The sequence below is a fragment of the Artemia franciscana genome, chromosome 19 (assembly GCF_032884065.1).
Source record: "Artemia franciscana chromosome 19, ASM3288406v1, whole genome shotgun sequence".
Lineage (NCBI taxonomy): Eukaryota > Metazoa > Arthropoda > Branchiopoda > Anostraca > Artemiidae > Artemia > Artemia franciscana.
Window position 1 is genome coordinate 3,335,454 of NC_088881.1, and position 144,179 is coordinate 3,479,632.

Sequence of the window (144,179 nt, forward strand, 5' to 3'; positions counted from 1 at the left end):
GGTCGGTGATCAGTTTTTACCTCGAGATATTATTCTCAGGGTTTCCACCACACGTGCAACAACTAAAAATAGGCCTACCAATAATACTTTTAAGAAATATAAACCCACCAAAGCTTTGCTATGGCACTCGACCTGCCGTAAAAAAAACAATGGAAAACCTAATAGAGGCCACAATCTTGACAGGGCCTTTTGAGGGTGAGGCTGTTCTTATTCCTCGCATTCCCAAGATTCCAACGGATCTGCCTTTTCAATTTAAAAGATTGCAATTCCCAATTCGATTAGCATTTGCAATCACCATTAACAAAGCTCAAGGTCAATCATTAGAAAAATGTGGTATAGATCTTAATACTGATTGTTTTTCCCATTGACAATTGTACGTTGCATGTTCGAGGGTCGGTAAACCTGACAATCTATTTATATGCAGCGACAATTGGACAGCGAAGAATGTTGTATATTCGCAAGTTTTACGCAGTTAATTTGTATTTTATCTATCTATCTATCTATCTATCTATATAAAAACGAGTTGTATGTATGCATGTTTGTTTGTTTGTAAAAAGAGCGTTTGCATATGATGTCATTATTAGTACATACGGCTTTGTATATGCAGAGACAATGGGAAAGCCAAGAATGTTGTATATTTGCAATTTTTACGTAGTTTAACTCCTGCAGACGAAATGAATGCTTGCCTAAAAAATTCTAATTGATAGGCACACGTAAAAATATTAAAATTAACTACAAATATGCGTGTCCGATTGCAAAACGATGACTCTGGTCAAACAGTAGACTCAATTTCACGACGTATACAACTACCTGCTGATTTCTGTAATTTAGTGACGTCCAAAAATGAATTGATTGAAAAAGTATTTCCGAATATTCTAAAAAATTATAAAAATAATAAATGGCTAAGTGAAAGAGCGATTCTCGCACCCAAAAATATAGACGTCCACGAAATCAACAATATTGTTTTGAACAAGATTCGAGACCAGGCAGTCCTTTACAAGTCAGTCGACACAGTTTTGGAACCAAATGAAGCGGTTAATTATCCATCTGAATTTTTAAATTCCATAGATCCTTCAGGGTTTCCACCACACGTGCTACAACTAAAAATAGGCGTACCAATAATACTTTTAAGAAATATCAACCCACCAAAGCTTTGCAATGGCACGCGACTTGCCGTAAAAAAAAACAATGGAAAACCTAATAGAGGCCACAATCTTGACAGGGCCTTTTGAGGGTGAGGCTGTTCTTATTCCTCGCATTCCCAAGATTCCAACGGATCTGCCTTTTCAATTTAAAAGATTGCAATTCCCAATTCGATTAGCATTTGCAATCACCATTAACAAAGCTCAAGGTCAATCATTAGAAAAATGTGGTATAGATCTTAATCCTGATTGTTTTTCCCATGGACAATTGTACGTTGCATGTTCGAGGGTTGGTAAACCTGACAATGTATTTATATGCAGCGACAATTGGACAGCGAAGAATGTTGTTTATTCGCAAGTTTTACGCAGTTAATTTGTATTGTATCTATCTATATAAAACGAGTTATGTGGAAGCATGTTTGTTTGTTTGTAAAAAGAGCGTTTGTATATGACGTCATTATTAGTACATACGGCTTTGCATATGCACAGACAATGGGAAAGCCAAGAATGTTGTTTATTCGCAATTTTTGCGTAGTTTGAAACACATATATAAATCTATCTATATTCACAGGTGGACACAGGGACACAACTACAATGGCGCATAACTAATATGGCGCGTAACGACTTACGCGCGCGGGGGGGCTTGGGGGGGCGCGAAGCGCCCCACCAACTAGGTGTTGGGGTGGCGCGAAGCGCCACCCCAACAGCTAGTATATATATATATATATATATATATATATATATATATATATATATATATCTGTAGTTAAAATGACATGAAAAACTAACAGAAAAAAGAAATTATTCCCTTTCAGAGGAGGGAGTGGGGAGACTTTATATTCTGTGTAAAAAATTTGTTTGACAAGATTTGTGCAGTTTCAGGTACTTGAAACAATTTTTTGAGTTACAACATTTTACGGCACTCCCAGATTAACTTCCGGTCTCTTTAAATAAAAATAATAGAATGGGGCACACCTTGTTTAGCTAAATACATCTTTCTCCTGTCATTGCTGCATATTGACACTTCGTAAACAGGGCAATTTAACAACCACAGAATGCTGATGAACATCTGTCTTGACTATTTTAATACCTTGTTAAAATTTTGGCAAATTATTCAAATTGGCTGAATATATCAGTTTATATGTATAACAATTGTGACAGTAACTTTGTATACCTACAGCAGTATACCTTTGAAGTGAGCGGAGGTAGCGTTTTTGGTTGCCTTCTGACCAAGGGCGCCCGCAGAAAATTTTCCTGGGGGGGGGCAGACATCAGAATAGATGTGGTGGGTGAAGTGAGCAGGCGAATGTATTTAAGGATATATTTTTCTTATGAATAAGTTTACTTTTAAATACATTTAGTAAAAAAAAAATCTTAAACAAAAAAATGAAGGAACTTTGCAAAAAAATGAAGTAAAACTGATCAAATTTTTACCTATTTATTTATTTATTATTAGCAAAATTTTATTTTTGTTAAGACAAGTCCCCCAATTTCAAATTAAACTTTTTATTACAAGAAAATCTTATTAAATACTTTATGATAACAAATTGAAAGTAATGAACCAATTGTATTAATCTTGTTTTTAAAACTAAAAACATAATTTTGACGAAAACTGACACATATACAGAATTGACTTTTTATGCTGATTCTAAATATATTTAAATTCATGCATAGTTTATTACCCACAAGAAACTACGAATCTAACAAAAATTGCGTTATTTTCAAAAAAGGGGGAAACACCCCCAAAAAGGCAAATGATTTTAGTAAAAATCTCTTTATCAAATTGATCAAATGAGAGAGCCCTACCGTAGAGGTTTAGAGTTCCAATCTGGAACATGTGAATTTTTTTTTTTTCAGAAGAAAGACTATGAATAGGTCTTTTTTTCTGGGGTGATCGTATCCAAACCAAGGCCTAGAAGATTGGGAGACAGCTAATTTGAACGCAAGGTAAAAGTTGTTTTAGTTACCTTAAAGATCGTGCTACAGAAAAGTGTTTTCCTGCCAATTTAGGGCACCAAAATACGACTTTGCCGCAATAAGGACTATTTTTTGATCAATTTAAAACTCTGAGAAGCTAGTCGATTTAAAAATATCAAAAACCTATATTTTACGGTTCCCAGTTACAGAGGAGGCAGTGCTGCCTCCTCATAAGATTCAACGAAATATATTCGCTTTATTCTTTTGAATAGTCGGTGTGGGGGTGGATCTCTAAAAAAACACATTTTAATGGTCAAGTAAACCTATAAAGAGGTATGGAACTACGAATTAATTAAAATATTTCTCTATGTAGCATAAAATCTTACAATCCCACGCTTAGGCAAGTGGAAAAGTTGAGATGGACTGTCATGAGCCTCGCTGTGGATTTCTTTTTTGGTGGGGGGGGGGGGCTCTTCGTACATCCAAAATATGAAATAAAAATTAAACAAAAAACAGTAGAAAAAGGGACTTATGAACAAAACTATTCATCGCAAATTTTAAAGCATATTCAAATTTTTTCCGAATTTTGAATTGCAATCAAACATTTTAAATCTTAAACAGAAAAACTAAAAATATAAGGTGGTACTGGTCAGTACAAAATTATTGATATTACATTTTAACAGCAAAAAGCCAGGGGTTAAAGGGGTCAGTATCCCACGTTATATCTTGGTTAGACCTGGGAATGATTTGTAAAATAACCAGAGATAAAATTTTAAAAACTGTTTGATCAACCGAAAGTTAGAAGCAGCTTTTAAACCTATTTTAAGAGAAACTATTCTTTATAGGAGGGGGATGTCTCCTTTTTAACTCCTTGTGCTTTACTATGAAGTTTGACTTTTTGTCCAAATTCTTTAAGGACACTTACTGAAACACAAGGGCCATTGAACTGAAAAAAAAGGTTTTTTAAAACACTAAAATCTTTAGCTTAATGAGCAAGGGGCTGATGATGGGTTAGTCAGTAGTGTAGGGGCCAATACAACTAAACTAAGCTCATTAGCATAGCCGTAGATCAGAGATTGAAATATCCTTTCAAATGAACCCCTTACCAGAATCCTATGTCCGCTGGCTCAATATTATCAGCCTTGAGAAAACAACAGGAGCTCAAAATCACAGAAATCACGGGAAAAAGGGATTGTCTTAGTTTTTGTTTTGGGGACATCACCCCCACCCCCCGTAAAAATGGCATTGACAGCAATATGGACTGTTAAATATTTACCCAATTAGAAATCATCAGGGGTAGATACGAAATTAACGTTTCGGGAGGGATCAAGTAAAATTTGGCACCCGATCCGTGTTTTTGGTCCGTCTGACACCATAATTGGTGCAATTTTTTCTCTTCTTTTTTTTTTTGGGGGGGGGTGTGCTCCTACAACCAGGCCCTGGATGTGCTTCTTAGAAACGTGATTGCCAATGGGGTCTTATAGTGACTTTGAGCAGAGGCGTTCCTCCCGCAGCATTGTAGACAATAGAGCAAAAGCCTTCATTTTTTAGTAACGGGTAGTTCTTCCAAATTCAGGTGGGCTTTGACAGCCAGTTTACCTCCTTATTGTGCTATTTTAAGATGGACTGCCTCAATATCAAGAAATTTTTTGTAGATATGAGTAGGTTATCAAACAGTTCGTGGTAACGATCAAACAGTTCGATCCGGCTCAATAGTAACAAAAACTCTAAAAAATTGAATTTTGATATCAATAGCTACATCAAAAGAATCGCATTTTAATGCTGATTTTAAATATATAAGTTTATATAATATAAGTTTAGTCTTACCCATCAAAAGTTACGAGCCTGAGAATATTTGCCTTATTTAGGAAAATAGGGGGAAACACCCCCTAAAAGTCGTAGAAACTTAACGAAAATGACACCATCAAATTCAACATATCAGAGAACCCTACTGTAGTAGTTTCAAGCTCCTATCTACAAAAATGTGGAATTTTGTATTTTTTGCCAGAAGACAAATCACGGGTGCGTGTTTATTTTTTTTTTTTATTTTTTTTTTCCCAGGGGTCATCGTATCGACCAAGTGGTCCTAGAATGTCGCAAGAGGGCTCATTCTAATGGAAATGAAAAGTTCTAGTACCCTTTTTAAGTGACCGAAAAAATTGGAGGGCATCTAGGCCCCCTCCCACGCTCATTGTTTTCCCAAAGTCAACGGATTAAAATTTTGAGATAGCCATTTTGTTCAGCATAGTCTAAAACCATAATAACTATGTCTTTGGGGATGACTTACTCCCCCACAGTCCCTGGGGGAGGGGCTGCAAGTTACAAACTTCGAACTGTGTTTACATATAATAATGGTTATTGGGAAGTGTACAGACGTTTTCAGGGGGATTTTTTTGGTTTTGGGGGTAGGGTTGAGGGGAGGGGGCTATGTGGGAGGATCTTTCCTTGGAGAAAAATGTCATGGGGGAAGAAAAATTCAATGAAAAGGGCGCAGGGCGCAAGACGAATCTGGTCACGTTAGAAAAAAACGTCAAATTCAGAGCTTAATATACAATGCTGGGTGTTCGGAGTCTCTCTATTATGGAGTATAATTTGAAAATAACACAACTATATGAGCGATAAAACATATATACCACAACCATAACTCAACTAACGAAAGAACTGCTAAGAGATAACACAACTATAAAGCGAAAACAGGTGAAAACTAACGGGAAAATGAACGAACTAAGAGGTGGAAGGGGCCCAGAGAAAAAATTTAATCCTTTTCCAATTTTGAGCCTAACTTCCGCAAAGGAGTAATAATGTCAGAAGCCCCGAAATACCGAATTATTTTCTTTTCAAACAGTTCGTGGTAACGAACTGTAGTAAGGAGCGACCCGGCTCAATAGTAAACGAAACTCTAAATAACGGAATTTTGATGCTAAAATATACATCAAAAGAATCGGATTTTAATGCTGATTTTAAATATATAAGTTTCATCAAATTTGGTCTTTGTAATCAAAAGTTACGAGCCTGAGCAAATTTGTCTTATTTTAGAAAATAGGGAAAAACACCCCCTAAAAGTCACAGAATCTTAACGAAAATCACACTATCGCATTCAGCGCATTAGAGAACCCTATAGCCAAATTTTCAAGCTCCTATCTACAAAAATGTGGAATTTCGTATTTTTTGCCAGAAGACAAATCACGGGTGCGTGTTTATTTGTTGTTTTTTTTCCCCAGGGGTCATAGTATCGACCAAGTGGTCCTAGAATTTTGCAAGAGGGCTCATTCTAACAGAAATAAAAACTTCTAGTGCCCTTTTTAAGTGACCAAAAAAATTGGAGGGCACCTAGGACCCCTCCCACGCTTATTTTTTCTCCAAACTCAACAGATCAAAATTTTGAGATAGCCATTTTGTTCCGCATAGTCAAAAACCATAATAACTATGTCTTTGGGAGTGAATTACTCCCCCAAAGTCCCTGGGGGAGGGGCTGCAAGTTACAAACTTCGACCAGTGTTTTCATATAATAATGGTTATTGGGAAGTGTACAGTCGTTTTCAGGGGATTTTTTTGGTTTTGGGGGTGAGGTTGAGGGGAGGGGGCTATGTGGGAGGATCTTTCCTTTGAGAAATATGTCATGGGGGAACAGAAATTCAATGAAAAGGGCGCAAGATTTTCTAAAATTACTATAAAAAAAAACAATGAAAAAATAAACATGGAAAAATTCTTTCAATTGAAAGTAAGGAGTACCATTGAAACTTAAAACGAACATAGATTATTACGCATATGAGGGGTTTTAAAAATACTTTAGCATAAAGAGCAAGGTATTTAGGAGGAGATAAATACCTCGCTCTTTATGCTATAGTATTTTTAGTAATTTCAACTATTTATTCTACGGCCTTTCTGATTCAGGGGTCATTCTTGAAGAATCGTCACAAAACTTACGATTTAGTGTAAAGAGCAAGGTATTAACGAGGGTAACAACCCCCTCATATACATAATAAAAATTTAAGAATATATAAGTTTGTTACGTAAGTTAATTCTTAAGTTACGTATATTTTTTACTAATAAAAAATATGTTAAAAATTAAAATTTATAGTTGCCTTTTTGTGTAACCGAAAAATTGCATGGCAACTAGGCCTCCTTCCCCATCCCATATTTCTCAAAATCGTCTGATCAGAACTAAGGGAAAGCCATTTAGCCAAAAAAGGAATTAAAATGTAAATTTCATTTTAATAATTTATGTGTGGAGAGCCAAAATCAAACATTAATTCAAAAACGTTCAGAAATTACAAAAAAAACTAGTTTTTCTAACTGAAAGTAAGGAGCGACATTAAAACTTAAAACGAACAGAAATTACTCCGTATATGAAATGGGTTGTCCCCTCCGCAATCCTTCGCTCTTTACGCTAAAGTTTGACTCTTTACCACAATTCTGCTTTTTAAAACAATTAAAAGCTTTAGCATAAAGAGCAAGGGATTGCAGAGGGGACAACCCATTTTACATACGGAGTAATTTCTGTTTGTTTTAAGTTTTAATGTCGCTCCTTACTTTCAGTTAGAAAAATTAGTTTTTTTATGTAATATAACTAAGGAGAGTTATTAGGCCTGACGTTTTGTGTGCACGAAGCCAAATTTAGTTTATATGAATTCATCACAAACTGCATATTGAAAGGTTCTAGATGTGCAATGGACTGAAGACCTTCAATGAACGTTATGTCCCCCGGATTCCCCCCACCCCCTAGCCAGTTACAAAACGGCCCAGGCGCTTTGTGTAAACTTGAGATTGGGTTATTGGGTATTATAAAAATCAAGGGTTTGGGGTTTGTATTGTAGATATTGTAACAGGTAATGTTACAACATTAAAGCCAACTATGATACTTACACATTGACTAATGAAGTCAAGCGTTTTCAACTGGATGTCCTAAGAATTTTGTGAACCCACACCCCATGGTTAAGAAATATAAAATTAGATGAAACGAATTAATGATTGAGGTAAGCCTCGAATTTTTTGCAAGAAAATCATGGGATATTCTTAATCCTCAGCAGCACCCTTGAGCTGATTTAGGACGGTCGCGCTCTGATCGTCAAGTGATCATTGACTAATAAAGATCATCGTAATCATCGTGCTCTGATCATCAACTAATGAAGAGTGAAGACAGAGTGGGATGAGTGTTGACCAAAGGGAGTTCGGATAGGTACGAGACAAAATAAAAATGTTTTTGAACATCAGGGAGTCAAACATGGAGCGTGGCAAAAATCGTTAGAAGCTTCTCAGGAAATAGAGGCAAACCATGATTGCATTTGAAAATTCAGGACTAGGGAGTGAGTGGCAGCAAAGGCCTGAAGAGGCTCTAACGTAAATCGTAAAAATTGAAAGTCCTTGTGTGACAGAGATGGGAATACATTATGAGACAAGAACTCTGTATATGTAAGCCCAGGATAAGTCCATGGGATAATAGATGTCGGATATCTATTATCCCATGATGTCGGGTATCGATTATAGATGTCGAATATTATCAGGATAATAGATGTCGCAGACGCAAAGGAAGATAACCAAACAAACACTTTGTAGTAAGTTTTATTACTGCTTTTGTCTTTCACGCAAAACAGCTTGCGGATAACAGTTGCAGGAAAAAGTACTGTCTTTGACTTTCTTCTGTGTGCAGTAATTAATGATTTTTTTTCTAACCTCCCCGGGGACGCCTCATCATCAACAAACTAAGGTAAAGCTAATTAATATAGCTACAAGAATTAAAAAAAATATCTGACTCCGAAAACAATAATGAGTAAGATGTAACTGCCACTACCCGATTAGCTGCGGCTTTTCATTTACTGATTGACAATATTTTTTTGACGATAGCCCTAACCTAGCCTACTACCGTGAAGCTGCCTAATTGAACTTAACCTAAATACCAACCCAACCCCACACACCCACAAACCCAGTGACACCCACTCACCCACACATAACCACCTAACCCACCCTACCTAGCCTAGGCTATCAAAACCTAACCTAACAACAACTAACAATACTACTGCTACTACTACTATAACTTGTACCTGACCAGCCCTACGCACCCACCGAACAAGCCAAACCCACCCAAAACAATACGAGCACCCCTTTGATAAGAACCATATACACTCCACGGACATAACTTACAATGCCTGCCCCCGGGCCCTGTGGGCTGGGTCGACACGAAAGTTTTTGTTATTTGACCTTTGAACAACTTTTATAAAAAATGGCTATCTCAAAATTTGTCTCGAATGGATTTGGGGAAAAAGGGTGTGGGGAGGCTATTTGCCCTCCAATTGTATTTCGACAATTAAAATGTGAACCTTGGGGGTTTTGTTGACAATGGCTATCTCAAAACTTGTATCGGATGGGTTTGAAGGGGGGGGGGGAGAAAGGGTGCGGAGGGAGGAGCTATTTACCCTCCGATCTTCCAGAGTTTTCGTTGTATGATCTTTGAACTTTAAAAAAAGGCTATCTCAAAGTACTAATCAGGTGTGTTTGACGAAAAAAGGGTTTGGAGGGGGGAAAGGTACAGGTGCCCTCTGATCTCTTTTGATTGTTAAAAATTGACCTAGAACTTTCAATTTCTGATCAAATGAGCCCTCTCTGAAGTTTATAGGAGCATCCTTCTATAAGAATCATATATGCTCCGGGCATAACTTACAACTCCTCCCCTCGGCACTGGAGTGTTTTATCGACACTGAAGTTTTTCTTGTCTGACCTTTGAACTATTTTTAACAAAATCATTGCCTCAAAATTTTTGTCGGATGGACTCGGGGTAAAAGGCGTGGGGGGGGGGTTGTTGCCCTCGGATCTCTTTTGAATTGTAAAAAGTGAAGTATAACTTTTAATTTCCAATCAAATGAGGCTTCTCTGAAGATTATACATGTCAACACCGGAGTTTTTTTTATCTGACCTTTAAACTATTTTTAACAAAGTGGCTGTCTCAAAATTTTATCGGATACAGGGGCGTGAGCGAGGGCCTAGTTGCCCTCCGATCTCTTTTGACTCTTAAAAGCTGAACTAAAACTTGCAATTTCTAATCAAATGAGCCTTCTCCGAATTTTATACGAGCATCCTTACCATAAGAACAATATATCCCCCCTAGTGCATAGCTTAAAAACCTGTCCCCGGGCCCTAGAGGGTTTTCCCGACCCCAGAGTTTTATTATATGATATTTGGAATATTTTAAAAAAATGGCTATTTCAATGTAATTATTGAATGGGTTGGAGGAAAAAGGGCGTGGACCCGGCTAGTTGCCCTCCAATCTCTTTTGACTCTTAAGAAATTAACTAGAGATTTCAATTTCCAATCAAATGAGCCCTTTACGAAGTTTATACGAGTGTTCCTTTCATAAGGATCATATATGCCCCCAGAGCATAACTTACAACGCCTGTCCCGGGCCCTGTGGGATTGCATCGACACGAGAGTTTTTCTTATCTGACCTTTGAACTATTTTTAACAAAATGGATATCTCAAAGTCTGTATCTCAAAACTAGCCACCCTTCGATTTCATTTGACTATTAAAAAGTTAACTAGAACTTTCAACTCTCAATCAAATGAGCCCTATTCTAAGTTTATGCGAGTGTCCCTTCCATAAAAACCATTTATGCCACAGAGCAGAACTTACAACGCCTGCCCCTGGGTCCAGGGGGGTTGCGTTGACACAGGAGTTTTTTATCTGACTTTTGAACTATTTTAGAAAAATGGCTATCTAAGAGTTTTTATCGGGAAAACAGGCATGGGGGGGGGGGCTAGTTGCCCTCGGGTCTCTTTTGACTGTTGAAAAATGTACTAGGACTTTCAATTTCCAATTAAATGAGCCCTCTTTGAAATATATTCGAATATCCCTTTCATAAGAACCAAATATGCCCCCAGGACATAACTTACAATGACTGCCTTGGACCATAGGGGATTGTGTTGACACACGAGTCTTTGTTACATGATCTTTGAACTATTCTTGATAAAATGTCTATCTCAAAATTTTTGTCGGATGCAATTGGGCAAAAAGGGGTGGGGGAGGCTAGTTGCCCTCCAATCTCTTTGACTCTTAAAAGCTAAGCTAAAGCTTCCGATGACCAATCAAATTAGACCTCTCTGAAGTTTACACGAGCATCCCTTCCATAACAGCCATATGTGTCCCCAGGACATAGCTTACAAAGCCTGTCCCCAGGCCCTGGGGTACTGGTGGGGGTATTGTGTCAACTGGGTTGTGAGATTTCGTTATATGGAGCATTTTTTAAAAATAGCTATATCAAAGTAATTATCGGATGAGTTTAAGGAAAAAAGGGTGTGGAGGGGGGAGAGGCTAGTTGACTTCCGATTGCTTTTGACTCTTGAAAAGTAAACCAGAATTATCAATTTCCAATCAAATGAGCCCTTTCTAAAGTTAACACGGGCATCCCTTTCATAATAATCATATAAATTCCCAGGACGTAACTTGCAACGCCTGTCCCCGGGCCCTGATGGGATTGCGTCGACACTGGAGTTTTTCTTATGTGACAATTGAGCTATTTTCAACAAAACGGCTATCTCAAAGTTTTTATCGGAGGGGGTTGGGGGGAAAGGGTGCAGGGGGCTAGTTGCCCACAGATCTCTGTTGACTCTTAAAACTAGAAAAATACCTGAGAGTTATTCAATTTTTTTTTGCTAGGCTCTAACTACTCGATACATGATTTTATGGGAATTTGTAAACATTGACAAGAGATGGTCTGAATTGAACAAAAGAAAAAAAAATTCGGGCACCAGTGGGAATTAGCAACCTAGTAAGAGAACAAACCTTTGCTCATATTGATGTTTTTTTTCCGTTTTAGCAGAGCTGATCGTGTCGATTCAATGGTCCTAGAACGTCGCGAGAGGGCTTATTCGAACAGATATGGAAAGTTCTAGTTCCATTTGTAATTAAAAAACCAAAGGTTTTCAAAATAGGACATAAACAACTGAATTAATAGTAGGTTGTTTTGGACTTTCAATTGACAAATTCGGGTTGTAGCGGTAGCTAGCAACTTAGTAAGAGACGATCATGCCCCATTGTAAGAAATGAAATAGTCCATAATTCTCAAAACTAGAATCATATAAAAAAAAGTTTACTATTAGAACCGCCTTGTCCGAAACCCCTATATGAGAACTTACCTTCCCTTGGCTTGAACAACAAGGGGAATATATTGAGTTGAAAATAAAGAAAAGTGGCTATAACCACGACATTCATATACGGCATCTTTTCTTCCGTGGTTAACTTGGCACTGGAACATCGTAGAGAATTATTGAAAGGCTCATTTTAAAGAAAATCGCTACATCTAATGCCTTTTATAATTAAAAGTTGACGTAAGAACTTAGTAAGGGACGATCATGTCCCCTAGTAAAACTACAATAACCCAGAACTCCTAAAAATAGAGTCAGAGCAAAATCTGAAGTACCCTATTAGAACCGTCTTTTCCGAAACACCTATATAGGAAACTTATCGTCTCTTGGTTTGAACAACAAGGGAAATATATTGGCTTGAAAATAAAAAAAAGTGACTGCAACCACGATATTCTGATTATGCGGCAAGTTTTATTCACGTAAAAGATTGATGGATGAGGTCATAATCTTAGGTTGTAACCATATTACTGGGGGGGACAGGTGGGATCGAACGTCAGACCCTAGAATTATAGAGCGCGTCGCTGACCATATTACTGTAAAACCTAACAAACATTATTGGATTAAGAGATATTGCTTTAAATTCAATCCGGTTTGCAGCAGAAGCTAGCAATCTAGTAAGAGACAATCACGTCCCATAGTAAAAAAAATAAAATAACCCATAACTCCTAAACCTAGAATTGGATAAAAAACAAGAAGCACGCCAATATAATTGTATTATCCAATACACCTATGTATAACTATCCCTTGACTTGAAAAACAAAGAAAATATGTTGGCTAGAAAAACAAGAAAAGTGGCTTGAACTAGGGTATTCTGCATCGACATTTTTCTTCTGTTTTTTATAGAGCTGTTTAATGACCCATTTGAAAGGAAATTGATGTATTTAAAAACTCTTCATAATTAACAAAATAATTTTAACAACAAAATGATTTTTCAACGAAATTATAGTAAAGACCGAACTCAAGCCCAAAGAAACTGAACCCTGTGTTTCATTTATATTATCTTCACTTTTTGGCTAGTATGTAACTAAAACAAGTTTCTTTTTTAAATTTTAAATTTAAAAGATATTGCCCTTAATTAAACATAGTAAAAGCTCTCTTACACAGAGAATTGAACCCCGTTATTCCGCAAGAAAAGTGACTATGATAACCATTGGACCATTGAAGACTTATGTAATATAAGTTAGATATAAGACATGATAATAATTTCGTTAATACACTAAAAATTTATATAAGAGATCAGTCTGGTTAATAATAAATGGCGATTATGTTAGTTTCATCGGTATCATAGCTGATGAGATGGCTGAAACTTAGTAAAGAACAAACCATCGCACCTATTGGGCTTACATTTATGACTCATTCTCTGAAGCTCGTCTCTTACTCTTCTAGAGAAGAAAAAGCCGTATGCTTTTTCCTGTTAATAATTTTGGTTGCAGCGGTAACTAGTTTAAAACTAAATATTACACTAAAGAACGAACTCTAGCCTATAATAACTAAACTAAATAATAAAGAACAAACTCTGGCCTAAAAGTAATATAGCTACTAAACAGTAAATATAATACAATGTTCTTTTAAGAAGTTGCTGCTCTGGGTTGTGACCCCGGATTTGACTCACCTAGCATTATAGCTCTCTTAGCTTCGTCTCTTCCCATTCAAACTATGAAAAAGTAATGGGCTTTTTCGTGTTTGTAATCATATTTTTAAAATGTATCTCATCATTAAAATAAGAAACAAACTCTACGTCATGGTTGCAGCAGTTGTTATATAAAGGATCTGTATATTTCAGTGTAAACATGGTTATACTAAGAACGATCAGGTTTGCAGCGGTAGTTGCATATATTCACATAATCCGGGTCACAGAGGTAGCAATTACTGCTAAGGAACTAAGTCAAAAGAGTTTAAAATGCATCCAGTTTGTCAAATAGAACAGAAACAATATCTTAGGAATTATATTAAATAACGAGCTATCACCCATTGTAATTGAAGTATTTAAATAGATTAAAATAGGTAAATAGTATGATTACATCATATATGATGATGCAACACGCTTATCTCTTGACAAAATAATATAACAACAAGAGCTAAGAGCTCATATGGCACTTGTGACGAGGCGAGAAGAGCTAAAAGCCAAGAGATCATATGGTATGAGCTCTAACAAAATTCTATGAATCAATAGATTGATTTAAAAAGGAAAATGTGAGGCTTAATGCCGGTCAGGATTTAAAATAATAGCTCTGAGTCACGATGTCCTTCTAAATATCAAAATTCATTAAGATCCGATCACCCACTCGTAAGTTATAAATACCTAATTTTTTCTAATTTTTCCTCTCCCTTTAGCCCCCCAGATGGTCGAATCAGGGAAAACGACTTTATCAAGTCAAATTGTGCAGCTCCCTGACACGCCTATCAATTTTCATCGTCCTAGCACGTCCAGAAGCACCAAACTCGCCAAATCACTGAACCCCTCCCCCCAACTCCCCCAAAGAGAGCAAATCCAGTACGATTCTGTCAATCACGTATCAAGGACATTTGTTTATTCTATCCACCAAGCTTCATCCCGATTCCTACACTCCAAGTGTTTTTCCAAGATTTCCCCCTCCAACTCCCCCCAATGTCAAACGATCTGGTCGGGATTTGACGTGAGAGCTCTGAGACATGAATTCTTTCTAAAAATCAAATTTGATTAATATCAGATCATCTATTCGTAAGATAAAAGTACCCCAATTTTCACGTTTTCCAAGAATTCCGGTTTCCCCCTCCAACTCCCCCCAACGTCACGGGATCTGGTCGGAATTTAAAATAAGAACTTTAAAACACAAGATCCTTTTAAATATCAAATGCCATTAAGATCTGGTCACCCTTTCGTAAGTTACAAATGCCTCAATTTTCAAAATTACCCCCCCCCCCTCCAATTCCACCAAAGAGAGCAGATCCAGTCTGAGTTATGTCAGTCACGTATCTTAGACAGATTTTTATTCTTCCCATCCAGTTTCATCCTGATCTCACCGCTTTAAATATTTTCTAAGATTTCCGGTCCCCCCCAACTGCCCCCCCCCAATTACACTTAATCCGGTTGAGATTTAAAATAAGAGATCTGAGTTACGAGGTCCTTCTAAATATGAAGTTTCTTGAAAGATCCGATCACTCCTTTGTAAGTTAAAAATACGTCATCTTTTCTTATTTTTCAGAATTAACCCCCCCCCCCCAATACATCGGATCCGTTCCAATTATGTAAATCACTTCTTTAAGACTTCTGCTTATTTTTCCCACCAAGTTTCATCCCGATCCCTCCAATCTAAGCGTTTTCCATGATTTTAGGTTCCCCCACCCCAAACTTCCCCCAACGTCACCAGATCCAGTCAGGATCTAAAATAAGAGCTTTGAGACACGATATCCTTCTAAATATCAAATTTCATTGAGATCCGATAACCCGTTCGTAAGTTAAAAATACCTCATTTTTTCTAATTTTTCAGAATTAACCCCTCCCCCAACTACCCCAAAGAGAGCGGATCCGTTCCGGCTATGTCAATCATGTATCTAGGACTCGTGATTATTTTTTTTCCACCAAGTTTCATCCCGATCCCTCCACTCTAAGTGTTTCTCAAGTTTTAGGTTTCCCCCTCCCAACTCCCCCCTCCTATGTCACCAGATCTGGTCGGGTTTAAAATAAGAGCTCTGAGCCACGATATCCTTCTAAATATCAAATTTCATTGAGATTTGAAATTTTTTCTAATTTTTCAGAAACAACCCCCCCCCCAACTATCCCAAAGAGAGCGGATCCGTTCCGTTTATGTCAATCATGTATCTAGCACTTGTGTTAATTTTTCCCACCAAGTTTGATCCCGATCCCTCCACTCTAAGTATTTTCCAAGTTTTAGGTTTTCCCCTCCCAACTCCCCCCCCCCCCCAATGTCATCAGGTCCGGTCGGGATTTAAAATAAGAGCTTTAAGACACGATATCCTTCTAAACATCAAATTTCATTGAGATCCGATCACCCGTTCGTAAGTTAAAAATACCTAATTTTTTTTCTAATTTTTCAGAATTACCCCCCCCCCCCCTCAACTACCCCAAAGAGAGCGGATCCGTTCCGATTATGTCAATCATGTACCTGGGACTTATTCTTATTTTTTCCCATCAAGTTTCATCCCAATCCCTCCACTCTAAGTGTTTTCCAAGATTTTAGGTTTCCCCCCTCCAACGCCCCCCAATGTCATCAGATCCGGTCGGGATTTAAAATAAGAGCTTTGAGACACAATATCATTCCAAACATCAAATTTCATTAAGATCCCATCACCCCATTCATAAGTCAAAAATACCTCATTTTTTCTATTTTTTCCGAATTAACCGGCCCCCCCACTCCCCCCCAGACGGTAAAATTGCCAAATTTCATCGTCCTTGCTTACCTGGAAGTGCCTAAAGTAGCAAAACCGGGACCGACAGACCGACAGACAGACAGACCGACAGAATTGGCAATTGCTATAAGTCACTTGGTTAATACCAAGTGCCAGAAAATATTTTTGAAGTCCAAGTTGTAGAGGTAGCTAGAAGCCTAGTAAGAGACAAACACGTCCAAAACTAAAAAATACCAAATCCCATAATTCCTGAAAATAGTGTCAGATCAAAAGAAGTACACTTTTAGATCCGCCTTGTTCGAAACTCCTATGTAGGAAACTTATTGTACCTTAACTTGAATAGCGAGGAATATCTATTGGCTTGAAAAACAAGATAAGTTGTATGATCCGGGTTGTTGGGGTAGCTAGCAACCTAGTAAAAGGCGATAACATCCCTTAGTAAAAACTACAATAACCCATAACTCCTAAAAGTTAGATCAAAATAAGAAGTGCAGTACCGTCAAAAACTCATTAAATATAAGTTACATATTAGACATGATAATAAATTAGTAAATACACTAAAAAAATTATATAAGGGATCGGTCTGGTCAATTATAAATGGGGATTGTATAAGTTTCATCGGTATCATAGCTGTAGAGATAGCTGAAACCTATTATCCCATGATGTCGGATATCGATTATAGATGTCGAATATTATCAGGATAATAGATGTCGCAGACGCAAAGGAAGATAACCAAACAAACACTTTGTAGTAAGTTTTATTACTGCTTTTGTCTTTCACGCAAAACAGCTTGCGGATAACGGTTGCAGGAAAAAGTACTGTCTTTGACTTTCTTCTGTGTGCGGTAATTAATGATTTTTTTTTTCTAACCTCCCCGGGGACGCCTCATCATCAACAAACTAAGGTAAAGCTAATTAATATAGCTACAAGAATTAAAAAAAAAATATCTGACTCCGAAAACAATAATGAGTAAGATGTAACTGCCACTACCCAATTGTACCTGAAACCTAGTAAAGAACAAACCATTGCACATATGGGGGTTAGTCTTATGCCTATTCTCTGAAGTTTGTCTCTTACTATTCCAAATAAGAAAATGCCATAGGCTTTTTCCTGTGTGTAATTTTATATTAAAAACAAACTACAGCCAATCAAACAGTTCATGGTAACAAACTGTAGTAAGGAGCGACCCGGCTCAATAGTAACCGAAACTCTAAAAAACGGTATTTTGATACCAATAGTTATAACAAAAGAACCGCATTTTTCACCGATTCTGATATTAATTTCATCAAGTTTTGTTTTAACCCATCAAAAGTTGCAAGCCTGAGAAAATTTGCCTTATTTTAAAAAATAGGGAAAACGCCCCCTAAAAGTCAAAGAATCTTAACGAAAATCACACCATCAGATTCAGCGTATCTGAGGATCGTATCGAACCAGTGGTCCTAGAATGTCGCAAGAGGGCTTATTCTAACAGAAATTAAAAGTTCTAGTGCCTTTTTTAAGTGAACAAAAATGGAGGGCACCTCCCACGCTCATTTTTTCCCCAAAGTCACTGGATCAACATTTTGAGATAGCCATTTTGTTCAGCATAGTCAAAAAACCTAATAATTATGTCTTTCAGGAAGACCTAATCCCCCAGAGTCCTTGGGGGAGGGGCTGCAAGTTACAGACTTTGGCCATTGTTTACATATAATAATGGCTATTGGGACGTGTTAAAAGGAAGTTTTAAGCTGGACTTTTTCATGTTAAAGGAGGTTCGGGGGGAAGGGGTTACGTGAGAGTATCTTTCCATGGAGGAATTTATCAAGAGGGAAGAAAATTTCCATGAAGGGGCCACAGGTTTTCCTAACATTATTTAAAGAAATAACAATTGAAAAAGAACTAAAAAAAAGTTTTTTTCAGATGGAAGTAAGGAGCAGCATTAGAACCTAAAACGAACAGAAATTATTACGTATACAAGGAGGTTCGTCTCTTCTAAAATACCTCACTCTTTACGCTTAAGTATTCTTAATAATTGTAACTATTTATTCTGCGGCCTTTGTGATTTAGGGGTCATTTTTAAAGATTGGGACCAAATTGAAGCTTTATGTGAAGAGCGAGGTATTGACAAGCGAGAGAATCCCTCATATCTATCTTCTATATATATAAAAATAAGTTGTCTGTGGATCTGTGGATCAGGTGACGTCATGTTTCGGCTGACGTCATGAAATTAGTTGCCATCATTTTTGCTTTGAAGGTGACGTCATTCAAGTTATATAAGACATATGTTCGCGTAGAATTCTATTAATGTTTAAGTTTACAATGACTGATGAAGATGCTCAAAGAGTCTATGCCAAAAAACTTGCTGCTGATAGAGAAAGTCAGAAAAGAAAGCGTGCCGAGGAATCAAAAGAACAGCAAGGAAACAGGCTTGAGGCTAAAGAACGCAAAACCGCGCAGTTAGATGAAGATCCACCTGGACAGCGAGAGTCAAAACATATTAAAACTGAAAATGATAGCGATGATGATTGGTTTGGGATTTGACTTGGATAAGGTCATCAATGACTACCAGATTTTAGTTAAAAAAACAAAGGTTCGGCGATATGTATTTCATAGTGAAGCTGAAAAATAAAGAAGAAAAAGAAAACTGAAAAAAGAAAAAAGAGAAATTACAGACTGGGATACCGGGACACAAATGACGACCGGGACACAGGGAATATAAATGACGACCAGGACACAGGTATTTAAGAATATCGTTCAAAGACAAATTTTTAATTGTAAGAAGACCGTTGAAAGAGAAATTTCTCATTGTAAAATGACTGAAAAACCTACAATGGCAACGGTACCACCATCGAAGTAGATAACCAGTGGGTTTACGGCCAACCTACCATCTTCAAAGATACCAGGATAGGAAGACTCTACACCGTTCACCCCAATCAACATGAATGCTTCTTTCTACGCCTGCTTTTGGTGAATGTACCCGGTCCGACATCCTTTGAGTATTTGAGAACTGTAAACGGTACTATACATGACACTTACCGTAGTGCATGCCAAGCTCTGAATTTATTGGAGAATGACCAACACTGGGATAACTGCATCAATGACGCGTGCGAAACGTCAACCCCAAGTCAAATTCGTACACTTGCTCTCCATCAGCTCCTACAGAGTTATGGGAAAAATATAAGTCAAAAATGTCCGAAGATATACTCCATCGAAAACAGTTAGAGACGTCAGAAATGACTTTTGATTTTACATCAGAAATTTATAACGACACTTTAGTTATTATAGAAGATTTGTGCGTACGTATGGCAAACAAACCTCTTCAAGATTTGGGAATGCCTTCACCTAACCGTATCGCTGCTGTTTCGACATGTGTAGAATTGGATCGTGAACAAAGTTACAGTACGAGTGATCTATTGTCGTATGTACAAAATAACATTTACAAGTTAACGTCGAAACAAAAAGACATTTATGATACGATAGACTCAATTTCAGGACGTATACAACTACCTGCTGATTTCTGTAGTTTAGTGACGTCCAAAAATGAATTGATTGAAAAAGTATTTCCGAATATTCTAAAAAATTATAAAAATAATAAATGGCTTTTAGTTATTATAGAAGATTTGTGCGTACGTATGGCAAACAAACCTCTTCAGGATTTGGGAATGCCTTCACCTAACCGTATCGCTGCTGTTTCGACATGTGTAGAATTGGATCGTGAACAAAGTTACAGTACGAGTGATCTATTGTCGTATGTACAAAATAACATTTACAAGTTAACGTCGGAACAAAAAGACATTTATGATACGATAGACTCAATTTCAGGACGTATACAACTACCTGCTGATTTCTGTAGTTTAGTGACGTCCAAAAATGAATTGGACGTCACGTCAAGCTTTGCAATGGCACGCGACTTGCCGTAAAAAAAAACAATGGAAAGCCTAATAAAGGCGACAATCTTGACAGGGCATTTTGAGGGTAAGGCTGTTCTTATTCCTCGCATTCCCATGATTCCAACGGATCTGCCTTTTCAATTTAAAAGATTGCAATTCCCAATTCGATTAGCATTTGCAATCACCATTAACAAAGCTCAAGGTCAATCATTAGAAAAATGTGGTATAGATCTTAATACTGATTGTTTTTCCCATGGACAATTGTACGTTGCATGTTCGAGGGTCGGTAAACCTGACAATCTATTTATATGCAGCGACAATTGGACAGCGAAGAATGTTGTATATTCGCAAGTTTTACGCAGTTAATTTGTATTGTATCCATCTATCTATCTATCTATATAACAAGAGCTAAGAGCTCATATGGCACTTGTGACGAGGTCGGAAGAGCCGAGAGCTCATATGGTACGAGGTCGGAAGAGCCAAGAGCTCATTTGGACGAGGTCGGAAGAGCCAAGAGCTCATTTGGCACTTGTGAGAAGGTCAGAACCTAAAGTTAAACTTTATAGCACAAGATCCTTCTAAATATCAAATTTCATTAAGATCTGGTCACCCTTTCGTAAGTTACAAATACCTCAATTTTCAAAATTACCTCCCCCCTCCCAATTCCACCAAAGAGAGCAGATCCGGTCCAGTTATGTCAGTCACGTATCTTAGACAGGTTTCTATTCTTCCCATCCAGTTTCATCCTGATCTCACCGCTTTAAGTATTTTCTAAGATTTCCGGTCCCCCCAACTGTCCCCCCCCCAATTACGTTTGATCCGGTTGAGATTTAAAATAAGATATCAGAGTTACGAGGTCCTTCTAAATATGAAGTTTCATGAAGATCCGATCACTCCTTCGTAAGTTAAAAATACGTTATTTTTCTTATTTTTCAGAATTACCCCCCCCCCCGCAATTGAGCGGATCCGTTCCAATTATGTAAATTACGTATGCAAGACTTTTGCTTATTTTTCCAACCAAGTTTCATCCCAATCCTTCCAATCTAAGGGTTTCCCATCATTTTAGGTCTCCCCACCCCAAACTTCCCCCAATGTCACCAGATCCGGTCAGGATTTAAAATAAGAGCTTTGAGCCACGATATCCTTCTAAAAATCAAATTTCATGGAGATCCAATCACCCATTCGTAAGTTAAAAATACCTCATTTTTTCTAATTTTTCAGAATTAACCCCCCCCCCCCAACTACCCAAAAGAGAGCGGATCCGTTCCGTTTATGTCAATCATCTATCTAGGACTTGTGTTTATTTTTCCCACCATGTTTCATCCCGATCCCTCCACTCTAAGTGTTTTCCAAGTTTTAGGTTTCCCCTCCCAACTCCCCGCCCCCATAACCAGATCCGGTCGGGATTTAAAATAAGAGCTCTAAGACACGATATCCTTCTAAACATCAAATTTCATTGAGATCCGATCACCCGTTCGTAAGTTGAAAATACCTCATTTTTCTAATTTTTAAGACTTACTCCCCCCCTCCCAACTAGCCCAAAGAGAGCAAATAAGTTCCGATTATGTCAATCATGTATCTGGGACTTGCGCTTATTTTTCCCATCAAGTTTCATCCCGATCCCTCTACTCTAAGTGTTTTCCAAGATTTTAGGTTTCCCCCCTCCAACTCCCCCCAATGTCATCAGACCCAGTCGGGATTTAAAATAAGAGCTCTGAGACACCATATCATTCCAAACATCAAATTTCATTAAGATCCAATCACCCGCTCATAAGTTAAATATACTTCATTTTTTCTATTTTTCCGAATTAACCGGCCCCTTCTCCCCCCCCCCCCAGATGGTCAAATCGGGAAAACGACTATTTCTAATTTAATCTGGTCCGGTCCCTGATACGCTTGCCAAATTTCATCGCCCTAGCTTACCTGGAAGTGCCTAAAGTAGCAAAACCGGGACTTTAGGTTTTCCCCCTCCAACTCCCCCCAATGTCATCAGATCCGGTCGGGATTAAAAATAAGAGCTCTAAGACACAATATCATTCCAAACATCAAATTTCATTAAGATCCAAATACCCGCTGATAAGTTAAAAATACTTCATTTTTTCTATTTTTTGCGAATTAACCGGGCCCCCACTCCCCCCCAGATGGTCAAATCGGGAAAACGACTATTTCTAATTTAATCTGGTCCGGTCCCTGATACGCTTGCCAAATTTCATTGTCCTAGCTTACCTGGAAGTGCCTAAAGTAGCAAAACCGGGACCGACAGACAGACCGACAGACAGACCGACAGACAGACCGACAGACAGACAGACAGACCGACAGAATTGGCGACTGCTATATGTCACTTGGTTAATACCAAGTGCCATAAAAACGAGTTGTGTGTATGCATGTTTGTTTGTTTGTAAAAAGAGCGTTTGCATATGACGTCATTATTAGTACATAAGGCTTTGTATATGCACAGACAATGGGAAAACCAAGAATGTTGTATATTCGCAATTTTTACGTAGTTTAACTCCTGCAGACGAAATGAATGCTTGCCTGAAAAATTCTAATTTATGGGCACACGTAAAAATATTAAAATTAACTACAAATATGCGTGTCCGATTGCAAAACGATGATTCTGGTCAAACATTTTCAGATCAATTGCTGGCAATTGGAAACGGAAAGCTTCCAGTAGTGGGAAAGCCAAAAATGTTGTATATTCGCAATTTTTACGTAGTTTGAAACACATATATAAATCTATCTATATTCACAGGTGGGACACAGGGACACAACTACAATGGCGCGTAACTAATATGGCGCGTAACGACTTACGCGCGCGGGGGGGCTTGGGGGGGCGCGAAGCGCCCCACCAACTAGGTGTTGGGGTGGCGCGAAGCGCCACCCCAACAGCTAGTACGTAATAAAAATGTACAAATATAAAATTTCGTTATGTAAGTTAACTCGTAAGTTACGTATATTTATTACGTATTTTTTTATTGTTTATAAAAAGTAGAGCTGTGACAAAGAGTCAAACTTTAGCGTAAAGTGCGAGGTGTTGAGGAGGGGACAACCCCTTTCATATACGGAGTAATTTCTGTTCGTTTTAAGTTTTAATGTCGCTCTTTACATGCAGTTAAAAAAAAATTAATTTAATTATACTAAAGAATAACCACGGCCTATAGTAAAGAAGAAGAAACTTGGTAGTGAATTTACGTATAGTTCAGGTTGCGTCAGTAGGTAGCAACCTAGTAAGCGACGATCACGTCCAATACTAAGAAATATAATAACCCGTAACTCCTAAAAATAAAGTCATATCAAAACAAGAAGTACGCTATTAGAACCGCCTTGTCCGAAACCCCTGAATTGAAAAATTACCGTCCCTTGGCTTGAACAATCTGGATTGCAGCGGTAGCTAGCACCCTAGTAAGAGATGATCAGGTCCCTTAGTAAAAATAATCCATAACTCCTAAAAGTACGACCAAATCAAAACGAGAAGTACACTATTAGGACCGCCATGTCTGAAATCCCAATATAAGAAACTTACCATCTCATGGCTTGAACAACAAGGATTACAATAAAGATTATAATAAAGAACAAACTCTTACCCATAGCAACTTAAATAACTAATATTTATTTTTTTAAATTTGAGATTTGAAAGATATTGCTTTAAACTTAATATAGTAAAGTTCTCCCCGACCGGGAATCGAGCCTTGTTCTTCCGTGTGAAAAGGGGGTATGCTTACCATTGTATCATTGGAGACTTATGAAATATAAGTTACATCTAAGACATGATAATAAATTTGTTAACACACTAAAAGGAATTATATGAAGAATCGCTCTAGTTAATTATAAATGGTGATTATGTAAGTTTCATCGGTATCATAGCTGTAGAGATGGCTGAAGCCTAGCAAAGACCAAAACGTGGCACCAATATGGCTTAGGTTGAGGCCTCATTCCCTGGTGCTCTTCTCTTACTATTCAAACTAAGAAAAAACCATAGGTTTTTTTGTTTGTAATCCGAGTTTATAATAAATCCGGGCTCGCATGACTATGTGAATATTACATATCGTGACAAAAATGATTACCCAGTATCATATTTATAGTATTAGCGAATTATATTTTGAAAATTTTTTATAATAAAACCGAACTCTAGCCCATTGTAGCAAAATATATTTATATATATTTTATATAAAGGGTCTGGGTTGATTCTTGATTATATGTCAACGTAATAAATAGCACGTAATTAATAATAATAATACGTAGTAATAATAATAATATAAATAATACAACGTAATACGTTACAACGTAACGTAAATAAATACGTAACTTAGGAATTAAATTACTTAACCAACTTCAATATTTGTCTATTTTTATTACGTATATGAGGGGGTTCGCTTCCTCGTCAATACCTCGCTGTTTACACTAAAGCTTGAATTTTGTCTCAATCCTTTAAGCATGACCCCCTGAATCACAAAGGCCGTAGAATCAATAGTTGAAATTTCTAAAAATATATTAGCGTAAAGAGTGAGGTATTGAGGAGACGAACCCCCATATATACATAATAATTACTGTTCGTTTTGAGTTTTAATGTCGCTCCTTACTTCCAATTGGAAGAACTTTCTTTTCTCATTTTTTAAAATAATACTAGAATATCCTGCGCCCCCTTCATGGAAATAATCTCCCCTCATGATAAATTTGTCCATGAAAAGATCCTCCCACGTATCCCCCCCCCAACGTGAAAACATCCTCCTGAAAACGTATGTACACTTCCCAATAACCATTGCTATATGTAAACAATGGCCAAAGTTTTTAACTTCAGCCCCTCCCCCAGGGACTGTGGGGGATTAAGTCGTCCCAAAAGACATAGTTATTAGGTTTTCGACTATGCTGAACAAAGTTGCTATCTGAAAATTTTGATCCGGTGAATCTGGGAAAGAATTAGCGTGAGAGGGGGCCTAAGTGCCCTCCAATTTTTTTGATCACTTAAAAATGCCACTATAACTTTTAATTTCCGTTGGAATGAGGCCTCTCGCGACATTCTAGGATCACTGGGCCGATAAGGTCTCTCCTGGAATAAAAAACAACAACAAAAAAAAAAACAAATAAACACGAATCCGTCTTCTGGCAAAAAAATAAAAAATTCTACATTTTCGTAGATAGGAGCTTGAAACTTCTACAGTAGGGTTCTCTGATATGCTGAATCTAATGGTGTTTCGTTAATATTCTATGACTTTTATGGGGTGTTTCCCCCTATTTTCTAAAATAAGGGAAATTTTCCCAGGCTCGCAACTTTTGATGGGCTTAAAATCAGCGTAAAAATACGATTCTTTTGATGCAGCTAATCCCGTTTGAATCGAACCCGTTTATCAAAATCCTATTTTTTTTAGTTTCGGTTACTATTGAGCCGGGTCGCTCCTTACTACAGTTTGTTACTACGAACTGTTTGGTATTAACCACATGAATCACCTTTAAAATGAGTCATTAAACCGCTCTCTATGATGTTCCAGTGCCAAACTACCGTTTTTCGGAGAAAGAAAAAAGAAGATGCAATGAGCAATTAACTTTTTTGTCTCTTGTATTATCTTTAATGGAGGGTGCTCCTTGAAAACAGTCGTGTCCTCACCCGAGCCCCATCATGGAGAAACAGATCAACAAAACCTCATTCAAATTCTGGTCTAGTAGTCCATAAAACCATATTACCTACTGCGGAAAATATTATCGAGTTATTTTGAGTTATCAACACTTTGTATATGCTTTCATCAAGCAGCGCACCATATATCGTATATCTGTACTAATTTATTCTGTAATATCATTAGTAGGTTGCTTGATTTTTATCACATATCCCACCGTAGGACTAAGAATGCAATCTTGGTCTCTCGCTATTTGAGTTTGTGATAATTATTATGTAATTGGAGTAGGTATATATGAATAAATTAAATTGTTATTAAGAAAGTCTAAACCCAGTGGTTTCCGCGCTAAACTTGAAATCCTTTGTCCATGAGGACGGTGTGTCGAGCCCTGGTGTCGTTGATTATTTTGTTTCTAACAGGGGTGAGCAGTGTAACTCTGTAAGGTCAGCCAAGAGTCCACCAAGCTCAAAAAGGGTACCTGAAAAAATGGTGGGAGCGCGGGCAGTGTCAGACGATTTGTTCTCAACCACACATCACACTCCCAGCCAAAGGCAGAGAATCAGGGGATCGGTAAAGGGCTTTTGGGAGACACTCGGGAACATTCCAAATGCTTATTTATTTATTTCTTATTTCCATTTATTTATTTATATTGCTTATTTATTCCAAATATTCCAAAATGTTTCGTTCATCTGGCTATACTTCGTTATTTAAAATATAGAATAAAGTTTGTCTGAATTGCCAGATTTTAAGTTAGAGATAAACAACACGCTCGAGGATCGTATATTATTTTTTCTTTTGCTACTTTGATAAACTATTACTATTGTTGCCACTTTTTTACCAATTTACAATAGCGCTATCTGAAGAATTCTGCACTTCAATATTCTATCAGCGGGCTACTATCCATTTTCCCATATATTGCAAATTACCTCTACCACTTCTCTTTTCGTTTTTGTTTCAAAAGCAACGATAAAACTACCCTTTTAAGTTCTTAGTTTCTTGTGAAATTTTTATTCCATATCAAACATTGTGTAGAGGTATGGGAACAAAGTATACGGGGCTTATCAAATCAAATTTATTTGTATCCATACCACATGTGCTGTTTGTACAGATTGAAAGGCCGTTATAGAAATTTGTTCTAAATTTATAATAGTACCTCGGAGGACACGGGCTACAACTACTCGCAATTCGTCAATAAGAATTTTTTCATGCACAACTAATAAGTTTACCCAACCTTTTAAAATCGTCAAAACTTCTACTTTTTAAAAATATAGAGAAGAAACTTAGTTTAACTTAGTTTTTTTTGGAACTTATTTTTTTATCTTTGTTTATTTTTATAAGTTTTATGTTAGCAAGGCCATATCCAGGGGGTGATGCTAGGATATAGGAACCTCCCCCCTTTTAAAATGTCTATCTGACTCGTAATTAATATAAACAAATTTTTGACACGTCGTTTAAAGAAGTTTCTATACCCACTATACCAATATACTGCATTGAAGGACCATTATAGAACTTTGTTGTAAATTTGATCGTACCCCGGTCCCACGTATTGTCTATCAGAGACCCATCTACTCTGCTACCATAGGGTCCATCGGCGAATAGAAAAATGTGTGAATGATAGGTGTCGGAGCTAAGGGCGCTAATTGTAACCCGTTTAGAAAAGAGATTATATACAACGATTATCGTTTTATCTATCTACTTGTCCATCAGAGCCATCTACTCTGATACCATAGGGTACACCGGCGAACAGAAAAATGTGTGAATGATAGATGTCGGAGCTTAGGGCACTAATTGTAATCCGTTCAGAAAAAAGCTATATACATCGATTATCGTTTTATTTATCTACTTTTGCACAAACCATACCAAAACAATAACGAGAGCACTTAGGTAGCTTCTGAATAATCCCAAATGTGAATATACAAACAATATATAACATATAAATCTCACATAAAGGTTTACTCAATGTTCCATTATTTTTTCTTTTTGTCTAAATGGTCCCTATGTCTGCAACTCTTCTCAAATTTCACTAAAACACTAAACTCATATATTTGAAAGGCACTTTTCTTACTAGTACACGACTGAATATCTAATTATAAGCACAGTTCATATGCAGAGAATTTACTTGTTTACCTTAAAAAGCCGATGCATTGTCTAACTCCTTTTTTCTTTTTCTTTTTTTTTAATCTGGCAAAGTTTTGTCTCTTTTACATCAACAGTTACTATAAAATCTTGAGAATCCCGAATAAGGACCCTTTTCTTAAAAAAAATTTGGTTTTGCTTAAAGGGTGAAAGAAAGGGCTTTCAATATTTTTTTAGATATCCCACAATGCAGGGTCGTATCCAGGATTTTATTTTCGGGAGGGGGGATGGTTACAATAGAATTTTTGGGGGAAGTGGTGTTGAAAACTTTAAAAACGCATCAAAAATTAGTTTATATTCATTTTTGTTACGTTTTTACGAGTCGGATAAACATTTCGAGGGGGCATCCCCCTGCCCCTCGCCTCCCCCCTGGATACGGCCTTGCTGTAATGTTTCGTTGTTTCTCTTTTTACAGCTAAAGAACCTTTAGATTTACTTGAGAACTTTGAAGACTTAGAACCTTTGAAGATTTACTTGAAAGAATCCTATGATTTTCTGTAAAGGGTGAAAGTATTTTAAACTAGTTTTTTATTTAAATAAATCCTATAATGCTTATTTTTTTAGAAAAAGACCTAACAGAATCTGTGGTGTTGCTCTAAGATTCATACTCTCATCTGTGCTCAAATTTTTTTTGAAGAAGTCCTATAATGCTTACGTTTTAGAGCAAAAGACCCTGCAAAATCTGTGAGGTTTCTCTAAGAAACCTTGCACATGCGTACATCTACAGACATGTATATGTAGATGTACATGCGCACATCTACATCAAGGCTCTCTTTAGTTTCTTGAAAAAAATGAAGAAAAAAAGATTAATAGCTTCAAAAGGGATACATAAATTGAGCATAGGAAAAAGTATTAGACACTCATTCGTGCAAAAAATGACGAAAAGTAAAACTTTAAAAGATAAATTTTAACAAAAAGGCACAAGCTTATATCCGAGATTCTATTTAAAAAGTCAAAGTAACTAGAAAATTTTGAAATATGAACACTAAATTATAGTGTTTAAACTTGTTAAGACACTTATTCACATTTATTAGTTAATACACTTAATAGTGTATATAAAACACTTAAAACACACAATTTAGTTGTCTTAGTAGTCATAACATCCTTACTGTCAATGGAAGCGAAGAATTATTTAAAACTGAAACGGGAATTCAACTTATATATAATTTTGTAATCGAATTTAATGAACTTAATTTTGATATGAATTTAGATTGATATTTAAGTTGATTTAATTTCGAATACTGATATTCGATATTCGAACGTGAATTTGATAATGGTTAATATCGAGAATCAATTATCTTCAGGTATCGAAATTGATGTTGATTTGGCATTGCTTGATATTATATACTTACAATATTGATATTGAATGTGAATTATATTTAGATATGAATTTAAGCTTATTTGTCAAGAAAAACTATTGGCCGAAACGTAGCTGTGAAGACAAAGGAGTTCCAATTTACTGGAAGAACTGAACAAAATTTGTCAAAAATCGTAATTTTGTAAACTATTCACACAGAAAAAAAAAATAAGAAGAAAATATTTTAACTCCTGACGGTGGTAGATGTTTCGTTTTAATATTCACCTAGGAGGTATTCAAATAATCATCAGAGGAGACTTTTCCCTGTCCTATGCCGGCCTATGGATCCATACATATTATTATAATTCAATTAAAATGGTGCAGAATATACAGGTGTAGCAGATACAATAAAAAAGAAAAAAAAAGAAAAAAGAGGACTTAAAACCCAGATTAAAAACTTAAAAAATCTAAAAGAGTATCACTACAAAACTTTTCATAAAACCAAAAACAGCATTGATTATCAATTTAAACAAAAACAACAAACTTTCCATAATAACATACATATTTATGTAATTATTTGTGCATTATTTAATTAATTAGTTGTGTAATTATCTATAATTACACGTCTTAAGCCTTAAAAAAAAACAAAAAAACAATAAAACAAACGAATTGGCGACTTGTGTTCTAGTACTTTGAAAGGCGTTAAATGACATATTTTTCGAAATTGAGGCTTACACTGCTTTCATTTAAATTAAGCCTGAAATTTCTGATCTCTTCTTTAGCTTCTCTTGGGGCGTTTCAAAACTTTAATTTTCCCATACATTTCAAATACTTTTATATATTTATATTATATATTTATTTATATTGTACACATATATATTATATAAAAGTTGTTGAATGGTAAAACATTCCTTGCCTTTTGCATTTTTTTTTTGTTAATTAGATTTTTTCTTTATTCTAATTATTCTTTAATGAAAATAATTCTTTTAACTTAATTATTCTTCATTCAATAAGCGAGTCATTATTTTAGCAATATTCTTTAGATTACTAGTCTTAACTTTAATTTGATTTATTTAATTTACTGCCAACTCTTCTTTTCTTTACCAAACTGCTAAATATACCCCGAACACCCTATATAGTAATATAGTAACCTTAAATATCTAGTGACAGAGCTTATATGTCATATGACCCTAAAAGACAAGTGAATATACAGGAAATGCGTTTAAATTTTCTAAAGAAAATGAGAGGAAAAATCTAAAATACGAAATTTCGTGAAAGCGTTTGAGCAAGGATTGTTCATTCGTAGTAATTTGTACGTTTTTGAGCTAAACGGTTAAATTTCTTGCAACGTGATTCAATAGTGATTTGATGAAGGGTGCCGTTAGTGATTCAAAAGATTGACATAATGAATGAAGGTAGGATAATGAGAATAATAAGGCAATTCATAGACGGTGAGCATAAAGAGAACAAAATGCAAATATGTAGGCCGAGGCTTTCACTTAGCCGTCTTCCGTTCTTACCGTGTTTATTCAACAAACAAATTTAATTTATAAAAATTAAGCGAATAAGAAACTAAAAAAGGATAAAAGAATTGGCAAAAATAAATGAACATAAGCAAAGAAAGAATAAAATGTTGAAACAATGTAGCGTAATCTAGGTAAGCAATTCTTCTACATTTTTTTCTTTTATTATTACTATTGAGGAATTACATGTCCTTATAGCTAGATGCAAAGGAGCACAATTTGCCTAGTCCTTCAGTACTCAACAGGAAAAGAAAATTCAAATATGTAGGCCGAGGCTTTCACTCAGCCGTCTTCAGTTCTTAGCGTATTTATTCAACACACAATTTTAGTTTATAGAAATTAAGCGAATAAAAAAGTAAAAAAGGATAAAAGAATTGGCAAAAATAAATGAATATAAGCAAAAGAATGAACAAAATGTTGAAACAATGTAGCGTAATCTAGGTAAGCAATTCTTCTACATTTTTTTCTTTTATTCTTACTATTGAGAAATTACATGACCTTACAGCTAGACGCAAAGGAACACAATTTGCCTGGTCCTTCAGTACTCAACAGGAAAAGAAAATACAAATATGTAGGCCGAGGCTTTCACTCAGCCGTCTTCAGTTCTTAGCGTATTTATTCAACACACAATTTTAGTTTATAGAAATTAAGCGAATAAAAAAGTAAAAAAGGATAAAAGAATTGGCAAAAATAAATGAATATAAGCAAAAGAATGAACAAAATGTTGAAACAATGTAGCGTAATCTAGGTAAGCAATTCTTCTACATTTTTTTTCTCTTATTGAGAAATTACATGTCCTTACAGCTAGATGCAAAGGAACACAATTTGCCTGGTCCTTTAGTACTCGACAGGAAAAGATAGGAGCATCATTCAGCTTGAGCAAAAAGGGCAATACAGCCAGGCAGAACAAAAGGGCAAAGGGCATGCAGCTTGCCAAAAAGGGCAAAGGGCATGCAGCTTGCCAAAAAGGGCAAAGGGCATGCAGCTTGCCAAAAAGGGCAAAGGGCATGCAGCTTGACAAAAAGGGCAAAGGGCATGCAGCTTGACAAAAAGGGCAAAGGGCAGACAGCTTGACAAAAAGGGCAAAGGGCATGCAGCTTGACAAAAAGGGCAATATAATCACAACATGACAAACTCAATAGCGATTTGATAGAGGGTGACAAAATGATTCAACAAATAGTCAATCAACATAGCGACGTTACGAATGAACGAAGGACAATGGGGCAATTCGTAGTCGGTGAATAAAAGAGCAAAAGTACAAATATTGGGGCCGAGGCAATTATTGGGGAGGTAAGCAATTCTTAGCGTTTTATTTAAAAAAGAATTTTAATTACCTGCAATTAAGGAAATTAAAAAAAATAAAGATCTTAGTCCTAAAATTGAGAAGTTTTGCGCATAAAATAATACGAGTACAAGCAATTAATTAAAAACAATTTAAAGGGTAAAGTCTTCATGAATTAAGAAATTGCATTTGTAATAGCATTCATGGTTTTATTTTAAAGACTCTGAAATTTTGAATTTAAATTCAAACCAAATAAAAAAATTCAGGGATTTTAGTTTAGCCCTAAAACGTCGGATTTTACAGATCTTGGAAGTATAAACTAATTCAACATAATTAAATTGACAAATTTGTAGTGATACTCTTTTTAGGTTAAAGAAATCGTGTTCAATATTTCGTATCACATACATAAGACACAATCGCAGAAAATACAAGGCACCTCAGCAGTCGACTGACAAAAATAACACATCTGCCAAACTTTTATAGACTTATGTGGACTATAAACATTATAAAATTCTTACAAACTGTTATAGATATAAACGTTATAAACTTTTTACCAACTTTTATAGACCTATATAGAATGTCAAGGTTATAAACTTGATATAAACTTTTCTAGACTTCAGTAAAAAGTGATAAAATTGTTACAAACTATTTATAGACTTATATAGACCATACACGTTATAAGCTTGTTAAAAACTTTTAAAGACTTATATAGACTGTAAGCGTTACAAACTTGTTACAAACTCTTATAGACTCATATAGACTATAAACGTTATAAGCTTGTTACAAACCTTTATAGACTTATATAGACTATAAACTTTATAAACTTGTAACACACTTTTATAGACTTATATAGACTATAAACGTAATAAACTTGTTACAGATGTTTAGATTTAAATAGACTATAAACGTTATAAACTTGTTACAAATCTTTAGACTTACATAGACTATAAACGCTATAAACTTTTTACTATAAACTTTATAGGCTTTTATAGCGTTATAAACTTTATAGGCTTTTATAGACTATAAATGTTTACGGACAAACAAACTTTAATAAGATTTTCAAACACAAAGAGGAAAGGGGATATTTTTCAATACAGATGTTATTCTATTGTCATAATGTACCTAATACTTACTGTACATTATAATAACTATTCTTTTTACTTACAATTTTTCATTCTAATTTATTTTTTTAAACTTAATCTTAATAAATTCTTTCAAATTTAATAAGTCTGTATTTAATTAACTCACTATTTGATTATTCAAATCTAAACATTGATTAATTTGAACAATCAAAGATTGTAGAACATTATTTATTATTCTATTATTTTAAGATGCTTTTTTAAAAAAGTTAAAGACAATTTTTCCAGTGTAAAAACACTAGCAACTACGATAATGTATGAGTTATATGTCCCGACAATAGTTGCAACATCCCATTGGACAAGAACGGCATTTCACATACGTAAAAACATGAACGTATTTTAACTTTTTTTAATTTATAAAATCTAAATCAAAGTCATTATTATTAACCATTTAATCAGATTTTTGCTTGATTAGAAATAAATTGGTTTAGTCTAAAGAATTCAGCTTATTAAAATTATGATTGTACGGAATATTTAGCGAATTTTTACGCGGACATGCTTACAAAGTGCTAAGATCAAAGGAGACGTGATATACTCGCTTTCAATAAGGCTTTCAAATTGTTAAATAAGTTTTTGAAAACTCCCGAATTTTGAACTCTAACAATCTGTTTGGAAATTCTAAGAAGAAAAACGCGTCTTGAGTGCATTTCGTTTGGAACATGCGTTATTTTTGTTCAGGATAAAAGTTGACCTAACGCAAAATAAATTGGAAGCTGAAAACTATATTATATAAAACAATAGAGATTCCCTATTACATATGGATCGCAGCAGTATATTGAGGTTCTCCTCTCCTGAATCGAATAGCACTGGGACGATACTAGAAAAAAAAAGAAGCAATTAATTATAAGACTGGAAAAACAACTAAAACTGTATTAGAAACATTATATCAATTCATATAAGATCCTGGCCGAGTGGGTTGGTGCGCTGGATTTGGGATCCTTCGTCTGAGAGGACGCGGGTTCGAATCCCGGTGTACCCAATCCTTCAGTTTGGGACGGGGGTCAGTGGCGTGACTCTGTAAGCTTAGCCAGAGTCGACCCAGCTCTAAATGGGTACCTGGAGAAATCTGGGGAAGGTAAACAGGAAGGGTGTGCGAAAGCACAGGATGGCTGGCCCCCAACCCCCCATTACACTTCCTGGCTGAAGGGCCAAGAAACGGAGATCAGCACCGCCGTCTTAATGCCGTATCCTTTACCCTTTTTTTTTATAAGATCCACTGATTCAAAGCAAATAATGAATGTGAAGACCATTATAGAGCTATACAAAAAAAACACTATATGAACTGATATTACACGCATTGACTAAAAGTATATAACAAAAGAGATGATCATTATAAGGTTATGCAAGAAACAAAACTTTTGCGCTGAAGAAAAACCTCCCAAAAAGGCAAAATATAATGGGCTTAAAATATAAAAGCTAAAATAGCCTTTTATCCAAAGAGGCAAAACCAATGGCTCTTCGTTTTGATTTCATAAAACCGATAAAAAACTTGGCTTGAGTTACGTGACTGAAGTCCTATCCATCCTGGAATGTCGGAATGGGCCGCTTCTTTTACCAGTCTATTGATTTAAATTCTATATGAACTTTTACCCTCTACCAGGCGGAGAAGGTGCGGCAGTTGAGTGACGAGAAGTTTTCTTCCATTTCTTTGGAGAGTCCCCTCTAGGTTGAGACCCGGCCTTCAAAGACTACCTTCGGGAGAAGTTTGCTTCCCGGATGTTTGGTATGTCTTAGCCATTTAAGTTGCAGCCGCTTTATCTGTATTCGTTTAATGAAATAGCTATCGTAGCACTCAAAAATGAACGCTAAATTACGCTTCTTTTACAATCACAAAATGGTCACTAGTTAGATACACTTACGAAATATGATGCAACTTTCTATTCACTTGTTAAATGCACTTACAGAGGAGTTTGTAAATCTATTCGTATGGCACTTGACTGGTTCCAATTTTTGTTATGCCTAGTATGTCTGCTGATTGATGCAGATGGTGGAAGTATGGATCGGTGCTTCTCGTTTGTTAGTAGTTATTTCCCAAATTTCATTATTTGCTCATATCTCCGATCGAATAAGGTGGGCAAATTTGAGCTCAAGGTCACTTTCGTAGCTGCTGAAACTTTTTTTTCCTTTTTTTTTTTTTATTCGACGATGGTATGTTCAAGCTTGAAATTTTGGAGAAACTCGGTCATTATCGGTGACACCAGCAACGAGTCATAGTTTTATTGAAAGTCGTTTTTTTTTATCATGCTATCTTTACATTTTCTTTTCAATTTTGGCTTTTATCCGTGTTTGTCTGTTTTTTTTTATTTACGTGTGTATTTTCTATATTTTACAAAAGTCATAACTCATCCTTTTATGCATGACATATTTCATTTTCAATTTTTTTAAGGCTTATTTGTTGTTCTCGTTGGTTCTGTTCCTTGTTTTTTCGGATAGGTTTTTGTTTCTAGGGGTGGTCGTTAAACTGATGTCGCATTTAGAGAATAGATCGTCTTATAATTAGATACAAGTAGTGGATATTGATCTCAAAAATTAGCTTTCCGATTAAGATATTTATCGGAATTTTGATATTTTCATCAAGTTGGGCAAGGGGCTACGTGATCCGCCCTATAATAGGGCAGAAAGGCAAAAAAATACTGACGGGGGAACCCAAGTTGTATTGTTGTCCCCACCCAAAGATACATTTCCATCCATTTCTAAATAAAATTTGATAGGTAAACGACTCGGGGATATTTTCATCAAGTTGGGCAAGGGGCTACGTGATCCACCCTAGAATCTTGAAAGTTGTGCTAATCAAAAGGGCAGAAAGGCGAAAAATACTGACGGGGGAACCCAAGTTGTATTGTTGCCCCCACCCAAAGATACATTTGCATCCATTTCTAAATAGAATTTGATATGTAAACGACTGGGGGATATTTTCATCAAGTTGGGCAAGGGGCTATGTGATCCGCCCTAGAATCTTGAAAGCTGCGCTAATCAAAAGGTCAGAAAGGCGAAAAATACTGACGGGGGAGGCCAAGTTGCGTTATTGCCCCCACCAAAAGATACATTTGCATCCATTTCTGAATAAAATTTGATATTTAAATGACTGGGGGAAAAAATACGTTGTGCGGACTTGAAACAAAATCCCACTTTATTTCTCAAAGGCGGGATACAAAAAGAAAGAGAAATGGAGAATATCCTATTGGGTAGGGTGTGGGGCATGGTTTGTAGAGGCCTGGTTTGCCCAATCAGACTAGTTAGCAATATGACTGATGCACCACTTAGGTAAGATCCAGTTTAAAACAGGACCCCCTATCAAGTACGGAAACAACTCTTTCCATACGGACACCTGACTGAGAAAGTGCAATCAGTTCCATTGAATAACGTTGACGACGTCAGTGATGACTTACCTTAATAAGGAACTGTCCAGATGGTGTGTGTGGATTATAGTAAGCATAAATAACCCAAATGACGCCAGTCAATAAGAGGCCTATGAAAAATATTAAACCAAGTATGCTTCCGCTGCTTGAATGGGGTATTTCTGTAAAAAGAGAATTCAATATTAAAAAAAGAAGAAGGCAATAGCAAGTCGGTATTTCCAGATTGATATTGCACATAAAATATGATTATTTGTATGACATTAGAAAAGGAGGAAAAGGTAAACTGCGCAGTCCGATCTTCTTCATGGCAATGTCCCCACCAAGCAATTCCCCGAAATCACTTTCGATCTACTAAGTTCACAGGGTTCCGATACGAAATTGACGATTAACCCAGCTAAGTCAAAAATACCCCCTGAAGTTCCTTTCCCTGTTGTGAGTAAGGTGAAAATATTAGGTGTCATTTTCTCACATGGTTGCACCTTTACTACCCGGATTAATAGTGTGACCCACAAAGCTAACGCATCTCTGCAAACCCTTTCAAAAATGCATCGCTTCGGGTGCAACGAACCTAGTCTTCTTCGGGCATAACTGTGCTACGTACGGCCCATACTTGAATACGCCTGTCCCGTCTGGGGCCCGTCAGCATTAAGAACCGCCTATCTAATGCAGGAACTAGAGTCAGTCCAAAAATGGGCAACAAAGGATCATCCTGAGTAATAGACATTTCTCACTTTGATGCCCTAGCAAACCTTGAACCCCAAAGTTTGGAACTCCGTTTGGGTGACCTTATCCTGAGGTTTGGCAAAATGCTGCTGTCTAACCCTGCTCACTGTGGCGTTTTACCCCCAGAAGCCCCGACAGTCTGTCGTACTAAACAGAAGCTAAAACTTGTGCCTGGGCATTCTCGGACAAACCCTAACTCTTTTGCCCCTCTTTTACGTCATTACATAGTGGTGCATAATAACATGTTTTTGTAGTTCAACATCAAATTAGCCATTTGAGCTTCGATTGTTGTTTAAATAGACCCTCTCTCTCTTTCTCTCTCTCTCTCTCTCTCTCTCTCTCTCTCTCTCTCTCTCTCTCTCTCTCTCTCTCTCTCTCTCTCTCTCTCCCATACTTCCTCGTTGGAGGTATCTCACAGACTGTTGTTCAAAAGTGCCTAAAACATTGTCAGACAGGTCCTTTGGAGAATAGCTCCACATGATAAAACTCTACCCCTTTTAAAACTCTACCAATTCCTTGGGAAAACATCTAGCTTACTTTCTTCATCGTATCTATACTTCATGGTTATTCTTGACCAGTTATTAAGAAGGTTTCTACAATCCAGAAACTATTCTAGGATTCATCTTAATATTTTTCCAAGATTGTTCAACTAAGTAAGAAAACGTTCTCCCTCAGCTCTTCTACGTCAAGACAAATTTACCATCTCTCATCACTTTTGTCTCTAATATTCTAATCTTGATTAGCAGACTATTTGCCTGTTTTTCCAAACTTTTTTCAACTGTAAAAAAACAGCCTGGGCCTTAGCTATTCTACTTTTAGCACCTTCACTGCATCAGTCATCTTTGCTAACACTACTACCCAGGTAATTGAAGCTATTCATTAGTCCAATTTATTTCATTACCCAAATATACCCCTCTTTGCCATCACTTATTCCTAGTCTAAGCGATTTGGTCCTCTTAACACTAGAAGTCAACCTACTCTTGCACCCTGACTGCTCAAAACCTCCAAAACAATAATTCATTTACAATAATTCAAAATCATAATAAAGATTAAAGAACATCTAACCCATTCTGCTCACTTTGGATTAAGCATAATCAATTAAGCAATTAACACTAATTAACAACTAATTAAGCACATAGAAACTCTGATACATCTTTACTAGGCCAATCTGAAAATTTTCATTCACCGTTAAATTCAGTCTTACATCACATATTGCCCTACAATATAAATGTCAACATTTTATTCCCTTCTCATACCACTTTCTAGGGTATATGACAAAGCAAGGAACTTTATCCTTGATATAAATAGTTGTATTATTAAGCTGTTGCTTGTTTTGAATTCACTGGGAAGTTGATGTTCGATAATGGATGTTTTGTTGCATACCCTTTTGAATTCACAACCTTGTCTATCTTATCTTAGACGAGTAAAAAAAAAGTCCAAGCGGCTGGCGTAGGAGACACCAGCTGGCTCGCTGGCGTAGGAAACGAAACTCATTTTCCCACTCACCACTATTTACATCAAACAACATAGAGAAATAAAACTCAACAAAAAAGCATCAAACGAGACTGCGGCCAATGGAGAGAAAAGAGATGAAAGAGTAAAAATAGAGTGTCAAAATTGAGATAGGAAAGAGACAAAAAATACCAAAAAAAACTAACAACAGTAGAATGTACTGTATTGGTATGTCTCATACTGGAAATCATGGCAGAACATTATGAATCATACATACATACCCTTTTATTGCACCCTACATAGTAGATCATACATACCACACCCCGGTACTGAATAATTCAACCTGAGAGCGTGCCTAACTCTCCTTCAAAACAACCAATAGCAAAAGCGGGGTAAAGTAGCTGCCCTTTTACTACAGGAAAAAAAAACAACAAAGAGAGATAAAATTCCACAAAAAAAAAACTTCAAACGAGACTGCGGCTAATAGAGAGAAAAGAGATGAAAGACTAAAACAACGCCGATATTTCACCTATATCTAAACTAGGCATCCTCAGCACAAGATAAAAAGAAAAAACACTAAAATAAAAACATATAAAACCACCACCAATATTAATAAAATACAATTGTCGTAACTGATCCACGAAGGGAAAAGAAGCTATTAGAGTTACTTCAATGAGAACATCAAAGCAACTGAGGAAAAAATTAAAAAAATTGAAATTAAATTAATTATTTTGTTGCGAAATAAGCCTCTTGTTAGCTATTATTGAAGTAACTTCCTTTGGTCCAGTAGAAAATCTTGTCCCCTGGTGATTATGTAAAATTTTTATTCCCTTATTGACTATTGGTTCATTTTTTAAAAGAATAAATTTCACTATTTGCATAACTCTTGGCTCTGCCAATCTGAACCAATAATACGGTTACTGGTGAAAATTATTTCAGGCGTCTTTACTATTAAACAAAAATAAACCAAAAAACAAAACCTGAGGAAACCCAAATATTGTAATTTTCTATTTTGTGTTTGTTCTATTTTTTATATCTTTTCATACTTGTATCAACTGGTCTAAAAAATTTTTAGACCAAGCTGATAGAACGTTAAAATTTTTAACGTTTTAAAATTTTATTTTTAAATTAATTTTTTTTTAAATATTTTTTTATTAAATTCTTCAGATGATAGAGCGTTGGATACACCATACAAAGTGGCCACCGTGGCTTCACCGTGACTACACTGATAGTGGTACGCACATATAGACTGAGACATACTGTAATCACCACTGGTGGACACCACCGATTGAAATGGAGCATCTACACATGTAACAGAGACAGAAGAAAAGATTTAGGACTCACTTTTTTCTTCGTGATCATCTATAAAGTTCTTTTCTGGGAACCTATCCCAATCATTATTTTGGGGAGCCAGAGCTTCACTTACTATAAGCAGCTCTTCTGTAGTGGGGAGTGTTGTAGTAGTCGTAGTTCTCGTAGTTGTAGAGGTGGTGGCTGTAGTTGTGGATGTAAGACTATTATTTTTCCTAGAATAAATGAATTTATATATTTTATTCATATGAAATAGCTGAATTTACACTAAGTAGATGAATTTATATGATTCATATATCTACTAGGCCATCTGATGGTATAGTAAACAAAATAACATTTTACTATTAATACTACGGAGAATAATAATTACCAGTCCTGAATCAGCTACAAATGCTTCAGGAATGGTAGTCATTATTTCCTTAGTACGAACAGTAAATGTTATTTTGAAAACAAATTTGCACGATTTTTTTTTAAAAGAGCTAGAAACCCCTCAAAAGTGACGTTATACTTGCTGTGACGTGATTTTCAACATTTACATTTTGCAATTAAAACTAAGGAAAATATTAATTACCAGTCCTGAATCAGCTACAAATGACACTTTTTTCTCACTAGCCATTTTTTTTAAACATATTTCTGAAGGTTTGATTACTATGGGCTGTTTTACTTTTTGAGCCCCCATTAAGGGTCAAAATGGTCTCCCCCAAGAAACAATTGCTGAACCATAAAAGAGAAAAAAAATTCAAAGCTAAATTATGTTGAAACTGCAAATTTTACCTTGAGTCTTACTTTAAGTCCAAGGGCTCGGGGTCTGGTCCATCCTGCCACAATTTCTAGAATTTCGTTACGTGTATACATTGGCATTTCCAAATCTATATATATAAAAATAAGTTGTCTGTGTGTGGATCTGTGGATCAGGTGACGTCATGTTTGTTCGCATATGACGTCTTAATTATTTCACACTAATACAAAAGAAGAAAAAAACTAAAAAAAGTAAAAACTACAAAAAAAAAATAAAAAGAAAAAAAAACTAAAAAAGCTAAAAAACTAAAAAAAACTAAAAAAAAGGTAAAAATCTAATAACTAAAAAAAACTGAAAAAAATAAAAAAAGGCAAAAACTACAAAAAAACTAAAAACTAATAAAAAAACTAAAAAAGCTAAAAAACTAAAAAAACTAAAAAAAACTAAAAAAAGGTAAAAAACTAAAAAAAACTAAAAACTAAAAAAGAAAAAAACTAAAAAAAAGGAAAAAACTGAAAAATAAAAGAGAAAAAGAAAACTAAAAAAATATGAATAAATATATATAAAAATAAGTTGTTTGTGGGTTATGTCTGTCTGTCTGTCTGTCGAGTGACGTCGTGTTTGTCCGCATATGACGTCTGAATTATTTCACACTAATACAAAAGAAGAAAAAAAACTAAAAAAGGTAAAAACTACAAAAAAAACTAAAAAGAAAAAAAACTAAAAAAGCTAAAAAACTAAAAAAAAACTAAAAAAAGGTATAAAAACTAAAAAAAACTGAAAAAACTAAAAAAAGGCAAAAACTAAAAAAAAACTAAAAACTAATAAAAAAACTAAAAAAGCTAAAAAACTAAAAAAAACTAAAAAAACTAAAAAAAGGTAAAAAACAAAAAAAAACTAAAAACTAAAAAAGAAAAAACTAAAAAAAAAGGAAAAAACTAAAAAATAAGAGAAAAAGAAAACTAAAAAAATATTAATAAATATAAAAAATATAAATATAAATATAATATAAATTAGCAATCAACAAAGCACCGAGACACAAATGACGACCGGGACACAGGGAGTATAAATGACGACCAGGACATAAGTAAAAAAAAAAAACTAAAAAAACTAAAAAATGGTAAAAACTACAAAAAAACTAAAAACTAATAAAAAAACTAAAAAATCTAAAAATCTAAATAAACTAAAAAAGAAAAAAAAGAAAAAAGGAAAAAAATAAAGGAGAAAAACAAAACTAAAAAACGAATGTATACACAGACCGGGACACCGGGATACAAATGACGACCGGGACACAGGGAATATAAATGACGACCGGGACACAGGGACACAACTACAATGGGGACGCCGGGGGGCACAGGGGGATATAAATGACGACCGGGACACCGGGACACAAGGAATATAAATGACGCCCGGGACACTCAAAGAGAAATCACAGACTGGAACACCGGGACACAAATGACGACCGGGACACAGGGAATATAAATGACGACCGGGACACAGGGACATAACTACAAAGGGGACGCCGGGGTGCACAGGGGGATATATAAATGACGATGGCGACTCAGGGAATGGTCGATTAGCAATCACCATCAACAAAGCTCAAGGGCAATCATTAGAATCATGAGGTATAGATCTGAATACGGATTGTTTTCCCATGGACCATTATATGTTGCATGTTCAAGAGTCGGTAAACCTGACAATCTATTTATATGCACAGACAATGGGACAGCAAAGAATGTTGTATATTCGCAAGTTTTACGTAGTTAAAAACATATATATATATATATCTATCTATATTCACAGGTGGGACATAGGGACACAACTACAATGGCGCGTAACTAATATGGCGCGTAACGACTTACGCGCGCGGGGGGGCTTGGGGGGGGGGGCGCGAAGCGCCCCCACCAACTAGGTGTTGGGGTGGCGCGAAGCGCCACCCCAACAGCTAGTATTTAATAAAAGAAAAAGAAGAAGTGTATATAAGATAATATCCAAAGAAATTGAATTTTATTGTGTTATTCACGATTCTGCTCGCCCAGGGAATGAATTACTTAGTAACGCCATGGTTCGCATCCGCCATTGCCCAGAATTGGTAAGTAAAGCTAGAAACCCCCTGCTATGGGTACCTATCCAACACGAGCCTTGATCTTAGAAAATTACTTCCAAACAAATGAAATACAAAAACATACAAAATACTAAAATACAAATACAAAAAAGCAAATTTGCAGGAATTTCATATATCTACGAGGCGATCTGATGGTGTAGTAAACAAAATAATATTTTACTATTATGACTAAGGAGACTAATAATTATCATTCCTGAATCAGCTAAAAATGCTTCAGGAATGGCAATTATTATTTCCTTAGTAGCAACAGTAAATTTTATTTTGAAAGTAAATTTGCAGGAATTTTTAAAAGGAGCTAAAACCCTCAAAAACTACGTCATATTTGCTGAGACGTGATTTTCAACATTTACATTTACTATTAAGACTAAGGAAAATAATAATTACCAGTCCTGAATGTGGCTTTTTACTTTTCTATGATTGAGTCAAATGGCATTATTCCATAAAATTAATTTTTAAAAAATCTGTAAAAGGAGTTAATCTTAGAAAAGAAAAAAAAAATGTCACATTAATTTTAAGACCAGCAGAAATAAACTCCTGTATTTTTTCAAACTCAAAACGATTAATAATTACTATTAAACTGTATGTAAACCCAAAACAAACAGAAATTAAATAAACAATCATAGCAAACAAATATACAACAGGTACTAGTATAAATAAATAAAAGATCTTAAAACGATTACAACATAAATTGAACATTCGAATGAAACTTAAAACGAACAAAAATCACTACAAATAAGAGTTTGGCAACTGTCCGCTTCCCCCTCCCCCAACTGTGAAAGCCTAGAGCTTACTGCATCATTTGCGTTTGATTGAGAACAATATGTGTCCTAAACAGTCCTTGGAAAGAATTAATAAAATGAAACCGAATATTTAACATATAATGATATTAACAGCTAAAAGCTCAGGAATTCGAGCTTTGTTTCACTGTAATTTTCTATTTTTATTTTCAATGCTGTAAATACAAAAGAAAATATTTGCAATATAATTCGTTTTCAGTACAGCGCAAATGAAGCAATAGGCTTTAGACATTTACAGATAGGGATGGTGGAAGGGAGAAAATAGTTTCTTTTGATTTAGCTAACATACCCCTTAATATTTCCCAAATTTTGCCCCAATATCCTTAGCCTTTTCGGACAGACCAAGGATTAAAAATTCGTTCTTTTCCCAATGATAAATCCTGCATATAAAAAATGGACAGATAGCAAAATTTATATGCCCTGCCCCAGGGGTAGTGGGGTATGATATCCTCGGAGGTGTGGCTATTAGACCTTGTGATTATTCAGAACAAAATGGCTTTTTAAGGTCTCTGTCAGTATTAAGAGGAGCTTCTAAAAAGGTAAGAGATGAATGTTTGCCATCCATTCTTTTTTTGACATCCCTCTAAACATGCCTTGAAAGTTTCAATTTAGTACCCTCAACCGCCCTTAGATACAGCTGTTGCGTCATTTTGACAACCCTTCTGCATATAGTGCGCTTCGATTTTGTTTGGCATCCCCGTCAACATTTTCTAAAAGTTTTACCAAAATATTCTTAGCCTTTTTCGAGATTCAGCATCAAACATACCCCATTTTTGCAATAATGAGCCATGCATGTAAACAGTGGGCAACATATAACTTACAACACTTGCCCATGTGGCGGGTTAGGCCTACAGCATCCCAAAAGGTACAGTTATTTGACTTTCTGAGTATTTTGACCAAGATGGCTATTCCAAAATTTTGATCATATATTTTTGGAGGCAGAACAGCTAAAAAGCGAATATGAGGTGGACTGGTTGCCCTCCGACGCCTTTTAACATCCTCCTCAACATACCCTAAAGTTTAAACTTAATACCCTCAGCTGTTCTTGTGATATCACAGATACCTCTTTTTCATAAATAGGATATACAGTGTATCTTTAGATTTTTTAAAAATGTTCCTGAACATTCCCCAAAATATCACCTTAATACCCTTAGTCTTTTTGACCACACCTAGAATCAAACATCCCCCTTTTCATAACGATTAATCCTGCATGTAGTACAGGTCAAATTGTACAATTTACAATCCTTGCCCTGGGGCTATGGGAGGCACTTATTAGACCTTTTGAATGCTTTGAATAAAGTCGTCTTTTCAAAATTTTATCAGCAATGAAGAAAAGGAGCATCTAAAAAGGGCAAGAGGAGCAAGAAGAGCCCACCGATAGCTCTTAAACATCCCAACAAGCACACAAAGAGCGTTTTTTTATTGTGTTCAGCTTCCCTCTTCAAAGCTGTGAGTTATGACACCCTCATACGCATAATTATTTGAGCTTTTGACTATTTTGAACAAGATGTCTATTTCGAAGTTTTGGCCAAATATTTTTGAAGGGAGGGCAACAAAAAAGGGCATGAGGAGCTGGTCACCACCCGATAGCTCTTAAAAATCCCAAAGAGGACACACAAAGTGTTTTTTATTGTGTTCAGCATCCCTCTTCAAAGCTATGAGGGGTTATGACACCCTCAGATGCATAGTTGTTTGAACTTTTAACTATTTTGAACAAGATGTCTATTCCTAAGTTTTGGCCGAATATTTTTGGAGGGAGGGCAACAAAAAATGGCAAGATGAGCTGGTTGCCCACCGATAGCTCTTAAACATCCCAATAAGCACACACACACAGTGTTTTTATTGTGTTCAGCATCCCTCTTCAAAGCCGTGAGGCGTTATGACACCCTCATACGCATAGTTGTTTGAGCTTTTAACTATTTTGAACAAGATGTCTATTTTTAAGTTTTGGCCAAATATTTTTGAAGGGAGGGCAACAAAAGAGGGCAAGAGGAGCTGGTTGCCCACCGATAGCTCTTAAACATCCCAACCAGCATACGCATAATTGTTTGAGCTTTTAACTATTTTGAACAAGATTTTTAAGTTTTGGCCAAATATTTTTAAAGGGAGGGCAACAAAAAGGGCATGATGAGCTGGTCACCACCCGATAGCTCTTAAACATCCCAACCAGCAGACACACAGTGTTTTTTATTGCGTTCAGTATCTCTCTTCAAAGCTGTGAGGCGTTATGACACCCTCATACGCAGTTGCTTCAGCTTTTGACTATTTTGAACAAGATGGCTATTTCCAAGTTTTGGCCCAACGAACAGACAGTGTTTTTTATTGTGTTCGGCGCCCATCTTCAAAGCTGTGAGGCGTTATGACACCCTCATACGCAGTTGCTTCAGCTTTTGACTATTTTGAACAAGATGGCTAATCCCAAGTTTTGGCCCAACGAACAGACAGTGTTTTTTATTGTGTTCAGAACCCCTCTTCAAAGCTGTGAGGCGTTATGACACTCTCATATGCAGTTGCTTCAGCTTTTGACTATTTTGAATAAGATGGCTATTTCTAAGTTTTGGCCCAAAGAACAGACAGTGTTTTTTATTGTGTTCAGAACCCCTTTTCAAAGCTGTGAGGCGTTATGACACCCTCATACGCATAATTATTTGAGCTTTTGACTATTTTGAACAAGATGTCTATTTCTAAGTTTTGGCCAAGTATTTTTAAAGGGAAAGCAACGAAAAGGGCATGAGGAGCTGGTCACCACCCGATAGCTCTTAAACATCCCAAAGAGGACACACAAGGTGTTTTTTATTGTGTTCAGCATCCCTCTTCAAAGCTATGAGGGGTTATGACACCCTCATACGCATAGTTGTTTGAGCTTTTAACCATTTCGAACAAGATGTCTATTCCTAAGTTTTGGCCAAATATTCTTGGAGGGAGGGCAACAAAAAAGGGCAAGATGAGCTGGTTGCCCACCGATAGCTCTTAAACATCCCAACCAGCACACACACAGTGTTTTTTATTCTGAGGCGTTATGACACTCTCATACGCAGTTGCTTCAGCTTCTGACTATTTTGAACAAGATGGCTATTTCTAAGTTTTGGCCAAATACTTTTGAAGGGAGGGCAAAAATAGGGCAGGGTAGGGGCTGCTGGCCCCCCAACCCGTTTCAAAATCTCTCTCAACGTCTTGTAAAAATTTTAACTTAATACCCTCAGCCGTTCTTAAAATAATGCATGTCGTCCTTTTTGTTAAATTGGATGCACAAATTGCCTTTTGATTTAGTATAAGATACCCCTCAACATGTTCTAAAGTTTCACCTTAATGCCCTTAGCCTTTTCGTATAGATTCAGAATAAATGTTTCCTCTATCCCTAATGATAAATCTGCAAATGGGCAAATTACATAATTTACAATCCTCACCCCGAGTCAATGGGGGTGCAGGGGTCAATGGGACCAGTGCTTAGCAGAGGAGCGTCTGAAAAGAACAGGGGTACTGGTTGCCCTCAAATCTCTCTTCAACATCTCAATATACCTTGAAAGTTTGAATTTAATGCCCAAAATAGTTCTTTACATATTGATGATATTCCCTATTTCATAACCAGCAAGCACATAGTGTGTTTTGATTGAGTTTAACATCCCTCTCAAAACTTCCTTAAAGTTCCACTTTAAAATCCTAAGCCTCTTTGGAGACCCAGGATCAAACACGCCCTCTGTTCCAATAAAAATCCTTATATGCTAACAATGGGCATCTTGTATAGCTTATAGCCCTTGCCCCTGAGGTTGGGGGATGTTAACCCTGGAGGCCAAGTTATTTGACCTTTGAATTGGTTTGAACAAAATAGATATCTCAAAATTTTGATCAGATATATTTGGGAAAATGGGCGTTTGACTCTGGAAAAGGGCAATACAACTTTCAATCTCGAATCGAATAAGCCACCTCCAAAGTTTATACGGTCACCCCTTCAATAAAAACCTTATATTTTGACAATGGACAACATGCATAGCTTAAAGCCCTTGTTCAGGGGCTGGGAGGAGGGTTCAACTAAAGAAGCATAGCTATTTGACCTTCGGACTATTGTGAACAAAACGGCTTTCTGGAAGCTTTGATCGGACGTATTTGTGAAAAAAGGGCGCGGGGAGGGGTTGGGTTACCCTCCAATCACTTCCGACTTTTTAAAAAGTAACTAGAGCTTTCGTTTTCAAATTGAATGATTCTCCTACATAGAGTATACATCCACCCCTTCCATAAGAATCTTATACGTTGACATTGGGCTGCTTGCGTAACTTACGGCCCTTACCCCTCGGGCAAATTATGACTGGATCTTTATGGGGGGAAAAGGGCGAGGGGGCTGGTTGCCCCCAACCACATTTGACACTTAAAAAGGCACTAGAACTTCTGATTTCCAATCGAATGAGTCGTCAGTCGTATGCAAGGTTTGATGGTAAAAGTTTTAAGTTAGGTTAAGTTAGGTTGCAAATCTTAGAAATGGGTTAAAAAACTAAGTCAACCTAACCCAACCTATCACCATCAGACCTTGTATAAAGCGGAAAAAGTTGACTGGCAAAGCTGACTGAATCCAAGCAAAGAAAGACTAATTTCGGACATTCACCGACATTATCTAGATTTCGGTAACATATATACATATAAAGAAAAGAAGAAAAAAGGCGAAAATGATAATAAAAACTAACATAAAAGGAGGGAGAAAGAGAAAAGAAAAAAATTGACGAGTGAAAGAACCTAATTAGACCTAATTATTAATCGTTTCTTTTTTTCGTTCATTCGGCAATCACTGAAGTAGGTAAACTTGTTTTTGGCGCAAAAAAGTGAGATTCTTACATCAATTCCTCATATTCATTACATTTTTCAACGGTGTCCAAATGATTTGAATCACAGCCTTTAATAAGCCAATCCTGTCGTTTTCTATCAATACCATCAGAGCAGCGATTTGCGAGAGGACACCAGATGCACTAAAAACGAAACAAAGATCAGGTTCAACTACGATGTAAAATAGAAATAAATAAATTTTAATATACATAATGTAATGAAAATATAGTATATAAATAGTTGCTTCTCGGACAAAGCTGTCTTTCGCATTTCTTTTAACTCGTTTTCTCTATTGTTTCAACTTTGTATTTGTTTGAACAGGATTTACTTGATTAACAAGATTTACAGTGGCGTAATTTCGCCAAAAATCCTGGGGGCAGGGGGATAAAGTTTGATCAAATTTTCCCAAATAAAGTAAAAATGACTGTGAAAAATTAAAAATGAGTCATATAGTACCGTAAAGATAAAGATACACTAAAGAAAACTCCCCCGTTTTTGTGGATGCTTGTATTATGCAAGCTGATCTTAGTTTTGACAAAATTTTTGAGAAAAATAAATTTCAGCTGGGAGGAGGTAAACTAAGGTCTGGGGGGCCGAGGTCTGGAAGGAACAGTTTCCCCTGCCTCATAGCAAACAACACGCCCCTGTTTACAACACCTTCTTAATTCAAAAAGATTTACAACACCTTCTTAATTCAAAAAGACTTACAAAACTGTCCGTATTATAGGCTGTATTATCCACTTTAAGCTATGAAAAATAGCTTGAAACCGACTTGATAGCTTCACCAGCTTGAAGTATCAAAGACCAACAATTAGCGAATATATATGTAGGTCCAAGATATATATGCATACAAATATATTTATAACAATACTCGGCTTTTGATAATTTGTTTTCTTTATTTACTAAGAATTTAGCATACTTTTATTCTGGATCAGGCGTATGCAGATTTTTTTTGGGAGGGGGAGGGGGCAAGAATTAAAAATTTAACAATTTTAATAGGAATTGAACCTTGTTCTGGGACAATGATAATTTCACCTGCCTGAAACATATAGAACCAAGAACTCTAAGTAATTCTCATAAACATTGATAAAAGCTCTAAGTTCACTAACTTTGTAGCTTCTGAAATTTTGGCACCCGAGAGACATCTGAATCCTAAAATAGATTCCAGCGATGTGCCTAGGCCTAGTATATACAGTCCAAAACTTTAGACAGGGTTGAATGTTTTCAAACAAAATGGATCTATTAATTAAAAATGAAGCAATGATTTAGCCCAAATATCCTGAACTAGTTATACATTTAAGGAAAATATTTTTTGCTAGTCGGGGGGGGGGGGGCGAATTAATTCTTTGAGGGTATCCACCAAAAGTACTTCCATATGCTTGTAAGCATGGTTGTAAGTGAAATGAAGGTGAAAGAGCTCATATGGCGTGAGCTCTAGAAAAATTCTAAGAATCAATAGATTGATTTAAAAGGAAATTAAGAGGCTTAATTCCGGTTGGGATTTAAAATAAGAGCTCTGAAACACAAGGTCCTTCTAAATATCAAAATTTTAAGATCCAATCACCCACTCGTAAGTTAAAAATACCTCATTTTTTATAATTTTTCCTCTCCTTTCAACCCCCCCCCCAGATGGTCGAATCGGGGAATACAACACTATCAAGTCAATTTGTGCAGGTCCCTGAACGCCAACCAATTTTCATCGTCCTAGCACATCCAGAAGCCCCAAACTCGCCAAAGCACTGGACCCCCCTAACTCCCCCAAAGAGAGCCGATCCAGTCCGGTTGCGTCAGTCATGTATCTACGACATTTGCTTATTCTACACACCAAGTTTCATCCCGATCTCTCTACTCTAAGCGTTTTCCAAGATTTCCAGTTTCTCCCCTCCAACTCCCCCTAATGTCACCAGATCTGGTCGGGATTTAAAATAAGAACTCTGAGACATGATTTCCTTCTAAATATTACATGTCATTAAGATATGGTCACCCGTTCTTATGTTAAAAATACCTCAATTTTTCTAATTTTTCCGAATTAGCACCCCCCAACTCCCCCAAAGAGAGCGGACCCCTTCCAGTTATGTCAACCACGTATCTAGAGCTTGTGATTATTCTTCCCATCAAGTTTCATCCCGATCTCTCCTCTCTAAGCGTTTTCCAAGATTTCCGGTTTTCAAGATTTCTGTTTCCCCCCTCCAACCCCCATGTCCCCAGATCCGATTCGAATTGAAAATGGAGCATCTGAGACATAAGATCTTTTTATATATCAAGTTTCATTAAGATCCGATCACCCATTCGTAAGATAAAGATACCTCAATTTTCAAGTTTTCCAAGATTTCCAGTTTCCCCCTCAAACTCCCCACGATGTCCCCGGATCTGGTCAGAATTTAAAATGAGAGCTCTGAAGCATAAGATCCTTTTAAATATCAAATTTCATTAAGGTCTGATTACCCGTTCGTAAGTTACAAATACTTCATTTTTTCTAATTTTTTCGAATTAACCCCCCCCCCAAACTCACCCAAAGAGAGTGGATTCGGTCCGATTATGTCAGACACACATCTTGGACTTGTGCTTATTCTTCCCACCAAGTTTCATTCTGATCTTTCCACTCTAAGCCTATTCCAAGATTTCCGGTTCCCCCCAACTCTCCCCCAATGACACTGGATCCGGTCAGGATTTTAAAAAAAGATATCTAAGTTATGAGGTCCTTCTAAATATGAGATTTCATTAAGATCCGATCACTCCTTCGTTAAAAATACCTCAGTTTTTCAAATTTTTCAGAATTAACCCTCCCCCCAACTTCCCCAAAGAGAGCGAATCCGTTCCAGTTAGGTCAATCACGTATCTAGGACTTGTGCTTAGTTTTTCCACCAAGTTTCATCCCAATCACTCCACTCTAAGCGTTTTCCAAGATTTTAAGTTTCCCCCTCCAACTCCCCCCAATTTCACCGGATCTGGTCGGGATTTATAATAAGAGCTCTGAGATAAAATATCCTTCTAAATATCAAGTCTCATTAAGATCCGATCACCCGTTCGTTAGTTAAAAATACCTCTTTTTTCTAATTTTTCCAAATTAACCGTCCCCCCAGTACCCCCCCCCCCCCCCCCCCCCGATGGTTGAATCAGGGAAACGACTATTTCTAATTTAATCTGGTCTTGTCCCTGATACGCCTGCCAAATTTCATCGTCCTAGCTTATCTGGAAGTGCCTAAACTAGCAAAACCGGGACCGAGAGACACAGACCGACAGAATTTGCGATCGCTATATGTCACTTGGTTAATACTAAGTGCCGTAAAAATAAGAGTTAAAACAGAACTTGTGGAACTTAAAAAAAAACTTTTTTCTCAAGCTGGCCAATGGTCTGCATTGCGCAGGTACCAACCTCCTGATTCAATGCCTTCAGCCGAGAGATCAATGCGTGATTGGGGGCAAATCCTCCGACGCTTCTTGTGTTTTTCCCACAGATTTCCAGATACCTATTTAGAGCAGGGTCGACTCTGGCTGAGTTTAAAGGGTCACAACATTGACCCCCGTCCCAAACCAAAGAGTCAGCGACACCAGGAATCGAACCCCTGACCTCAGGATTTCAATTCCAGAGCGCTACCCAATGAGACCCAATGACAAATAGTAAAGACTAGATTGTTTACCGTAAATCTCAAGAACAAAGCAGCAATTAAATACTTATATGACTTAATTTGGAAAATTAGAAACATGAGAATAATATAAACAAACTTCTTGAACTTAAGGCTTTACCTGGAAAGACGAGCTAAGATATCAGGAGCACCATAAGCCAGGACGACCCAAATTCACGTTTTCTTTTACTATGAAGGGCATAGAATTCTGGAATAATTTGGAAAATGAAATGAAAGAAGATTGACAATTCTAGTTATTTTAAAGCGAAATTGAGTAAAAAATTATTGAGTAAGTATGAATTTTAGTTTTGTTTGTTTTGGAGGAGATTGGATTTGATGTAATTTAGGATATAATTGCTTGTTGGTTGACGATTGTGACTCCACAGTATGGACATTGTATGTCCATACTGCTCCTGCAGTATTATTATCTTTCCTTCTTTCTTTATTATTATAGTGAATTTCAAATGATTTTATATGTATGTGTTTTTTACCAGATTCATTCCACGTCAACCGTTTGGTTTTAGGTGAATCATATTGAATTTTGTATGTGGATTGTTGTTATTAAATATATATAAATATCATATATCATATGTAATTTATATGATGCGATCCCTTTTTACATGGTTTTTCTTCTTTTTAAACTAAACTCAAAAACATTCGTCATTTTCTGTTTCTTCTTGAAGATCAGTTTCAATTTCATTTTTCTTCAAATTTTGCTTTAGTAGTCGGTAGTGCGCTGATACTTCAAGTACCAACAGTGTGTCCATATTGCCATTGATTTTTTTTCCTAGCAGAGGTTGGACATCGTCAGATTTAGATCACTGATATACTCGCATACGGCAAAAATAGGGGTTGAAGCAGGTCCTTGTGGAACACCAAATGACAAATAGTAAAGCCTAAATTTTTACCGTAAATTTCAAAAATTAAGCAGCAATTAAATAAATACGTGACTTAATTAAAACTCGAAAAATTAGAAACGCCAGTGTAATATAAAAACACTCATTAAAAAACTGGAATTGTTTCAAAAGGTATATAAGATAGATCCTACCTGAAAACCAATAGTTTCTTTCCCTTGAACGCATTCTGAGCACGTCTTAAGAGAAAGACACGTTGGCAAAGGAGTAAAATACAACAATGTGCCATTTCCAATAAAATAGTTGTCCTTGAAATCCACTTTATGATACATAAAAATGATTTTTCGTCTGACAACTGAAAAAGGAAAATATTACTACGTATAGCATACATATTATCTACTTATAAGTAGATAAATACCCTCCTATAAACTTATATAAACTTCTTGGTGTAGGAAGTTTATAAACTTCCTACACAGATATAAACTTCCTGGTGTAGGAAGTTTAACCCCTCACCCTCTGGAATGTTTGTCTGACTCGTAAAAACGCAACAAAAATGAAACAAAAATTGATGTGTTTTCTAAAGTTTTTTTTTGTAATCCCTCAAAACATCCTGGATACGACCCTGGTTGTTACACCTAGAAATGCAATGCATGTTACATAGAGGGTTACAGAGAAGTTCTCCCGGAGAGCAAAGATCATATCAGTGTATTTGTTTTCGGAAGCTAATAAGTGAGTATGTGCTTTTTTTCTCTAAAATCAAGCAACTATTGCAAGTGAAATTTATTACATAGCTGGGTAAGTATATTCTCTTTTGCCTCACGTCCAGGATTTAAACCGGAATATACGAGATTTTTTTTGGGGGGGGGGAGGAGGGGACTTAGTATTTTGAAGAAAGGGGACAGATTATTTTTTCTACAGGACTCATGAAAGAACATAAAATAAGACTGTTTTTCTTTTTTGTAGTGTCTGTCATCTGATAGGCTCTTTAGAAAGTCAATAATAACACGGTATATTAATAAAATCAACAGATTATTTTTTCTACCGTACTCACGAAAGAACATACGATAAGACTGTAGTCTTATCGTATATTAAATAAAAAAAAACAAGTTTTTTTTAAATGAAAGTAAGGAGCGACATTAAAACTTAAAACGAACAGAAATTACTCCGTATATGAAAGGGGCTTTTCCTCCTCGACACCCCGCTCCTTACGCTAAAGTTTTTTATTGTTTTGAAAAGTAGAGTTGCGAGAAAGAATCAAACTTTAGCGCAAGGAGCGGGGTGTCGAGGAGGAAAAGCCCCTTTCATATACGGAGTAATTTCTGTTCGTTTTAAGTTTTAATGTCGCTCCTTACTTTCATTTAAAAAAACTTGTTTTTTTTTATTTAATTTCTGAAAGTTTTTGAATTAATGCATGTCTGATTTTGGCTCTCCGTACATAAATTACTAAAATGAAATTTGCATATTCATTCTTTTTTTGGCTAAATGGCTTTCTCTTAGTTTTAATCAGACGATTTTGAGAAATAAGGGATGGGGAAGGAGGTCTAGTTGCCCTCCAATTTTTCGGTTACTCAAAAAGGCAACTAGATCTTTTAATTTTTAACGAACGTTTTTATTAGTAAAAAAAACTTAACTTAAGAATTAACTTACGTAACAAACGTACATAACTTACGTAACTTACGTTACGTTTTATCCCAATTCTTTAAGAATGACCCCTGAATCAGAAAGGCCGTAGAATAAATAGTTGAAATTATTAAAAAAAAATTTAGCATAAAGAGCGAAGTATTTATCTCCTCCTAAATACCTCGCTCTTTATGCTAAAGTATTTTTAGAACCCTTCATATGCGTAATAATCTCTGTTCGTTTTAAGTTTTAATGCTTCTCCTTACTTTCAATCGAAAAAACTTTTTCATGTTTATATTTTCTTTTTTTTTTTATAGTAATGCTAGAAAGTCCTGCGCCCTTTTCATTGAATTTCTCTTCCCCCATGAAATACTCCTCCAAGGAAAGATCCTCCCATATAGCCCCCTCCCCTGAACCCCACACCCAAACCAAAAAAATCCCCCTGATAACGTCGGTACACTTCCCAGTAACCATTACTGTATGTAAACATTGGTCAAAGTTTGTAACTTGCAGCCCCTCCCCCAGGGACTGTGGGGGGTAAGTCATCCCCAAAGACATAGTTATTATGGTTTTCGACTATGCGGAACAAAATGGCTATCTCAAAATTTTGATCCGTTGACTTTGGGAAAAAATGAGCGTGGGAGGGGGCCTAGGTGCCCTCCATTTTTTTTGGTCACTTAAAAAGGGCACTAGAACTTTTCATTTCCGTTAGAATGAGCCCTCTTGCCACACTCTAGGACCAATTGGTCGATACGATGACCCCTGGGGAAAAAACAAAAAAAAACAAAAAACAAATAAACACGCACCCGTGATTTGTCTTCTGGCAAAAAATACGAAATTCCACATTTTTGTAGATTGGACCTTGGAATTTTTACTATTGGGTTCTCTGATACGCTGAATGCGATGGTGTAATTTTCGTTAAGATTCTGTGACTTTTAGGGGGTGTTACCCCCTATTTTCCAAAATAAGGCAAATTTTCTCAGGCTCGTAACTTTTGATGACAAAGACTAAATTTGATGAAATTTATATATTTAAAATCAGCATAAAAATCCGATTCTTTTGATATATCTTTTAGTATCGAAATTCCGTTTTTTAGAGTTTCGTTTACTATTGAGCCGGGTCGCTCCTTACAACAGTTCGTTACCACGAACTGTTTGATTAGTCATTTTGTAATGTTAGTCATCTGATATGCTCTTTAGCAAGTCAGTAATAATACGGTATATTAATAAAATCAATAAAATATTGATAAAAATAGATATTAATAAAAAATCTATAACAGTAACCAATAATCATTAACAAAAGTAAAAACAGAGAATAAAAAAGGAAAATCGATAAGGGAAAAGAGCATGAGTGATACAAACATGAATCTCGACTGTAGTAACCAAGAAGGCGATAGGTTAGAGCGCATAGGCTTTGTAGGAAGGGGAGGACTGTGTGTGTTGAGCTTAAAGTTAGGTTAGCAATGAATAAAAATCAATAATAGTAATTTATATTGATGAAAACCATTAAAATATTGAGAAAATTGATATACTGGTAAAACAGATATTGACAAAAACCAATAATAATAATAATCAATAATCACTAAAAATAGGGAAAAATCCATGAGGAGAAAGAAAGATAATGTTGAAGGCCTTAATTTTGACGGACACATATGGAGAAGGAAGGTTTTAAGGCCTAAGTCCCTTTACACTCCAAATTGTTTATGCTCCTGCCTAATTTTCTTCCAAATTTTACCCCTCCCCAAAATGAATATATGCGTGAATGTTGAGGCCTTGAAACACCAACTCGGACAAACCCCCAAACAGTATTCTTGTCGATTTGTTCAGACACAAAAGTCTATACACAATACGAATTTGTTTATTCGAAAAGTGAAGACAAGTAAGCGGAACATATAAAAACGTAATATGGACACTATCTATAATTATTCCACTAGTAAGATTGAATTATGGTTACAGACACTTAAAGATTTATTCAGTACTTGACATTAAGCTAGTTTTCAATTGCTTTTTATTTTTACTTAATTTACTTGTCGCACACCCTGTCTAAAATTAAAACACCTTAAACATGTGTAACTTCATCTATAGTTATTAGTAGAATTATTCAATCTAGATTTACGTAGAATTTCAAGTTATTGAGAGGAATTGTAGATAAGAGTTTGGATCATACTAAATACTCTAATTAGATCTTTTGAAGGAAAAGTCGTACTCAGCGTAATTTTAAAACCAAGACATCCAATTGATCTTACTTCTTTGGGAGTTTGTTGTCGACTGGCTCCATGCTTATCATCTCTGAGATTTTTATACTTCATAAAAATATTTGTAAAACGGAAAAAGGTGGAGGGGGCAAAAATATCTTTTTTCCGTACTGGATATTCTAGAAACATTTGCTACTACACTAAAATTTTCGCCCCGTTTAAGATACTATTTTTAGCATAATGTCCGCTTAATAGTCAAATTAACGCCTTGGAAACCAAATATCCTATAAACGATATTTCCTATATTTTTATATAATAATCCCTAGTTGCTCTTTTGACTACTACTAAAGCTAATAACAACTCACTGCAGCATCAAGTCACCTAAGGCGAACACAACTACGCACGCTCCTCCTTCATCCCTGTCTATTAAAAGCCTCCCTCTTTACACCCTCCCAATAAATTCTAATCCCCCCATTCACCACCCCACTCGGGAAACGACTAGCTTTATGTTTGAACCTAGATAGTTGGTCGAGAAGGACGATTTTTGGCAATGTCATCCTTCAGCCGCAGAACGTGCCCAAGCCATCTCAACCTTTCTCTCATTATAGCCCTAGAAACCGGGATTGAACCACATTTTTCATACAGCTTACTGTTTGAGATAAGGTCAGTCATACTGGTACCCAAACTAATCCGTAGATAACGTGCCCAAGCCATCTCAACCTTTCTCTCATTATAGCCCTAGAAACCGGGATTGAACCATATTTTGTATACAGCTTACTGTTTGAGATAAGGTCAGTCATACTGGTACCCAAACTAATCCGTAGATAACGTGCCCAAGCCATCTCAACCTTTCTCTCATTATAGCCCTAGAAACCGGGATTGAACCATATTTTGTATACAGCTTACTGTTTGAGATAAGGTCAGTCATACTGGTACCCAAACTAATCCGTAGATAACGTGCCCAAGCCATCTCAACCTTTCTCTCATTATAGCCCTAGAAACCGGGATTGAACCATATTTTGTATACAGCTTACTGTTTGAGATAAGGTCAGTCATACTGGTACCCAAACTAATCCGTAGATAACGTGCCCAAGCCATCTCAACCTTTCTCTCATTATAGCCCTAGAAACCGGGATTGAAAAAATATTTTGTATACATCTTACTGTTTGAGATAAGGTCAGTCATACTGGTACCCAAACTAATCCGTAGATAACGTGCCCAAGCCATCTCAACCTTTCTCTCATTATAGCCCTAGAAACCGGGATTGAACCACATTTTTCATACAGCTTACTGTTTGAGATAAGGTCAGTCATACTGTTACCCAAACTAATCCATAGATAACTTCTTTGGAGCACCCATACTTCAATACCGTATTTGACCACTGTCATCACTGTAGCTTTCAATATTCTAATCTTGGTTCGCAGACTTATCTTCCTATTTTTACAATCTTTTTTCAACTGTGAAAAATACCCTGAGCCTTAGCTATTATATTTTTAACACATTCACAGCGCCCACCACCATTTTTACTAATAATAATACCAAGGTAAGTGAAGTTATCTACTTGATTGATCTTCTCCTTACCCGATATCACTTATTACCCGATATGCTCGATATTACCCGACATACCTTTACTTATTTCCAGTCTTAGCAGCTATGTCTTCTTAACATAAATTTTTAAACCTATTCTTGCATCCTAAACTCGCAAAAGATGTTCATTCAGAGATCTCCTTAGAACAAAGTCCATTTAGAGAAATTTGATAAACCAAAATAAATTTCGCATTATAAAAAAGGTAAAGGATGCGGCAATAGACCCTTAAGGTCCGAACCGGCGGTGCTGATCTCCGTCTCAAGGCCCTTGAGCAAGGAAGTGCAATGGGGGGGGATAAAGTAAATAAAACACAAATTGGAAGAAACTGAAACTTCCAATTGCCATAAAAACCGAAAAACATGGGTCAGACAAATTGATTGAACTTGACCTTTAATCTCATTTTGACATACAATGTCAGGTAACGCCTTTTAGATTATTACAGCCGAGTTGTTTGTCTTAAAACTGAAATTAGGTTAGCATTATCAGTAATATAAACAAGCAAGAAACAGGTGGCACAGATAAAGAATTTCTTAGAAAGGGCTAAGGGAGTGAAGCTGAAACTTTCAGGACACGATGAACTGAATCAAGAAGTACTATATGGATGCTTCTTATCAAAAGAACCTCTGTAATATCTCAGGAACGTATAAGGCTATTAAGACGAAACTTCCAGGGTGTGTTAAACTAAATCAAAAGACACTATGCAAATCCAGGTTGTCCAAAGCTCGCGCCGGCAATATCTTGCAGACCAAACAGCTAACAGCTAAGTTTATTAAGTCGAAACTTTTAGAGTATGTTAAAATAAATCAAAAGACGGTATGTACATCCATTTTGTAAGAAAGAACATATCTGAAATATCAAAGGAAAACCAAAACGATTTACTCACAAAATAGTGTTTTTTCTATAATATAGGCATCAGATAAACCTACACGAACGGGATGCTTATCGTCATTGATGTCTGTTATATTCACAGGCACATCTTTGTACACAAATAAAACTTCACCGGTACTAAAAAAAAAGAACAGATATAAACATATAAAATATATACATATATAACATATTAACATATAAGATATTAAATTTTCTGTATATTATAAATAAGAATTTGCTATTAATTTTATTCAGAAGAAAAATATTTTTTCAGAACAATTTCGTCTTCGGAAGAAGGCCACAATTCTTAGTTTTTGGGAAAATTCCGATCTCTGGAAACAATTATAATACACAACCTTTCTTTTAGAGTTAATGTAGCTGTCCACGGTCTACTCACAAAATGTGTAACTTTCTTGTTTACTATCGAGTGTTTACTCACTTTCTCCACTCGCTTTCTGTCTACTGACTGAATTATCGTGTTTATACACACTTACAGTTGCAGTTTTTAAGACACCATTTTCTCATTGTACTTCACTTTTATAGGTTACTTGACTTAATTTTCTTGCTCAACAGGATCTCCAACGTAGAGGGACCTGATTGAATAGACCACCAGTATTCTCCGAATGGCCCTGTACAGGGTTAATAATAGCACCTAATGCGAGTGGATACTGTGGCTGTCAAGGCTTTGAATTATTACACGAGCCCATCTAATGCATGACCACCCTCGAGGATGTTGTCAACTATTTTCCAACAACAGTTAAAATTGGGTTGAAAACATAAAACTTTAGATCCACGTCTGTGTCAATTTTCTAACTGTTCAAATGATGGTATAAACTACTTTCACCAGTGGCACTAATGGCCACCCAATGTCCAACCAGTAAGATTGTATAAGATTGTACCCCTTGGGGATGTGATATCACCTCAGAGGTAATACATAGTTTCGTCGGTTTAGTCAGTGCTACGTAAAACTCTCTTTTTCATTCTTATAATGCTAGTATTTTTGGATTGTGTTTGTATTCTGCAAGAATGACGCCTTATTTTATCTTAAAGTGGTGTATAATACTTCCATACGCCTTCCATATGAATTCCATCACTATGCTAACACCACTTAAATTTTGGTGAATTCTCATTTGCCAATATTGTCCTCCCCAGGACAATAGTCCTTCCCAGGAAGTTACCTCATGGTAAACTCCTATTTCGCTATTTCCTATTTCCCTAAGTCCTCCCCAGAAGGATACCTCTATTTCGCTAGGTGCACTCATCTGACAGCAAACTGTTTGCGGTGTTATGTTTTTCTGTTTGAGGTTTTCGATGGGGCCTCATTAAAATAGATATTGTGGCTGAAAGATTCTTGTTTTACTGCATTAGCCTGTCTAAAGCATGGCCTTCCTCAAGGACATTGTCAGCCATTTTCCAAGATAAAGTTAAATTGGGTTGAAAACATAGTATTTGGATACTTCTACTTTAGATCATCGTCTCCGTCAATTATATTTCTGCTCAAATGATGGTGAGAACTGTTTTCACCAGTGACACTATTATTGGTCACCCCTTATTCCTCCAGTTAGATTGTGAGGTAATGCTTTATACTTCGTGAGGCAATTCCATTACTCACTTTTATTTTTCGACATTTGCTTGATGATGCTCGATTTCTTAGACATACGTTCATCTCAGAGGTAAGAGGTAGCTTCGTTGGTTTGGTCACTAGGCCGAGTTTAGTCAACTACATAAAACTTTCTTTTTCATTCTTATAAAACCAACATTCGTTGGTTTGGTCACTACGTCGAGTTCGGTCGGCTACAAAAAAACTTCCTTTTTCAGTTTTAGGTTTGGTCACTACGTCGAGTTTTGGTCGGCTATATAAAACTTTCCTTTTCATTCTTATAACGCAAACATTCGTTGGTTTGGTCACTACGTCGAGTTTGGTCGGCTACATAAAACTTTCTGTTTCATTCTTATAAAACCAGCATTCGTTGGTTTGGTCACTACGTCGAGTTTGGTCGGCTATATAAAACTTCCTTTTTCATTCTTATAACGGAAGCATTCGTTGGTTTGGTCACTACGTCGAGTTTGGTCGGCTACATAAAACTTCTTTTTCATTCTTATAATGCCAGCATTCGTTGGTTTGGTCACTGCGTCGAGTTTCGTCGGCTATATAGAACTTTTTTTTCATTTTTATAACTCATCATTCGTTGGTTTGGTAACTAAATCGAGTTTGGTCGGCTATATAAAACTTTTTTTTCATTCTTATAACGCAAGCATTCGTTGGTTTGGTCACGTCGAGTTTGGTCGGCTACATAAAACTTCTTTTTCATTCTTATTATGCCAGCATTCGTATTATGCTAATACTACCGAAATTTGTGCGAATTTTCAATGTTGGACAAATGTTGACAAATTCTCAATTTGTCAATGTTTCATTTATATGGTTACCTGTTTCCCTGCGTGAATTCATCTGATTATAAGACGATTGTGGCCTTATGTGATCCTGTTTAAAGTTTTTGATCCCGATTTAACTGAGGTTGATTGAGGTGTTTGAAAATATGTATGTTCTAAACTATGTGTTGACATATATATGTATAATATGTATGTTTGTTTAAATACGTAGTATATATGTTTAATATATAATAAGTAATATAGATGCATATTATAAAAATATTTAATATATATGTTTGTTTAAATAATGTTATATATGTAATTATGCATGTTTACATACATAGTTAAACTATGCTTAACTTTGTATGTTCTATATATACATAGTTTATTAGGTATGCTATACATAGCTGAACAATGGATGTTCTACTTTTTTTTCTCTTTTAGGTATCATCTTTTAATAGAAATAAAGTAACGAAGGGAATTTCAAATTGGGCTTCCATAATCCACTTAGAATCGAGCAAAATGAATTTGCACTAGAATATCACTAGAACCAGTTTTGTTTCACTAGAACCAGTTTTGTTTCACTAGAATATCACTAAAACCAGTTTTATTTCACTAGAATATCACTAGAACCGGTTTTGTTCCACCAGAATATCTTTTAGAGTTGGATATTTGCTTAGTTATCATTTTTGAATTTCATAAATGATGGCATTAATGGCGGCTTTAAATGGTGCCATCTCTTCTTTTCTTTCTTATAATTTAAGGCAACGCTTGTATATCAGCCGCGTCCTCATCTACTTTTTTCGGCCGAAGTTGGCCAAGGACCATCAGAAAACAACCAATCATTTCAAACCTTGATAGGGTGGGAACAAAACGACCCTATTTGGGCAGACATTGATTAATTACCAATTTTGACGCCACATTGCAAAATGAAAAATTGAAAAAAAAAATTAAAATGACAACAAGGCTTTAGTAAGCTAGACTGTGAAAAAAAAAAATCGGTTTTACAACGATTTCAAAAAGATAATAGCCCAAATCAGTTGACAAAAAGCAATATCCATATAAAAAAAAATCCACCTGAATATGCTAACTGTAATGCTAACAAGGTCATTACAGGCTTTATATATAGTATGATAACCAGTTTTGTCAGCAATACGCGCATTGTCAAGATTAGTCCAAAATTACACGTTTTTGGGCACTTTTGCAAGATTTAGACAATTTTAACTGCAGAAGAATTGTCAGATCATTTTTAATTAAATCTGAGTATAAAGAATTTAGTGAGTATACCCAAATTTATACTCAAATTTAATTAAAAATGATCTAACAAAATATTTTACTAAACCGATTTATAATAGTACTGAACCAACTACGAAAAGGCCTTTGAGACAGGCTGCTAAACAAGCAAGATTAGCTTTAAGAAATTGCATCTAATCATTTTATTCTCTTCAGTTTGAATGAGCTTATATTCCATTTCATTCTTTTCGCCAGTCCTGGTTGAACTTCGTTGAAGTAAGGATGCTAGGGCTATTTTTTAAAAAAAAGTTTTTTTAAAAAGTGTTTTTAATTATTCAGTTTTAATCCTCACAATTTGATGTAAGTTCTTTTTTATATATATATATATATATATATATATATATATATATATATATATATATATATATATATATATATATATATATATTCTCTCTTATTCTTGTATTGTGCTGAAGACGACCCTTGGACATAGGGCCGAAATATCTACAGAAATAATTTCCACTGTCTTGAAATTTTCCCTATTGTCTCTACGTTGTATTTGTTTTGTTATAGAAAGGCAGTGTGGTCTTCGTCGCTATTTTCGCTTTACCCTAAGGTCACTGAGTGTTATGGTTTCAATCAGGGGTCATAAGAGTTATATTTTTAGACCATATGAGATTCAACACTTAAAAGTGATGCATTTCATTGACAATAATTTAAAAAAAAAAGTAAAAAAAAAACAACACAAAAATAACAGAAAGAAAACTTACTTCTTCAAAATTAGCTGGAAAGTAAAACTTCCTAAATCAGTTCGGTTATGAATAACAACTTGATCCCACTGAACAGTTAGCGCCGTTCCATTATCCTTATATCGTATTGACGAATTAGGATTAGACATAGTGTCAAAATCAGCCAATAGGGGAGCAGCATACTGCGTTGCGGCCAACCAGGGGTGTAAGTAATCTCCCATGTACAGAAAACCACCAGTGGCAATTGTAACGTTGTTGACAATGTGACCATAAAACGGGAAATCAAATGTGACGTATATTGTCTAAAAACAGAAAAAGGAAGATCTATAAAGGTTGTCCAAAAGCCTAGATGCATATATACAGAAGAAGAAACGGCAATAAGAGACTGAGGTTGTGAAGCCTGTCACTGGGACTGTGAAGCCAGAATTAAGTGCATTTTTCAGACCGCATATTCAGATTTCAGGTTTTTCCCAAATGCCTATTTAAAATTCAGTGTAAAATCTAACATGAACAGTTTTTCTATAATTGCACCTCGAAGCATAGAAGTTGCTAAATTTCCAACTTAGGAGATGGGGAGAAAAACGGTTCAGTTTCATTGCAACATGCCGTTGTAGTGCTACCTCTACTGTCAAACCATCACAGCATCAAGCCACATGAGACCATATAAGTTCACTCTTCTTTTCCATTCGAATCTACATACTTGCAGAAGCTCATTCTTAGTAATGAAGTTCCTACTTGGTATAGATTTATTTTCTCTTATAACCTCTCCCCACTCCGTTCAAGGACGTTCCCATCTTGGTTTAGCCCCTGCTGCATTTAAAAAAGAACAGTTTTTCAAAAAAATAACAATTTTTCAAAAGAGAACGCTTCGAAGACGATTGGATCCTCCACGCATTCTAAGATTAGCTGGCCAGTTCAACAAAACTGATTAATTAAAACATCACTGAAATGACACATCTTTCAAATAGATGTTATTTAACGCGACCTTAAAGCTGCGTGTTTTAAACGAGTTAATTCTTAAATTAACTTTCTTAAATTAATTCTTAAATTAATAAATTAATTTTAATAATAAATTAAATTAATAAATTGAATTAAATTAATTTTTTAAATTAATAAATTAAATTGATTTTAATTCTTAAATTAACTTTAAAGATATTCTTAAAGCTAACTTACTTCCAACATAGAAAATAGAAAAAATTTGATTTAAAAATTAATGACTCAAAATTAAATTACATTAGATTTCGTAATCTATTTTAACTGACGTATATGTTGATTTAAATCATATAAATGCAAACCTTCTATTTTTTGGCAGTATTATATTCTAAACTCTCCCATTTCATATCCAAACTGTTCTTGGAATGTCCGTATCGAGTTCTTATCCTTAAGTTTACCAAAGTGTTAAAAGACGTATAAAAATTTGGTTTTTAAAACCGCCTAGACGTCTGGCTGATTACTGACTTAAAATGAAATTTTAAAAATTTTAGCATAACAGAAAACTTTAATCTTCCGGATATTAAAATGCTTCTTGATTAAAAAAAAAAGAAAAAAAAAAAAAAAAAAAAAAAAAAAAAAAAAAAAAAAAAACAAACAAAAAAAACATAGCAGTAGGGACTATCGCCATATGGATATAACAATACCCTTTCGAGAGTATTAGGAGAAATTAATCCCTCCCTCCCTAAGAAAAACTGTCATTTAGAATTTGAAACCGATCCCCCAGTGGTGAGATAAAACAGGATAGACTTGCCACAACTTTAACTTGAATATATTCATTTATCGAGCAGAAAAGATTCCCCTTCCTTCCTATTGCCACCACAGCAGCCATCACTGCTTTAACATCGAACCCGCCGCCATGATTGTCAAACAGAGAAGATTGCGTTGGCTTGGCTGTGTCCTTAGAAGACCCAATAACCGCATCATAAGGCAAGTGCTTCTAGCTGCCCCGCTGCCAGATTGACGCAGGCGACCTGGCGGTCAATTGAGGAATTGGTGGGCTACCAAAACTACTAAAAACGACCTCTACCCCGTTGGCGGATTTCGAAGGTTTGGCAGAAAGTGGGAGAGCTGCTGGCTCCGGTTTGCTGAAGAACTGGTACAAGATCGCGACAAATGGGAGTCAACCATACGTAGTTTTCTAGATACAGGTGAGGCGTCCCCGTCTAGTCTCGCAACAAGTAAAAGTAATTACCTCCCTTCCCGTTAGTCAAATTCTTTATCCATACAAAAAAATCATAAGTAAAAAAAAGTCAAATATTCGCTTACCTCCACAAATACAAATTTTAGCTTTACATCTATTTTCAATATTTGTCTATTACCGACGGTAAAAAGCGAAACATCAGAATCAAACCGATCACTACAAGGTCGAGTTTGATGTTCAACCCTCCGAGCTAGCCGGGTGTGGCCTTTGGTTGTATTCATACTCTTGGTGTATTCATGCATATAACTAAATGGTTTCCCATGAGCAGTCTTTTCCAGAGTTAAAGAATTATTAAGAGTTAAAGAATATTATTTATTTATTATATTATTTATAATAGGTTATATTTTATTACATAACATTTCGTTCAGCATAATCACTTAGACTTACATTAAGGATACATATAGAACAAATAATCAAAATGCTATTCCACACTTTTTTTATATACTCATCAGCGTGAAAATTTTTCAATTAAATTTGGAGTTGCAATTTGTAGAATCTCTTTCTAATTTGCATAGTCATAATTGGCTGACTATGTCATAATCATAACCATAGACATAAGCTCTTGGGGTCAAGTGGATGGATTTATTAAATTCGATTGTCAATAACAAATAGCACGCAAAAATTGGCGATAACCCCCCAAGAGCCTCAACTCAATGGCTAGGTTGTTGAGGATTGATTTAATGAATTAAACAGCCCATATAAATCAAAACCAGACATTAAGACAGAATTTACATTATCACTATTCAGTTCCAACAGGATCTGAATAGATCGGCACTATTCATAATGCTGATCTATTCAATAATAGATCGGCAATAATTCAATAATAGATCGAATAGTTGGATAATTCCAACAGGAATTACCACTATTCAGTTCCAACAGTTAAATCAATACAGTTTAGATTCGTTCAATCTATTTTCTTTATTCATATCTTACCTACGAGGCAAGTACCCATTCAGCATTGAAAAAAACTATTGAAGTTAAGGAGCCCTCCTATGGCACCGTTACGATCCCCTGCAAGATTTTTTATCCTCAGCCCCCTAGGTTTTAACAGTATCCTTTTTGGGTATTTTCATTCAAAATGGCTTTTTAGGTTCTTCCCTAAAAGAATTAAAAAATGACCCCCTCCCTCCAGATTTGAAACAAGCATTGTCGTAACCCCCCCCCCTAACTTCCGTGAATTGGCGCCACTGCTCCACTGCAAGTAATTTGAATAGATCGGCACTTGAATGAGATTTTGACATACTGCCACAGTCCCAAAACCAGATAATGAAGTTGCAAACTTTAATCCCAAACAGAAACGATGGCAGCACTTTCGAACCGTAAGAAAAATGCTCCTTTTTGAAACTATAAATTCTTCTATTGAATATTCTAAGAAAATATTGTGGCGTCGAGGCCAGGGGATCATCATATATCTAAAGAACTTTTAGATTTTAGTTAAACTTCGAATTAAAAGTGCTGCCATCTATCTTGCCTGCTTAAACAGATCTTTCCACTCGAAAGCGAAAACGTGCTTGATACAACAGAAGTTGGTCGGAACAAAATATATAAAAAACATACTAATACATATTATATAAAAATATATAAAAAATATAAAAATTCACTTCAGCTCTGATATTGTAGGATCTGGCTCAAAAATAAGCGAAACAACAACAACCTTTTTTTTTGTTTTTGTGTACATACGGGTATTTAAAATGTACATATTGTACAAAATGCACGCTTTACAAGTGCATTGTAAAGTGTATGAAATGTACATATTTTAAGGTATATCTTCCAATATAAACAAGCAATTTTGCGACAAACCTGCATTAGTAACTTCCACCAAGAAGACAAAAGACTTATATTATTAGATTATATTATTATATTCATTATTATTATTATATTAGTATTATTATATTAGATTCATTAGTCTCAGATCGATGCATTCACAGAACCAGAATTATTAAATTACTTAGATACTTTACTTCTTAGATACTTAATACCTAGATATATAATACCTAGATACCCTTCTTAAAGAAAATTACTTAGATACTTTAATTCTTAGATAATTATATAGATACTTATAATACTTAGATACTCTTCTTAAAGAAGTGTCTCTACATACTCAAGCATAGCTTGTCCTCTTTTTTAAGCGGTTTTAAATCATTTTCCAATGTATTTTGGATCTGAAGAATTCTGTGGAAGAGGATTTTAAAATCTAATCCGTAATTAAAATTAAAGTACAAATAAATTCAATTAAAATCCAAATTTCAAATTCTATCCATAGACAGAACAGAATCCAGCTATAGAGCAATGGCATAATTTTTGTCTTGCCTTAATATATTAAAACCATTGAAAAGCGAAAAAATGACATACTAAAACCTGGACATTGTATATAAACAAGGTCGTATCCAGGGGGGGGGGGGAGGTTGCCCCCCCCCGAAATATTTGTCCGGCTCTGAAAAAACGTAACAAAATGAATACGAACAAATTTTTAATTGATTTTCATTTTATTTTTGTAGTCCCCCCCCCCCGAAAAAAAATATTTTGTAAACCCCCACCCAAAAAAAACATACTGGGTACGGCCCTGTATATAAACAATATAACCTTATGACAATATAACAATATAAACCTTACAATATAACAATATAACTGTATATAAACCTTATACATTAAATGAGATATGATATGGGAAACAATATATGATATATAATGAATGAGAAACAATAAATGAGAAACAAATAAAAAGAAAAGAAAATACACGAAATATGATAGGAGAAATAGAATATGAAACATAATAAATAAGAAACAGATAATTAAAATAATAAACATTACTCAAATTATTTATATAGATAATAATTATAAAAATAGTGTGTTTTATATTTATCTTTATCATAAAATTTATACTATTACAATACAGACAATAATTAAACTAGTCTACCAACATTCAACACCTTGGCAGGCGACATTCCAGATATAAATGCATATTATTATCATTATGAATTTGTTGTTATTGGTTGTTTTTCTTTTTGGGGGGGATATCTTGTCATGGGTCTTGACTTCCCTCTTGTTGTCTCATTGCTGGTTGAAAAAAAAAGAATACACGAGATATGTTAGGAGAAATAATATTAGGAGAAAATGAAACATAATAAATATATAAAACTAATGGTTAAGATCTTACAGCCGTTTTCCTGTGTGCACCGGGCAGTACAGTGTGGGATTCAGGGTCCTTTGTCAGGTCTAACCAATATTCTTTCCATGTCCCTGAGACCTCAGGATAAAAGGAGCTGTTATAATACATATGAGTATCCTGAAAAAAATACATGTATTTGTGATCCAATAGGAGAGGCACCCGCATAGGCAAATAAATAATAGGCAAACAAATAATAAAAACACTATAAATAGCAATATTCCTATGCTCACAAACATCTAGATGGGGTACCGACATATGTACAAGCATAAAACACATTTAAATCCATTTTTCAGTATAAGTCCAACTTTCCAATATATTTGCCACTCTCCCGACGTACTATCCAATATATTTCTCAACTATCAAATATATTGTAAAATTTTCTATTATAATGGAAATTTTCCATTATAATGGAAGAGCCTAGCGTGCTGAACCTGAAAGAACCTCAACATAACTATTCCATTTTACTTCAATGCTTTGAAGGCCGAACGCAAAGAGCAATGTATAAGATATAATGGATGACAACTAAAAATAGAAAAAAAGAAACGACATATGATATTAGAAGCAAATGAAAAAGGGAGGTCAAGTTTGTCTACTGGGAAACAGAACGCCTTCTGAATTTGGTCAGTAAAAGTATAAGGTAATTAGGAAAACTTCAGTTGTTTAAACTTTCTGTTAACATTGGTTCCACATTGGGCTGAATAAGAAATTAAAACTCAAGTTTGTACAGTACGGGAAAAAACTCATTTAACATTACTCAGCAAAATTATAAGTTTAGTTTTTTTTTTTAAACAACAATCTAGTTTTTTAACCTCTTTGCTAACAGTATCCTTGCATTAGGCTAAATAAGAAAATAATGAGAACGGACACTCGGGTTTCCCTTCTAGGAAATAAAACACCATCTACTGTTACTCAGTATAATTATACGGATAATTGCAGAAAACAAAATCCATTATTTTTTTATCTCTGTTAGCATTTGCCTGCATTGAGCAGAATAAGAACCTACTGAGAAAGGAAACTTAAGTCTGTCTTCTAGGAAACAAAACGCCATCTACCGTTACTTGGAAAATCTATAAGATTAAAATAAAAATAAAACTTTTTTTTTATCTCTTAGTAAACATTTACCCTGCATTGGACTGATTGAGAAAACAATAAGAAAGTCTTGTGTTGTAGGAAAAAGAAATACCATCTAATGACGCTTCGTGAAATTCTGAGCTTAATTATGAAAATAAAAAAATTATTTTTCTAACTTCAGTTTCCCCTGCACTGGACTAAATAAGAAAACAATTAGAAAGAAAATTCCGGGCTGTATTATAGGGGGGGAAATTCCATCAAGAGTTACTCACTGAAATTATACCGGTAATTTAAAAAAATTCAGTTTTTTTATCTCCTTTCTCACACTTCTTCTACATGGAATTGAATATTAAAAAATCCCTTGGCTAAAGGGTAGCCTACAGAAGGTATACTTGTATATTTTTTTTTAAACTAGCCTATGTTCCACTTGCTAAATTAACATTAACTATTCTTTTTGTTCTGTACTTTCTTGTTAAGTTTATTAATTCTAGTTCTCTGTATGTTCTGTTGATCTCAGAAGCGGCTGCAATTTAGCCCTTTTGAGAAAACTACTTTCTTTGGTCTTAGTCATAATCATTTACTTTATGATGAATACATTTTAGTTACATTGTCAGAAAACACATAAAACCCACGCAAAAAAAGAAGAAGAAGAACGAAAACACTTGACAGGGGCCGCAAGTCCCTAAATAAGGGTAAACAAATGGGCAAAATAAGCAAAAACTGCCATCTAAAGACGTCAACTACATCAAAGGCCACCTTGACATGAGTAAACGAAAATAAACCGAACAAAGCAAATTTTATGTTTTAATCATATCTTATTAAAGGTTAATAAATAGTATTTTACATTTTGTTAATATTTTCTAATACTTGCTTTAATTTTTTAAAAAATTTCTTAAATTTTAAATCTTGAAGGCTTTTTTTTTGCTTTTTTCTGTAAACTATGTTTCTATTAATTTTCTATATATTTCCTTAACATTTCTTTTCCTTCTATTTTTTCAATTTATCGTTTTATTTAGTTATAACAAAATGATTTAAGAGCCGCCTTAAAGCTGACCTTATGAGGTTGAGAATTAAACGAAGTATTTACCTCTTCAAAAAATACAAGATTGACACACATGTGCGGAAGAAGAAAAGACACAATGTAAGTGGGGTACTGAAGCCAACTCAAACAGGTTAAAAAAAAATTAATTAAATAAAAACAGATATCTTAATTTTCAATTGGAAAATGAAAATAAATGTTCTTCAATGTTTTCTTCCTTGAATTAAACTGAGACTGATCAACTGGAATTATGTCTTTCTAGTCGAAATTTGGGACTTCTGAAACCAAAAACCCTTTTGCCCCAATATGTCGAACATATGACATATGGCGAAAAATGGAACCATCTGAGGCGCATAAAGCATCGACGAAGCAAGGTATATCCAACGAGGACATCTTCCCATTAGGGTTTGAGTGATATATATGTATTACGGTGAAAGACCAAAATCTAGCCTTTCATATTATAGGCAAAAGTACTCTTTATTTTGCGCATTCTGCTTTTCTAGGTACTCTCCCACCACCCCTACAGCAGTTTTTTTCATGGACAGGCTCAGGTATGTACTATTCTTCTTTACGTAATTCTTCTCGACGATTTATTTTACCAAAACGATCTTTTACAGCAGCCTAGAGGTCTCCAGTATATCAATCAATTCTATTATGGAACTCATCCCTTCGGATGTCCCTCCTTTTCTTTCTGCAAAGGCATTATTTCGTCGGGTCTTTCCAATTCAATAATTTTTCTCTCTCTTTATTAATCCTTTCCTAATTTGTATGTCTCTTCTCTTCTTTTAAAATCATTTTTAGCTATATGTTAAATCTCCTTCTAAATCTTCTCTCTGTTAAATATCTTATTTATTCAATGTCCTTGTCTTGTTCCAGTGTTTTTTGTTTTTTTTATTATATATATATATATATATATATATATATATATATATATATATATATATATATATATATATATATATATATAGTGTTTAATTCTTGTTCTCTGTGGTCCATTACAAGCAAAGCTTCTTGGGCCTAGTAACCACTTTACTTTTGTAATAGTTTTTTTCTTTTAGTATCAATAAATTGATTGATTGATTGGCGAATATCGACATTCATCGGTGAATGTCAACATATACATAGGCGCTTGGTGTATGTCCGAAATGTCAGTTAAATATCCTTATTTCTGACTTACACCGGTGAATGTCGACATTCACTATGCACTGATGGTGGATGTTGAGTATTTCTGAGATTTTTTATATTCACTATGCACTAATGGTTAATATTGAGCATTTCTGAATTGTTTTATATTTCTGAGAACCCATTTCTGAGATTTATAACCTTACCTAATTAGTCACCACCAAACCTGCATACGACTGACAAACAGGGTTGCCACCACGGTCAGTTCCTAAAGTGCTAGAATTGCCCAAATATCCGTGCCACAAAGCAATTTTCGGTGCAACAATCAAATGTGATAGAGCTAAAATAGTGTTAAAATAGCACTTTCACGCTACAGGTGACAACCCTGCAAGTGCTACATTGCTATAGATAATGAAATAGTGGTGAAATAGCAGTTTCGTACTACAGGGGGAATCCCTGATGAGAAATCTAACTGGCAAAGCTGACTGAATCGAAGCAGAGAAACGGACTTGGTGGGAAACAGCCTGTTGCCTCCTAATTGGCTCCTTTCTTTTGGAGATTCTCCAGAGCATATCTGCCGTGTCGACATACACCGGCCAGGGTGTATATATACAAGAATGTATATATACTCGAATAAACAAGAATGTAATGAAATATTCAATCTTTCACTGACGTATTGAGTGTTTGTTGGCATTCACCAGTGTTTGTCGACATTCTTCAATTTCGGTCTTTCAAGGTAACATACGCACATCGGACTTCACGGCTGTGCGCACGTCTGAGTGTATTTCTCGGTCTCCCACTCTATCGCCACCCCCAGGGCTACCACTTCTGCACTTTGTGTGGCATTCTCAACTCTCCCGCCAAATGGCGTAGCCAAGATAATTCCGTCTTTTTTCGTCCACAATTTCAGAAAAAAGCTTCTATTTATTTATAGTAACAGTGTATATTATATACTGTTAAGAAGGCTTAAGTGTTTTGACAAAGTTAGGAAAAGGCATCTTTTTTCAGTATGTATTAAGAGTTACAGGATGAGCTTGCAGGAGCTGCTTACATAAGAGGAGCTGAGAGGAGAATGCTGCTCGTATTTTACTTTGACAAATACAAGCATGTACAAAAAGGTAACAGAATATATCACAGATGCATAATTTGACATTTTTAATACTTGTTTAAAACTCTGAAATTAATTTTTGGGGAGTGAATTTTGGGCCTCTCAAAATTTATGGGGTAGCTTTCTTTCATAAGCCGTATGCGCCAGGGTTTCTGCTAGGTAAAATCAAGTCCCAGTAATTCAAGCCGATTCGTAGGAGGAATAAGCTCAAAACACAGGTGTATCCTCCCCCCGAACGCCCCCTCCCTACTCACAAAACACAGAACAAGTTGGAACGAGTCGCTTTTTCATGGGTCAGTTTTTTAACAGTTTGTGGTAACGAACTATAAGTAAGGAGCGATGCGGTTCAATAGTAATCGAAACCCTAAGAAACAGAGTCCTGATAACAACAGATAAATCAAAAGAATTAAATTTTGATGCTTATTCAAAATATATAAAATCTTTCCAGTTGAATGTTATCCATCAAAATTTACGAGCCTGAGAAAATTTGCCCAATTTTCAAAAAAGGAGGGAAACACCCCAAAAGCGACAAACGAGCTTAATGAAAATCGCGCCATCAGATTCAGCATGTCAGAACACCTTACTGCAGAGGTTTCAAGCTCTTTATACAAAGGAGGAATTTTGCATTTTTTTTCCCAGAAAAATGAACACGGATGCTTGTCATTTGTTTTTTTTTTTTTTTTTTTTTTTTCCCAGGGGTGATCGTATCGAGCTAGTGATCCTAGAGGATCGAGTGAGTGCTCATTAGATCGAAAATCAAACACTCTAGTGCCATTTTTAAGTGACCAAAATATTGGAGGGCAACAAAGCCCCCTCCCACGCCCCTTTTTTACTGAAGTCATTTTGTTCAGCATAGTCAAAAGATCCAGTACTTATGTCTTCGAGAATAACTTGACCCCCAAAATTGAGCGGGTCAGGATTGCAAGCTATGACCTTTGCCCATTGGTTACATATAGTTTTGGTTATTGGGAAGTAGGCAGATATTTTTCGGATGGGAGGAATTTTTCTGGTGGGAGAGATTACGTGGGAGGATCTTTCCATCACAAAATTTTTAGGGGGAAGGGAATTTTCCATGAAGGAGAAGCCAGACTTCCCAGTGTTATTTAAAAAATAACCAGAGATTAAATTTAAAAAAAGTTGTTGCAACTGAAAGTAAGGAGCAACATCAAAACTTAAAACAATAAGAAATTATTACGCAGCTGAGAAGGTTACCCCCTCGTCAATACCTCACTCATTACGCAATAATTTTTTTTATAGAAATTAAAAAAAAAAACTTATCATTCTAATAGTTATTCTTAAACAATCAAACAGTTCGTGGTAACGAACTGTAGTAAGGAGCGACCCGGCTCAATAGTAACCAAAACTCTAAAAAATGGAATTTTGATACCAATACCTACATCAAAAGAATCGCATTTTAATGCTGATTTTAAATATATAAGTTTCATCAAGTTTAGTCTTACCCATCAAAAGTTACGAGCCTGAGAAAATTTGCGTTATTTTAGAAAATAGGGGGAAACGCCCCCTAGAAGTCATAGAATCTTAACGAAAATCACACCATCAGATTCAGCGTATCAGAGAACCCTACTGTAGAAGTTTCAAGCTCCTATCTACAAAAATGTGGAATTTTGTATTTTTTGCCAGAAGGCAGATCACGGATGCGTGTTTATTTGTTTTTTTGTTTTTTTTTTCTTTTTCCCAGGGGTGATCGTATCGAACCAGTTGTCCTATAATGTTGCAAGAGGGCTCATTCTAACGGAAATGAAAAGTTCTAGTGCCCTTTTTAAGTGATCAAAAAAATTGGAGGGCACCTAGGCCCCCTCCCACGCTAATTATTTTTCCAAAGTCAACGGATCAAAATTCTGAGATAGCCATTTTATTCAGCGTAGTAAAAAAAAACCTTATAACTATGTCTTTGGGGACGACTTACTCCCCCACAGTCCCCGTGGGAGGGGCAACAAGTTACAAACTTTGACCAGTGCTTACATATAGTAATGGTTATTGGGAAGTGTACAGGCGTTTTCAGGAGGATTTTTTTTTTTGGTTGGGGGAGGGGTTGAGAAGAGGGGGATATTCTGGGGGAACTTTCCATCGACAGTTTGTCATGGGGGAAGAAAATCTCCATGAAGGGAGCGCAGGATTTACTAGCATTATTTAAAAAAAAACAATGAAAAAATAAATATGAAAAAGTTCTTTCAGCTGGAAGTAAGGAGCAGCATTAAAACTTAAAAGAAACAGAAATTATTACCCATTTGAGGGGCTCACCTCCTCCTAATACCTCGCTCTTTATGCTAAAGTATTTTTAGTAATTTCAACTATTTATTCTACGGCTTTTGTGATTCTGGGTCATTCTTAATTAATTGGGACAAAATTTAAGCTTTAGTGTAAAGAGCGAGGATCTGACAAGGGGGCGAACCCCCTCATATATGTAATAAAAATATGAGAATACAAAAGTTCTTTACGTAAGCTAATTTATAAGTTACGTAGATCTTTTACTAATAAAAATATTCGTAAAAAATTAAAAATTATAGTTGCCTTTTTAATTAACCAAAAAATTGGAGGGCAACTAGGCTTCCTCCCCCGCTCTTTTTTTCTCAAAATCATTTGATCAAAATTATGAGAAAGCCATTTAGCCAAAAAAAAAAAAAAAAAAAAGGCAAATTTTGTTTTAATTATTCATCTGCGGAGAGCCAAAATCAAAACATGCATTGATTCAAAAACGTTCAGAAATTAAATAAAAAAAACAAGTTTTTTTTAACTGAAACTAAGGAGCGACATTAAAACTTAAAACGAACAGAAACTACTTCGTATATGAAAGAGGCTGCTTCTTCATCAGCGCCCCGCTCTTTACGCTAAGGTTTTTTACTGTTTTAAAAAGAAGAATTGAGAGACAGAGTCAAACTTTAGCGTAAAGAGCGGGGCGTTGATGAAGAAGCAGCCTCTTTCATATACGAAGTAATTTCTGATCGTTTTAAGTTTTAATGTCGCTCCTTACTTTCAGTTAAAAAAACTTGTTTTTTTTCATTTAATTGGAACAAAAAGTCAAACTTTAGCGTTAAGACCGTATTGAGGTGATATTGAGTGGGGGTATTGGTATTGAGTATTGAGGTGATATTCTAAATATCAATTTTAATTGAGATCCGATAACCAGTTCGTAAGTTAAAATACCTCATTTTTTCAAATTTTTCCGAACTAACCGTCCTTCAAATCCAAATATCAATTTTAAATATCATTTAAATAGGTCCTTCTAAATATCAATTTTCATTAAGATCTGATCACCCATTCGTAAGTTAAAAATACCTAATTTTTTCTAATTTTTCCAAATTAACCCTCCCTCCAACTCTCCCAAAGAGAGTCAATCTTGTCTGGTTACGTCAATCACGTATCTAGGACTTGTGCTTATTCTTCCCACCAAGTATCATCACGATCTCTCCACTCTAAGCGTTTTCCAGGATTTCCGGTTTCCTCTTCCAACTCTCCCCGATATCACCAGATCCGGTCAGGACTTAAAATAAGAGCTCTGAGATACAAGGTCCTTCTAAATGTCAAATTTCATTAAGATCCGATCACTCGTTCGTAAGTTAAAAATACCTAAATTTTTCTAATTTTTCCAAATTAACCCTCTCCCCAACACCCCCAAAGAGGATCTGTTACGGTTATATCAATCACGTATCTAGGACTTGTGTTTATTTTTCTCACCAAGTTTCATCCCGATCTTTCCACTCTAATCGTTTTCCAAGTCAAATTTCATTAGGATCCAACTACCCTTTCGTAAGTTAAAAATACCTAGTTTTTTTAATTTGTCAAACAACCAAATCAGGTACCCCCCCAACTCCCCCAAAGAGAGCAGATCCGGTTATGTCAATCACGTATCTAGGAATTGTGCTATTCTTCCCACCAAGTTTCATCCCAAGCTCTCCACTCTAAGCGTTTTCCAAGATTTCCGGTTTCCAGCTCCAACTCCCCTCAATGTCACCGGATCCGATGAGGATTTAAAATAAGAGCTCTGACACGAGGTCCTTCTAAATATTAAATTTCATAAGGATCCAGTCACCCTTTTGTAAGTTAAAAATACCTCATTTTTTCTAATTTTTCCATTTTACCGAAATAGCTCCCCCCCCCAACTCCCCAAAAAGAGAGTGGACCTGGTTCGGTTATATCAATCACGTATCTAGGAGTTACGCTTATTATTCCGACCAAGATTCATCCCGACCTCTCCACTCTAAGCGTTTTCCAGGATTTCCAGTTCTCTCCCTCCAAATCCCCCCAATGACACTGGATCCGGTCGGGATTTAAATTAAGAAATCTGAATTACGAGATCCTTCTAAATATCAAATTTCATTAAGATCCAATCACTCATTCGTAAGTTAAAAATGCCTAATTTTTTCTAATTTTTCCGAATTAACCCAACTTTATGTAATATTTTTCCGACTTAGTTTCATCACAACCGATCCTAAGTTAAAAATACCTCGTTTTTTCTAATTCTCCGAATTAACCATCCCCCCACTCCCCCCCCCCCCAGATGGTCGTATCGGAGAAATGACTATTTCTAAGTAATCTGGTCTGGTCCCTGATATACCTGCCAAATTTCATCGTCCTAACTTATCTTGAAGTGTCCAAACTACCTAAACTGGGACCGACATACTGACAGAAATTGCGATCGCTATATATCACTTGGTAAATACCAAGTGCCATTGAAACATAAAAAGTATTAAGAGACCAAAAAACGAATGCGATTTTCACCCGGTTGAGAAGAATTAAGATGAAAAGACAAAGCATATCTTTCGGCAAGGCTTTCCGTCAAGCCGTCCGTGACACTTAACAAAAATAGAGAATGAAGCAAAAAAGTTCAATGTAAAACAGAAAAAAATAATCTTTTGAAGTAAACAGCAACAAAACAGAGAAAACCAGATACAGAGGCGAATAAATCAATGGTATAAATATTCTGTAGATCCATTATATAGCAGTATGTATTATAGTATTCTTTATTTTATATCATTTATGATTACTCTTATTTAATTATGAATTTTATTCATTCAAAGTATTCACTAATGTAGGAAAACAGTCTTCCTTTTCTCCTTCTGTCTTTTTTTTAATGTGTTTGTGCTGCTGCATTGGTGATTTCTCTTTTCATTATATTCTTTGCGCCAACAATTTCAATTGAACGCAATGCATTGCGAAAACGGGATCAAAAGCAGAATTACCTCAGTCGTGTTCGTAATTCCAATATCAGTTCCATTAAAAGATTTCATGTGCCTATCAGGATCAACTGTGTATGCATCCTCATATTCTTCTCCTGTCGAGTATTCATCTAAAAAATAGAAACGAATTAGCAAATAAACATGAATGAAACGCTCATTCTAACGTAATTTGGCAGATTCGATATCATAAACGGGGTTTAGCATTAACCAAATAAATCCTTGAGCAACACCATAGTACAAAATGTTTTTATCAGGATTAACTGTTTACGCATCCTCATATGCTTCCCCGGGGGGAGGGAGGGGGTATTCATCTAGAAAATAGAAACAAATGAAAGACCAAATAAAAATGGAACGCTTATCTTAAGATTATTTGGAGGATTAGATGGTAAAAACGGGGTTTAGAATTAATCAAATTAATTCTTGAATAACACCACAGTCATGCTTGTTAGTCTAATACATCTAATCCATAATCTAAATTTATGGTTGATATATAATTTCCTTGGTTTTATTGTCAAACTTGAACCACAGAAGCAGAGGAATACCTTTGTGAATTGCCAGATTTATCAAACAGATAGCAAAAATACTATTCCAAGTTCCAACCTTTACGAAGTTCAAAAAATAATGCCTTAAATCTTCACTATGATTGGTTTTATGACTGGTCATATTATTGGTCACATTGGTTTTATGATCGGTCATCTTATTTGTCATACTAATCATAAGATTAGTCTTAACGCTTACACTAGAAGGTAGAATACAGGTCAACTCAAAAAATTACAAACGGGATACATTATTGACGTTGTAGTTGAGCATGATTTTGAACAAATCTATAAGGGTTACAATACTGTGGCCAAGACATAAATTAATTCATTATTTAACAATATGTTTATATTTGACTTTTTGTGCTTCATAGCTATGAAACAGCGTTATCTTTTATTTAGTTTTTTGTGTCAAATGATTCTGGAACTGCAGCCCAAAAAGGACAATAGAAACAACGGGACGATTCATAGTCTATGAAAAAAAGAGAAACATATTTTGGTCAATGCCTTCATACAGCTATCCTTATGCTGAGTGAATACGTATATGTTGTTTCCACGTACAGGCATTGTTCAAAGCAGTTCTTTCTCTTTTCTTTTTTTATAATAATGTTGAACTCGAACGTGTTCGCCATTTTAAGTATCTTGGAATTTTTCTAGATGAAAGTTTATCTGTCAAAGAACACATTAAAATCTTGTCACTAAAGATATCAAAAACATTGGGATTCTTTCATGGTTCCGCTATCCGCTATATAATATTTTGAAGACAGTTAATTTTTCTCTTGTTCATCCTTATTTCCTTTATTGCACTTCAGTTTGGGCATATACGTTTGCTTCTATTTACAAATCACTACAAATTTTGCAAAATTAAGCACTTTGGATCCTCTCAAATATTGATTTTTCAGCCTCAGTAAGACACCTATAAGGTCTTCTGGTTTATTTTTGATCATTCAGATCCAACTGATTTCTATTCCCGTATTTATCAAGATTTTGTTTTTGATCAACTTCCACCGAAATTTTGTGCCATTTTTACAACAAAAATCACAATTTCATAATCATCCCACATCCATAGATCATATTTTTCATCTCAATTGCGACCAACGCCTAGGGTTGATTTTAGCCTTCATCACATGGAACCAAAAATATGGAACTCTTGTTATTATTGTTCTTATTCCATTTTAGGAAGAAGTAGTGTCAGGTTGTAATTGTTTCTCTTGTTTCATTTTAGGAAGAAGTAGTGTCAGGTTGTTATTGTTTTTCGTGTTTCATTTTAGGGAGAAGTAGGGTCAGGTTGTTATTGTTTTTCTTGTTTCATTTTAAGGAGAACCAGGGTCAGGTTATTATTGTTTTTCTTGTTTCATTTTAAGGAGAACCAGGGTCAGGTTGTTATTGTTTTTCTTGTTTCATTTTCATGAGAAGTTGGGTCAGGTTGTTATTGTTTCTCTTGTTTCATTTTAGGAAGAAGTAGTGTCAGGTTATTCTAGTTTTCTTGTTTCATTTCAGGTACAAGTACTGTCAGGTTATTATTATTTCTCTTGTTTTATTTTGTAAAGATTTAACCTTATAAATTAATGAAAATGGAATCTGCATGACGATTTTTTCGTTTCTTTGTAACAGGCAATGCGCTTAAGTAGGCCATAAGGCATTTGCATTTTCATTTATTAACAGTGTTTATATCTTGTTGTAAATAAAAAGTTGCTCTACTCTTAGCAAAAAAAAAATGAAATAGTTATGAATTTCACAAAAAACTTTGTAACAGGCAATGCGCTTAAGTAGGCCATAAGGCATTTGCATTTTCATTTATTAACAGTGTTTATATCTTGTTGTAAATAAAAAGTTGCTCTACTCTTAGCAAAAAAAATGAAATAGTTATGAATTTCACAAAACCAAACAAAAAAACAAACCACTAGAATATCAAAATGAAGTCACCCTCTAAAGTGAACAGTAAGAAGGCGACTTTTTTTTACTGGCTGTGAATTATCTCGTTTCGTTTTTACATCCCAATGTTTTTTCGTATTGACATTTTAAGTAATGTGGCCTCAGAACTAAGCAAAAACCAAAATGCAAACTATGCAGCCTTCATTACTCTAAAAATCTGTTTAGAAATCCCATCGTACCTTCACCTTGGTCTCACAATAATCTCGCTTTATTTAGAAACTTGATTTTCTTTTTTAAACATAATGAATTTTTTTTTTTTTTTTTTTTTTTTTTTTTTTTTTTTTACTGGCTGTAAATTATCTCATTTCTTTTTTCTAAGTCCAACCTTTTTTCTTTTTTTTTCGTTTTGACATTTTAAGTAATATGGCCTTAGAACTAAGCAAAAACCAAAATGCAGACTATGCAGTCTTCATTACTCTAAAATCTGTTTAGAAATCCCATTGTACCTTCACCTTGGCCTCACTACAGGTTCGTTTTATTTAGAAACTCGATTTTCTCTTTTAAACATAAGTAAAACCAAAATACAAACTATGCAGCCTTCATTACTCTAAAAAATCTCTTTGGAAACCCCATTAAAGCTTCACCATGGCCTCACTATAGTCCTACTTTATTGAGAAACTCGATTTTCTTCCTTAAACATAATGGTCATCTTTTTACTTTTTTTTAATTGGCTGTGAATTATCTCGTTTCATTTTTCAGGGTCAAGCGTTTTTTCATATTGCCTTGTTCAACATGTGTGGCCTCAGGACTCATTTAACTCAAAAAGGAGAAAACCAAAATGTACAAGTATACATTACAGCTCTAAAACTCTCCTCGGTAATCCTATTATAATCTCACCTTGAACTCATTATAATCTCGTTTTATTCGAATCTCAATTCACTCTTTTAACCACGTTGGTTATATTATAATTGTTCCCCTCAAATCAAAGCGGGCTGTCTGACATTAACCCGTGGTATCTGATATTCCCGTGAGGACATGAGGTCATGCATTATTTTGTCATTCATATAGCAATAAAGATATTTCATTGAAATGGCTATAATAATCTCAAAAGTTCCAGGCTCGTTTGATTTAATAACTCAAAATTTCTCTATCCATTTACTACTAAATACTTTTGCTAGTGAATATTTTATGCTATAAAACGTCTTACTAGTTTTTTAAACAGATTTTTTTTTCATGCATCTAAATACGAAAAAAAAAATGTAAAAAAGCATTATTTTCCAAGTTTTTGGGTAAATGACCAATAAAAATTGCCGCAGTCAAGCTTTCCCCTGGCATTTACCATGTCGCACCTACTAGCCAGATTTTTTTTTCATGCATCTAAATACGAAAAAAAAATGTAAAAAAGCATTATTTTCCAAGTTTTTGGGTAAATGACCAATAAAAATTGCCGCAGTCAAGCTTTCCCCTGGCATTTACCATGTCGCACCTATTAGCCCTTAGGTGTTTTGACCAAACAATATAAACCAACGAATTAAGAGATTTGTTTCTCAATTAGTGTTGTTGCATCAATTTACATGATCTTTAAACGAAACGAGACTATCAATAAAAAAGGCCAAACATAGTGAACTTTGACTTTTATCGTTATTATTTTGATTTCCTATCACCCTCAAACTTTATGGGCCTCAACCCCACCCCCCTTGATAAGATCTGTGTTGATTTCTGACCATGTAATCATTTTCACTCCTAAGTAAATTAATTAAATCGATTTGATCTTAAGTTACAAGTGTATAAAACACAAGGACTGGTTGGTACCAACACAAGGTTGGTAGATAGAACGGAATTACCCGTTTTGATCTGTCTGGTGCAAAGTGGACAAAAAAAGTGTTTCGGTGGGAACAAAAGAAGTGAGGTTTATGATCGCAGATTCCCCTTTTTGAACCCAGAATCAGTGATAGAGGGGCCCAGGCGCTCTATATACTTTTGCACCTCCCCCAAGATTTTGACATATACCTAATTTTGGCATGTTTATTCCAAATCATCTATTTTTTATATTTTCATTGCAAAAAAAGTAGAAAAAACAGCAAAATCCCACCCTAAAATTTGATAAATACACTTTACCCTCCCCTCGTATATTTTTGCGATTTGACACCCCTGGTTCCACATTAAAAGGGGCAAAATTGTTGTCATCAAAGACAACCATCCTCTATCCCTTAATACGTAACCACAGTTGTACTTCATTAACCTAAATCTTCTCAAATATGATGAATCTAGGATTTGTTTATACAAACATCCCCCTCCCCACTCCCAATATCGTCTTCAGAAGTTAGGGCCAGGATTAACACTCTTTTCTCCCTCCCGACCTTCATCAAAGATTCCCAAACCTGCAAAAAAATGTATACTTTTCAGATATCTCACTTGACAAAAAAGCACTTGTTCGGCGACCCCTTTCCCGAATTATAGCTCCCCCCCCCCGTGTGCGGGTACAATCAATACCCGAAACAACTACTATTCTAATTCCAAAATTCCAAATCACCCAAATGACGCAATGCTTCTTGGTTTTCCCAAAATACTTTGCCAAGAACGCCACGTGCAAATTCTGACCAAAGTATTAATCAAGATAACCCCACAGCCATAAAAAATGCAAGACAACTTTTTTCTTGTTTTTATTGCAGAAAAGGTGAGGATTTTACATTATATAACACATAAAGCTTACCATGATCATTTTGACACAGAAAACGAAAGACTATATAGGGAAAAATAATAACAATAAGGGTGTACGCATTTGTTGTAGGTTAGGAGCAGAACGATTATAAAATATACAAAAAACGTGGAAGAATTTCTTCATAGATCAGAGATTCTGCTGCTGGTATTCTGCTGGTGGCTAATTCAAGAAAATATTATGTGTACCTCCTTTGACTATGTACACCCATGACTAATAATGTTTAAGATTTACCAAGTAAAAATATAATCTAAGAAACAAAAAAGTTATGTCGAATGACGTATTTAATCACCTTCAAAACATCACTCATTCCACATATCTTCTTGTTTTCCGTATGATAAGGCAGTGTGCTTTCCATTATTGAAAACAATTATATTTAAATTACTTTTTGTTAAAACTAATTACGATATATAATATATTATCGTATATTTATGTTTCATAGTTGAGAGGAACTTTCCAAGAACAGTTAAGTAATGTTTAGAGAATGTATATGGGCATATAAATGGGCAGACCATTTAGACAATGTGTTAAACCGTGATAAAGTTACAAGAAATTATACAGAAAAGAATGAAAAAATTTGTAACAATTCGGAAGTGAAGAAAACTTATTATCTAAAGAAGCCTTAGAACCATTACTAAAAGAACTAAAAAAAATTTAAGCCATAGGTGCTGACATTGTGGTACATTGGGTTTTAAAAATAAGGTGATTGTGAAGTTAGAGATAAATTACCAAAGATTATGAAAATGATTAAACAGGGAAAGTACTTAGCCATTTTAAGAAAACTTTAATTAAATCCTTGCAACGAATTGAGCAATAGCTTGGTTTCTATTGGAAACAAATGACTTAATATAACAGTTTTTAGACTTAGATATGTTCTGAATAAAGTTGTAGAGAAGAACAATGTGATTTTCAGAAGGAAAGAAGATTCAGCCCCCCCCCCCCCCCAAAAAAAAAAACAGCTCTACTCAAGGCCCTATCCAAGCAAGGTACTGAGATGAGTTAATTGAACTGCATATGAGAACAACTACTGCGGTTAAGATAGGAAATGAGGTTGGTTAATTTGGAAACCAGTTTTGTATTGACTCAGGAGGTAAGCAGGGTTGTACTCAACCTCCATTAATGTAGATCATTTAGATGGACCTTGTCCTAAGAAGCACAGGGAAGGCTATAGAAGAGCATGGAATCAAATGGAATCATAGAATCCATTTTGAACTGCCTTGACTTTGGTTATGCAGGTGATTTCAGTGTCCTAGATATAAATGTTAGCAAAATCAGATTTTTTGAAGGATTTGGGAGTTCAGGGTGCAGAAATAAGTTTGAAAACTAATAAAGAAGACTAAGTCGCTTAGGCTAGGAATAAATAAAGGTGAAAAGGTGATATTAGGAAAGGAGAAGAACAATTAAGTAGATAGCTTTACTTACATGGTTACTATTATTAGTAAATATAGTAGATACAGTTAAGATTAAAAAAAAAACCAGAATGGTCAAGGCCCAGTGTGTATGTTCACAGCAGAAAAAAAGTTGAGAAGAATACTGAGATGGTTAGCGAACCAAGATTAGAATAACTGAAGCTACAGTTATAAAAGTGGTAAAACATGGTTCTCAAAAGTGGGTAGTTTGGAGGACAAAGGAGGATATGTTTTCCAGAGGGATTGTTTATGGATTCTTTTGGGCACCCCTTGGTCTGAACTTGTTTCAGACAATAAGTTGTACGAAAAATGTGGTTTTTACGAGGTTGTAGCCTCTTTTACAAGGTTTAGGCTTGACTATAGGTCTTTATTGATAATAACAAGAAAATTTCTTATAGCACTTATTGGAATCAAAATTTTTGATAAACAAGAATCAAATTGCACAACAATATTCGGGTATTTTGGGAACAAGGTTATATCTGCAAGACAAGTTAATAATACTTATATCCTAGGAATAACACAAGTTAAAATACTGTAATAATACAAGTTAATAGTAGTTATATCCCTTTTAATAGTTTGTGGTTTAAATGATATGAACAAGACACATTTGATATTGATAAATATTTATTATCTAAGGTTGTGGCAGAGCAGTCTACTTTAAGTTTTCGGCCAGGTCGTTTCAGCACATATATTTATGGATCTGCAGATACTAATAATAAAAAGATGAGTGCCACACTCATGTGGCGTGGAACTGCCACATTACGTCATCTTATCATGATATTGTTCAGTTTATATGCGAAATTGATTCTATTGAGGAGCTAGCTTTATGTGAAACGTTTTTGGGTGAGGATAGTCTTCTCTCGTTCTATAGTTGTCAAAGGTATTGTTTGGAATCAAAAAACCGTTCACGAATGGACAGAGGTGGCCTGGCGTTTCTAGTAAAGGACTCTATACAGTACTAGGTCCGTGGTGATCTTGTGGCTTGGCTAGAGGGTGAGTTTGTATCTGTAATATGTTGCTTCAACCACATATTTTTCTACTTTGACCGAAGTTGACCAAATAATATAAATAACTGAGACAGTCACAGTACCAAGAACAAATCTATGAAACTCTTGTGGTTTTTTATTCACAATAAAGATCGTTGACTTCCCTAAATGTGATTCTATCCCATTTTCTACGGCTATATTGAGAAAAAGGGGGGATATGATCCCAGGGGACTAGTCATTTTTGAAACTTAGTTGTCTTTTATCTTTGAAAGCATTGAGAGTTTGCGGGATGACTATAAAATTTGACTGAAAAAATAATAAAATTGTGTTGGCAAAATTCCAATCAAAGCAGGTAAAACCACCCGAAACTTGCAGAGCTGCCAATCAAATGGCATTTCTTTTGTGGTGAATTTTGGCATTTTCCTAGCAGGTATACTAAAACTTTTTAAGGACTTGTTTTTGCTCAATTTTAAAAAGACAATTCTGATTTATTTAACGAAAAAATAAGATACACATTTTCTAATAATAGAAGTCTCAGTAAAACTGAATGTTGCTATCTCTGGCACAAAACAGGCGAAATTACGAGGTTTTTCTAAGATTCCAGGGAAAGTAGGTGTCAGCTTCTAGTTTTCTGCCGTTTATGAAGATTGCTTATCTACAAGTTATGGCAACACTGCCCAATCAATTCTAAACAGTTTAGCCACACAAACTAAAAAAAATTATAATGGATAAGTTAGGCTGATTCTCTATGGTATTGAATCCCCTTGATAGTAACGTTGAATTTTGGAAACAATCAAAAGTAGGTGTTATTTAGATATAATATTGGAAGGTTCGTCGGGGTAGGTGCAGGGTATTGTGAAGATTTTCTGGAATGATTTGTTTTAGTGTTTTGTCAGTCTATGTTGTCATTGTATTCTTTTTTTGCTTGTTTATTGTGTGTCACAATAGCCCAAAAGGGCTTTCGTGTGAATAAATCTATCCGTCTATCTATCTAAAAAGTGTGCCTTGTAGAACAAAAACATTTACCTGAATTACCAACTGTTGATCTAAAAAAGTCATGGCCATCTTTACCAATTGGAGCATTTTTTTCGCTAGTAATTGAGGCCAAATCATCTAAGTTTTCTTTAGACACAGTTTCTCTCTTGGTCCGAATCGTCAAGTCTACAAATTCAATCTGTTCTCGTCCAAAACCACCATTGTTATATGCTGGTAATTCATATCCTGAAAAGAAAGAAAAATTCTACAATTGTCAAGGAACTTGCTTGTGCTTATGCTATGCATAAGCAATCCAAGAGCCAGATTACAACTTCTTTAGCCAGAATACAACTCCTTTAGCCAGAATACAACCTTCGCCAAAATATAGCCATGTCACCTAGTACAGAAGCCTTTAAGGTAGCTGTCAACAGAAATTGGTGCAGCAAGCCACAGCGCACAGTTATATCACCAGAATATAGCCATGTCATCTAGTACTGAAGCCTTTAAGTTGGCTGTCAACAGAGATTGGTGCAACAAGCCACGGCACACAGTTAAATCGCCAGAATATAGGCATGTCACCTAGTACTGAAATCTTTAAGTTAGCTGTCAGCAGAGATTGGTGCAACAAGCCACAGTGCATGGTTATATCGCCAGAATATAGGCATGTCACCTAGTACTGAAGTCTTTAAGTTAGCTGTCAGCAGAGATTGGTGCAGCAGGCCACAGCGCACAGTTATGTCACCAGAATATAGCCATGTCATCTAGTACTGAAGCCTTTAAGTTGGCTGTCAATAGAGATTGGTGCAGCAAGCCACGGTGTACAGTTAAATCGCCAGAATATAGGCATCTCACCTAGTACTGAAGCCTTTAAGTTAGCTGTAAGCAGAGATTGGTGCAACAAGCCACAGCGCACAGTTATATCGCCAGAATATAGGCATGTCACCTAGTACTGAAGCCTTTAAGTTAGCTGTCAGCAGAGATTGGTGCAACAAGCCACAGCGCACATTTATATCGCCAGAATATAGCCATGTCACCTAGTACTGAAGCCTCGTCACCAAGTACTTCAGTACTGAAGTTAGCTGTCAGCAGAGATTGGTGCAATAAGCCACAGCGCACAGTTATATCGCCAGAATATAGCCAAGTCACCTAGTACTGAAGCCTTTAAGCTAGCTAACAACAATGATTGCCACAGCAAGCCACGGCGCACAGTTATATCACCAGAATATAGCCATGACATCTAGTAATGAAGCCTTTAAGTTGGCTGTCAACAGAGATTGGTGCAGCAAGCCACGGTGCACAGTTAAATCGCCAGAATATAGGCATGTCACCTAGTACTGAAGTCTTTAAGTTAGCTGTCAGCAGTTAGCTGTCAACAGAGATTGGTGCAACAAGCCACAGCGCACAGTTATATAGCCAGAATATAGCCATGTCACCTAGTACTGAAGCCTTTAAGTTAGCTGTCAGCAGAGATTGGTGCAACAAGCCATAGCGCACAGTTATATCGCCAGAATATAGCCATGTCACCTAGTACTGAAGCCTTTAAGCTAGCTAACAACAATGATTGCCACAGCAAGCCATGGCGCACAGTTTGGGATGCACCCAATGAGCTGAATCACCATCACAAAAACAGTTGCAAATTTTAAAAAAGTGGCAAACTCAAAAATTTACAGTAAACAGATTGCAAAGACTTATTGGATATACTTGGCATATGAAAAAACGAATAAACAAAAAGAGGAGGAAAATAAAATACAAACAACCATGTCTAAGTAAAAATAAAAGTAAGTGTACAACATAAGTAGGCCTAAGCATATAAGTAAGCATACAAGTAAAAATAATTATTTTGATTCTGCATAAATCTTCTATGCTTTTGAATATCTAGATCATTTAGTTGCTTTTGATGAGACCATCTTGGAGTCCATACTAAATGTTTTACCACAATTTTTAAGTAATCAGCTAAAAAAAAAAAAACAAGAGCTAATAGCTCATATGGCACTTGTGACGAGGCAAGAAGAGCTAAGAGCCAAGAGATCATATGGTATGAGCTCTAACGAAATTCTATGAATCAATAGATGGATTTAAAAGGAAAATAAGAGGCTTAATGCCGGTCAGGATTTAAAATAAGAGCTCTGAGTCATGATGTCCTTCTAAATATCAAAATTCATTAAGATCCGATCACCCACTCGTAAGTTATCAATACATAACTTTTTCTAATTTTTCCTCTCCCTTTAGCCCCCCAGATGGTCGAATCTGGGAAAACGACTTTATCAAGTCAATTTGCGCAGCTCCCAGACCCGCCTACCAATTTTCACCGTCCTAGCACGTCCAGAAGCATCAAACTCGCCAAATCACTGAACCCCCCCAAAAAAAACAACCCCCCCAAACAGAGCAAATCCAGTACAGTTCCATCAATCACGTATCAAGGACATTTCCTTATTCTATCCACCAAGCTTCATCCCGAGTCCTCCACTCCAAGTGTTTTCCAAGATTTTCCCCTCCAACTCCCCCCAATGTCAAAAGATCTGGTCGGGATTTGAAATAAGAGCTCTGAGACATGAATTCCTTCTAAATATCAAATTTCATTAAGATCCGATCATCTATTTGTAAGATAAAAATACCCCAATTTTCACGTTTTCCAAGAATTCCGGTTTCCCCCTCCAACTCCCCCCAATGTCACAGATTCTGGTCGGAATTTAAAATTAGAGCTTTAAAGCACAAGATCCTTCTAAATATCAAGTTTCATTAAGCTCTGGTCACCCTTTCGTATATTACAAATACCTCAATTTTCAAAATTACCCCCCCCCCCTCCAACTACCTCAAAGAGAGCGGATCCGTCCTGGTTATGTCAGTCACGTATCTTAGACAGGTTTTTATTCTTCCCATCCAGTTTCATCCTGATCTCACTGCTTTAAGTATTTTCTAAGATTACTGGCCCCTCCCAACTCCCCCCCCCCAAATGTCACCAGATCCGGTTGGGATTTAACATAAGAGCTCTGAGACACAATATCCTTCTAACTATCAAATTTCATTGAGATCCGATCACCCGTTTGTAAGTTAAAAATACCTCGTTTTTTCTAATTTTTCAGAATTACCCCCCAACTACCCCAAAGAGAGCGGATCCGTTCCGGTTATGTCAATCATGTATCTAGGACTTGTGCTTATTTTCCCCACCAAGTTTCATCACGATCCCTCCACTCTAAGTGTTTTCCAAGTTTTAGGTTTCCCCCTCCCAACTCCCCCCCAATGTCAACATATCCGGTCAGGATTTAAAATAAGAGCTTCGAGACACGATATCCTTCTAAATATTAAATTTCATTGAGATCAAATCACCCATTCGTAAGTTAAAAATACCTAATTTTTTCTAATTTTTCAGAATTAACCCCCCCCCCCCCCAAATACCTCGAAGAGAGCGGATCCATTCCGGTTATGTCAATCATGTATCTAGGAATTGTGCTTATTTTTCCCACCAAGTTTCATCCCGATCCCTCCACTCTAAGTGTTTCCAAAGATTTTAGGTTTCCCCTCCCATATCCCCCCCAATGTCACCAGATCCGGTCGAGATTTAAAATAACAGCTCTGTGACAAGACATCCTTCCAAACATCTAATTTCATTAAGATCTGATCAACCGTTCGTAAGTTAAAAATACTTCAATTTTTCTATTCTTTTCGAATTAACGGGCCCCCCACTCCCCCCCCCCCAGATGGTCAAATCAGAAAAACGACTATTTCAATTTTAATCTGGTCCGGTCCCTGATACGCCTGCCAAGTTTCATCGTCCTAGCTTACCTGGAAGTGCCTAAAGTAGCAAAACTGGAACCAACAGACCAACAGAATTTGCGATTGCTATATGTAACCTGGTTAATACCAAGTGCCATAAAAAAATAGATAAAGGCATCGATTTAAATTGAGAAATTTTCAAAAACCGTAGTTACGATGTTCTAATAAAAGGAGACTCTGCACACATTCCTCTAAAAAAAAAATAATAAAATAAAAAATCAGACACATCCAATGACAGACACCATCTGTAGGCTATCCATGGAAAGAATTCATTCCCCATTTAATTTCTTCAATAGTCTTTTCATTTGTGTCTAGTTTGTCAATCCATTTTTTACTTTTGTAGGGTTATTTCCAAAGGATGTTTTTTTATAGTACATATGTATATGTTTTGTTTAAGTACTGAATACAGCTTAGTAGAGGTCATTCCTCTACTAAGAAAAATTACTCTCATTTGATTTGTCTTTTTGTTTCTTCATGTTTTTTTTTATAGAATTAAATTTTAAAAAAACGGTTTTTTTTCATCTGAAAGTAAGTAGGAACATTCAAACTTAAAACGAACAGAAATTATTACACATATAAGGGGGCTGCCCCCTCCTTAACAGCTCGCTCTTTACGCTAAAGTTTTTTAGTACTTTTAAAAAGGTTTACTGTTGTAATTAAACGACCATTGTGTTTCAGGAGTCATCTTTAAAGAATTGGAACAAAATTCCGACTTTAGCGCAAAGAGCGAGGTGTTGAAGAGAGGGCAGTCCCCTTCCTATACGTAAATATTTCTGTTCGTTTTAAGTTTTAACGTTGTATCTTACTTTCAGTTGAAAAAACTTGTTTTTTTTATTTAATTTCTGATCATTTTTAAATAATACCAGGAAATATGGACACACCAGGGCCAGATGGACCTTAAAGACCCTGCTTCTGGGGCTGTGTGTGTGTCTGTGGGGAGGGGGGGAGGTCATGTTATATCCAAAGACATAGCTATTGGGCCTATCAACTATGATGAACAAAACATCTAACTCAAATTTTGAATGGACGATTTTGGAAAAAAAGAGGCGAGAGGAGGCCTAGTTGCCCTCCAACCTTTTTGGTCACTTAAAAAGCGCACTAGAACTTTTAATTTCCGTTCGAATGAGCCATCTCACGATGTCCTAGGACCAATGGGTCGATACGATCACCCTTGGGAAAAACAAAAAACAAGCAACAAATAAATAAATAAACATAAATCCATGACATCTCTTCTGGCAAAAAATACAAAATTCCACAGTTTTGCAGATAAGAGCTTGAAAGGTCTACAGTAGGGTTCTCTGATACGCTGAATAGCCCAAAAAAGCTATTACAGCATCCAGTAAATGATGTTATTGCAGTAGCTGATAAAAAATGAAAGAATTGCAATTCAATTCTGAAATCAGTAAAAATAATAATAATAACAAAGATGTTCAAGTCATATGCATATTACTATTAGAAGGGCTGGATTTCAATCTTTCGATGGCCTCTAGACAAACATAATCAGGAGCAAGATGCAGCTACAGTCTTGCAGATTCAGAGCAGCAACTACCTCCTCAGCTTTCATGCCAATTTTTATTAACATTTAAGTATATTTATCAAGCAACGACAAAAAATCTTCAAAATTATAGTCCATAAATTTATAACAGCAAATAAACTTCCAGTAGGCTCCCCCATCCCCTGCTTCTTTCCAAAATGTTGTATCTACCACCAAGTAAATGAAAAAATCCTTTAAACAACCAATTTTTGTTATTGCAATGTTTAACTACTTATTCTAAATTCAGTTCAGTTCACTTCATTTATAAATCAAATACATTTAAGTTATATGCAAGTACCCGCCCAAAGAAAGATACAAAAAGCACTTGCGACTGGGCAGGTACATAAAACTCAGTATCTACCTAAAAATTCACGACAAAAAAAAAATAAGAAAAAAATAAAATAATAATAATAATAATAACTAATAAAAACCAATCTCTCTTCAACTCGTCAATAACAATAATTAATTTCATAATAACAAACAGAAAAGACTGAAAAAAAGAAAATAAATAAATAAAAAACTATGAAACATCTTTTTAATTCATTTTTAAATAGCCCCAGTGCTCAGCCGCCCAAATGCACAAAATAGAATTAATAGAACTCAACACAACCATAGTGAAAAGCCAAACAACCATATTTTTTGAACCAACAACATTAGAATATTTAAAGTGAAACTTCAAAAGCTTAAAAGAAGAGACTTCACTTACAAGTAATAAACCTCTATGAATTTATGTGTCCTTAATTTTATTTATTTATTTATTTATTAATACCAAATACGGTAAGCTTTCAAGCTTGTCGCAATAAATATAATAAATAGAAGTTATGACAACATAATACACAACATACTACACAACATAATACATAATACAACTGACAACATAGTACACACATATAAATCGATGAAAATAACGACTACAACAAACACTGACACATAATACTATAAATTATTTAAAAATGATTTACTTTGAAAATTTGTTTCTGCTAGTCTTGTTTTGAATTTATTTATGTCGTCTGTTAGAAATGTTTTAGGTGGAAGGTCATTCCATGGCTTCCACACCCTGCTGTAAAATGAATGTTGGCCTATTTTCCTTTTTGAAAGTGAGGGGTACAATTTATGTGGGTGTTATGCTGATAAGAAACTTTTATTCCTGGTCCAACTCTCATGGAGGGTCAAAAGAAAGGATCCATCAATCATCCAATCAAGACTGTCAATCATCCATCAATCATCCTGGTGATTTTGCATAGATTGCAGCTCAGTGGTTATTGTAACCTTACCAATCAGTTTCAAATTACCAGGGTATAGAGAAGGTAAGGTTTGATACATACATATGTACAGCAATGTGATCCTGACTGACAAACTTCAAAAGGAAACTTTAAGTACTACCCATCATCATACAAGAGGACACTCCAAGAAGCTGTCAAAGTTAAGCTTCCAATCAAATATACTTCTCAAGGAGTGTCATAAACCACTGGAATGAACTAGCCCAGAGACAAGGAACTGATATCAGGCAATTAAAAGAATTAACAAAAGAGTAATTAACCAATTAGTTTCAAATTATCAGAGTATAGAGAAGGTAAGGTTTGATACAGACATATGTAGAGCAATGTGATCCTGACTTACAAACTTCAAAAGGAAAACTTTAAGTACTACCCATCATCATACAAGAGGACACTCCAAGAAGCTGTCAAAGTTAAGCTTCCAATCAAAAATCCATCAAATATACTTCTCAAGGAGTGTCATAAACCACTGGAATGAACTAGCCCAGAGACAAGGAACTGATATCAGGCAATTAAAAGAATTAACAAAAGAGTAATTAACCAATTAGTTTCAAATTATCAGAGTATAGAGAAGGTAAGGTTTGATACAGACATATGTAGAGCAATGTGATCCTGACTTACAAACTTCAAAAAGAAAACTTTCAATACTACCCATCATCATACAAGAGGACACTCCAAGAAGCTGTCAAAGTTAAGCTTCCAATCAAAAATCCATCAAATATACTTCTCAAGGAGTGTCATAAACCACTGGAATGAACTAGCCCAGAGACAAGGAACTGATATCAGGCAATTAAAATAATTAACAAAAGAGTAATTAACCAATTAGTTTCAAATTATCAGAGTATAGAGAAGGTAAGGTTGGATACAGACATATGTAGAGCAATGTGATCCTGACTTACAAACTTCAAAAGGAAAACTTTCAGTACTACCCATCATCATACAAGAGGACACTCCAAGAAGCTGTCAAAGTTAAGCTTCCAATCAAAAATCCATCAAATATACTTCTCAAGGAGTGTCATAAACCACTGGAATGAACTAGCCCAGAGACAAGGAACTGATATCAGGGAATTAAAAGAATTAACAAAAGAGTAATTAACCAATCAGTTTCAAATTATCAGAGTATAGAGAAGGTAAGGTTTGATACAGATATATGTAGAGCAATGTGATCCTGACTTACAAACTTCAAAAGGAAAACTTTCAGTACTACCCATCATCATACAAGAGGACACTCCAAGAAGCTGTCAAAGTTAAGCTTCCAATCAAAAATCCATCAAATATACTTCTCAAGGAGTGTCATAAACCATTGGAATGAACTAGCCCAGAGACAAGGAACTGATATCAGGCAATTAAAAGAATTAACAAAAGAGCTTTAAACTTTGTTAAAGAGAGAAAGATTTTGTACAAAAAAGTTACAGTAACAAATCATACAAGAATTATGGCAGCCATATTAGCAGATTAATATACCACACACAGCACGTTTTCAGTGTTTTCTCAACTAGCACCTAGCAAGGAGCAAACCATCTTTGACACTATTAGGCTCTTTGAACATTTTTGGCTCTTTACTAGAATTAGTACAAGAAAGAAGATAAAGAGACTCATCATTGATACACAGACTAAAATATAATTTTCTTGGGTTTTCAAAAGGAGAAAACTTTTATTCAAAGATTTAGAACATGATGATTTGAATTTTACACTTTTCCTTTTGATCAATCTCTATTTTCAAGGATAAACAGAAATGGCACAAAATATAGTTGTTTGTGAAAATTCATTTTTCTTTACTCTATCAAGATGAATTTATTAAAAAATCTTGTGGACATGATAATTTTACCCTCAAGCAAGCCTTTTAAAAACTATCTACCCTACTATATAATTGTTTCGCTTTTTCTATTTACATATTTGATATGAAGTCCCAATTGTCTTAATGAGAGTTTTATACCAAGTTTTGCTGTTTTTTTTTTCAAAGTATGCAGGAAATTCCTGAGTGTAGAAACTGGCAATGTTGCTGAGAAAAAAGCACCTATGGTATCTGATGCTTTGTCACTTTGATTCAATTCAGTTCAATTTATTAATATAATATGCTTAACAAATAAAATACACTGGTCACCACAGAGAGACAGAGCTCATGATTGTGGTGACCCCATCAATATTTGTAACATAAACAGTATTAGTTGAAGATCCAATACCCAAGTCCACAGCCCACCACACAAAGCAGAAAGACAAAATAAAAATCACAATAACAAAACAATCAAACAAACGTGCACAGAGAATGACATCATGAGCAATCAGAGACAATGAATTAAAAAAAAAAAAAATGATTTATATATATTATAAAGATTGATTTATAAAGACTGTGAACTTGTCTTTTAAGGGTCTTTGAAATGCATGGAACACATAAAAGAAAACAGAATCCTTCTCCCAGTAGGCCTATCAGTTTATATTTAACTATCCTACTTAATCTGCCAATATTTTGCCACTAGATTTTAGCTTAAAACAATTCTTGAAAATAAGCAATGTTGATAATTTATCACTAAAAGAGAAATACCAAATTTAATATGAACTGTAGGCTAATAATATTAATTATCCACTTTTACTTTATTTTTTTTTATTTTTAATGAACTTGGGAGATGCTACACTGTAAGAAGCACTAGCAATTTTCAATCTCTATTTTTCAAAGCCAATTTTCAAACACCTTTGTATTTATAATCCCTGAAGAAACCATTTGTTTCTATTTCAATAGCTATCACCTTACTAGCATCAGGGTATAAGAGCATAGCAGTCCTACCCAATGTGATCTTCTTCAATTTTAATATAGAGGGCTAAGAACCACAAGGTTGCAGCTATTGCTGCAACCATGGTATACATAATTAAGGGGAATGATTCATTGATATGACTAAACAAATGATACAATTAGTTAAATTTGGTCATTTTCTTGGCAGAATTCAAGGGATTACTACCCATCATTTTTCAAGCATTAAAATCTGCCCAACACTGCCCAAAACACCCTTTCTAAGTGAAATGATTTCTAGAACCATGCATTTATTAATTCTTATCTTTGTCAGGTAAACTGGTTTTAGCAAGCTTGACACTAACATAGGTATATAAGCTGTATCTGAAATAAGAGATAAAGGTATCATCTTCAAGGGTCTGTAAAGGGCTTACAATTGAATTTTTGATGAAAATGAATGTCAAAATTGTACAAGATGAAATTCTACAGGTAAATTTGTTTCTTTGCTATCTAAATACTCTGTTAATGTAACTATTTGGTAAAGCTTTTTATTAAGAGAATATTCAGATAGCCAAGAAACTAACCTAACGTTGGAATCAAGTTTCATCCTGAATCCAAATGTGACATTCATTTCTCTTGCAAAATCTTTCTAATCTTACTTAAATACATAGCTTATATCATATATTTCATATGCATTAATTGATTCTCAATTTTGCCACCATCAATTCAATTAAGGGACAAACTAGTTTTACCAACAGTGGGGCTATTGCATGAATGATGCTACAGCTATATCTAAAATAAAAGAAAAAAGGAGAAATATGGAGTTCATATAATTGACCTATGCATAAAGTGAACATACCACTCAATGCCATTATTCATACTCTTTCTGGTTACTACAACTGCTTTTCTTGCAAATCTAATTTTCAGCTTCTTTAGACCCTTGAAAAATGATAATTTCATTATAAGATTTATTTAAAGCTATATAATCAGTTAACATTGATTTGTTACAATTGAGTCACATAAAACTATTCAAAACATCCATTTTTCTATCCACCATGTTTCTTCTGTCAGTTTTGATATTTTTGACTTAAAGGTGAAATGGTAGTTTTTAAGCAGCCTAACAGAATAAGAAGAAAACATGGCAGAATTGTTTTGAATATTTTTTTATTTAACTTAATTTTGACAAATCAACATTTGTGAATTGTACAAACTTATACAAAATGGATTTATAATGGAATATTAAGTTTGAAACAAATGTTTTAACCCATTTTTATATGCAAAAATATAGAGAAAAATTATTTTCAAGGGTCCTAAAAGGGCTTAAAATTGAATTTACAAGAAAAGCAATTATTGTATTCAGAATGAGCATAAAAAATGGCACCAAGTGATATGTTCACTTCATTTATAGGTCAATTGTATGAACTACTCTATATCATCTCTATATCTGGCATCATCCCTGAGGGTATAAAGACCTTAAAATTGAATTTGGAACAGAAATTTAATATCATATTTGGATTCAGGATGAATTTCTGATCCTAGAAGTAAGTTTTTTCTTAGCTATCAAACAGTTCATGGTAACAAACTCCACAATCCCTCGCTCTTTACATTAAAGTTTGACTCTTTGCCACAATTCTACTTTTTAAAACAATTAAAAGCTTTAGCGTAAAGAGTGAGGGATTGTGGAGGGGACAACTCATTTCATATACAGAGTAATTTCTGTTTGTTTTAAGTTTTAATGTCACTCCTTACTTTCAGCTAAAAAAATTAGTTTTTTTTTATTTAATCTGAATCAAGGATAGACTGGCCTAACCTTCTATGATTGGATAGAATTCTAGTTTAGCTACTTTTTGCTATCTTGGAAAGGGTTTAGTGCAGGAAAAATTAAACTTTCAGGGATGAGTCTACAAACTTAAGAATGTCCTGGGAATGTTGGCTATTTTGAAGTACCTATCTCCACTTCTTCTTCTCTCTGGAGGGCCCTGACCTCTGATGACCTTTGAAATCTTTGTGTTATAAAAGTGAAACCTTAAAAAATAGATCTTATGGTTAAATGAAGATCAAACAAACTGTTTAACAATCTTTGTTTGAAGATCAAACAAAGCTTCACAACTTTGCTCATGTCCAATTTATGAAGTTTCAAAGATATGTAAATATATTTCCCAAATTAAAAAAAAAAACCATTGATATGGCTTAAAATTCTACCCAAATAACAAAAATTGCATTTTTAGCACTAAAGCCAGAGAAAATGAACTTAGAAATCAGAAGAGGGTTAATGTAGCCTAGGCTAGTAACTTGGCAATACCTTCCCAGAGTATGTTTTTGGCCTGGATTCATTACTGAAGATTCCATTTTCCTAATCTAGCCCCTTTCCAAGAAAGAAAAAAGTAGCTAAACTTGAATTTTACCAAGGATTGCCCCAAGCTATGGTGACTGTATGCAGTAACCTTGGGTAAAAGATGTCTTTTTGGGAAATACCACTTTTCTTTGGCATTAAGGAAAAATAGAGATGGGTTTTTAGACCATCTCTATTTTACTACAATAGTTTTTGAATGCTGACTCCTCTTGACAAAATCTATTTTAGTTTGATGAATCCTCTAGGATAAGGGGACACAGTAAGAAGTTGTCCTGGAAGAGGGCAGATACCAGAGTCCACAACCACTACTTCTCTAATAGAGTGATTACCTATTGGGACAATCTTCCTAATACTGATGTAACTGCTCTCTCTCTGTTGATGCCTTTAAGATCACTGTTCACAAGATTAGGTCCATTCAGCCATCAAAGACAGAGTGGGATACAATTGGGTCAATGGCTCCCTTTCATCAATAGCCAGACTATACATGATTTTTTCCTTTTTTTCCTTATATATGCTGAACAATGTAATTTAAAGAAATTTAAGGTAATGATGCAATGGGAGGTGGTAACAGCCCAATTCTTGCTGAAATTTTCTCTAGTAATTTTGCAGCATAAATTAAAATGTGGTTAAAATTCTAGTTTAGTGACTTCTTTCTATCTTGCAAAGGGGTTAGGTTAGGAAAATGAAAATTTCATGGATGGGTCTACAGGCTAAAGTATGTCCTGGGAAGGTATTTTGAAGTACCCACCTCAAGTCCTTCTCCCTCTAGAGGATCCTGACCTTTGATGACCTTTAAAAATATGTGTGTTATAAAAGTGAAACCTTGCAAAATAGATCTTCTGTAATAGTTTAGAAACAAATTTGGGCTATGTATTTGCACATCAGGGGGCTGGGGGTAAAGCATAGCATATATTAAATATGTAAACTAACCATTGCTGTATTTTTTTTTATGTGTTGGTGCCTTTGCACTGGTGATTTCTCTTCTCATTAAAATTTGATGTGCACGAACACATAAAAAAAAAAAAAGAATACAGCAATGGTTAGGTTACATATTTAATATATGCTATGCTTTACCCCCACCCCCCTGATGTGCAAATATATAGCCCAAATTTGTTTCTAAACTATTACAGATTTGTAATGACCCCATATCTGATTCATTTTTAAGAGGTCAAGAGGTCAAAAAGTGCTTAAATCTGAATTTCCAGTAGAAGCAATTATTATATTTGTTAAGAGCATTAAAAAAGGCATCAAGTGGTATATTCACTTTATATGAAAGCCAGTAATACTGTTTGCTCTAATTTTACCCTAAATTGTTGTCAGCTTCACAACTTTGCTCAATCCTAATTTATAAGGTTTTAAAGATATGCAAATAAATTTCATAAATTTTGAAAAAACATTGATATGGCTCAGAATTCTACTAAAATAACAAGAATTGCATTTTCAGAACTTAAGGCAGAGAAAAAGCAACTGGTAACTGAAAATTAAGGTAAATATTGTTTTGTCAAAATTTCAAGAGTTGTATAGACTTGTCATGTAGGCAAATTTCAGGGCCCTCTAGAGGGATAAAGAGTGGAGGTGGGTACTTTACCTTCCCGGGATATACTTTAGCCTGTAGACCCATCCCCAAAAGTTTCATTTTCCTAACCTAACCCCTTTCCAAGATTGCAAGAGGTCACTAAACTAGAATTTTACCAGATTTTTAACTATTAATTAATATAAACAATTATTCTCAATTTCTTTTTGGTAACAAGGTTTGAGGGTTTTAGTTTTACATAATTTTGTTCAATCAGATACTGATTTTTCACCCAATAAGCTATAAAAAAAAAGTAGAGAAAAACATGAAAGCATTATTAGTAAAACTCGAGGTATACTAAAAAAACATATAGTTATAAAAGCAGAATATTTACCATTCACACAAAAGATAAAAAGAATGAAAACTCCAAAGTTAGGCAACAAGTACATCTCTGGCAAATTTCCTTTCACTTCTTCTTCAGATGAGCCTGGCGAAGGTGAAATCATAAGATAAAGGATGTTTCAGAGGCGAATCAATCACAGAGGGGAAGGACACCTTCCACCATGATTAAAAAAAAGTTAGAAACTGAATTTAAAAAGAAATCAGCTGTAAGTAAGGAACAACGTTAAAACTCAAAGCAAACAGAATTATTCTATATCTTATATGAGGAGGGCTCTCTTTCAAGGATTCTCTTTTACGATCCATGCTCATTACGCTCAAGTTTGACTTTTTGTTAAAACTTTTTTAAGAAAGACTGCTTGGAAATAACGGCTATTGAATTTGAGTAAGAAATATTTTTAAGAGCTTTAATGCTTTAAAATAAAAACGAAGGATTGAGTAGGGCCAGTCTACCTTATATAAGGAACATTTTTCTGTTCGTTTTGAGCTTTAACATGTTTTTTTTTACTTAATTTAATTGAGGTTGACTGAGCAGTGGTAGGAATAGTCATGGTAAAGGTGTTCAATATAGGATTTTCTGAAGAGAAGTGTTAGATGTGGTATTGGAATCGAAGTATAAGCTGTAGTTGTAGCAACAGCAAAAGCAAAACTAAATGCTTTTAGTAGCGCTAAAGCTTGGAATGATTCAACGTTAAAAATTAACTATTGTATCAAAATTTTGACTGACGAATTCAGAAGATTTGAGCTGGGCTTATTAGGAGTTCCAGAAACTCCAATCCCGGGGGAGGGAAGCATGATATCAGTTGATACATAACTTTTTTACTGTGGTAGGAAGGATAGGGTACATAGACAGGCAGTAGGGCTTGCAATGAATAAGGAAGCTACGAAGTCTAGTTTCGGCTGAGATTGTAATAATAATAAAATTCTAATCGTTCATTTTATAACTAAAAGGCTCAGGGTATCAGTTATAGTAGTATATGCCCCTGTATAAATGACTGACGGAAATACTAGCGACTCAGATAATTTTTACTTAAAGTTACAGGAGCAGATAGACAGGTTCCCATGTAGAAATATGATTTATACATTAGGGGATTTTAACGCAAAGGTCGGTAGAAATAGGGATAGATGGTATCCAAGCCTAGGTAAATTTGGTGTAGGAAGAAAACAGTAATTGCTACAGATAACAGTTCAGTTATAACCAAAACGGTGTTTGGTCAAAAAACGGCCCAGAAGTTAAAATGGTATTCATGTGATGGTAAGAAAAAAACCTTATTGATTACGTTGTTGTAAACCGAAGACTGGCAGGACCAATGCAAGATAGTAGGGTATATAAAAGTGCTGTTATTTATGCTAAAATAAAAACCATCATCTGCTAGTGTATAGGGTTAATTTAAAACTGAAATTTCGTAAACGTACCTACCTCTCTGGAAGTTATGGTATTGGTAGACTCCAGGATGTGAATTTGAAAAAAAAAACTTTCCAGGACCAGTTGAATACTGGACTAGACAGTTTAAAATTCGACAACATGGAAGATGGATTGAATAATTTTAGGAAAACATATTATGAAGTTGCTGATGGTGTCTAGGGAAGAAAGTAATGACCGCAGCTAGGAATACTACTGAAAAAGCTTTATCTATAATAGAGAGGAGAAGGGGCTTCCACAGTAATTATCTGAGTGATAGATAATATGAAAGCTAAAGGAATGTAAAGAAAGTGGAAAAAGGATTAAAATATGAACTAAGGATGTGTGAAGTGAAGGCCATGGATAAAATTTTCGAAGATCTCGAAAATGCAGCTTGAAGGCATTATAGTAAAATATTGTACTGGTAGGCTTATAAATTACGAGGGAGTAGTCAATCTATCTTTTTTAGACCCAGTTAAAGATAGGAACGGACCACAATTAGTGATAAGGAAAGAAATAAGGAGAGATTGGCAAAACCTTTTGAGAATATGTTAAACAAAGAAAGTGTTGCAGGAAAAGATATAGAGGAAAATAAAAAAGTCTGTAATATCTTGAATGTGAAGTAAGATTTTTTTGTGAGGAGCAATTAGTGACAGTACTAAAATGAATAAAAAATAATAAGGCTTCAGTTGCGGATAGTGTAGTAAATGAGTTTCTTAAATATGGCCGTTCTGAGGCTGGAAATTAGTAACTGAAGATTATGAATATGATTTTAAAAAAAGGAAAGTACCTAGCGATTTTATGAAAACCTTAATCAAACCACTGTATGAGAAAGGTCATAAGAGTGAGTGTAATAATTACCGAGGCATTATTCTTGTCTCTGTAGGAAGCAAATTATTTAGTAACATGATACTATTTATACTGAGAGATGCTGTAGGCAAAGTTTTAAGATATGAACAGTGCGGTTTTAGAAAACGTAGAGGATGTGTCGATCAAATTTTCACTCTAAGGTTAATAATTGAGGCTAACACCCTTGGTCCTCAGTTTTTGTAGATTATGACCAAGTTTTATTCTGTTGATAGAAGAGCTTTAGTAAAAGTTTTATCCTTGCATGGTAAACCAAACCAATTAATTAAAGTAATTATTGCTATGAAAGACGATAACACTACTGCAGTTAAGGTAGGAAATGAGGCTAGCACCTGGTATCGTATTAAGTTCAAGTTCTTTATTATTCTTTAACTATTCATATTCAAACTATTCACATAACATCCCCGGCAGGGAGACTGGCTCGAAAGCCGGGCGACATACAAACAGTATAAACAAACAAACCCAGAAGAAACGGATGTCATCACACTTCTCACTCCAAACAATAAATGCCAAGAAAAATTTATTAAAATTATTCTCCATTTATCAGATAGCTGAAGGGCCGGGAGCTACTCACAAATTAATATTTACTAATTAGCAGAGCTTTGATTTTAGTTTTTAATGTTAATAGCGATAGACTCTGATCAAAAAAAGATTCATATGTGTTCCAATAATTTGTAATAATATTTTTAGGCGAAAATCTAGACCGTTTGGAGACAATGAAGCACACAGGCACAGGAAGCTTACTTAAAGGACAACGAGGATTATATGGTCGATCTGAGGGAGGGCCTGGAAAAATTATTTAAAACAATCTGGTTGTAGATCCTTTAGATAATGGACACGGAAAAGTATACATTGAAAAGCTAGAATTTGTCTTACCTTAGACCTTAGTTCCTCCTGTGCCGCCAGAGGCACCCAGGGCATCCAAAAAGAGCCGCCAGTCGTCCCTCATATGTGCTGCTGCCCAGACGTCTTCCCACTGGGGTTGGACTATCGCATTGATGTGTTTTAGGTCCCGCTGGTACGTACGACGAACTGTATTCTTCGGCTTCCCTCTTCTTCGGGTTCCCTCTGGTTGCCACTCCAGTACAGTTCTGGGGAGTCTATCTCCCGCCATACGGATAACATGCCCCAGGTAGCACTATCTTCGTTGGCGTATGACATCTGTTACCAGGGGCTGGCGCGAGATAGACCGAACAGTCTGGTTGGTTATGTGGTCTCTCCAGTTAATGTTCAGTATTCTGCGAAGACAGTTGTTCTCGAAGGCAAGAATCCTCTTTTCTTGGTGTTGGTTTAGTTTCCAACATTCACAGCTATAAAGGAGGGCGGAGATGACGTTACTGTTGAACAGCCTCATTTTCAGTTTCAGGGAGTACTTTTTCGATCGCCACACTGGCTTTAGTCGATTAAAAGCTCCACTGGCTTGTCCAATCCTAGACTGCACCTCCTTTTCGCTGGATCCAGTTCGTTCGACTGTACTTCCAAGGTATCTAAAATCCACTACCTGCTCTACTGTATTGTCCCCGCACTTTAAGCCCAGTGGTGAGTCGCTCGTTGCCATGCTTTTTGTTTTGTCCGAGTTGATCTTTAGTCCCAAAAGACTCGCTTTCTCTCGGATCACTTCGAGAAGATCCTGGAGCCTTTCCTTGTTTGCTTCCATCAGGGTGATGTCGTCGGCGAAATCAAGATCTGCTAGTCGTTTGTTGTCGCAGATTTGGATACCAAACCCCGTGCAGTCTCGGAGCACATAATCGATTACAAGGACAAAAAGTAAGGGGGAGAGGACACACCCCTGTTTGACACCGGACATGATATGGAAATACCTTGTATTTCCTTCGTGGGTCCGAACGCAGCACTCGGTGTTTTCATATAGGGCAATGATCAAGGATACAAGTTTTTCTGGAATGCCGTAATATCGGAGGATATTCCACAGCGAATCTCGGTGTATTGAATCGAAGGCTTTTCCGAAATCCACAAAGACAAGGTACATCTTTTGCCTCCATTCATTGCATTCCTCGATCATCATGCGTAGGACATATATAAGGTCGGAGCAGGAGCGGGATGGGCGGAAACCATGTTGCTCGTCTCGCAAGTGCTTATCTAAGGCTGTCTGGATGCGACGAAGGATTATCTGTGAGAATAGTTTCCCCGGGATAGAAAGGAGACTGATGCCCCTCCAGTTATCGCATTTTGCTGCATCTCCTTTCTTAAAAAGCTTGATGAGTGTGCTTTTTCTCCATTCTTCGGGGACTTCCTCTGATTTCCATATACATGCAAAGAATGTGATCCACACAGTTATGCAAGCGCCTAAAGAGGCTTTAATCATTTCTGCTGATATCCTGTCGCTTCCTGGTGCTCTGCCGTTCTTCAGTTTGCGAGCGGCTTGTACCAGTTCTTCGGTTGACGGTTCTTCCGTATTGATTTGAAGTTCCAGGAAAGGGGTTGTGGGGATATCTGCTGTGTTCGGAGGACTAGGTCGGTTGAGAACTTTCTCGAAGTGTTGGGCCCAAACTTCAGAGATTTCATCGGGGGCTGTGACTGTCTTCCCGTTTCCGTCTTTTACTGGTCCATTTAGGTTGCGACGTTTCCCGATGATTTCATTGGTGATTTTATAGACGGCTCTGGAATCGCCGCGCTTGGCCGCTTCTTCTGCCATAGCTGTCTTTTGTTCTAGAAAGTTCCGTTTATCTCCCCTTGCGCTCTTTTTCACCAGCTTGTCTTGGTATCGATACAGCTGGTTACTCAAGACTGTGTCGCTGTTATCTCCATCGTTTAGAAGACGTTGTTTTAGTTTCCGACGCTCTTCTATAAGGGTCCATGTCTTATCAGATAACCACTCGTCTTTGGGTCTTTTTTTGTGCCCAATTGTTTCTATTGCTGTCTGGTTGTAGGCTTCTTTTAGGGTGGCCCAGGTTGTCTCCACAGTGGCTTCTCTATCCAAATCTAGGGCCAAGCTCTCAAACCTGTTTGTAAGCTGTATGTTGAACCTATGACGAACTGCTGCGTTTGAGAGCTTTTCAGAGTCGTAGGCAGGTTTCTCTTTGGTTTGGGATTTTTTCGTGGCTTTCAGTTTGAGGGACAGCTTTGCAATCATCAAGGCGTGGTCTGAGGAAACGTCGGCTCCTCTGTAGGCTCTTACATCTTGAAAGCTTGACTTCCACTTTTTGTTGATCAAGATATGGCCAATCTGGTTGTGAGTTCGACCATCAGGCGAGTTCCATGAGTATTTGTGGATAGTTTTATGCTGAAACTGGGTTCCTCCGATGATAAGGTCATTTGTTAGTGCGAAGTCAACTAACAGTATCCCATTCTCATTTATTTCGCCGAGGCCTTGGCTCCCAAGAACCTCAGGACAATAGGACTTGTCGCTCCCCACCTTGGCGTTGAAGTCACCAACAAAGCAGACGAGATCGTGGCTGGGGATATCCTTGGCGACAGCTTGTAGGGTGTTGTAGAAGTTATCTTTTGTGGTATCGTCTGCCTCATTAGTTGGTGCGTAACATGCGACTACTGTTAACTTAGCTTGGCGACCTGTGAACCGTGCCACGATGATCCTCTCATTTATAGGCGTCCATTTCGTTAGGGCTCTGGACGCTGATTTCGACAGCATTATGGCGACGCCTGCTTCTTTCTTTTTTTCTGTGCCACTGTGCAGGATTGTGGATCCCTTCTTGAGGGTTTAACTACCTGCACCAGTCCAGCGGACTTCCGACAGAGCTAGGATGTCAAGGCCATAATTGTCCATCTCATTCACAACCTGTTCTGTTTTAGAAAGTTGAACCATGGTCCTTACGTTCCAAAAACCAAGTTTAATTTCGCAATTCGTTTTCAAAAATCGTGTCCGGGGGCGGTCCGAATTCGTCGTCAAGGAGTCCGGGGGCGGTCCATAGTCGTCGGCAGGTTGCATAGTCGGTAATCATGTTGGCTCTCAATTAGACGGTTAGAGGCTAGATTTTTCGAAGTGACGCAGAAGTCTGCGTTTCTTTGTGAACCTCCATCCAATTCTGTCGTAAGTCTGTTCCGCCAGAAAAAAATCATTTCAGGATTGACGCAGTAGTCGGAACCAGGGGTTACTGACGTGATGAAAAGTTAAATTGTCAATGAAGGTATAAAGAAGAACCAAGAGCTTATATGGCACTTGTGACAAGAGATCGGATCCGGTTTGGTTATATCATGGATCTAGAACTTGTGCTTATTCTCAAACTCCACAAAGCACTATAAATCCCCCCAACTCCCCCAAAGAGATTGGATCTGGTCTGACTATATCAATCACGCATCTAGAAATTGTGTTTATTCTTCTCATCAAGTGTCTTTCCGTTCTCTCCACTCTAAGCATTTTCCAAGATTTCCAGGTTCCAAGATTTCCGTTTCCCCCCTCCACCCCTCGATGTCCCCGGATCCGATTCAAATTAAAAATGGAGCATCTGAGACATGAAATCTTTCTGTATATCAAGTTTCATTAGGATATGATCATCCTTTCGTGAGATAAACATACCTCAGTTTTCACGATCTCCCCTCGCTCCCGCACCCCCAGCTGGTCGAATCCGAGGAAAGGCTGTTATCAAATCAATTTGTGCAGGTCCCGGACACTCCCGCCAATTTTTATCGTCCTAGTACGGGCAGAAGCACCGACCGTTTGCCTACCGTTTGAAATACAGTCAGTCCGCCTCATACCCAAAACAAACAATAGACAATTTCTTTGGAAAATATCTTCATCCGATTTTCAGAGTGCCCATGCTTCAGAACCGTATTTGACAACTGTCATCACTATAGCTTCCAATATTCTAATCTTGGCTTGGAGATTTATCTTCTTATTCATCTAAACTTTTTTTTAACTGAGAATAAACAAACTGAGCCTTGGCTATTCTTCTCTTAACATCTTCATTGCTCCCACCGTCTCTACTAATGATACTACCAAGGTAAGTAAAGCTGCCCGCCAGATCAATCGTTTCGTTACCCAACGTCACCTTTTCATTTTCACTTATTTGTAGCCTTTTTAACATTTGTCTTTTCATCCTTTTCAACTTAGTCTTTTTAACATTTATTTTCAAACCTATTCTAGCCCCTTGAACTTGCAAAACTTCTAAAAGTTCATTTATTTATCTCAAACTTCCATCTAGGATGCTCAAATCCTCAGCATAGGCTAAGTCCTGAAGAATTTTTTCTCCCCATTTGATTACGTGGTCTCCCATCGCCTTTCTTGTGCTTCTTAAGACAAAATCCATCAAAATGATCCATATGAAAGGGGATAGAACACAACCCTGCTTAACTCCTAATGCGATTTTTCGTATGAGTTGAAACTATTCAACGCATCCGACATTACAACAAAACGGATGGTTTTGCGTCGTTTGTCACACGATTTGTGTAGTTTGTCGCATCTCGCAGGATTTCGCCTGAAATCGCAGCAGTGGGAACCAGGGGTAAACGGTAAACGGAAATGTAGCACAATCACGAAGTTTTGCAAATTCCGGTCTTCTTTCTTTTATTTCGTCATCTGTCATCTTTTCCTTAGTGATTCGCCATCTATAATGAATATTTTAAAGTAATAACAGGTTTTGCTTATTTTTAATCAGATTCATATTTCAAATATGACTTCATGTGCAAATGCCAGAAGGAGTTGAATCAAACAGAGTCAAAAAAGTAAGTTAGTTTATTAAATTTGCTATTAGGATTTTCATAGAGCTGGGTAAAATTCCAGTTAATTGACTTATTGCTATCACGGAAAGGGCTTAGGTTAGGAAAATGGAACTTTCAGGGATGGGTCTACAGGCTAAAGTATGTCCCGGGAAAGTATTTTGAAGTAGGCTACCTACCTCCACTCCTTCTCCCTCTAGAAGGCCCTGAGGTGAAATTGGAGCAAACAGTTACGGGCTTTCATATAAAGTGAAAATACCACTTGATGCCTTTTTTATGCTCTTTACAAATAAAGACCATAAAGCAAATTCTCATTTACAAATTCTAGGCCTACTGGAAATTCAGATTTAAGCACTTTTTGACCTCTTAAAAATGACTTATATATGGGGTCATTACAAATCTGTAATAGTTTAGAAGCAAATTTGGGCTATATATTTGCACATCAGGGGGTGGGGGTAAAGCATAGCATATATTAAATATATAAACTAACCATTGCTGTTTTTTTCTATGTGTTTGTGCACATCAGAATTTTAATGAGAAGAGAAATCACCAGTGCAACAGCACAAACATATAAAAAACTGTTTACACACATATAAAAAACACATAAATACTGTTCACTCCAATTTTACCAGCCCTGACCTTTGATGACCTTTAAAAATATGTGTGTTATAAAAGTAAAACCTTGCAAAATAGATCTTCTGCTTGAATGAAATTTTACCCTAAATTGTTTTCAGTCTCACAAATTTGCTCAATCCCATTTTATAAGGTTTTAAGATATGCAAATACATTTCCTAAATTTTGAAAAAAAAAACATTGATATGGGTCAAAATTCTACTCAAATAACAGGAATTGTATTTTCAGAACTAAAGGCAGAGAAAAAGCAACTATTAACTGAAAATTAAGGTAAAATGTTGTTTTGTCAAAATGTCAATAGGTATAGACCTGTCATGTAGGCAAATTTCACGGCCATCTAGAGGGAGAAGGAGTGGAGGTAGATGCTTCAAAATACCTTCCTGGGACAAACTATAGCATATAGACCCATCCCTGAAAGTTTCATTTTTCTAACCTAAACCATTTCCAAGATACCAAGAAGTCAATTAACTAGAATTTTACCATAGAACTGCATTGCACAAACAAAGAAAAGTTGCAGATCAAATTATTTGAGAGACCCTGCTTTCATCAGCATTTATTAAAATGGGCCTAGCTTAATGTGACATATCTCTGGTAAATTTATTTTTAAGGGCTTCTTGCTGTCTTGGGAAGTTGTTGAGTTTTTTCAATGTGAGTTAAGCCTTTGGGAATGAATCTGGAGTGTAAAATATACTCCAGGAAGGTATTGCCAAGCTACTAACTCTTTTTGCTTTCTCAGGCTTAAAAAACTTAATGCATGACAGGTCTATGCTTATTTAAGTTTTCACAAAAAGTTTCATATCTTAATCTGGTTTTCAGTCAGTTTTTTGTTGGCTCTAGTTTAAAAAAAATGTAGTTTGATTGGTAGATCTATACATATTGATATAATTTAGCCTAGCTAGGAAAAAACTAAATACATCATTTGATTTGTATGCTTTTCTCAAATTCAATAATTTCATCTGGGACCAATTCCATTTTGAACCCTTAATAGGGCTCCTAAAGGTAACTTATTACCTTGTCTATAGTTTTTAGACTATGCCTAGGCTACAATGTAAAGTTTAAAAGTTGGTTATAAACTATTTAGATTTAAAGATTATAATTTAGATTTTTTCAGTACCCTGTAAGCAGCCAAAAAAGAAAAAAGAGGACATCAGAAATACAAATAATTTAAAATCAGAAAAAGGCCTATTCCACTCAAATCACACCAGTTTTACCCAAAGGTACCATATTTTGATGTTTTGTTTCTGATTTTTTTTTTTTAAATAGGAAATGATGGAGTAAAATTCTAGTTTAGCTACTTTTTGTTATCTTTGAAAAGGACTAGGTTATGGAAATGAAATTTTCAGGGATGGGTCTAAAAACTAAAATATGTCCTGGGAATGTATTTTGAAGTACCTATTTCTGCTCTCTCTCCCTTTAGGGGGTACTGACCATGGATGATGTTCACAAATCTTTTTTTTATGAAAGTGAAACCTTGCAAAATGGATCTTCTACTTAAATGAAGCACAAGAAAACTTTCAGCTTCAGAACTTTACTCAATCCTAATTTATGAGGTTTCAAAGGTCTGCAAATATGGACATCCACCATATGACTAATAAGGGGGTAAATTTATTTGTGATGCAAATGAATTTTATATTTAGATTCAGGATGCAATTCTGGGTATATATTTGCACATTAGGGGGATAGGGGTATGTACCCTGTAAATGTATATGTTCTAAAAAATTCATGAATTTCTTAGAAATATGCCAACTGCAAAACCAAAGAAATGAGGTGAAGATATAGGTTCTCCCTCTTCAAAATGTGTTAGATATGATTATTCTGCATATTATAGAGTAAGAATAGTTTTCCTAACATGTTTCTCTATGTCCAGCTGGGCTCCTAGGCCTATAAAACTGGTTGGCTAATTTAAAGATGTGTATATATATACTATACTTATATATCATATATATATTTTCTAACACCCAGAAATCAGAAGAGGTTAACATGGAAGTTTGGCAATACCTTCCCTGAGCATTTTTTTTCACCCTGGATTCATTACTGAAAGTTTTATTTTCCTTACCCAACCTCTTTCCAAGATAGTGAAAAGCAGCTAAACTAGAATTTTGGCAATTATGGTGTATGGTACACAAGCAGGAGGATTAGGGAGGGGTGTAGATCCCTCCATTAATTTTGTATTTGGTAAAATGTTTGCCAGAGGCAAAATTTTTTGCAAAAATGAGCATCTAATATTTCTTTTCTGTCTATTTCTGTATAACATGATTTAATATATGTATCTGATTCCCATTATCTCCCAATTTATTTGGATTTGGTAGTTTTATCACACTAGTTCTACCTAATTGAAAATTTGGTGATTTAACATGTTCATTTGCTTCCCATTTGTTATGAAATTAGGTGAATCTGGTAATTGTATCATAGTAGTTCTATTCATTTGCAATTTGGTAATTTGACAAGTTCATTTGGCTTCCATATATCACTGATTTCAGTGGATTTGGTAGTTCTATTGCACTAGTTCCACCTATTTGTAAATTTGGTGATATGAGGTGTTCATTTGGTTCATTTTTGCTACTATAGAACAAATTTGGTGAATTTTCTAGTCCTATTGCACTAGTTCAGCTGAATTCCATATTGGGCAATTTGACATGTTCATTACAATCTATTGGACTACTATTGCAATTCATTTAACATTCAACAATTTATTGTTTTAGGCAGTTTAAAAGAACCAATTTGATTTACTTGTCCTCATTTGTCATTAAATTTGTCAAATTTTTTGTTTGGCTCCTATCTTATTCATAACCAAACTTGTAGAATTCAAGTATTAGGCCCATCCTGGTATTAATAGTAGAACAATTTTACTGAAAATCATTTTTATATAATAGCACAACAAAAGCAGAGCTTGCAAGGATGTCATAAAATAAAAAAAAGAGTATAGGAATAATAAAAAAAAGTATATGAAAATAAAAGTATAGGAAGTATATGAAAATAAAAAAGAGTATAATAATTTTTTTATTTTATTTATAAAATAAAAAAAAGTATATGTAAACTTTTTTTAAAATAAAAAAAAACATAAAAAAAGAGTATAGGGGCATGAGACCATTTACCAAAACCAACATAAAAATAAACAACAATAAACAACAAAACAAAACCCAAAAAGAACACATTAAAAAATACACAGAAATAAACCACTGAAAATATAGTTAATCTGTTTCAAAAGGATACCTACCAAGCAACTCCACATGTAAATCAGATTTAAAGTGGTTGAAATTACCATTATCCTTAATATCCTTACTAAGTTTGTTCCAATCCAGCTGTAGGCATTATATTTATTTCACTGTAGACTGACCTCAAGGACTCCCAGTTCCCCACACCCCAAAAACTCAGATAGCATTATCCTGGGTCACATGGATTAGACAAAGTAACAAGGGGAAAGTACCAAGCCATATTGAGGAACAATACTACAAAATATAAGGACGAACAAGGGAAAAATATAACAACCATTAAATATTTGGGGGGCAAAATATGTTTTAATTTATGCATCATACCTAGGTTATGCAAAAATATTTTAGAAATCAACTTCACATTGTCCTTAAATGATAGGGTTTCATCAACATTAATTTCAAGGTACTTGGTGAACCATGTATTTTTGATAATTCCCTGCTCTGATATCAATTCAGTGATCCAAGGATAAAAATTTGGAGATTTAGAAAAAAATAACAAAATTTGACTTACCTGTATTCAGGTCAAGGTAATTGATTTTTAGCCATATGCATATCTTGGTCATTGCTGCATTTAATGTTGACACGGTTGTTCTGTAGGGGCAACACAGATTAGTGTTGTGGGTCATCTGCAAGTAAGGGTGCAGTGACCTGTGTTTTACTAGGACCACTATCAACAAAATCTGTAATTCTGGGTAGGGCATTAACAAAATCAGGCAGATCATTAATAAAAATTAAAAATAGAGTAGGACCCAATACAGAACTTTGGGGAACCCCACAATTAACACAATTTTTAATAGACAAAATCCTATGTATATGAATATACTGCTGTGTATTCTGAAGATAATTATGAAGCAAACTTCACGTTGCACCCCTTAGTCTGTAAAAGTCACATTTTCTTGATAATATATGATGGTGAACAGTGTCAAATACCTTAACCAAATCCAAGAACACACCAGCTACCCTAAGTTTCTTATCAAGTACTTCAGTAATTACCAAAATAATATACATAATCGCCATTTTTGTTGTTCTACCCTTCCTGAAACCGAATTGGTTTAGATGTAAAAGTTTATGTCATTCCAGATGCTCATATATTCTATAAATGAGACATTATTCAAGAACATAGGAAATATCGGCTTAGAACAGCAAGAAGTCCTTGGGACCTCCAGTAAATTGGAGGCTTTTTGTAATCTTGGGCCCGTCTTGGTTACAACATGGTTTTCAGCACTTGGCGATGCTCTTCTATGAACAATAGTCGAGATCCTGCACAGACAGTCACAAGCCTATTACCTCAGACTCGTTATATATTCATGCCTACAAATATTATGCTACTATGGGGAGGCAACCCATAGTAGATAAATCAGCTAGGAAGAGGTCTTTCAGCCCTAAAACGCCCATCAAAACAAACCAAGCCCAGAAAAATATCCAATAATCAAATCCCGGACGAGTGCTGTGTTGTTTACTAGGCTATAATTTCCTCAAGGGGCGGCACTCCTCAAGTGGGAAAAATTAACCGCAACTTTCCCAGTCTTGCAGGTACCCCGAAAGGGTCTAGGCAGCCCTTTACAGAGGCTGTTGTCCATATATCTGGATCTTACGCCCTGCTGCAGTGTTCCTCATGTAGAAGATCCTCCCATGATGGTGTTCTGCGTCACCATGCAATTTAACCCATTACTGAGAGAAGGTTTGTAACTCATCTGACGTGTGTCCACAGCATTGGGCCCTGTTGAGTGTACATTTGAGGGGCCTTCTTCCTCCTCCACCTGTATTTATGACCCCCAGGAGAGGGTTTCCCAGTTTCTATTATGGTCTCCCCTGGGACAAGGTCCTACTTGGTCTACGCCTCCTGTGGAGCTACTCTACCTATCTGTTTTTATTGGTTTCTTTTCAGCTGTATTAGTTGATTTTGGTCTATTCCATAATTCTTTGAAGAAATTCCATACCATGGGTAATTCGTTTAATAATTGGTGTTGTCCAGCATAAAATTTCCTTTGTCTAAATTGGGCCTTAATTGGTTTATTTATATTTGGGGTCTCTATATTACTAATATCTGGGTTTTGTTTCATTTGTCGATCCTTTCCTTCTCTTTTCTATGGCTTTTCCAATTCTTATGGCTTTATCAATTTCAGCCATTTTTACGTTGAAATCATCTATTATTTTCTTCGTTTTGAGTTTGGGGTAACCAAGGGATGGCGTATCTTTTTTCTCCTTATGGGTACTTTTGCTTGATTGTAGTCCCTTGTCCGATCTTAGGAATTGAAAAATTGATTCCCTTAGGTCATTAGTATTTTTCTCCAGTCTTATTACTTGTTGGAATGGGTCTCAACGTGAGTTTATGGGTCACAACGTGAGTTTTGTCACAGAGCAGTGTACTTTTAGTTTAGTTATTTCCTTTTTTTAATTAAACCCGACTGAACCTTGAACTTAACCTTGGAATAACGTTTCAAATGGTTTAGGGTCTAGTTTCATTAATATTTTCCTTGTGTTGTTACTGGTTCAAAGTAAATTCTCATGTTTGAATATTATTCCATGTTTTACAATGTCTTGTGTATTAACATGTATGCGCATGCTCATCAAGAGCGTTATGATCTTCATTTTCTTCCTGAAAAATGTCAGTTCAGTGATTAATTTAAATAAGATTTTTATTTTATTTATTTCAGGGTTTATGATTTTGGTGAAAATGTTTTTGTCAGTATAAACATTGATTCTTTGATATGCATTTGATAAAAAATAAAGTTTTAAGGCATTATCAATAATTCTTTGTTGAATTTAGTGGGGGGTGAATTCAGGGTGTGTTGGAACTAAACTACCTGTTGAAAAAAAAGCTTAAGGCGGAAGATTAAATGTCGTCATTGATCGTTTACAAAACGGATTCAAATGAATTTAAATATAAGGAAGGGAAGTGTGGTACTACTATGACCACAGTACTTGTTGACAATAAAAAATACTGTTTCCTATCATAATGAGGAAAGAGAAAAAAAAATTTCCCGGAATTTTTATTTTGGCTACTGAGATAGGATGACCTCTTTATAGCCACATTACTTATTAGTCCAGTAATACTGCAAATAGGAAATATTGTACTGGCAGTATTGCGCAATTTTATTATCGTAATAGGTTTTATTTTTGTTTTTTGTTATTCAAGTATATGCTACTAGTTTTGACCTAATTTTAGAATGGCATTTCTATAAGTACAATTGTTTTAAGTGATAATTCTTAGACAAGTTGTTTCTTTGGTTTAAAGGAAAACGTTTTGTCAAACTGCAATGAAAAGGCAGACATGACTAGCCACTACAAATCTAACCACAAGCTCTATAAATATGATTTCGGTCTTAATTAGTAATTCCATTGAACTTAATTTTAATATGTGAAGTTTGGGATCTAGAGTTTCTTAAAAAAAAAATTCTAAAATTAAGTATGCAAATATTCTCTATATTATTCTAATATAGCCGAAAATCACAATAGCATTGGAATGTCTCATGACAAGTTGGTACTAAGACTTCAAAATTCTAAGAGGTACAAATCTAATAAAATTAGCCCGACGGGAGTCAGAAAGCGGGGATTTAATAAAATTAGCCCGACAGGAATCAGAAAGTGGGGATTTGGGGAATCAGAAAGTGGGGATCTAATAAAATTAGCCCGACGGGAATCGGAAAGTCAGGGGGAAGTCAGAAAGTGGAACAGAGTGTCCAATGTTGTAAGAAAACCAAGAAAGTCCGTTTTTGACATTACGATTACGCGTATAATGTGCAAGCTTAATACTTGTGACAAAGCCTTATTTATACAATAAGTGTAACGGGGAGGATTTAAAATGGCTAACCAGACAAATGGCTAAATTTAGAAATATGTCACGTCGCTTTCAAAATTGTATAACTTTCCAGTTACATTCTATGGTGACTCAAGTTCGACTTATTGAAGCCAACTTTTCTATAAATCAAAGAAGGTTTGAGTATGAACATTTAGAACAACGGAGATTAACTACCATTGAGTTTAAAGAAATTTGGGAAGACTTGCCTTCCAAAGAATTATATGTATATTTCTGATTTTTTGTCAATACTCTAAAGCAATAGAAAAAGGGAATTGCATTGAAAAAGCAATTCTTTCATCCGGTACATTGATGCATGCATTCCCCTTCCAAAGTTTTTATAATTTAGATAAATTTCCAACAGCTTATACGTTTTCAACTTATCAAACTGATGGGACATCGGTTGATTGTATTTTTTTACTTAACTAATCATTATTTTTTATTTAATTAATTAATTTTTTATTTAACTTATACATTATTTTTTTACTTTAACTTATCAAACTGATGGGACATCGGTTGATTGTATTTTTTTACTTAACTAATCATTATTTTTTATTTAATTAATTAATTTTTTATTTAACTTATACATTATTTTTTTACTTTAACTTATCAAACTGATGGGACATCGGTTGATTGTATTTTTTTACTTAACTAATCATTATTTTTTATTTAATTAATTAATTTTTTATTTAACTTATACATTATTTTTTTACTTTAACTTATCAAACTGATGGGACATCGGTTGATTGTATTTTTTTACTTAACTAATCATTATTTTTTATTTAATTAATTAATTTTTTATTTAACTTATACATTATTTTTTTACTTTAACTTATCAAACTGATGGGACATCGGTTGATTGTATTTTTTTTACAGCGAAAACAGCGAAAAATTAGATAAGTCAGAAAAACACTCTAGTGTTGGGCTGTCAATGTTTTATTCCAACTGAATTTTAGGTAAAATTAATTCAGTTTTTCCAAGAACCTAGGGCTTGGGTACAAATTTATTTTAATACTCCTCCTAATATTCCTGGAAAGCTTCATGTGAATGACTTTTGGTTTGTGTTATGCAATGTTCATTTAAATACATCTTCTTTTTTTCTTTTTTGTAATAATTATGGGCTCAAACGATTATTTGTATATAAGTTTGACGAGATCTTGCGACGGTTTCTTCATCCTTCTTCTATACCAAATTATCTTTTTTTTTTCTAATCCCAATAAAGTATTTTCTTATACAGCGCAGAATGCAGCGCATTAAGTATTCCCCCCCTGCAGCGCAGAATGCAGCACATTAAGTATTATCCTATGCAGCGCACAGCGCAGCACCTTAAGTATAAACAACCAAATAATGGTGTAACTAATAAACAACCAAATAAGGCTGTGAAAATAATACAGGACAATTTGAAGGAATAAAAGAAAGGAATGCATCTTTTTTAGGGTTCTCTTCTAAAAGAAAAACGCATCTATTTTAATTAGAAATACATCGGTCAATGATTATTTCGAAACATTCTTACTCGGCGAATTGTATTATGTGTAAATCTGTTTTATATTATTGACAAGAAAAAAAAAGGTTAAATTATGGCGTATAAGTTTTTGTAAGTTAGCACAAAAACAAAATTTATTTGCCAGAGTTTCTTACGTATAATTACCAAGCCTGTTGAAGCCCTGCCTTATGAAAAAGGCGGTATCTTTGATAAATCTTTAATCTGGTAGTTTTTTGCTCGTAAAAAGTATATATATGCTTCAAGCTTACACAATACTTCCACTTTAACTTTTCAAGTGCAATTGGCTTTTGTCTTGTAAGATTTTTATCATTAGAAGATTTTAATTTCGATAGGTTAATTTAGGAAGAAGCGTACCATTACCGTAATAAAAGTATACCTTTTTTTTAACGGTTGTTCCCATTATGGGTTGTTTACGATACTGATTGTATTACAATGTATTACACTGTAAGTTGTATTTCCCTTTTTATGGCACTTGGTACTAACCAAGTGACATATAGCGATCTCAAATTCTGTCGGTCTGTCTGTCCCGGTTTTGCTACTATAGGAACTTCCAGGTAAGCTAGGACGGTGAAATTTGGCAGGCGTATCAGGGACCGGACCAGATTAAATTAGAAATAGTTGTTTTCCTGATTTGACCATCTGGGGGGGGGAGTGGGGGGCCGGTTAATTCGGAAAAAATAGAAAAAATGTAGTATTTATAATTTACGAACAAGTGATGGGATCTTAGTGAAATTTGATGTTTGGAAGGATATTGTGTCTCAGAGCTCTTATTTTGAATCCCGACCAGATCAGGTGACATTGGGGGGAGTTGGGGGGACCCAAAATCTTGGAAAACGCTTAAAATGGAGGGATCGGGATGAAACTTAGTGGGAAAAATAAGCAGGAGTCCTAGATACGTGATTGATATAACCGGAACGGAGCTGCTCTGTTTGGGGGAGTTAGGGGGGGGGGGTTAATTCTGAAAAATAGAAAAATGAGGTATTTTTAGCTTACGAAGGAGTGATCGGATCTTAATGAAATTTGAAGTTTGGAAGAATATCGTATCTTGATCTCTAATTTTAAATCCCGACTGGATATGGTCTCATTGGGGGAATTGAGGGGGGAACCTAAAATCTCGGAAAACGCTTAGAGTTGAGGGATCGGGATTAAAATTGGTGTGAAAAATAAGCACAAGTCCTAGACACGTGATTAACATAACCGAAACAGATCCGCTCTCTTTGGGGGCGTTGGGGGGGGGGGGGGTAATTCTGAAAAAACAGAAGAAATGAGGTATTTTTAACTTACGAAGGAGTGATCGGATCTTAATAAAATTTGAAGTTTGGAAGAATATCGTGTCTTAGAGCACTTATTTTGAATCCCGACTGGATACGGTGACATGGGGAGGAATTGAGGGGGGAACCTAAAATCTTGGAAAACGCTTATAGTTGAGGGATCGGGATGAAACTTGATGGTAAAAATAATCATAAGTCTTAGATACGTGATTGAAATAACCAGAACGGATCCGCTCTCTTTGGGGAGGCTGGGGGAGGAGGGTTAATTCTGAAAAATTAAAAAAATAGGTATTTTTTAACTTACCAAGGAGTGATCGTATCTTAATGAAATTTGATGTTCAGAAGGATATCGTGTCTCAGAGCTCTTATTTTAAATACCGACCAGACCTGGTGAAGGGGAAGCTGGGGGAGGGCGGAACCTAAAATCTTGGAAAACGCTTAGAGTGGAGGGGTCGGGATAAAACCTTGGTGGGTCTTTTGGGGAGCTGAGGGAAGGGAAATTAATTCTAAAAAATTAGAAAAAATGAGGTATTTTTTACTTACGAAAGAGTGATCGCATCTTAATGAAATTTTATATTTATAAGGATCTCGAAACTCAGGTCTCTTATTTTAAATCCCGACCGGATCCAGTGTCATTGGGAGGGGGGGGGGAAATCTTGAAAAACGATTAAAGCGGAGAGATCATGATGAAACTTGGTGGAAAGAATAAGCACAAGTCCAAGATATGTGACTGACACAGCCTGACCAGATCCGCTCTCTTTGGTGGAGTTGGGGGGGGGGGGAGTAATTCGAAAAAAAAACACAGAAAAAATGATGTATTTGTAACTTACGAACGGATGATCAGATCTTAATGAAATTTTATATCTAGAAGGATCTTGTGCTTTAGAATTCTCATTTTGAATCTCGGCGACATTGAAGGGAGTTGGAGGGGGAAACCTGATTTCTTGGAAAACGTGGAAATCGAGGTATCTTACGAATGGGTGATCGGATCTTAATGAAACTTAATATATAGAAGAATGTTATGTTTCAGATGCTCCATTCTCAATTCGAATCGGATCCGGGGACATAGAGGGTTGAAGGGGGAAAATAGAAATCTTGGGAACCGGATATCTTGGAAAACCCTTAGAGTGGAGAAATCGGGATGAAACTTGACGGGAAGAATAAACACAAGTTATAGATACGAGATTGACATAATTAGAACGGATTCGTTCTCTTTGAGGGAGTTGGGGACTGTTAATTTGGGAAAATTAGTAAAATTTAGGTATTTTTAACTTGAGAATGGGTGACCAGATCTTAATGAAATTTGATATTTAGAAGGCACTCATGTCTCAGAGCTCTTATTTCAAATTCCGACAAGATCTTTTGACACGGGGAGGAGTTGGAGGAGGAAACTGGAAATCTTGGAAGACGCTTATAAATGTCGTAGATACGTGATTGACGTAACCGGACTGGATCCGCTCTCTTTGGTGGAGTTAGGTGGTGGGGTTCAGTGCTTTGGCGAGTTTGGTGCTTCTTGACGTGCTAGGACGATGAAAATTGGTAAGCGTGTCAGGGAGCTGCACAAATTGACTTGATAAAGTCGTTTTCCCCGATTCGACCATCTGGGGGGCTGAAGGGAGAGGACATAACTTACGAGTGGGTGATCGGGTCTTAATGAATTTTGATATTTAGAAGGACCTCGTGACTCAGAGCTCTTATTTTAAATCCTGACCGGCATTAGGCTTCTGATTTTTCTTTTAAGCAATCTATTGATTCTTAGAATTGTGCTTGAGTTCATACCATATGAGCTCTTGGCTCTTCCGACCTCGTCACAAGCCCCGGATGAGCTCTTAGCTCTTGTTTTTGAATAGTATGGCTACTTGTGATTTTAATCTTTAGGATTTTGACCCTTTCAAACCTCTGCTCGTTTGGTAAGTTCCCTTTATTCTTCTTTTGGTATTTGTCAGGATTACAATTATCGTACTTGCTTACGAATTAAGCGTGTCATATTTTCTGGTGGTTAGGATGATTATTTATTGTTGGAGGGCGTTGAAAGCAAAAATTTTGCCATAGATTAAGATGGAGTTTGGATAAAGTATCAAAATGTTTCGAGTCTTTTCTAAATTGGACTACATTTTGTTTTCTCGCTAGCAGAAAGACAAAACTTTTGATGCTAAAACTATTCGACGTATCTAGGACCTCTTATGTTCTTTTCTGTTCGTGATTTACCTTTTATGGTTATTATCTCCTTAAAACAGCAGCAAGAAGCCTATTGCGTTCATTGTCAAATCCAATTATAAAGACCAGACCCCGCTAAAATATGGCGTTGCGTGTTGAATACTTTTCTTTAGTGCCGCGGAAAAATATATTAGCATTTCTAAAAATGTGGTTGATTGGGTTTCTTTTAATTAAAGTAAGTAATTATACCTGGAATAATTAGCGATTGTGTTTGAAAAAACAGACTTTTAGTTGAAAAGCATTTTCTAGTTTTCCTTTGTGGAGGGACATTATTTTCTTGGTGGAGACTTGTTCCTGTCCCATTTTTCATATGCGTTGTCTTGTTTATAGTTCTTATTTCATGAATATCTTACCGTTAAAGGCCTCGGATGACATCCATTGTCGTTTAATACAAGTTAAAGACTGCACAAGAAAAATGAATTGTAGTATTGGCTACCTCCTTATTGTTGTAAAATATTTGCTGCTATGAGTACATAATAAGCTGGAGGTAATAGGCCTGAGATTACTTGTGCTCGACTTCAACTCTTGTTGATCAAACAGCATCGCCAAGTGTCGAAAACCGTCGATAGAATACCTGTAAAATTTTGATTCAATGATAATTCTCCTGGGCTTTGTATGTTTTTGTGGGCTTTTTAGGGCTGAACAATCCCTTTCTTGTCAGTTTGCCTATTATGGATTGCCTTTTTATTGTTGTAAAATATTTGCTGGCATGAGTAAATAATGAGCTGGAGGTAATAGGCCTGAGATTACTTGTGATCAACGCTATCTCTTGTTGATTCAAGAGCATTACCAAGTGTCGAGAACCATGGATAAAACTGCGGTAAAATTTTTATTAAAGGATAACTTTCCTGGGGTTTGTATGTTTTTGTGGGCTTTCTGGGGCTGAACAATCTCTTCCTTGTCAATTTGCCTATTATAGATTGCCGCCTTATTGTTGTAAAATATTTCCTGCCATGAGTACATAATGAGGTGGAGGTAATAGGCCTGAGATTACTCGTGCTCAACGTCAACTCGTGTTGACTGAAGAGCATTACCAAGTGTCGAAAACTGTGGATAGAACGGCGGTAAAATTTAATTAAAGGATAATTTTCGTGGGGTTAGTATAAGCTGGAGGCAAAAGGCTGAGATTACTTGTGCTCGATGTCAACTCTTGCTGATCACAAAGCATTATCAAGTGTTGAAAACCTTGGATAAAACTGCGGTAAAATTTTGGCTAAAAGATAATTTTCTGGGGCTTGTATGTTTTCGTGGACTTTTTGGTACTGAACAATCTCTTACGTGTCAGTTTGCCTATTATGTATTGTCCCCCTATTGTTGTAAAATATTTGCTGGCATGAATACATCATGAGCTGAAGTTAATAGGCCCGAGATTAATTGTGCTTAACCTCAACATTTGTTGATCAAAGAGCATCGCCAAGTGTCGAATACCGTGGATAAAACTGCGGTAAAATTTTGGCTAAAAGATAATTTTCTGGGGCTTGTATGTTTTCGTGGACTTTTTGGTACTGAACAATCTCTTACGTGTCAGTTTGCCTATTATGTATTGTCCCCCTATTGTTGTAAAATATTTGCTGGCATGAATACATCATGAGCTGAAGTTAATAGGCCCGAGATTACTTGTGCTTAACCTCAACATTTGTTGATCAAAGAGCATCGCCAAGTGTCGAATACCGTGGAAAAAATTGCGGTAAAATTCTGATTAAAGAACAATTTTCCTGGGGTTTGTATGTTTTTGTGGGCTCTTCTGGGCTGAACAATCTCTTCCTTGTCCGTTCACCTGTTATGGATTGCCTCCTTATTGTTGTAAAATATCTACAGGCATGAGTAGATAATGATCTGGAGGTAATAGGCCTGATATTACTTTTGCTTCACGTCAAATCGAAGAGCATCACCAAATGGCCAAAATTTCATAGTTTTTCTTGGGTTTGTGTGTTTTCGTGGGCTTTTTGGGGTTGAACAATCTCTTCCTTATCAGTTTGCCTATTATGGATTGCCTCCTTATTGTTTTAAAATATCTGCAGGCATGAGTAGATAATGAGCTGAAGGTAATAGGCCTGAGATTACTTTTGCTTCACGTCAAATCGAAGAGCATCACCAAGTGTCGAAAATTTGATAATTTTTCTTGGGTTTTTGTGGTTTTGTTGGCTTTTTGGGGTCGAACAATCTCTTCCTTATCAGTTAGCCTGTTATGGATTGCCTCCTTATTGTTGTTAAATGTCTGCAGGCATGAGTAGATAATGAGCTGGAGGTAATAGGCCTGAGATTACTTTTGCTTCACGTCAAATCGAAGAGCATCACCAAGTGTCGAAAATTTAATAATTTTTTTTTGGGTTTGTGTGTTTTCGTGGGCTTTTTGGGGTCGAACAATCTCTTCCTTGTCAGTTCGCCTGTTATGGATTGCCTCCTTATTGTTGTAAAATATCTGCAGGCATGAGTAGATAATGAGCTGGAGGTAATAGGCCTGATATTACTTTTGCTTCATGTCAAATCGAAGAGCATCACTAAGTGGCCAAAATTTGATAGTTTTTCATGGGTTTGTGTGTTTTCGTGGGCTTTTTGGGGTTGAACAATCTCTTCCTTATCAGTTTGCCTATTATGGATTGCCTCCTTATTGTTGTAAAATATCTGCAGGCATGAGTAGATAATGAGCTGGAGGTTATAGGCCTGAGATCACTTTTGCTTCACGTCAAATCGAAGAGCATCACCAAGTGTCGAAAATTTGATAATTTTTCTTGGGGTTTGTTTGTTTTTGTGGGCTTTTTGGGGTCGAACGATCTCTTCCTTGTCAGTTCGCCTGTTATGGATTGCCTCCTTATTGTTGTAAAATATCTGCAGGCATGAGTAGATAATGATCTGGAGGTAATAGGCCTGATATTACTTTTGCTTCACGTCAAATCGAAGAGCATCACCAAGTGGCCAAAATTTCATAGTTTTTCTTGGGTTTGTGTGTTTTCGTGGGCTTTTTGGGGTTGAACAATCTCTTCCTTATCAGTTTGCCTATTATGGATTGCCTCCTTATTGTTTTAAAATATCTGCAGGCATGAGTAGATAATGAGCTGGAGGTAATAGGCCTGAGATTACTTTTGCTTCACGTCAAATCGAAGAGCATCACCAAGTGTCGAAAATTTGATAATTTTTCTTGGGTTTTTGTGGTTTTGTTGGCTTTTTGGGGTCGAACAATCTCTTCCTTATCAGTTAGCCTGTTATGGATTGCCTCCTTATTGTTGTTAAATGTCTGCAGGCATGAGTAGATAATGAGCTGGAGGTAATAGGCCTGAGATTACTTTTGCTTCACGTCAAATTGAAGAGCATCACCAAGTGTCAAAAATTTGATATTTTTTCTTGGGGTTTGTGTGTTTTCGTGGGCTTTTTGGGGTTGAACAATCTCTTCCTTGTCAGTTCGCCTATTATGGATTGCCTCCTTATTGTTGTAAAATATCTGCAGGCATGAGTAGATAATGAGCTGGAGGTAATAGGCCTGATATTACTTTTGCTTCACGTCAAATCGAAGAGCATCACCAAGTGGCCAAAATTTGATAGTTTTTCATGGGTTTGTGTGTTTTCGTGGGCTTTTTGGGGTTGAACAATCTCTTCCTTATCAGTTTGTCTATTATGGATTGCCTCCTTATTGTTGTAAAATATCTGCAGGCATGAGTAGATAATGAGCTGGAGGTAATAGGCCTGAGATCACTTTTGCTTCACGTCAAATCGAAGAGCATCACCAAGTGTCGAAAATTTGATAATTTTTCTTGGGGTTTGTTTGTTTTTGTGGGCTTTTTGGGGTCGAACGATCTCTTCCTTGTCAGTTCGCCTGTTATGGATTGCCTCCTTATTGTTGTAAAATATCTGCAGGCATGAGTAGATAATGATCTGGAGGTAATAGGCCTGATATTACTTTTGCTTCACGTCAAATCGAAGAGCATCACCAAGTGTCGAAAATTTGATAATTTTTCTTGGGTTTGTGTGTTTTCGTGGGCTTTTTGGGGTTGAACGATCTCTTCCTTGTCAGTTCGCCTATTATGGATTGCCTCCTTATTGTTGTAAAATATCTGCAGGCATGAGTAGATAATGAGCTGGAGGTAATAGGCCTGAGCTTACTTTTGCTTCACGTCAAATTTAAGAGCATCACCAAGTGTCGAAAATTTGATAATTTTTCTTGGGTTTGTGTGTTTTCGTGGGCTTTTTGGGGTTGAACAATCTCTGCCTTATCAGTTTGCCTATTATGGATTGCCTCCTTATTGTTGTAAAATATCTGCAGGCATGAGTAGATAATGAGCTGGAGGTTATAGGCCTGAGATCACTTTTGCTTAACGTCAAATCGAAGAGCATCACCAAGTGTCGAAAATTTGATAATTTTTCATGGGTTTGTGTGTTTTCGTGGGCTTTTTGGGGTTGAACGATCTCTTCCTTGTCAGTTCGCCTATTATGGATTGCCTCCTTATTGTTGTAAAATATCTGCAGGTATGAGTAGATAATGAGCTGGAGGTAATAGGCCTGAGCTTACTTTTGCTTTACGTCAAATCAAGAGCATCACCAAGTGTCGAAAATTTGATAATTTTTCATGGGTTTGTGTGTTTTCGTGGGCTTTTTGGGGTTGAACAATCTCTTCCTTATCAGTTTGCCTATTATGGATTGCCTCCTTATTGTTGTAAAATATCTGCAGGCATGAGTAGATAATGAGCTGGAGGTAATAGGCCTGAGATCACTTTTGCTTCTCGTCAAATCGAAGAGCATCACCAAGTGTCGAAAATTTGATAATTTTTCTTGGGGTTTGTTTGTTTTTGTGGGCTTTTTGGGGTCGAACATTCTCTTCCTTGTCAGTTCGCCTGTTATGGATTGCCACCTTATTGTTGTAAAATATCTGCAGGTATGAGTAGATAATGAGCTGGAGGTAATAGGCCTGAGCTTACTTTTGCTTCACGTCAAATCGAAGAGCATCACCAAGTGTCGAAAATTTGATAATTTTTCTTGGGTTTGTGTGTTTTCGTGGGCTTTTTGGGGTCGAACAATCTCTTCCTTGTCAGTTCGCCTATTATGGATTCTTTCCTTATTGTTGTAAAATATCTGCAGGCATGAGTAGATAATGAGCTGTATACCACGTCCGTTTTCGTTTTAAGCAGTCACTGAAAAACGTCGGGTGTTTGAATTTCTCCAGAGTTGATATTGTAAGTTTTTATGTCACTTACTCCAAACTTCAGGGCAAAATTAGAATATGAACATCCATACACAAAATGCAGTATGTAGCCTATATAATTGTAAACGGTGTAAAATCAGTTTGTTAAATTGTTAATTACTGCGGCTTTGTTGTAGTATGAAAGTCCAAGATCAAAACAAGTTAAATATATATTCCACAAATAGAATTTGGCTTCAATCAAAGCTTGTATTTATAGGTTTTTGAAGTAATTTATTACAAGTGCTGAAATAAAGGATGCTGTCGGTAAAGTTAAACTACCTTTTTAAAAGTGTAAAAGCAAAATAATGTACATAAAAATTTCAGAAATGGTATCTACTCATTATCTGCCCCCTTATTGTTGTAAAATGTTTGCTGGCATGAGTACATAATAAGCTGGAAGTAATAGGCCTGAGATTGCTTGTGCTCGACTTCAACTCTTGTTGATCGAAGAGCATCACCAAGTGTCGAAAACCGTGGATAAAATCATGGTAAATTTGGCGTTAGAAAGAAAAAAGCATAACAACGATTATAGTCTGCTGCAATTTTGTAGTCATAATAATCTAGTTCAGTTAAAGTCAGCACCTATTTTACCAACAGGTTAAAAACCTTGATTGGAACCTGATTTCATCGATTTCATTGATTCCATAGAACCTTCCACACGCGCAGTGGGCTAGTGGCATAGTGTTGCATAGGCATCTGAATACAATCTTTTTATAGTGCAAGGAGAAACATCTAATCTAATTGCCTCTATTGTATTGAACGCATTTAATATGCATTTAGTGTTTAATATGCTATAAGGAGGCTAAAGGTTTAATTATAACTGAATAAATGAAATAGAAAAGTCTTTATTATATTAATATTATTTAATATATTATATCATATTTAATCTCATATTTAAATTTTTTTTATAATAAATAAAACACAATAAGTAAAATTTGAATGATGTAATTTGTATTTTCATTTCAGTGCTGTAATAACTGGAACAGAGAGTATTTGTAATATGATAAGGTTTATTTATACATTTATGTTAATACATGGTGTATATATGTTGGCTATGATTGTTTATTTAGTTTCTGTTCGGTTTGGGTTTCCTTTATGCTACAATAGTAAAATATTTTTGTTCGTTTTAAGCTTGATTTGCAAATTCAATTTAAGCTGTGCTTGTTTTATGATCTATTTATTCATTTATATTAATACAACAAAAGAATAAAAACAAAAGCAATACGAAACCAGAAGAATGGAACAACAAGAATAATGCAAGAAGAGATATGAAAACTAAAAGCAACATTTTTAAAAAGTAAAACCAAATATAATTGACCCCCCCCCCCTCCTGCTCAACAAAAGAAAATCAAATGTATTTAAGCTACTCCAACCAAATCCAGGTAATAAGAGTCCAGCCTAATACAGGTTATATTTTAATTACTTTTAGTTTTAATAACGAACAGTTCTGATTTTCACCTTCTCCTCCTCACTTGATTATTCGCAATCCCTTTTTTCTTATTGTTATATGTTTCTGTTCTTTTCTGCTTTTTATCTGCTTTTTATTTTCACATGATATCACAGCCTTTTTATCTGCTTTTTATGTTTGACAAGTATTTCTTGTTACAAAATTAGCGTTCTTTTTTTTTATCTTAGCTTGTTCTTTTTCGGTGGCCGGCGTTAACCTCCCTGGAAAATACCCACCCACTGGATAAAATACCCCTGCGAAAAACACCTCTTAGAAGCCCTCCTCGGATCCCCCCTGAAAATTCTACCTCCCACGAAAAGGACTAGAAATTTCAATATCTGATCCAATGAGCACATTCCGAAGGTGCAACCTTGAGGTGGAGGTGTGTATGAGGAAGGGACAGTCCTCCTCCTCTACGGAATAAATTCTGCTCATTTTGGGGTTTTGTGTTTTTCTTTATTTTATTCCCAGAAATCGTAAGGGAGTAGATGTCAGTTTCACAGTTTTGATGCGTTTTTTAAAGTTTCTTTTGTGCCCCTCCCCCCTAAGAACCTTTGCTGGAAAACACCCGTTTGCTGCTTTTTTTCTGGGAAACTTTTCCACTGAAAAGGGGATTACCGGCTTTATTTTAAAAACATTCAGAAATTAAAGTGATTTTCAAGTGAAAGTGCGCTAAGGAAATTTTTCACCCTAGATCATCTATAAGAAATTTTCTGGGTGGAATTTTCAGTTAGAAAGAAATTGTCTTTTGGGAATTTTCCTGAAAAGGGGGGAGGGCGTTTTTACATGAAAACAACTTTCCATGGTGGACTTTTTCCGTGGGTGAGGGAATTTTTCATGGAAGGGGAAGCCGGATTTCTCGGTATTATTAAAAGCGATGTGAAATTAATTAGAAAAATTCTTGATCAAACAGTTCGTAGTAACGAACTGTAATAAGGAGCGACCCGGCTCAATAGTAACCGAAACTCTAAAAAAAATGGAATTTTGATACCAATAGTTGCATCAAAAGAATCGCATTTTAATACTGATTTTAAATATATAAGTTTCGTCAAGATCAGTTATAACCTATCAAAAGTTACGAGCCTGAGAAAATTTGCCTCATTTTAGAAGATAGGGGAAAACATCCCCTAAAAGTCATACAATCTTAACGGAAATCGCATCATCAGATTCACCGTATCAGAGAACTTTATTGTAAAAGTTTCAAGCTCCTATCTACAAAAATGTGGAATTTCGTATTTTCTGCCAGAAGACAGATCATGGATGTGTGTTTATTTGTTTTTTTTTCCAAGGGGTGATCGTATCAACTGAGTGGTCCTAGAATGTCACGAGAGGGCTCATTCTAACGGAAATTAAAAGTTCTAGTGCCCTTTTTATGTGACCAAAAAAATTGGAGCGCACCTAGGCCCCCTCTCACGCTCATTTTTTCCCAAAAGTCACCGGATCAAAATTCTGAGATAGCCATTTAATTCACCATAGTCGAAAAACCTAATAACTGTACTTTTAGGGACAACTTACTCCCCCGCAGTCCCTTTGGGAGGGGCTGCAAGTTACAAACTTTGACCTGTGTTTACATATAGTAATGGTTACTGGGAAGTCTACAGACATTTTCAGGGGGATTTTTTTTGTTTAGGGGGAGAGTTGAGGGGAGGGGGGGTAAGTTGGAGGATATTTCCATGGAGAAACTTCTCATGGGGGAAGAGAATTTCAATGAAAGTTTTTTCTACTGAAAGTAAAGAGCAGCAGTAAAACTTAAAACGAACAAAAATTATTACGAATATGAGGGGTTTTCCTCCTCGTTATACCTCACTCTTTACGCTGAAGTATTTTTAGTAATTTCAACTATTTATTCTACGGCCTTTGTAGTTCTGAGGTCATTCTTAAGGAATTGGGACAAAATTTAAGCTTTAGTGTAAAGAGCGAGGTATCGACGAGGTTTGAACCCCCTCACATACGCAATAAAAACCAACGAATATAGAAGTTCGTTACGTATGTTAATTCGTAAGTTATGTATATTTTTTACCAATGAAAACATTTGTAAAAAATTAACAGTTCTAGTTGCTTTTATAAGAAATCAAAAAATTGGAGGGCAACTAGGCCTCCTCCCTCACTCCTTTTTCTCAAAATTTTCCTATTAATCGCAATTAATTAATATGCAAATTTCTTTTTGATTATTTATGTGCAGAGAGCCAAGATCAAAACATGCATTAATTCAGAAACGTCCAGAAATTAAATAAAAAAAACTTTAAAAAAAAAATGAAAGTAAGGAGCAACATTAAAACTTAAAACGTACAGAAGTTACTCCGTATATGAAAGGGGCTTTTCCTCCTTAACACCGCGCTCTTTACGCTAAAGTTTCTTACTGTTTTAAAAATAGAGTTAAGAGAAAGAGTCGAATTTTACTATAAAGAGCGGGGCGTTAAGGAGGAAAAGCCTCCTTCTGAAATTAATTTAAAAAAAAATTCTCGATTTGAAAGTAAGGAGCAATATCAAAACTGAAACGGACACAAATTATTACTTATATTAAAGGGGTTTTCCCCTTCTCAAGACCTTGCTCTTTGCGCAAGTTTTACTTTTTGTCCCAATTCCCTAAGAACGACTCTTGGAACACAATTGCTGTTTAATAAGAATAGTAAGTTTTTTTTTAATTTGCAGTCACTTGTTATGAAAGTGGAGGGATCGGAATGAAACTTGGTGGGAAAATTTGGGAAAAATAAGCACAAGTCCTATTGACATAACCGGAACAGATTTGCTCTCTTTGGAGGAGTTGGGGGAGGGTCAATTCCGAAAAATTAGAAGAAATGAGGTATTTTTAACTTACGATGGAGTGATTGGATATCGTGTCTCAGAGCTCTTATTTTAAATCCTGACCGGTTCGTTGACATTGGGGTAAGTTTGGGGGAACCTAAAATATTGGAAAACGCTTAGAGTGGAGGGATCGGGATGAAGCTTGGGGAGAAAATAAGCACAAGTCCTAGATACGTGATCGACATAACCAGAACCGATCCGCTCTCTTTGGGGGAGTTGGGGGAAGGTTAATTATGAATAATTAGAAAAAAATGAGGTATTTTTAACTTACGAAGGAGTGATTGGATTCTGCAGGATATTAAGAATTTTAGTTGATCGATAATATTAGCATATTTTTTTACCTAAACTAATAAAATATAAGATATGATAGGTCAACTGCTCCCCATAAGCTAAATGTAAATAGCGAAGAAGACCACACTCCCTTTCCGTAACAAACGAACTTAACTTAGAAACAAAACGGAAATTTTCTTCAGATAGTGGAATTCAATTGAGTGAATATTTCAGCCCTTTGCCCATGGGCTGTCTTCGGCACAACACCAATATATATATATATATATATATATATATATATATATATATATATATATATATATATATATATATATATATATATATATATATATATATATATATATAAACTTACATTAAAATGTGAACTTTAAAGCTAAAAATGTTTTTTAAAAAAAGCTTTTAAACAGCCAACAAACCTGATAAATAAAATGATGTGAGAGGATAAATTCATGGTAAATCAAGTTTAAAGATTGCTTTTTAATGTAAGCTTATATATATATATATATATATATATATATATATATATATATATATATATATATATATATATATATGTATATATATATATATATATATATATATATATATATATTTATATATATATAAACAATATATATGTATGTATAAATTGTGTTTTTTTACTTTTTGCCTAAATTCAAGCGATTATTGCTCATTATAGAGTTTGTATGCAGTTAATATCTCATGCCATATGGTCTCATGTCAATAGGTGAAGACTCTTGTGTGTAGTTTGGTAAGTATGCCTTGTTTTGTCCAATGGCGATCAAGCTGGAATTTTAAGGAAAAGATATTTTATTGAAGGTGGGTAAAGGGGCTTGTAAAGAATAAGGGTACCTGACATTTTTTCCAGCTTGTTGATTATTTTCTTTTAGAAATTGAGAGCAGACATTTCATTGCTACCCAAATTTTACCAATTACATTACGCTAGATTGCACTTGGAAATCTCTCCGCCAACGCTAGATGACGTTGATAGTTTTTTTTTGTCAGCACCAGTGGCAGTTGCCACTCTTTAAGTTATGCCTTTCTGCCTAATTCGATGAATAGAGGTAGCACGTGGTTAAAATTTATCAAATATGATTCATACATGAGTGTAATATTCCACTGGTGTGAACGTTTTAATTTCAATTTACCTGATTCGTACCTTGATGCTTTAAGATTTTTGTATGGAGTTTCAGTCCAGATTCAGTCATTTTGTGAATCTCATCGAGTGAAATACCTTACGTTGTATTGACATTAAGGAAATGAGTGCTGAAATGAATGTAATGTTTTTTGTTTTTTTACTTCTTGGTGCAAATAGCCGTAATGTCAAGGGATTGTTGTAATGGGCCATTAATGTCAAGGACTAGAAATTTCAATATCTGATCCCAATGAGCACATTCCGAAGGTGCAACCTTGAGGTGGAGGTGTGGATGAGGAAGGGACAGTCCTCCTCCTCTAAGGAATAAATTCTGATCATTTTAGGGTTTTGTGTTTTTCTTTACTTTCACAATAACAGGGTAGACAAGAAATATTCCCAGAAATTGTAAGGGAGTTTCTTATCGTAAGGGTTGAAATCGTAAGGGTTGAAAGATGTCAGTTTCACAGTTTTGATGCGTTTTTTAAGTTTCTTTTGTGCCCCTTCCCCCTAAGAACCTTGGCTGGAGAAACCCTTTTGCTGGTTTTGTTCTGGGAAACTTTTCCACCGAGAAGGGGATTACCGACATTATTTTAAAAACATTCAGAAATTAAAATTGATTTTAATCAATTGATTTAATCAAATTGATTAATCAAAATTGATTTAATCAAATTGATTTTGATTAAACATTCAAAAAAAAATGATTTCAAAAGAAAGTGCGCTAAGAAAATTTTTCACCCTAGATCATCTACAAGAAACTTTCTGGGTGGAATTTTCAGCTAGAAAGGAATTGTCTTAGGGGAATTCTCCTGAAAAGGGGGGAGGTCATCTTTGCATGAAAACAACTTTCCACGGTGGACTTTTTCCGTGGGTGAAGGAATTTTTCGTGGAGGGGGGAGCTGGATTTCTCGGTGGTATTAAAAGCGATCTGAAATTAATTTAAAAGAATTATTGAACTAAAAGTAAGGGGCAACATCAGAACTGAAACGGACAGAAATTATTATGTATATGAAAGGGGTTTCTCCCTCCACAAGACCTTGCTCTTTAAGCAAGTTTTACTTTTTGTCCCAATTCCCTAAGAACGACTCCTGAAACACAATGGCCGTTTAATAAGAATACTAAGCTTTTTTTAATTTGCAATCACTTGTTATGAAAGAGTGTCGGAGGGCGCAGAGTGGGGAGAGGGGACGGTACCTGAAACCACCTTGAGGGAGTCGGATTTTCCGGCATGATCTGATTAACAAACAGAAATTGAAATTTTAAAAAATGAGTTTTTGTAACTTAAAGTACAGAGCAAGCGAAAGACAAAATTAACAGAAAAAGATAAAAATTATTCCATATATGAGTGGGGCTGCACCCTCCTAAATCCCTTTCTATATTCCTGAGATAAATATCGTGAGAGGCTATAATGCCAATTGAAACTCTCTATTTTGCCACTGCTAGATATGGCAACATAAAGTTGGTCAGAAATTTTTTTGAAAAAGGTCATATGATCCTTCAGTTCATTGTAGTCAATTTCTATGGTATGTTTCGAGGCTTATGCACAAATTCTTGAAATTAGAATAAACGAAAAACTAACTTGTTCTTTTTTTGGTGGTCTTTTATATTCTTCGCTTCGTTCTATATGTGTCAGCAATTAGCTTTTATTTAATTAAAAGAAACGATTTTATTTGACACGGCTCTTAATCAGCTTAATGTTATTACCTTTAATAAGGCATAATTTAATAAGGCAACGTAAAACTACCACAAGTCAGCATTAATGTTAATAATTAACATTCAGCATATGTTATAATTATCAATCTGCATAATGTTAATAAAACATTAAGCTTAATGTCATTACCTTTAATAAGGCACGTTTTCTAGTTCTGTGTTTCCTGTTGAATTTTAGAAAAGACCGTTAGCTTAATCAACAATAATCAATTTAATTTAATTAAAAGAAACGATTTAATTAAATTTAATTAAACGATTAATTAAACGATTAATTTAATTAAACGATTAAATTAATTAAACGATTTAATTAAAAGAAACGCTTTTATTTAATTAAAAGAAACGATTTTATTTGACACGGCTCTTAATCAGCTTAATGTTATTACCTTTAATAAGGCATAATTTAATAAGACAACGTAAAACTACCACAAGTCAGCATTAATGTTAATAATTAACATTCAGCATATGTTATAATTATCAATCTGCATAATGTTAATAAAACATTAAGCTTAATGTCATTACCTTTAATAAGGCACGTTTTCTAGTTCTGTGTTTCCTGTTGAATTTTAGAAAAGACCGTTAGCTTAATCAACAATAATCAATTTAATTTAATTAAAAGAAACGATTTAATTAAATTTAATTTAACGATTAATTTAATTAAACGATTAAATTAATTAAACGATTTAATTAAAAGAAACGCTTTTATTTAATTAAAAGAAACGATTTTATTTGACACGGCTCTTAATCAGTTTAATGTTATTACCTTTAATAAGGCATAATTTAATAAGGCAACGTAAAACTACCACAAGTCAGCATTAATGTTAATAATTAACATTCAGCATATGTTATAATTATCAATCAGCATAATGTTAATAAAACATTAAGCTTAATGTTATTACCTTTAATAAGGCACGTTTTCTAGTTCTGTGTTTCCTGTTGAATTTTAGAAAAGACCGTTAGCTTAATCAAACAGTTCGTGGTAACGAACTGTAGTTTTTAACTGTTGTAAGTTTTTTACTGTTTTAAAAAGAAGAGTTGAGAGAACGAGTCAAACTTTAGCGTAAAGAGCGGGGTGTTGATGAGGAGGCAGCCCCTTTCATATACGAAGTAATTTCTGTTCGTTTTAAGTTTTAATGTCGCTCCTTACTTTCAGTTGAAAAAACTTGTTTTTTTTTATTTAATAAAAAGCATAATGCGTAATACTGCAGATTTTTCTTACGTTCTCACTTGTTAAGTCACTGTTCCGATTTGCGTGAAGTAATTTAACAAAAGTAACCCCTAATGATATGGCATCAATAAACATATGCATCAATAAACATTGGGAGAAAGCCCAATAATATTCCGCCGAGGATAACATAAATTACCTAGCTCCAATGACAAGGGCCCTATATTATGATAATTTCCCACCGTCCAGAGATACGTAAAAATGGTGGTCATATTTGATTTTGGCTATCCGGTTATTTGAAACATTATGATACCCTTCCCGGGGCCAATCATGTGTTTGGTGGAAGGAGGCCTGAAAATAAGCTCATAGACTCTTTGTCTCTGAAATATTCTTTGTAACGCTGTTTGCTTCAAACTTGACTCGTAAGTCCCGTCAGCATGGGAGCCCTAATATACAAAAAAACATTCTGTGCGGGTAGTATCGACCTCTTAAATTATGAAGTCCAAAAAGGGCAAAAATTTCTTTTGGCCCATGTATAAATGTATATCATTGAGTCTTCGAGCTAAGGGAAGCTCAATATTTTTTTTTATTTACAAGAATGAAGTGCGAAAGACTTTTCACTCGAACAGCTTTAAATTTGCATCCGAAAATTCAAGGCCTATGTCACCCTAATCACTAACAAATTCTATGGTTGGGGTCTGAAATGTCCCAAAAACTTAATTTTTCAATGGACTTGCACTATTCTTTAGGCTAAGAAGACCCCAACGCACTAAAAAAGAATGGAACAAATACTAGTCGTCTCGAAAATGGATTGTTCCGAAAAACACGACCAAAAGTTTTCTCCTCAATAGCTATAAACTTATATCTGTTATTTCTTAGATCAAGAGAAGAGCCGTCTTAAGGGGGGGGGGGTTCTCTCTCCAGTTTATTTGTAAATAAAAATAAAATCTGTAAAATCATGGTGTGACGCGCCGCCGTTGGATTGGATCACTATTTATATTGGACAATTAAAACAATATAATTAATGAGAATATGTTAAAAAGACTAATTTCTCTTAATTAAATTTAAGTAATTCTAATCTTTATTTTTTCGATTAAAAAAGACTAATTTCTCTTGATTAAATTTAAGTAATTCTAATCTTTATTTTTTCGATTATTATTGAACTTCTTGATTAAAAATTCAATTCCTCATCAGAATTAAGTATTTTGAAAGTATTAAAAAACAGATTAATAAAAAATCATTAAGAAAATTAGTGAATGGAGGAAGATGAAATTGCTGACATTAAAACTACTGAAGTTTTAACCTTCTAAAACCTCGCCCTTTGGCGGTAAATGTATCGGTTTTACCGGCTCGGTTTCTGAATTAGATAAAAAGATATGTACAATAAATACTATTAATCAACATTAATCGATTAACCAACGTAGATGAATACTGACAGAATATCTATTGCTGTTTTCCGTTCGTTCAGTAATTACAGGGGTTTTGCCAGTTAGAAACAACAAGTGGTTCCACAAAGTCTTTTTTATTTTTTTTTTTTTTAATTTGATTAGTTTTTATTTATTTTATCTCAAGACAAGGGTTTACTACAGTTCGTTACCACCAACTGTAGTAAGGAGCGACCCGGCTCAATAGTAACCAAAACTCTAAAAAATTGAATTTTGATATCAATAGCTACATCAAAAGAATCGCATTTTAATGCTGATTTTTAATATATAAGTTACATCAAGTTTAGTCTTACCCATCAAAAGTTACGAGCCTGAGAAAATTTGCCTTATTTAAGAAAATAGCGGGAAACACCCCCTAAAATTCGTAGAATAACTGAAAGTAAGGTGGGACATTAAAACTTCCTCATCAACGCCCCGCTCTTTACGCTAAAGGTTTTACTCTAGATTTACTGTAGAATAATAAAGTAGAATTGAGAGAAAGAGTCAAACTTTAGCGTCAAGAGCAGGGCGTTGAGAAGGGAACAGCCCCTTTTATACACGGAGTAATTTCTGTTCGTTTTAAGTGTTAATGTCGCTCCTTACTTTCAGTTAAAAAAACTAGTTTTTTTATATTTAATTTACTGTAACGAAACTATAATCCCTTGCTAACGGATGATAGGCTTAAATCCAAAAATAATAGGATATAACACCATTCCGCCGAGGATAACATAAATTACCTAGCTCCAATGACAAGGGCCCTATATTATGATAATTTCCCACCGTCCAGAGATACGTAAAAAAGGTGGTCATATTTCATTTTGGCTATCCGGTTATTTGAAACATTATGATACCCTTCCCGGGGCCAATCATGTGTTTGGTGGAAGGAGGCTTGAAAATAAGCTGAAAATGACACCATCAGATTCAGCGTATCAGAGAACCGTACTGTAGAAGTTTCAAGCTCATATATTCAAAAATGTGGAATTTGTATTTTTTGCCAGAAGATAAATCACGGGTGCTTGTTTATTTGTTTTTTTTTTTTCTTTTCCCCAGAGGTCACCGTATCGACCAAGTCGTCCTAGAATGTCGCAAGAGGGCTCACTCTAACGGAAATGAAAGGTTTTAGTGCCCTTTTTAAGTGACCAAAAAAATTGGAGGGCATTTAGGCCCCCTCCAACGCTCATTATTTTCCCAAAGTCAAAGGATCAAAATTTTGAGATAGCCATGCACAGTCGAAAACCATAATAACTATGTCTTTGGGGATGACTTACTCCCCACAATCCCTGGGGGAGGGGCTGCAAGTTACAAACTTTGACCAGTGTTTACATATAGTAATGGTTATTGGGAAGTGTACAGAAGTTTTCAGGGGGATTTTATTTTGTTTGGGGGTGGGGCTGGGGGGAGGGGGCTATGTTGGAGGATCTTTCCTTGGAGGAATCAGTCATGGGGGAAGAAAAATTAAATGAAAAGGGTGCAGGATTTTCTAGCATTACTATAAGAAAACAATGAAAAATAAACATGAAAACGTTTTTTCAAATAAAAGGAAGGAGTAGCATTGAAACTTAAAACGAATAGAGATTATTACGCATATGACGGGTTCTAAAAATACTTTAGCATAAAGAGTGAGGTATTTAGGAGGAGATAAATACCTTGCTCTTTATGCTAAAGTATTTTTAGTAATTTCAACTATTTATTCTTCGGCCTTTCTGATTCAGGGGTCATTCTTAAAGAATTGGGACAAAACTTACGATTCAGCTTAAAGAGCGAGGTATTAACGAGGGTACAAACCCCCTCGTATACATAATAAAAATGTAAGATTATGAAAGTTTGTTATGTAAGTTAATTCTTAAGTTACCTTTTTTTTTTACTAATAAAAACGTTCGTTAAAAATTAAAAGTTCTAGTTGCCTTTTTAAGTAACCGAAAAATTGGAGGGCAACTAGACCGCCTTCTCCGCCCCTTATTTCTCAAAATCGTCTGATCAAAACTAAGAGAAAGCCATTTAGCCAAAAAAAGAATTAATATACAAATTTCGTTTTAATAATTTATGTGCGGAGAGCCAAAACCAAACATGCATTAATTCAAAAACGTTCAGAAATTAAATGAAAAAAACTAATTTTTTTAGCTGAAAGTAAGGAGCGACATTAAAACTTAAAACAAACAGAAATTACTCCGTATATGAAATGGGTTGTTCCCTCCGCAATCCCTCCCTCTTTACGCTAAAGTTTGACTTTTTGCCACAATTCTACTTTTTAAAACAATTAAAAGCTTTAGCGTGAAGAGCAAGGGATTGTGAAAATTAGCAAAAACTAATTTTAGTTTCGGTTTATATAAATGGCCTGATTTTGGTAATTTTGTGCTTTTTCTACTTAAAAAAAAAAGAAGAAAAAAAAACTTGGTGAACTTAAATGACAATCTAACCTTATCAATTTTTTTTTCTCAGATTTGATCCATCATACCATGTATGAACTAAGGAGAGAATATGGACAACCTGTGTCTTACAGAATTGAACCCGGCGTAAGTTATTCATTTTTTGCCTTTAGTTTGTCACCATTTTATAAACACCTGATTCCAGGTATTTTTTTGACGTGGGGGAGGGGTGCAACTTCAAAGACAACAACAAAAGGTGGTTGATTGCTTATTACAAACCACCCAAGATTTAACAAAAGGCACTGGGACTAAGTAAGATATTGTTTTCTAAACTGGGCCTGTAGGTGTTTTAAGCCGAAGGTGAATGGGCCCCTGAGAGAGGGAGAAAGGGGGGATAAGCTCAAGAAAGTTTGAAAAAATACTAATATGATGAAAATTTGAAGTTCCACAGCTTTCCAGTGTGTGTTTTATAGTCACTTTTAAAGAGAGTATAAGACCATAGGTGAAAAACACTAAGTTTGGTTGTCTATTGCTTTCCATCAGTGAAAGGTCATCAAGCAGATTAGCATAGATAAGCACGCTTTCAACCCTCAGTAAAGGAAGAGTTATCTGTGAGAGAGGGGTTATAATCACTTAGAAAGCATATTTCTAGGTCAAAATGCATGCATTGAGGATGCCTTAGGACCAATTTAAGGGGCGAACCCCCTTTCCTCAGGCACAAGTTTGAACAAAACTGCTGCTAGAATTATACATTTCTAAACAAAATCCTCTCAAACAATTTAAAACAAAAAATGAAAAAGGCTAAAAACGAATGAACTGCTATATTGAAAATAAGAATCTTTTAATAAAAATCAATCTTGCAATAAAAAAAAAACAAAAATAAACAAAGAGAATACATTGGTGCTCTCCATAAAAAAAATCCTTGTTGCTCTAGGTGGGCCGCTGCAACTATTCAGCTTCGGGTTTTCTAAAGTGATGATTTCCCTGGTGCAGTCTTCATTTCAATCTTACACTATTTTCTAGGTTTTTCAGGCTATCTTAGGATTACCTTATCTTAAGATTACCAATATGATTATTCGAGATCATGGTTACCATTCCCAAACCAGTTTCAAATGAAAATTTTCTTCACTAGAGTAGTATCCCCATAAGACTTTTACATGGGCCCATAGCCACTACTCTTTTCTTCCTTTAATGAATTAAGATAACGTAGAAGGTTTAATGGTGATTTCCTCTGGGCAAGACACATGTCCATTTTACGTCATAGGGAGTGTTTTCTTCCAGATGCAGGTGTATGTTACGTAGTAGGGAATATTTTCTAAGAGATACGGGTGCATGTTACATAATAGGTATTTTTTCTATACGAAGTACATGTTAATTACCAGATAGTTTCTTTCATTAATTAAAAAGCCGTGAGGGCCAGGAAAAAACCTTCCAGTGCCCGCCAAATAACGATTTCTTTAGTTGTTACCCAATAGTTTCTTTGTGTATTTAAGAAAAACCTTGAGGGGCCCGCCAAGTCAGGCATATTAAAATCATCCACAAATTGCCATGGTACTTTAACCTGGAATATCAACCAATGAAGCATTAATATCATTAAAAAATGTTTCACATAATCCGATCACTTAGAGGATGAATGCGACTCACAACGAAGGAATTTAAATTTATCAATAGACGAACAAGGGTCTTGAATATTTAACTATGTAACTGAGAGCTCACCGACCCCAACTTGGTCTTCAAACAATCTAGTTCTATATTTAGTCTTATTTTTATCAACAACCCCTAAATAATCGTCTGGCCGCATATTCCCACTTCCCTCAATCAATACTTCTTCTAAATCTAACGGCTCTTTTTCGAAAAGCTCAAGACGACCCAGGACAGAAAAACCACCAGAATGATTTAATGTATTCAATGTATTATTACAAGCAAGTTCAATCTAGTACTCACTTTTGTCTGAATACGCCGTGATAGCTTGGAGATAATCGTGGATTCAGTATTAGGGCTAGGTAATGGCAACACATTTTCTGGCAAAAACATAAGAAAGAAGACACGAAAAAAAAATAGCATCAGTGTATAACAATTGACAAGAACATATAATAAGTAAAGACAGAAAAAAGAGTGTAAGACGGAGAATCAACAATTTTTTAGATTAATAATGAAAAGAGTAAAAATAGCGAAAATACACGAACACAACAAATTCTCTAAATGAAAAAAAGTAAGAAAAGAAAATGCAGGACTGAGAATCGATAGTTTTTGAGAGTAATAATGAAAACCAAAAAAAAAAAAATTACCGAAAAAGTAGTAAGAAAAAGGACGGAAAAAAGCAACACAAGAGAAAGAAAAAAAAAAGACGAAAAAACAACACAAATACTATTTCAAATGTATTCACCAAGAAATCTTATTTTAAACGCTGCCGGCTCACCTGGTGACTTCACTAGTAGGTTACCGCGGTCAGTCCACACATTTTTGACACCAAACCGATCCCATGCGGCATTTAGCAAATCACGACGTTGCTTTGTAAGGGATTCTGACACAAAGATGCCCGAACCAGCTAGTTTAGACTACAGTGACAAACATTTCCGAGCAACTTCTTTGCTTGCAAATTGCATTAGTACTGGGGCAACTTTGTCGTCGGAAAACGTTCGATAATTCGCCAGAAGTGATACCACAGTAACACCCGTCAGTGTTGATAGGACATTGAGCAAAGTCGTTTTAAGGTCAGCTCCTGGCGTTTGTTTCAGACTGTTGAAAACAAGACTGTCCAAGATATTTTCTTGATTTATGTCGTCAAGCTTGACTTCGATTTTTTCGATTCGATTCTCCAGATTCAGGGTTTGCATTCTAAATGCTTTCAGCTCTCGTTCAATACGGTCTAAGATGGAGATTGAACTCCAATGACACAGAATTGTACAACTCATTAATTATAGTCTCAGTAGTCTTTAAGGCCAGATTTCGCTCTTGTGTTACTCTTTGCAGAAACCTAACGAGATATCTCTGAAACAAATATATTTTCTAGTTTTTTCTAGCTTTTGTTCTGTAACGGATATTCGTGTAAATAAAGCAGAATGTGAATTGGGTGATGTAGAATCTTCATAGGATACTCTTAGGGCAGAAAATGCGTTTGAAATTGGCCTTTAAATCTCAGAAAAACGTAACGTTCATCAAATGCGAATTTAACGTTTTTTCGCAGTTTTAGTAGAAGCTACTTGGATATTGCTTTCATACGGTACTAGATTACTCTCAGAAATAATTTGCTCGTTATGATCCCCGTAGCAGAAAATCAAATACTTTATTCACTTTTTATCATTTTTCGTAATTTTTAGAGTTCGTATAGGCCACAATGGATAGTTAAATTTCGCCAGTGCTAAGTCGAGTTGCTTGTATAATTGCGGGATTAACGAGAGCAGGAGAAAAATCAAAGAACAAAATAACAAACGAGACGTATCTTAAAGTGGGCAAGCCCACGAATGACATTGGCAAACACCACTCTTGTAGGGTAGCCCAGTGGACTCTGGAGGCCTGCAACGTTTTTCTCCACCGTTTTCTTAATCCATAACAGCAACGCATCCAGTAGTTAACTAAACAAAGCCAGTCTTTTTTGCTCAATTTCACAGTAAATCCTTTTTTTTTTATAAAATTTTTCTGTTTTTTTATTTTTCTTTATTTTTTAAGTAAATCCTTTATTTTCTGCACAATTTCACACCCTTTGTTCATTTGGCACAAAGCCACACATGGTAAATCGCTATTCCTTTGAGTGACGTAGTTATTGCAAATTCCTTATAACTTGAAACAACAATCCGATTATTTTAGCTTGTGTTCATGTTTCAAGAGCAGGTTCATATCAGAAAAATGTTATATTTTGTTCGTCAACATTGTTACTGACAATGCAATTATGAATTAAGGATTTTGAAGTAAGGATTGACCAGGCTCAATAGTAAACGAAACTCTAAAAAACGGAATTTTGATACTAAAAGATACATCAAAAGAATTGGATTTTCATGCTGATTTTAAATATATAAGTTTCATCAGATTTAGTTTTTGTCATCGAAAGTTACGAGCCTGAGAAAATTTTTTGTCAGAATGAAATTTTTGCAATAGGGTTCTCTGACACGCTGAATGTGATGGTGTGATTTTTTGTGAAGATTCTATGACTTTTAGGGTGTGTTTCCTCCTATATAATATATATATATATATATATATATATATATATATATATATATATATATCTATATATATAAAAATAAGTTGTCTGTGGATCTGTGGATCAGGTGAAATAAAAAGCTAAAAAACTAAAAAAACTAAAAAAAGGCAAAAACTACAAAAAAAACTAAAAACTAATAAAAAAAATAAAAAAGCTAAAAAACTAAAAAAACTAAAAAAAAGGTAAAAAACTAAAAAAACTAAAAAAAACTAAAAAAAAGGAAAAAACTGAAAAATAAGCTAAAATAAAGGTAAAAACCAATAAAAAACTAAAAAAAAACTGAAAAAACTAAAAACAGGCAGAAACTACAAAAAAAAACTAAAAACTAATAAAAAAAATAAAAAAGCTAAAAAACTAAAAAAACTAAAAAAACTAAAAAAAGGTAAAAAACTAAAAACTAAAAAAAACTAAAAAAAAGGAAAAACTGAAAAATAAGCTAAAATAAAGGTAAAACCAATAAAAAACTAAAAAAAAACTGAAAAAACTAAAAAAAGGCAAAAACTACAAAAAAAAACTAAAAACTAATAAAAAAAATAAAATAGCTAAAAAACTAAAAAAACTAAAAAAACTAAAAAAAAGGTAAAAAACTAAAAAAACTAAAAACTAAAAAAAACTAAAAAAAAGGAAAAAACTGAAAAATAAGCTAAAATAAAGGTAAAAACCAATAAAAACTAAAAAAAAAATAAAAAGCTAAAAAACCAAAAAAACTAAAAAAAGGTAAAAAACTAAAAAAACTAAAAACTAAAAAAAAACTAAAAAAAAAGGAAAAAACTGAAAAATAAGCTAAAATAAAGGTAAAAACCAATAAAAAACTAAAAAGAAAAAAAAGGAAAAAACTAAAAAAAATTTTCATCTAAAAAACTAAAAAAAAACTAAAAAAAATTTTCATCTAAAAAACTAAAAAAAAACTAAAAAAGGTAAAAACTAAAAGAACTAAAAAAGAAAAAAATAAATGACGACACTCAAAGAGAAAGCGACCAGGACAAAAGGAATGTTCGATTAGCAATCAACAAAGCACCGGGACACAGGGAGTATAAATGACGACCAGGACATAAGTAAAATAAAAAAAATAACAAAACTAAAAAGAAGGTAAAAACTACAAAAAAACTAAAAAGAAAAAAAACTAAAAACTAATAAAAAA

At 35.3% G+C, this 144,179-nt stretch overlaps 1 protein-coding gene across 1 annotated transcript; it reads right to left on the minus strand.

Annotated features, from left to right (window-relative positions):
* Window positions 1-30,372: 30,372 nt before the first annotated feature.
* LOC136039173 (plexin domain-containing protein 2-like) lies at window positions 30,373-100,872 on the minus strand. Its single transcript, XM_065722688.1, has 11 exons — window positions 100,790-100,872; window positions 87,271-87,465; window positions 78,723-78,829; window positions 69,170-69,298; window positions 63,840-64,120; window positions 59,483-59,604; window positions 53,392-53,552; window positions 48,730-48,860; window positions 40,278-40,459; window positions 36,789-36,919; window positions 30,373-34,216 (listed from the first exon to the last, which is right to left on the minus strand). Exons 1-11 carry the CDS (start codon window positions 100,842-100,844, stop codon window positions 34,151-34,153), a joined length of 1,560 nt encoding a protein of 519 aa, XP_065578760.1. The 5' UTR covers window positions 100,845-100,872; the 3' UTR covers window positions 30,373-34,150.
* Between the last annotated feature and the right edge of the window lie 43,307 nt (window positions 100,873-144,179).

Coding starts and splice junctions, on each gene's coding strand:
- LOC136039173 (XM_065722688.1), bottom strand. CDS start 100,844: ATGTACTTGTTGCCTAACTTTGGAGTTTTCATTCTTTTTATCTTTTGT. Junction 69,299..78,722: donor GAATTACGAACACGACTGAG/GTAATTCTGCTT, acceptor TATTTTTTTCAG/GATACTCATATGTATTATAA. Junction 34,217..36,788: donor CTGGACAGTTCCTTATTAAG/GTAAGTCATCAC, acceptor TTTTTTTTCTAG/TATCGTCCCAGTGCTATTCG.